This window comes from Culex quinquefasciatus, chromosome 3 (genome assembly GCF_015732765.1).
Source record: "Culex quinquefasciatus strain JHB chromosome 3, VPISU_Cqui_1.0_pri_paternal, whole genome shotgun sequence".
Lineage (NCBI taxonomy): Eukaryota > Metazoa > Arthropoda > Insecta > Diptera > Culicidae > Culex > Culex quinquefasciatus.
The window spans coordinates 7,233,194-7,376,305 of record NC_051863.1 but is presented as its reverse complement, the minus strand read 5'-3'; the positions used below and the strand labels follow the sequence as shown (position 1 = coordinate 7,376,305).

At 39.0% G+C, this 143,112-nt stretch overlaps 6 protein-coding genes across 15 annotated transcripts; 4 read left to right on the top strand and 2 right to left on the bottom strand.

Annotated features, from left to right (window-relative positions):
- Nucleotides 1-13,226: 13,226 nt before the first annotated feature.
- On the top strand, nt 13,227-14,943 carry LOC6032243 (extensin). The gene is made up of 2 exons (XM_001842829.2): nt 13,227-13,526; nt 14,067-14,943. Exons 1-2 carry the CDS (start codon nt 13,376-13,378, stop codon nt 14,474-14,476), a joined length of 561 nt encoding a protein of 186 aa, XP_001842881.1. The 5' UTR covers nt 13,227-13,375; the 3' UTR covers nt 14,477-14,943.
- Nucleotides 14,944-20,172: 5,229 nt separating this feature from the next.
- On the bottom strand, nt 20,173-22,033 carry LOC6032241 (la-related protein Larp4B). The gene has a single exon (XM_001842827.2). It carries the CDS (start codon nt 21,929-21,931, stop codon nt 20,285-20,287), a length of 1,647 nt encoding a protein of 548 aa, XP_001842879.2. The 5' UTR covers nt 21,932-22,033; the 3' UTR covers nt 20,173-20,284.
- Nucleotides 22,034-32,673: 10,640 nt separating this feature from the next.
- Nucleotides 32,674-52,216, top strand: LOC6032238. Of its 9 annotated transcripts, none has more exons than XM_038263460.1 (10): nt 32,683-32,737; nt 33,959-34,144; nt 34,632-36,022; nt 36,086-36,271; nt 36,341-36,598; nt 49,122-49,307; nt 49,368-49,901; nt 49,968-50,231; nt 50,294-50,500; nt 50,561-52,216. In XM_038263460.1, exons 2-10 carry the CDS (start codon nt 34,052-34,054, stop codon nt 50,814-50,816), a joined length of 3,375 nt encoding a protein of 1,124 aa, XP_038119388.1. In that variant the 5' UTR covers nt 32,683-32,737; nt 33,959-34,051; the 3' UTR covers nt 50,817-52,216. The 9 variants fall into 9 exon arrangements, with proteins under 9 accessions (XP_038119384.1, XP_038119385.1, XP_038119386.1 ...); XM_038263459.1 differs by having other exon boundaries at nt 32,683-32,758; XM_038263456.1 differs by lacking the exon at nt 33,959-34,144 and having other exon boundaries at nt 32,674-32,753; nt 34,471-36,022.
- A 3,126-nt stretch (nt 52,217-55,342) lies between these two features.
- On the top strand, nt 55,343-57,347 carry LOC6032237 (histone acetyltransferase Tip60). Its single transcript, XM_001842823.2, has 5 exons — nt 55,343-55,469; nt 55,587-55,719; nt 55,783-56,604; nt 56,674-56,836; nt 56,900-57,347. The coding sequence occupies exons 1-5, from the start codon at nt 55,428-55,430 to the stop codon at nt 57,114-57,116; spliced, it is 1,377 nt and encodes a 458-aa protein (XP_001842875.1). The 5' UTR covers nt 55,343-55,427; the 3' UTR covers nt 57,117-57,347.
- Nucleotides 57,348-62,002: 4,655 nt separating this feature from the next.
- LOC6032236 (ATP-dependent DNA helicase DDX11) lies at nt 62,003-64,816 on the top strand. Its single transcript, XM_001842822.2, has 3 exons — nt 62,003-63,837; nt 63,899-64,096; nt 64,152-64,816. Exons 1-3 carry the CDS (start codon nt 62,059-62,061, stop codon nt 64,794-64,796), a joined length of 2,622 nt encoding a protein of 873 aa, XP_001842874.1. The 5' UTR covers nt 62,003-62,058; the 3' UTR covers nt 64,797-64,816.
- A 1,983-nt stretch (nt 64,817-66,799) lies between these two features.
- Nucleotides 66,800-133,188, bottom strand: LOC6032235 (activating transcription factor 3). Of its 2 annotated transcripts, XM_038259777.1 has the most exons (5): nt 132,106-133,188; nt 106,673-106,714; nt 87,686-88,653; nt 78,898-78,981; nt 66,800-73,639 (listed from the first exon to the last, which is right to left on the bottom strand). In XM_038259777.1, the coding sequence occupies exons 3-5, from the start codon at nt 87,902-87,904 to the stop codon at nt 72,152-72,154; spliced, it is 1,791 nt and encodes a 596-aa protein (XP_038115705.1). In that variant the 5' UTR covers nt 87,905-88,653; nt 106,673-106,714; nt 132,106-133,188; the 3' UTR covers nt 66,800-72,151. The 2 variants fall into 2 exon arrangements, with proteins under 2 accessions (XP_038115705.1, XP_038115704.1); XM_038259776.1 differs by lacking the exon at nt 106,673-106,714.
- Between the last annotated feature and the right edge of the window lie 9,924 nt (nt 133,189-143,112).

Sequence of the window (143,112 nt, the reverse complement as noted above, 5' to 3'; positions counted from 1 at the left end):
CACATGGGACAGAATTTTAAAAGAACCGTTTTGCAATAATTGAGCGTATCCGAAGGTTGGCACTCGTTGATCTTTTGGTTCCATTTCATATAAATCGTAAACATGGTTGAGAACGGATTGTATAGCAACAACAATGATTTTTTAGGCAGGTTTAGTATTACATTTAAAAGTTAAGACCAGCGATGGAAGAATCATCATCAAAAGAAAATCATTTGACGCTCATCAAGAGAAAAAATCGGAAGAGAACTTGGCTCTCCTCTCTCGCGCACGAAAGATCGGTAAAAGGTAACTCAAAAAATCATCACCTTGATCAGGGCCCCGGCGATGGCTTTATATCTAGAGTTGGCAATATGGCGTCGTTTGTTTACCAACATGAGATTGTTTGGGAAGAAACGAAAAAATTACTGTTTTTGTGAAAATTTCTATAACCGTTGTGTACAATTTTTAAAGCTTTACAAAATAGACAAATTTCGTTAAATTCTAGAACAGAAAAAATGTATTTAAATTTTCAATTTAAACCACAAACTCTCTTTAAACCAAGACTCTGTGATCCACCGAATAATCAACTTCAACAGGAACAAAAGCAGCGAACCGAAGTTTGGCAACGCGTGTGAAGAAAGTTCGCAAGCGAAAATGATATTTTTTGCGATTATTTCATCCCTGCTCAAGACAATGGTTTCGGTATTGTTGGGGTTCACGAAATATCACATTTAAAAAATAATTGGAAACGGCGAAACTTCAGGGTGGTGGTAAAAAGAGAAGGTGGTCCAATTTGAATGAAAATCTAGCTTCTTGCTTGTTTTGATGGTTAAACATCCACAAAAATTTGGAGCTTCAGAAAAAGTTTATTTCAATTTTGAACTTTTTTGTACTAAAATGTCCGTAACAAAATTTTTTTTCGCAAAAGCTCTGGTTGATGTGCACCATTAATAAGAAATTAATGCTTTGAATACCTAATTTAAGATAAAAATAATTGTTTTTAAAAACACATTTAATTTTCGGAATCGTCAAATGATCCCAAAATGAAGAAAGTTAGATTGCCTTTAGGCTAATGCAAGTTTATTTAACGTTTGTGTCTCCCTGCTGCAAAATTGTCCGGAATAATTAAGGGTTGTGTCAAAAAATAATATGCTGAAAATATAATTTTCATTGGAATATGCCTAATTTCTAATTTGACACTTTTCTCAAATTGTGAGTTTTGGAACCACAGATTATAAATACCAGTAGAACTTCGAAATTTGTTAAAGGCATTGTCACTTTTAGTACGGTTCGCTCAAAATCATTTTGAATATAAATGAAATTTCAATGTACAGTTCTGCTCGTCATTTTTTGTGAAATCTAATTTTTAGAAACCCAATGATTGTGTGTTTTATTTGCTACACCCAAAATTCAGAGTCGTGAGAATCGTTCCCTCAAAATTTATTGAGGGATCAGTACCAAATTGAAAGAATAATGCTACCAACTCACACCATCATAACAAATTCATAAAAAAGTTCATTTTTTAATTGAAACAATAAATCTCCAACAAGTGTCATACATCGACATCTGACCACTCCTTAGTCACCAAGCTGTGGTGGCAGAGGCAGTTAAGTCAATGGGTTAGTCTGTCAAAGGTCTCTGGTTCGATTCCCGGAGTCGACACTTTTGGTTTTTTGTTTGACGGATGAACTTTTTTTGCAAATGAACCTCGAGAGAATAATTCTATCGCCCATCTCAAGCTGTGTTCTCTGTGTCCATGAATGGAATCACTATTCTCCTGCTGCCCAGTTTTGGGTGTAGGTAAATTCCGTTTAACCCTCTCACGCCCATGGTTACTCCAGAGCACCAAAACTTTGAACTCAAATATCTCGGAACTGACAAAACTTTTCATGGTGCTTTAAGTTGCAGGTGTTCATGAAGAATATACTAACATCTCCCCAAATTTCATCAAATTTGGTTAAGCACAAGCAAAGTTACAGTGTGAAATGTAAACAAAAGTGGGCCAATTTCAGGGAAATAAATAAGACCTGTTTTCGAAAGCCCGTAAAAAATACCAAACACAAAATTTTATGAAACAAAAAATGTTTTGCTATCATTTGAACCTTGGACAAGAAACCCTGTGAATAACATTGTGAGTTTGAACTGGTTTTAAGTGTTTTTCAACCTTTTTCATTTGGTGCACCAGAGCACCACCTAGGCATATGAGCAACTAAATATTCAGGAGCACTTTTTTATAAATTAAAGAAAAAGCTTATTTTTATCAAAACAAAAGTTTATAAACGTTTTGACTATTCATAAACAAGACAAAACATTGTTATTAGACCGATAATTTTATTATTTTCCTCATTTTTCATGAAAATGGTTGTTTGTAGGTTTTGAATGAGCCAATCAAAGAAACCTGAAAATGCAGAGATTTTAGAATTTTTAGTTAATACTTCAGAAATATGGTCTTACAGCAAAGAATAAGTAGTTTTTAACACATTTCGAAGCGTTTTCAAACAAATGAACCAATAGATTTGAAGAAAACGAGATTTTGTGATTAAAAAAAAAGTCACTCATCTTCCTGATGGTGCTCTGGTGCACCACTTCAAATTCTACTTTTTTGCCCCTATTCGATGTTTGTGGGTCAAAGTAAAGTATTTCCTACATTATTGTACCAAAATTAAGCCATTTACTATTTTTACGATAAGCAAACAGCTCTGGGCGTTAGAGGGTTAATAACAATTTGACTACCATTTTGGTAAAATCAGAAAAGAAAATTAAAGATTCAAACATGGTTTATTAAAAATTGGGAATATTAGTATTTTTTCTAAGTTCTCGTGAAAACTGGAAAAATTCAGTTTGAAAAATCACTTTGCTTGGATGCTTCATATGTAAATAATTAGGTATACAAACATTTTTCCGGTTGTTTCACACCTAAACTCCCAAGCTCGAGAAATGGGGGAATTTGTTTGGAAATTCCCCCTTTTTCTCAAGTTTGGGAGTTTAGGTGTTAAGGTTCTGAAAAGCATCATTCCCAATCGGCCAATTGGTGGCCACGTTTGTTTTAGAAAAACATTCAAATCTTGATTCAGAATGTATCAATAAAATAGTTTTCTTTGTGTTGTTTGATGAAGCATTTTACATATCGTGATTATTTTTGCTATTTCTGGACCCTGAATTCAAAACCATCATTTAGTGCCATTGTCCCAAGAGTGACGAACAGCTTCTACGACCTTAACGCTCTGAAAGGCATCATTCCCGATCGGCCATTTGGCAGCCACACGGAGAAAAAAGAGTTCCGTAAATCGTGAACAAGTGTTCATGAAAATGGGAACCACTAACAAAGTGTTCAAATCCCATGGTACGATTTCCTAAAACGTACCATGGGATTTGAACACTTCGTTCGTGGTTCCCGTTTTCATGAACACTTGTTCACGATTTTAGGAACTCTTTTTTCTCCGTGCTGGTTTGTTTTATAAAATCTTCAAAACATGATTCAGAATTTTTCAATTAAAAAATGGTTTTTCTATGTGTTGTTTGTAAAAGCATATCGTGATTATTTTTTCATTTCTATTTACTATTTCTGGACCCTGAATCAGAACCATCATGATATGCGACCTTAACCTGAGGTGTTATAAGTTATTATGGTATCTTTTACGCTCCGTGAAATTTCCGGGTTTTGCGGATAGTGGTCCCCGTGAAAATTGCATTTTTACAGCGTGAAAAATCACTAAGCCTAGCTATAAGTATTGCGGAGTACACTTCAGTTGGGGGACAATGACGGAGGAGTGTCAGTTATTAATTATTAATTGATAAGTAGGATTTCCCAAATCACGTTCCATTTATGGCGCGCTATCAACTGACCATCCGACCCGCAACATAAGTTCAATATTGACCGATCGGGACCGATTGCGGTACATTCTAAATATTCACCTTGGTGGCGTTCGCGTCACGCGTCCCGTGAAGGTTGTTGTCATCGAGACGACGCGCCGATTGTGGTGCGCCGTCGCCGATGATGATAGTAGCGCGCGCGCGAATGGAGGAATAATTGCGTTTTTGCGCACTTTCAACTGCCGTGTGCTAAAATTGTATAATCATCATCGAGATTGAAGCGACGACGAATCACCTGAAGATTATGCTAGAAGAAGGAATGGATGGAATGTGCAACACTGAGAGCGCTGACGGCGCCGCCACCACTGGACAGGTCGTTTGATTGCGCTGAAGCTGGTGATGGTTTTTGGCGGCAAATGGGCTACATAACATCGAGCAGACGCGTCCTCGGAATTACCACATTCTTTGACAAATTTGCCTGTTTTGATTGCCCGCGAGACACCCGACGGCTGACGGTTTGTCCGAACAGCGATTGAGTTTGGGGAGAAAGGATCTATACACAGCAGAGCTGAACTGGCGGTGAACATGATTGTTGCTCATTATGGGCTAATGTGGGTTCAAGGTGCGAAAATGTGCAGATTGTGTCGTTATTTCGCAGATCCCGCCAGTAAATGGGATATTAAACAAACATTAGTGTCAATTTACTGCACTAGACATACAGACAAATTTGCAAAAATCTTATATTGTGCTCAAGGCGACCAATCACAACCACCTAAGCCGAACCTTGTGGCATCCACGACCTTGCAGAATCACTGACCACGAGAGTGGTCCGAATGGCACTGTTTCATGACAATGCCTAGCCTGAGTAACAATTTCTATTGCGTTTGTGCAACTTCGGATCCACTTTTTTACTCATTTGAATAACTTCGTTTATCACGCTAATTAGTTATGAGTTTGAACAGTTTGGTTCTATACGCAAGTCCTGAACAGATTCGTACTGTAGATTCGTTCTTGTACTTAACGTTATGTAATTAAAACTCAATAACATAAACTGTGGCAGATTTATTGCCAAAATCTACGCACTCCGACCTACTGCTTACGTCTTGTTAGCCTCCGATGTTTAACCCAACTTTACTTTTAAAGGTTCGCGCTCAAACAAGCCTAACAAATTAACTACGCCCCTCAAACGGTGGTATGGGATCAAGACCTACGCGCTGGGTTCAAACGGTCCATAAACCACGTGCTGTCTACGCGAACGCGCGCCGCGGTCGCCACCGATCGTCAGCCAAGTTTACTTAACCTTTCAGGTGAGAAGCGTGTCATTATTATATTACATCTTCTTCGATATTTGTGGCACTGCTGCTGATGCTGTCTCGTTGGCAGGCTTAAATTATTAGTCCTAGCTCGGGTGCATCCACTCAGTGTTATTAACTTTTCCATTCACGTGCCCCCGCGCTGTGCTATGGGCTAGTTGTAAATAGGAAACCAGGGCACCACCACCGATCACAATTCGAATGGGTCAACATTTTCTGTCTTGTCTTGTTGTTCTACAAAGTGCGCTCGCACAGGTCTCTCTCTCGGCAGAGCATAGTTCGCACGCATTGCACAATATCTCGGCCCGTCATCAATGGCGAGCAGCTCAGCTCAGCAACTGCATCGGCAGCTCATCAAATTAATTAGATGACATTTTTCTTAACTGCATTATTCGATCCACGCAATGACCTCGAACCATTTGTGCTGGAACTGCTGCTTGAGTTCGAACGTAACGCGCCGTTGAAAAGGGAGCGTCTGACTTACTGACGTGGTTGGTGGTGGATCATTATGAGAGCAGAGGGGGAGGGGAGGCCCATTGGGTCATCTGGCAGATGCTGTGTGTAATATTAATGTAACGAGCCTGCTGCTCATCATTACACAGCGCTATGTCTTTTGCTGGATGCTGCTGCACGGTAATGATCCACGCTCACTCTCTAATGCTACTATGTTGCACATTGACCATCGCTCGACTTCTCGGAGCTCCAGTTTGTCTATTTACCGTTCACAATGATATAGTACACTAGCTTCTACGTGCAAAGAATTGATTTGTTTTAAGACACAATTATTTTTAACAAAAAATTTAAACTGCAAAAGTCATTAGCTTCTTGACTCAGACAGGAACAGCTTCTTGTCTGAAACAATTTGTACTACTAATGCTCGGCAAAGTGTTCGATAATGCGAACATCAATACCTGGAATTTGTGCAATTTACGATCCATTAGCAAGATGTCCACCAATCGCAACACCAGAAGCGAAGGAGCAAGGTTGGCCGAACGATCGCGCGCTCCGCCAGACTGCTAGGAAGTAGATCATTTGTATTTTGCTGCCAGTTATAGCATGATTGTGCAAAAACTTGCATAACACCAACTGAATGAATGGTTGATCTGTCGAACCGATCTCGTCTCCTCTTCACTCCAGCCTATTTTGTCATTTCCATTGGCCCCAAGACAGTCAGTTCAGGCTCATCTGCCAGCTGACTTCAACGCCAAAGACCGGGAGGTTTCAATTCAGTTGTCCATCGTCCATCTTGCCCGGTTCTTCGCGCCGGTAAGGTACGCGGCATTTGCGAAGAAGATACCCCCCCGTTGAGCAAGACCATTGATCGATGGGTCCAAAATGCGGCCAGATTCATCTCCGTGACGACGGCGAGTGCCATTTGATCTGGTCGTTCCGCAGGCGGAAGGCACGGTTCTTTCTTTGCTTTCACACCGTGAGCTAAAACAAACTCTAGTGGCACGCGATCTTATGAAAATGTATTTACCTATGGTTTCGGCAGCGATCGGCATGCCGCCGCGTGCTAAAACGTGACCCTAATTGATCACACACCACGAACCGTGACTAAAGCGAGAAAGGACCCACCACGGTGGTGTTGAGCAGCTTACCTTGGTTCAACAATTAGGACAAAGCAACTACGTTCAGTTTTGCGTAATGCGGGATGTAGACAGACTAATGATCTAATCAAATCAGGCAAGGACTCTTTGGAACAGCTGGTGTACGCAAGCTACATAAAGACGAATCTCAAATCTCCAAGAAGTCATCGCTCTGCCGAGTACCTTTTCCGCGTTGTATAATTAATTGCGAAGCCTCAGTCGCAACATGAGAAAAAAAAAACAACAACATACAACTTCACACCAGAACTCTCCCCCTGAAAAGGCTTCAACCTCCTTCGCGAAGCTTCTTGGCTGAGGCAAGAAGAAAAAGAAGAAGGGAAGCCACTCGTAAGCAAATTGCAGCTCTCCGATGAGGCCAGCACTGAGGCTACAAATCGTTTCGATTTGTTGTATGATGTGTGTAAGGTGCCCGTTGATGTCCGTGTTGGAAAATTTACCCCCCAAATTGCACGTTACATGATGTGAAATTAGACTCGAACACACCAACAAAAGTAGTCGACTCACGGTCAGAGAGACCCAAAAGGGTCTCAAATACCCCCATCGCACACCATGGGGGCAGGCTAATAGCTGCCAGAATGTTTTTTTTTCGTAACCGCAAAGTGTCTAATCTGCATTGGCACTTTTATGCACTCTCAAGTCGTCGTCGTGGCTCACGGCGAAAGATGATGATCCCCTCGCGTGGACAGATGGCATCACGTCTCACGATGCGCGGTGGCAATAAATAATCAATTTATGTGGCTTCTCCATTGCGAACAATTTAATCAATCATCAACCAGTCCAACTCGAAACACACGGCTTGCAATGTCTGCAAAGAGTTGAGAGATAATGTTACGTATCATCATAGAATTAATCGATTAGCCCTTCGTGAGTAAAATTCCTCAAAATAACCAATGTCATAATTTCAAGTTGCGTTTCATTGACGCAACGGAACCTAATACTGTCCCATGAGAATAACTCTTTCGACAATCCCATTCTACTCTTACCGCAAACTGGACCTTAGAATGGCACTAGGGAGCGTCAAGTACGACATACCTATACGTTCACAATTGAACCTATCCGCTGGATGCAAATTACTTCTTTCCTTCCAGTCAGTCGCCGCAGCTGGAACTGAATGAAGAACATCGAAAAGAAAAAAAAAACACGAGTGTCCGTTTCTGTTCACATGTACGTACGCATGCCGCACCGTGTGTGTGTGTATGAGCAATGGAATCGTGCTGACCTTGCATAATTATCTGGCTCTTAAAACACAACTCACAAAACAGCATCGGTGTATCATAAAGCTTGTACTAACGATCTTCCAATGCAGACTGGCGTGCTACAGCAGCAGTGAGTGGAAGCTTGAACCGAGTAATAGTCGAAGAGATTGATCAAATTTGCCTAGGTTTTTGTTGGTGATCAAATTGCAACCGACTGCTTGAAAGAAGACAAAAACTGAATCATAAGGCTGTTTGTGAGTAGAAAATTTTTTGGTTTAGTTGTAAAAATGGATTGAATGTCTCCGTCAATTTAGGTTAACAAATGTTCAAAACCCGTTAGCAGGGGTGACATTTGGTCTGGAGGGTAATATTGGGCTAAACAAAATTATAAAATGTCACCATTGGGCATATTTCATGAATAGCTTACTCAGTATTAGTATTTATTGTTTTTAAAAACATGGTTAGAAAGAATAAAAAAAAAAACTCATTTATGGTTTAAGGATGGTTTGATTTTTTTCCTGCCAGCTGAAGAAGAAGAAAGTATGCATAAAATGTGTGTTTTTTTTCAAGGTTAGGGGATAAAAATGTTGTTCAAGTTTACTTTATTTTTAATGTGTAAATGTTAAATAAACATTTTTTGCGCTTCTGTACAACGAATTTAAGGATTCATATAATTTCTGTATAAACGTTATGATCGTTTTGCCTTCCTCACCTCAATGAGGAAAGGCTTTAAAATCACTCGAAAAATGAACTTCTTTATTTGACCTCGTAGACCCACCTTCACGTATACCTATCGTTTCAGAATCAAATTCTGAACAAATTTCTGTGCGTGTGTCTGGATGTGAGTCCGAGCACCGAAAAATATGCAATATGGATTGGCTGAACCGATTTGGACCGTTTTGGTCTCATTCGATCCGTCGTGGGGTCCCACAAGATCCTAGTTAATATTATGAAGTTTAGAAAAGTACTTCAAAAGTTATGTTAAAAAAACGATTTTAGCTAAACTTTGGAAGATTGTAAAAAGGGTGGTTTTTGTAAGAAAACCCATCATGCTATATATTATTAGAAAGGTGTTTGAAAGACCTTTCCAACGCGTAAAAAAGATTGAAGATCTGACAACCCAATCAAAAGTTATGAGCACTTAAGTGTTATTTATAGACTTTTTTTTGAAGCCGGATCTCAAATATTTTGATGAAAAAGTTGTCCGGATCTATCATGCGACCCATCGTTGGATAGGCAATCAACAGACCTTTTTAGCAAGCCCAAAAGATTGAAGATCTGACAACCCTATCAAAAGTTATAAGTACTTTAGTGTTTTTGATATACTTTTTTGAGGCCGGATCTCAGATAATTTGATAAAAAATAAGTTTTATTTATACACTTTTTTGAGGATGTGTAGTGTCTTTACTTTATGAATGTGAGGAAGGCATCAACCACCTAAAGGTGGATTAAGTAACGTTTTTTTTCAATCAGATCAAAAGTAGCTCGGATCCCATTCCAAGAATGAGCAAATTGTTTGCCTTTTTTCGATTCGGATGAAACCTAGTGTACCTTTTCTATGCCAAAGAAGACATTTTGCATCTAATTTTTATCCATATAAGTCTCCATACAATTTTGGCAGTTTTCCATTAAAAAGGCTGTTAACCCAACCCCACCTTTATGCGGGCTCCGATCTGAAAATTCGCCAAAAAATCCTTTTTCAACCAATTTTGGTTTTCTTTAAGGTGAAGCCGTTGATCATTTTCGAAGAAAATTGATCATAACTATAAAATATTATGTATTAAATTCAATTTGACGAATTTCAGCACCAGAAGGAATCAGCGTGTTCCGGTTGTTGCCTTCTTGAAGCCACTGAAGATTTTTTTTATCTAAATCAATTGTGCTTCAAAATTTAAATACAGTATGTAAAAAAAGTATTTACACCCCTTGGGCACTATGCACATATTGTGATGAAACATCTAAACAATTTAATGTTGACAGAAACCTAGTACTACGTTTTGTTCAGAAACTCATGCCAGACATTTTGCTACAAAAAACTCATGAAAAGATGATTTCTATAAAAAGTTATATAACAAATACTATTACGAAACTAAAAAAGGTGCAAAAAAAGTTTGTACACCTTTCGAAAAATTAACATAAATAATGTTATTTGTTTACAAATCACCATAAATCCAGTCTCCCAACTTCAAATAGGCATCCTTGAATGATTAAAAAAATAATTTGGATTGAATATAAAGTTTACTAACTACTTAGTATAAAAGTTAATATAACTCTGGAAATTCTATATAAAACTTATCTAAACTTAATTTTGCAAACTTTTAATTCAACTAAATGTCAATATATTACCATAGAATTTCTAAATAAACATTTTGGAGTGGGTATAACACCGTTTTGGGGGTATTTGTATCGATAGAATAGATTTTTCGTTGGAATTTCGTACTAACCCGGAATTACGTCGTCGGAAAATCCGCCGGCATCCGAACCGGTCCACAATTCTTAAGTCAACCTATGTGGCATCGGAAAGGGCATAAAATTTCCGATCTTTTGATACCCATACATCTAGGTTTTCTATAAAACCCACGATTTTAAATACCTAGGTAAAAACGTTGTTATGGTTTTGTTTGAGCAATCTGCCAAAAATGTGTGGAATTTCGTAATTTTTGTTCTCGTGGATCAAACTTACTATAGTCTATCGAAAACAAATCTGGAGTTTTTTTTTGAAAAGGTCCAATAAATCAAATTACAAAACAACTCCAGAAATAGAAACTAAACAAGATAAATGCACATAAATCAGTAAAAATTAAACAATAAAATATAAACAAGAGAAGTGAAGTTTTTCGTAGATTAAAAGTTGCTCAAAATGATCTCCTCAATATTAGAAAAATAAAATGTCTCGAAAAAAATTGTACATTATATCTAATCTAATCTAATCAGACCCTAGCGCAACCTATCTTTCGAAGGGATCCTGGAGAGTGCCTTAGGTTAGATTACGCCTAGCACTCTTCTTGTCATTTATTAACATTTGTAGTGCGCCATTGCATCGGAATGCATTGAAACATCACAAGTGTTAAAGCGGCCAGGCCTACTGCGTAAAGCCGTATCGCAGAGACATGATTCGATGAAGTGGGTGGAGTTTGAGCACAGAGTGTTCGAATAACAACACAATTCTGAATCGACAGGGGAGGAAGAAGCGTGGGTACACACCACCACACGCTCCGAGATTTTGGTTGTATCCGCACTTCATCGGTATGATGGCCGAGCTGGCTAAGGCGCCAGTTCTCACTGTTGGTGCTGAGTTTGAATCCGTAGGTTGCAACTTTTTTGTGTGTGTAGAAAAACGGAACATGCAGTGTGTAATATTAAGTGCCTTTTCTCACAAAGGTGATGTGCATGCGTTTGCATGCGATTTTACCATCGGATTATTTTCTGTGTAGCAGTGCTGCCATTAAAAAAAAACATATTTTTGAATATTTTTAAAGCTATTTTGGATGGACAGCTGCCAAACTTGTATATACAGCTGCCAAACTTGTATGGAGACTTTTATGGACGAAATTATGATGCAAAATATCTTCTTTGGTCATACCAAAGGTCAGTACAAAGTTTAATCTAGATAAAAAAAAAACAAAAAAAAAATCGTTGACCGATTGAAATTGCAAATTCTCACAACCATTTTCTAAAAAGTGCAACTGAGAAAAACGCGATTGAAATTTTTCGACCGTTTTTTGTGTTTCTACGCATAATTGTCCCGTGAGTCCCTATTCACCCCATAAGTCTCTAATCATCCCAGTTAGCAGTTTATCACTCTTATTTGTAATCTTCTTGCTATACAATAGGTAAACAAGACACAATACTTCATAAAACTGATAATTTCGCGAAAGAAATACTAAGTGGGACAATTATGCGTAGAGTTTCCGAACAAAGTACTAGATTTTATGTGTTTTTCGCAAAGTAAACGTCAAATTGAACCTAAAAATTACAAATAATCTGAATCGACCAAAAATGACATGGGACAATTATGCGTAGAACGGCAGAAAACGTCACGGAAAAAAAGTACTGGAAAACCATTTTGAGAGCTTCAAATGTTCTTCGTTCATTGTTCTAAACATCCATAAAACAACATGTTTGAGACTTATTTGTAGATACCACATTGCTAAAATTAAATCTCAAGAGAAAATTTTAAAAAAAGATTCAAGAATTTTTTAAATGTTAGTTAAAAAAATAACGTTTAGACACACTTTTGTTCAAAGAACACAATATCAAATTTAAAAAAAGTGCACATGTTTATTATCACCCCAACCTTAATTACGATAATTACTGGACGCATCTGGACGCCTTCAAAATTAAATTAACATGATCATCACTTGTCACCTGAAGGCCAACACCAACAAGACTCATCACACCATATTGACACTAGTTCACTTGCCGACATCACCCGTGCGACAGTGATGGGGGGCAATTAATTAGCAAAACTACCGAAAGGCACACCACATACGACTTAACGCTGATGGGGCGCTTCTCCAAATTGGCGGTTGATTTTGTTGATACCACGCTTGAAAATGAAAGGGTTAAGTAAAGGTGTAGGTATGTTTTTTTTTCGCTGAGTGGAGATAAACTTTTTACTACACCTGTCCTGAAGTCTGAAGGTGGTAACGGAGACGGTTCGATGCGCGGATCGATGCGATGATTTCTGATAGTCGACTGGCTCGTCGCAAATAAAAGTACCAAATTAATTTTACATTTGTTTACCCGCTCGCGCGGGTTCCTCGCTCGATACCGCTCGAAATCATCAACGTGAATGAAACCGAAAGCGGTTGGTGCCGCTCAACTCTTCTGCTCCACGCTGGATGCTGTGGTAGCCACCGATGATCATCCTCTCTCGGTCGATGACGGTTTAGGCTCTACTAGCCGGCGATACTAGCCAGCCAGGTAGTGGTAGTAGCTTTGATTCTCTTATTCTTCTTCCTCGTCATCTTCATCGACGGATAGTAACGGTGGCGTCGCGACGCTCTGCGGGGATCGGTAAACTGACTGAACCAGCTGACTTGGCGTGGGTCATGGAGAAGTGAGCAAGTCCAGCAAAAAAAAAAGGCAAAAAATGATGGTACACTCTCGCGCGAAACCGTTGACGATGATCGCGCGGCGACCTGGGGACGGACCCCAAAACAAACCCAAAGAGCACCCATCGGGGCGCCCCGTGGTCGTCGTCGTCGTCGTCGTCATCATCGTCGTCTTCTGGTCTTCGTCGTCGTCGGCGTCGGCAATGATCATTTGAACGGTGTATAAATATCATTTGCAATCCCAAAATGAGCAACAGTCTTAATTGTGCATTGTTCCAATCAAGTACAGCAGAAGCAGCAGCAGCAGCAGTAGCAGAAGATCGCCTCGAAGAACTCGAAACAATCCCAGCGCTGGTGTTGTGTGTTCTAGAGTGTCAAGTGTGTGAGGACTTTACCGTAGCGGCACGATGAAGGTGTTTGTAGTGTTAAGTGTCCTGGCAGTGGCTGCCGTTTCGGCACGTCCAGAACCTCCGGTTGGCGGCGGATATCCGTCGTACTCGGCGCCATCCTTCAGCTCCGGCGGGGACATTGGACCGTACCCCTCGAGCCAGCAGCAAGGTGCGTTCGACGGCGGTGGACGAGAAAATTGATTGTGCGAGTGTTACTCCGTAATCCTGGCGAAATAATACTGCTTGTTCGGGCTGAAAAGTGTGTTACAGTGTTACAGTGAAATGAGCACTAAGAATTACTCAACCCAGAATGTTTTGTGCAAGTGTTCCTTCATAAGTACAGAGTGCCCTCTGTTTATAGATGTTCCATACCTTGATATCTCTTTATAGACAAAAATTGTGTTGTATTTCGTCCTTTTCAAGTAAACCTTTGTTGTCGAATTGAATTGTTCCAAAATTGCTTGCAATTTCCTCAATTTCCAAAATGTTACCAAAATGTTACCAATTTTACGTCAGCAATTATCATGATTTCAAAGCAAATGCTTTCCAAAACGACAACCAGTTTCCAATTTCGAAGAATAAGTTTTTCGATTACGAAAATAACAAATGTTTTCAAATTCGTTAACACCGATTTTTTGGCTTGAATCTCAAGAATTCTGTCCAGAGACTACAAAATCAAAAAATAAATAAACTTTTATCATTCCATCAGGAGGCGGCGGTGGTTACAACTACCAGCCCGCTACCCAGGTTGTCCAGAAGCACATCTACGTCCACGTGCCGCCACCAGAGAAGGACGATGCGCCAGCACCTCGCGTAGTCCAGTCGGCCACGCCGCAGAAGCACTACAAGATCATCTTCATCAAGGCGCCGACCCCACCGCAGCCAAAGGCCCCGATCATCCCGCCGCCACCACAGAACGAAGAGAAGACCCTGGTCTACGTGCTCCACAAGAAGCCGGAAGAGCCCGAGGAGATCATCCTGCCGACGCCACCACCAACCAAGCCAAGCAAGCCGGAGGTCTACTTCATCAAGTACAAGACCCAGAAGGAGAAGAAGCCCGAATACGGACCCCCGAAGCAGGAATACGGTGCCCCATCCGGCAACGGTGGCCCGTACTAAGCGGCGACGAAGACGGCGACTGTTCATGGTCTTTGGTAGCCGGCACGTCAATGTGGATCCTGACGATCCTGACGCTACTGACGCTACCATTCGGACACAACTACACCAACAACACATCATACCAACACACGTACACTGCTACAAATGCTGCTGACTTAAAATACCCAATTGCGAAGAATGTGCGAGCGAGCGATCGAGCGAACTTAAATCCCATTTTTTTTGTTTCTTAGCCAGTAAGTTATGAGTTTAATCCAAGCTGCGGACGTTTTGGTTTCAGCAAAACCGTTTCGCAGTTTTGCGCTTTTTACGTGTATATAGGACCCTAATGCGATTCCTATGCAAACATCTGTTCTTAGCGAGCCATAGTCGATCAATCTTATTATGTTATTTATTACGTTATTACAAAAAAACGCATATCTAGTTGAAGTATAAAAATCTAACGGTGACAAATTTAAGAAAAAAAAACACCACTCTGTCTTGTCTATTTCCTACAAAGCCGAAGCTCGTACGGAAAAAAAAAACATCCGAATATCCTTCCACCTCACTAGAACGGAAAGTCAGCAAAATTAGGTGCAATTATTCTAATGTGATGGTCGACGCTAGAGAGGAGAACCTTCAGCAGCACTCGCACATGGCTGCGTAGAAAAACGATCCCCCAAAATTGGAGCCATCCACGCTGATGGACGCATGGTAATGGACGGTTGAAGGATGCTGCGCGGTGGATAATTGAAATATCAACCCCCCACTCGAGAATGTTGTTGGCGTTGCGAAATTTGCTGCCCGCACGCAGGGGGGTCCTCGATTCAGCAAAGTTCGAATTATAATTGCCCTAAATGGAAAATCTATTAACGGCGCTCGGTCGCGCTGCAACAATGGCCACCATTTATGCTCATCTTGTTCAATTTTGTCCATAATGTGGGCCGCCTGCCCGAAATTGGTGCCCGAAACTCAATTAGCTTGCAATTTTTCTTGAATTGTGTTTTTGTTGTGGCCTCCGCTAATAAAGTGTTCACATTATCAATCACGCGCGCGCTGTGGAATCTGTCGAAATTATTGAATAATTTCGTTCGCTTTTGTTTTGGGCTGTTTGCCGCTTGATTGATTTAATGATCGCGCGGCATCTTCTTTTTGGAGGTTTGTAGACCACACGCGACTGCATGCAAGCGAGTGCATTGCGAAGCAATGCGGATTGCCCAAGAATTTGCTCACAGAGAGCAGATCATCGGTACGAGCAAAATCTAGGGTAAAAAAGTTTATTTGTTTTGTGTCCAATCATTCATGATTCATTCATCATTCACGATTGAAAAGGTACGAGAGGTTGATGTCTCCCTCACATTTTCTTAATATTTTTATTTCAGTCTTTGAAACTAGACTTACTGCTGTAAACTTTTGAAGTTATGCATAATATTCGTTTTAAAAGAATCAAAAAAACTTGAGCTATTGCATTTTAATGTCATGTTTTTTCCTCCACCCCTCTTTAAAAAAGATTCAAAATAACATATTTAAATAGGGTGGTCAATCTGAAACATGTAAAACGAAACAAGTCATCGATTAGGAAAACAACAAATATTCCGGTAGTTGCTGTGCTGAAATCGTGAGGAATATATTCACGTTTATAGTGCAAATGCACCATACTCATGAATCAATTACTTCATGGTTCTCCCAAAAAATCAAACCATCCACATTAACGACCCCCGGGTCTTTTGTGGTCTCTATTGCTAGTTTCTGCTCGAACCTAGAAGTCCGAAGGCTTGAATGGGGAGAGCACCCAAACCTCTTTCTACACAGAAAAAAATAATGTAAATTTGGAAGCTTTAATTTTGGAAGGTTGAATATTACCTCTTTTATGATGTAATTTTACCTCAATTTAGACTGAAAAAGTGACATTACAACAGAAAAGTGGTAAAATTACACATTTCCAGAGGTAAAATTACACCTTTTTTCTGACATAAAAGATGTACCCCTTCCCAGATGTAATATTACCATGATTTTTTTTTCTGTGTACTCCACCCCGAAGTTTGAACTGACGACCTTCGGATTGCGAGCGATTCCACCGGAGTAGGCTTGGTTTGGTGTGTTGTTTGTACTTATGGCATGGAGACGACTCCTACACCTGGAATGACTTAACGGCCTAACAACCAAGGCCGGGACCGACATTTTACTTCCTCATCCGATGGAAGGTTGCAGCAGATGGGAATCGAACCCAGAATCATCCGCATTGTTCTCCCATTCGTGAACTAAATTCACGATTACGAGAATTGATTTTTTTTCTGTGTAGCCCTCCTTTATGCAGGGTGACCACTCAAATTCCATTTTCAAATTCCCGACTTTTTCCAGACTTTTCCAGAATGCTCAAATAATAGGCATTTCTTATCTAAAGAATGATTTCAAACAAAAAACTTTCTATAAGAACAGTCAATATTAACCAGCGAAAAAAAAATCACAATGTTTTTTTTTTAAATCCAAATATAGGCATTTTTTGTAAATACAAAAACTTAACAATAAATAAAAAAACACTTCAAAAATGAAATTGCATTATTATGATTCAGAATAGAAACACAAACAATTAGTCTTTGAAAAAATAATCGAAAGTTCAACAATACTTATAACTTCCATGTTATTTTTTAAATTGGCAAAAGTATAGTTTTTGATACTTCGTTTCAACTGAAAATGTCAAAAAGTTAAAGATAACTGAACTTAAAATAGCGTTCCTATTTTTTCAAAACTTCATCATCATTTTAAATCAAAGAATGATTGAAACATAATTGCTGTTATTATTTATTCAAAGGATTTAGAAAAATGTCAAGGAATTCATAAAATTTAATTTTAATTTTGTAATTTTAGATATTAAATTTTCTAATCAATTTTAATTTATCTAGTGGTCAGTATTTAACTGTTTTTTTTTTTTCAATGAAAATTTAGTTTGATATGATTTTATGGTTTCCCACTTATTTTAAGCAAAATAATTGAAGAAAATTTTTAAACAATTTTGCAATAACTTAAAATTTCTTGGATTATTTTTTTTGCAATTTCAATATTTTTTTTATGTTTCCAAAACGTAAAAAAGTTTTTCAATTTTGGATTTTATTCGATATTTAGGTTTTCCGAAAACTGAAAACCAAGCTTTATCTATGGTAGGTAATTCAGCCATACTCACAAAAAAAAGTTCAACAGCAACATTTGGAAAAAAATATTTTTAATTACTAAATGAATTTAGTTAAACAATTAAAAATATTCACAAAAAAAAAACCATTGCCAAACTCAAGTTGGAATCTGTTACCAAATATCCAATTATGTGACAAAATGAAATAGAATCATAATTCTAAGCTGGCCATTATGCTCTATTTTTATATTAGTTTTTCATTAACTTTACCTCTTGTTTGATGAACAAAAATTAAAGCGATCATTTGATTCATAAAAATATTATGAAAATCTGTGTCAAAGACTTCAATATTCATTAAGATTTTGAATGCCTTTAACACCTTTTCTATACTCAAATATATGGAAATAGTGAAAAGAATCTTAAATTTAAAGTAAGTTACTAAAGCAGAATTGAGTGAATTCAATTTGAAAATTTTGCAAAATATTACAAAATTTTTCAACAGTTAAAAAATAAATTTCAATCAAGTATGCTCAGAATTCCTGACTCTTCCCGACTTTTTGACAAAAAATCATAAATTCCCGACTTTTTCCCGATTTTTGGCGGATTTTGGCGAATTCCCTACTTTTTCCCGACTTTCTCGATTTCCCGACTTGAGTGGCCACCCTGTTTATGCCATCTCCTCTTTAATGAGAGAAAAACACAAAAACTCTAAATAAACATTAACATTGGCCTAAATAACAAAATTGCATTTAAATGCTTTGTAAATCATAAAAAACATACAATCGATAAAAAAAATCCCAAAAATTACATCTTGTTACGATCGATCATTTACATGGATATAACTTATTTGTTTACCTCATAAAAAGGCATTCCCCTCCCACGCGCGGTGTCATTCCCCATTCAAACATTATTATCAACAACTTGCCGTTACCGCCAACCGCAGAATGATCCTTTTGAACTCACATTACCCTCCCTGGTTGAACTCTCTTACCCCCAAACGGCACGCCACACAGAAGTCAGTGTACCAGTTTTTGGTCCTTCAACCGGCACTGATTTCCATGCTTCATTCATACGAGCAAGCACCCCCTCAAACCATGAATGGAATACATTAGCGTTAAATGTTTTTTTTTCTTTCACTAGCTTTACTATTCTGTGTGCTATGATGTTGAACAAATCAATTTTCAGCGCCCCAGTCCCACCCCCCTCCAATGTTTACGGTTATGTTGCATGTTTTCTATGCTGCGCTCCTCCTGTAGGATATTTTTATGGCTCGTTAATTTTTTTTTCGGGTGTTAGAAACCTTGTTTTTCATTCGGGATTTGTCTAGGTTTCGGAGTATTGATTCGGCTATTGGGGAAGCACTGGTCACAAGAAATATGCTTTCGGAGCTAGTCTGAAAAAGTGCATCATTCAAGATAGATGGTAAGGTGCTTTCATGGAAAAGTGATTTTTGTTAACCACGAATCATACTTTTCTTTTCTCCAAGGAGCCTCGCACATATTTCCAGCGGTATTTGGACGATTGCTTCGAGAAGATATGCGCAACAAAGCTGGTGAAGGAGGCGACCATCCTGAACAGATTTGGAGTTCCCGTGCGGAGCACGTTCAGCGAAGAGAGCATCAGTGTACAAAATTCGGGACTGTACGAAAGTTTGTTGGATAAGGCGCGGGTTATCTTGCACAGGCTGGACCCGGATGACGAAGTGTTGATTGTTCGCGTAAAAACTATAAACAATGAGGCGGTCATTGCGACGGATCCCGAAAACCAGCTGGTCTTTATCACCGTTCAGCAGCCGGAACCATAGGAACATTTTTTTTAACGATGAAACGAAACACGTGTTACCGTACCATGTGAATTAAAGCATATGTGACAACTATAAAAACAAGATTTCAAAATTACGCTAAAGAAGTCTTGTTTTTCCATTCTCCGTTTCAACAGGTTAACCTTCAACAGAAATGAGAAAATAAAACAGCTTTAGTTATCGTCAATCAGCTACCACTTTTATTCTCTTTCGGCCACTTTTTTGATCAATTTTGGCATGCACAAGGTCTTCTCTCTGCCAGCGGTGACTAATTTGAAATAAGAAAATTGTTTTGGGTAATCGGTGCAATTTTGGGGCGAAAATGTGTTCAAGCTTAGCTAAAGTCGAAACTAATAGTATCAGCAAGCTGTCACCAGCCAATTAAAACGATCATTATCTATTAACGAAATTTCAACAAATTTTGAAGGTAAACAAGTCATGCCGAATAGTGCAGAGTATCCAATCAACACTCTTTTAAATCTAATTGATGATTCTGACTTTAAAAAGATTATTGATACTGTGACCCTTAATCACATGTCTAACGGATGGTTCTTGAGGCGCAAAGCTTATTCTGCAGAAACCCCTAAACCCAGATGGCTCATAAGTCAAGACTTGGTTACGCGCGCGCGCGCGAATCTGCCGATCGTTGGACATTCTCTTTGCTGAGGCTTGTTGCAACAAGCCAACGAGCATTACGCGAACGCTATCAGGTTTGCGTGTCACGCAGGCTGCTCAGGGCATTTCGGATTGTACCTATCTGTCGGCGCATAATTTGATTATCATTAGCTGCCATCACGTTACACAACTATATAGCTTCTTTATTACCTAGGCGATTTATTGAATCAACTTACTATAAACAAAATGTTGCTAAACACATTTAATTTGTTTTTTTTCGGCTTTCCCTCTAGTACACGTTGGAGGTGTACGTGTTTTCGTGAACAACGAGTGGTGCGCTGGTCGAACTACCGCAACGACGGCAAGGCTTCTTAGTCGTGCCGATTGTGGTCCCACGGCTGCGTCCGCTTGACCGCTGCGAATATCCACTGCTTCCGGAGTTCCGGACAGAGAGTTCTCCTCCAAAACCAATCGTGCTGCTTACGATGCTATGTGGAGTCGTGCTGACGTAAGAAGTGCTCTTGGCAATCGGCGCAACCGTGCTGCTGGAGATTGAAGCCGAGTAATCGTTAGCACCAACGTTGATCACTCCCAGACCGCTTCCACCACTGGTGAATCCCGAATAACCAGAGTTTCCGAGATCGACATAGCTTTCGTATCCGCCTGATTGGGCACCACTTCCGCTTGAGAAGCTGCTGTAGCTACTGCCGGAACTTCCCTGGTTTGACGAGTAGTCGTATCCAGTACTGATTGGTTCGGTTTCGACAACCTTCACGCTGTGTCCGGTGGTGTAAGCGATCGGAGATGCGGTGCTGCTGACAAAGGAATAACTTCCAGAATCTCCACCGGAGTATCCGGTGTTGCTGCTGCTGCTGGACGAACTGGAGTAGGAAACTGGAGCGGACTCAACGATTTTTACAACGGGAGCTGCGGTAGAGTACACGACCGGAGCCGCGGTGCTGCTGACAAACGAGTAACTTGATCCAGAAGAAGCACCGGACGAATAACTGCTGGAACCACTGCTGGACTTGGCTTCCCAGGAAGCTGGAGCGACCGTTGACGAAACATATTTCACTTCTTGTTTAACTTGTTGCTTCTGGTTCTTGTACTTAATGAAGAATACTTCAGGCTTGTTCTGCTTCGCTGGTTCCGGTTTCTGCACAATCACTTCCTGACGGTGTTCCGGCTTCTGGTGCAGGACGTACACAATCGTTTTCTCTTCATTCTGTGGCTGAGGAGGAACGACAACCGACTTGGGCGATGGAGGGCTGGGAGCCTTGATGAAGATAATCTTGTAGTGCTTTTGCTTGTGGGCAACTGGTTGGATGATTTGTGGGGGCTGGTATTCTTCCTTATCCTCTGGCGGGACATGAACGTACACGTGCTTGAATACTTCCTCGATTTGACGTTGTGGCTTCACCCAAATGCTGGACTGTTCTTGCTGTTGGGAAGCAGAACTCCATGCGTTAGCGTTTGAACTCGACGAAACTCCCCACGAACTGGACTGTTGCAGTTGTTGTTGCTGCTGCTGCTGCTTGCTAGTGTCCCAGAGGTTCAACTGTTGAACCTTCTGTGGCGCTGGTTCGATCTTTTGCAACGATCCGAGAGATCCCCAAACAGTGCTCTGAGCCTGCTGTCCGGAAGAACCCCACACGTTTTGGACTTGTTGTTTTTCGTAAGTAACATGGGTCTTCAGCGGTTGAAGAACCTGCACCTGTTGTTTCACTGGAGCGGTGTAAACGTGCGAGGTGTGCTGAGTGTACGTTGGCAACTCTTTCTGGTACGTCACTTCCGGCAGTTGCGCCGGCTGTTCACAATCATCCTCAGGGATTGAAGGGAAATACAAGGTACTAGTCACTGCAGGAGGATCGTAATGGTATCCGTCGGGCAAAGCGAGGGCCGTGCCCAAAACACACAACACTATAGCTAGTTTCATAGCTAGTACAGTCCTTCGAATCACTTCTAAAACTGCTCCGAACTACACCTCAAGCGAACACGTATCGTAATCGAGCTTAAACCGCGAGTAACAAGGAACACCCAAAATGCTCCAGTTTTATAGACTTCAACTAGGAAGGACATCAACGACAACTATATTTCTGGTTCAACAGCCTCTTGGTGGTAAATTTTCGCTCCACTTGCACATGGTTACATAATCTTTGGCCAAAACCCGAAAATACAAGAGCCGCTCTTGTGTATTGGAACTCTCTTGGTCCTGGCCCCTGCTGCCCCACATGGGTGACAATGACACCCTCCTTTGAGACACACAGTGACCCTCAATTGAAAACCGGTAGAGCAAGTCTCACTTTTGGGCTCTACTCGGCCGCAGCAGCCGGTCCTACAGATTTTGGCCGCGTTGTTCAATTTTCATTACTTTCATTTCGCTATCACCATCCAAGAAGGCAAGGGTGCATGAGATCACCTAAACCGTAGCAGGCCAATCAGTCGATGAGGCGCTGAACGGGCGGGGGTTTGTTTGTGTTGAACGCAAACGGTCAACCCTACTGTGACTAAGTATTGTAATCTCCGAGAGGTCGTTTGGATACACTCGCTTACGAAAGAGAAAAAGTGACAACAACTAATCAATCAATGATCTCTCACTTGTTGAGGCTCTGCCAAACTTGAGAGGGACCGAAGGAGACCAGTTTGTTCCGAGCACTCCACTTACCCACTGCTCTACTTTATGTACCACATGCACATGGTGATGGATTTTTGGCGCGGAGAATGCGACCGGCTTTAATCCAGGTGTAATCGATCCCGAAGGCAGGGAGGGATGTCCTTCAGCCTGTTAGTCCAGTTTGAGCATCGCTTTCGAGACAGCAAGTTTTTCTTATTTTCTGGACTTTTAAAATTTGAGCAAAAAGTAAAACAAAAGCGAAAGGAGTCTGACTATGCATTAACGAAATCGGCTCTTCCAGAATAAGTTCGCCTTGAGACGACAATGACGTAACCAGTGGCATTCCCAAGCAAAAGTAATGGTTCTTATATAATCGAGTACTTCCTTGAACTATTTTTTTTAATGGATAGTCAAGTCATTCGCCGAGGAATCCCATGGAATAAATCCGAAGCAATGCCGCACTTTTCCGAGAGTAAACGGCTCCCAAACAGGTAGTGAATTTGTGAACGAATAACTGATGAGACGGTCATTTTTTTTTCAAATTCATTTTAAAAAAAAGTTAACCCTAAAGTATCCCATTCGAGAAAAAGTCATCGTATAATCGGGATTGCTTTTTCGAAAAATTCATTGAGATTTTGTAATTTTTTGTCAGTATCACAACTGTTTTAATGATTAGTTTATTTTTTGGTACATTTTTTCAAATCATGTTTGAATTCTATCTTACTTTTTCAAAATGTTGCCTTTTTTACGATGTAATTTTACCTCAATTTAGACAGAAAAAGCAACATTACAACAGAAAAGTGGTAAATTTACACATTTTCAGAGGTTAAATTACACATTTTTTCTGGCATGAAAGATGCACCCCTTCCCAGATGTAATATAACCATTATTTTTATTCTGTGTAGGGGAGAGTGGGGAGACTTGATCCCCTTTTTTTGTATCGCACATAACTCTGTCAATTTCTCACAAAACTATGATCTTTTTGCATGAATTGAAAGCTTAAACATTCAACTATGTTTGGCTGATAAGGGTCTTTCATCAGATAAACTCTTCGAATCATGCCAAGCGTTTTGAAAAAATATTTTGAACCGGCATTTTCAAAATGTTGGGGGTAATTTGATCCCCCTTTTAACATTTTGAAGAAATCTTAAGCAAAATGTTTCTTATTCATCTAAATTTTTAATTTTCTATAAGTTACAGCAATTTCACATCAAACCTGTACGTTTGTGTTCAAGATATAACAAGTTTAGCATGCAAAATATGTAAAAACATAAAATTTTCTTTTTTAGACCAAAATTGAGCATGTTTACAAAAGCTGGTAATTTTTGTTTACAAAACTTTTGAAAAATGGTTCAAACTGCAGTAAGTTATGTACAACTATACTAAAGGAAACTATGTACGAAAACCAAGCCCAATTATTTTATCTTTAGGCTGATTCCAGTGACTGTAAAAATGCAGGGATCAAGTCTCCCTAAACGCACTTTTTTAAACAATTGATTGTAAAAATAGTGTGACGATAAATTTAACGTCAAATGCGTAAGGGTTTTTCAGTTGATATGTTTATCAAACAATTCATGTATAAAAAATATTTTTTTGAGTAATTTTTGAGTGTTTTCTATACTTATCAAAACAAAGAAAAAAGATCTCTTGGAAGTTTTTTGCAGCACTTCTTAGAAAAATATGTGTAACTCAATCTAAACATTTTTTATTTTGCCTTCCTCACTGAGGTAAGGCTATAATCCTGCTCTAAAAATGAACTTTCTATTAAAAGCTCCTAGACCCACCTTCATGTATACATATCTACTCAGAATCGAAAACTGAACAAATGTCTGTGTGTGTGTATGTGTGTGTGTATGTATGTATGTGACCAAAATTCTCACTGAGTTTTCTCAGCACTGGCTGAACCGATTTTAATTGAACCAGTTGCATTCGACTTGGTTTAGGGTCCCATACATCGCTATTGAATTGTTTGAAGTTTCGATAAGTAGTTCAAAAGTTATGCATAAAAATGTGTTTTCACAAATACCCGGATCTCAATTATATGCATGTAAACGATGTCCGGATCCATCATCCGACCCATCGTTGATTAGGTAATTGAAAGGCCTTTCCAATGAGTCCAAGACATTGAAGATCTGGCAACCCTGTCTCGAGTTATGACCACTTAAGTGATATTTATGTACTTTTTTGAAGCCGGATCTCAATTATATGCATGTAAACTATGTCTGGATCCATCATCCGACCCATCGTTGGTTAGGTAATTAAAAGGCCTTTCCAATGAGTCCAAGACATTGAAGATCTGGCAACTCTGTCTCGAGTTATGACCACTTAAGTGATATTTATGTACTTTTTTGAAGCCGGATCTCACTTAAATGTACGTAAACTATGTCCGGATCCATCATCCGACCCATCGTTGGTTAGGTAATTGAAAGGCCTTTCCAAACAGTACAAAACATTGAAGATCTGGCAACTCTGTCTCGAGTTATGACCACTTAAGTGATATTTATGTACTTTTTTGAAGTCGGATCTCACTTAAATGTATGTAAACTATGTCCGGATCCATCATCCGACCCATCGTTGGTTAGGTAATTGAAAGGCCTTTCCAATGAGTCCAAAACATTGAAGATCTGGGAACCCTGTCTCGAGTTATGACCACTTAAGTGATATTTATGTACTTTTTTGAAGCCGGATCTCACTTAAATGTATGTAAACTATGTCCGGATCCATCATCCGACCCATCGTTGGTTAGGTTATTGAGAGGCCTTTCCAATGAGTCCAAAACATTGAAGATCTGGGAACCCTGTCTCGAGTTATGACCACTTAAGTGATATTTATGTACTTTTTTGAAGCCGGATCTCACTTAAATGTATGTAAACTATGTCTGGATCCATCATCCGACCCATCGTTGGTTAGGTAATTGAAAGGCCTTACCAATGAGTCCAAGACATTGAAGATCTGGCAACCCTGTCTCGAGTTATGACCACTTAAGTGATATTTATGTACTTTTTTGAAGCCGGATCTCATTTAAATGTATGTAAACTATGTCCGGATCCATCATCCGACCCATCGTTGGTTAGGTAATTGAAAGGCCTTTCCAATGAGTCCAAAACATTGAAGATCTGGGAACCCTGTCTCGAGTTATGACCACTTAAGTGATATTTATGTACTTTTTTGAAGCCGGATCTCACTTAAATGTATGTAAACTATGTCCGGATCCATCATCCGACCCATCGTTGGTTAGGTAATTGAAAGGCCTTTCCAATGAGTCCAAACATTGAAGATCTGGCAACCCTGTCTCGAGTTATGACCACATAAGTTAAACATTGTGTTCTTTTTTTCTGGATCTAAAAAAATGATGAAACCACTCATATACCCATGTTGGTAAAAAGTGAGGAAGGCATCAACCACATAGGTGGATTAAATTAGTTTTTTTTTCTTTGTTTTTAACAATGAGTCTTAGTCAATTTAGCACAACTTTCTAGAACAAAGCTAATTGTTTTACCCACATGCTGACGAGATACAGGCTTGGGATCAAGTCTCCCCGGGGACCAAGTCTCCCCACTCTCCCCTACATAGGAAAATCATAAAAGTGGAGCGTGGACAATCGCCGAACCCCCTAAAGGCTTTCTCCTCTCGAATGTGTACTGCGTTTGTCTGATTGCACAAACCGAAAGATGTGGATGATGTCTAGCAAAATGAAAGTGCCATCCGGGATGCAACAGACAGACAGGGTCGCACAAATCTAGGTTATGATCATTTTCCACATTGTTGAGATACCTATTTCAGATAGCTTGGCAAAACGATATGTATGCTAAACAACTCATAAGATTTTGATGCGATCGCACACATCATGCGAGTGAGAATTTTTCTGCCATAATTAACAGCTGAACAAACTGGTGCGGTCGTCACCAAATCTCGTCACCGTGTCTGTTCTCGGGAAGGGGAATCGCCCTGCTTTTTTTCATCGTTCGTAAACTTGACATTTACGAACGATGCAAAACGGTTCTCATTTTCGTTGCATTAAATTGGGCGGAAACGGGGCCGGTAAATATGCTGTGAAATAGATTTTTGACAGCGCATAACACCTTGGGATGCTCGCACTCGGGCGGTGCACTGAACTGCAATTGGAGCAGTCGGTTTCAGGGTATAGAATGTTTTTAATCTTTTAACCTTTTGCGCGTTTATTTGTCTTAATGACCTGGGTATTGCAATATTGTCGGTAGTTTATGACGGAAAGTTTTGAACGGATCAATTCGAACTTGATACAGTCTCTTGCGTGAATTGTTACGCAACGGCGCATGATGATGCGATCGTGGATTTTGGGCTTTAATTTTCGCGCGCAAATCTTCTGCGTTCCCTTCGGTTTTTTGATTGAGGCGCCATCTGAGCGACAAAAAAATGTTCAAAACGATTTATTTACCTTTCGCCAGTCAAGTCACGTTTGTTTAATTTCTGTACAGCTTAGCGGATTGTACTTGTTCGTACCCTTTTTTCATGATTACTTTCATGAGCGAACTCGTGGTTTAAATCGCGGTCGACAAGTGGTCATTTTTAACTTCTTTTTTATGTAGTTGACAAATTATCTAAATAAGCAATGCCCAGGTCGTCGCGACGTCTGGCAGCACGGTGAGCGTAACGTGCAGAAAGGGGAAGGATAGAAAGACCTCCTGGGAATCTACCATCTACCCAAGGTAAAGTCGAGTAAAGCTGGCCCGTAATGAAAGGCAAGTATTGTTGCAGCATAATGATGGCCAACGAAAAGGTAAGTACACACAAAAAAATATTTCCGAATGTTACATCATTTATGATGTAACACTTTTGCACGTCATTAAACCTTTAAATTTAAATGCAATTTGATGTAAATTTGCAACAAATTATACGTAAAAACATGATTTTACGTGTGATTCAACCGATTACGTCGAATCTCAAGTTTACATGAACTGAGTTCACATGTGATTCATTTTTTCCGTGTCGAGTAAATTCACATATTTTTTTCTGTGTAGTGAACCTGAAAGAAAACGAGTTTGGTACCGTATTTCAGGTGCAGATAACCTTGGAGCTGAGCGTGATTCCTTACTCACGTGCATGCTCAGCCTGCAAGAAAAGGTTTGAAACAGTTTATTAAAGTGTTTTAAGTTATGCAAGATGTTCTGAAAAATAAGTATGACAAATTTGGATTGAGTAACGCTTATCAAATCAATTATTTTTACAGAGTTAAATTAAATATTATGTAATAAAGGCAGACTGTCGTCAACCACAATTTTTCGCCTTTCTCAAATTTCATCAACTAAACAGTAATTGACTGTAGGCTACAGGTGCCAGACCGATGACAAAAAACGAACGACTTCATTTCCCAAGCTCATTAACAGACAACCAGAGCGGCAGTAGCAGGTTGGATTAAGTGACATGGCTACCCGCCCGTTTGTAGATAGCGACCGCAAAATGACGGATGCTGTAGCTGCTCATCGTTAAAAAAAGAGGCGAGATTAAAATGTTTCTTCGTTATGAAATTAAACACTCTGTTACATACTGTAATGTGCTTAATGAAGCGAAATATTTGGTTACTCAGCGAGACGTTAATGAAGAGGCCTTCGCTACCTGGTCGTTTTGTGTGATCTTGCATGAAATATGCAACCTAATTCCTCTGATAATTACATTCTAAAACAATGTAAGTTGACGTTAGAAAACAAATTTTTTTTTGATCATTTCATAGAAGGTTGAATTCCCTCAGGATTATAATAAAACCACAGATAAACAGATATGGCCTCGTGGCGCGGTCCTTAGCGGCTTCGGCTGCCGATCCCTAAGTTGCTATGGGGCGCGGGTTCGATCCCCTGTCCATCTATCGGATGGGGAAGTAAAACGTCGGTCCATTTGCGTAAAAGAGGTTTTGGGTGACTCACCATACATAACCTTCGGACGCCTAGAAATGAGTAGAAACTTGCAACAGAGATTACAAAAGACCTGGGGGTCGTTAAAGTGGATTGTTTTGTTTTTACAGATAAATAAAAAAAAGATGACAACGTTTAGAAATTTTCTTTGAAATTATTAGTCAACAATCATTAGCACTACCTTTTTTCAGAGCAGTATCACGTGTTTACACATTAGTTCTCAAAATGTCCTACACAGAAAAAAATATTCCTGTAAATTTACATTATTTATCATGTACCAAAAGGTATCATGATAAATGATGCATATTTACATTAGGTTCATTGGAAATTTACATTAGATTCATTGGAAATTTACATTAGTTTTGAAAATTTACATTAGTTTTGGAATTTACATTACTTTTGGAATTTACATTAGTTCAAATTAACTAATTCTGATTGGCCAATGGGAATGGAAGCTCGACTTGGATTGCAGTAGGAAAAGGGTGTGGCCTATGTTCTATTTTAAAATGATTGAAAAGGGCAGCAAAAGGAAATTCTGATTTTAAAAAGTTGTTTCACAGGTAGGGGACGCTTTCTCGTCGACGGCCAAGTGGAATAACGCTGGACTGGAATCGAACGGACGACGGGTAGGATGTTCGGTGTTACTGCTGCTACCCGCTGCCGACTGAGCCATCTTTGCATTTTATAAACGAGCGGCTAAAGCATCAACTTGTTCAGGGCGAGGCTCAGGCAGTGGGCCAGCGAAGTATGAGAGCGATAGAAAGAGAACCAAATATTTCTATTTTTAGTTCGGGTAGTTTTGAAGTCAACGTTTGGCAGAAATACATTGGATATATGATTTACATTAAATAGGAATTTACAGGAAGCCGAACGCGGGTAGAAATTCATCAGATTTGAGTTTCCATGCTCAACGTTTCCATTAGATTCATGATTTACATTAGATTTAGATTTACATCGGAGTAATTTCCATTACTTTTTGCTCATTACATCATACTTCAACATTACATTGAGTGAGTTTACAAAAGAAACAGCAATTACGTGCTGTGTAAATTTACATATTTTTTTCTGTGTACACATAAAAAAATCATGGTAATATTACATCTGGGAAGGGGTACATCTTATATGTCAGACAAAATGTGTAATCTTACCTCTGAAAATGTGTAATTTTATCACTATTCTGGTGTAATGTCGCTTTTTCAGTCTAAATTGAGGTAAAATTACATCATAAAAGAAGTAATATTCAACCTTCCAAAATTACACAATTTTTAACTGTGTATACAAAAATGAATTAAAAATAAAGAGATTGTAAATAAAAAGCCAAAAGTGGACAGATTTTGTGTAAATTTACATCTTCTTAAAACATACAATAAGCAGATACATTCAAACTGACTTCCTGGCATGGAAGAATATAAAAAGAAAACTAGACAATAGATCAACTTTGATGTTGAATTAGCTTACAACTCACACGCCATCAAGTGGGCACTCTAGATCTCCCAAAGTTTATTTCGTGGAACCATCCTGCTTCAAAGTGACGGAATGTACATCACCGACACATACTCACACACACACACTTTCTATCGTATACGGCCAGACACACCTACATATGTCAAAATGACACTCTCCGCAGCCGGTTTATTAGAAATTGTGAGTAAACGCAGTCAGTGGCAGCCGGCAACGACCACAGCCAGTGTGTATTAATTTTAGTTCTGGTGGTTTGCTATAAATATTCTCTCGTGTTTAAATTCGTAAAATTTATTTCTCTTTCGCTTTGGCAAATGACGAACTATTCACACGTTCTCGTTGGTTATCTGCTTCTTCTCTTTGCCGCTCGTTCATTGGCCTTATAGACAAGTTTGGCAAATATCGTTTTATCAAGCTTCCATGAGAAGCAACGTAAAAGCTTTCCATGCTTTCAAGATTTAGTTAGATTAGCCAAAAAAAAAAGTGACTAATACGTATAACCATAAACAATGCAAGAAATTTAGTTAACGATTTAGCTCATGGAGCGTTTGGTACGGTATGTCCACGCATCCTTCCCTTCCTCTAAATTTCGTGAGATGTGATACGTTCTCAGAATCCCCTCTGCGGTAAACAAAACGCAGTAAGGCTGGCTGGCTTTAATTTGTATAATAAATTTTCAACTGTCTGTGTCTGTGTTAGATTAGATTTCAACTCCAAAATAGGGCAATTTAGCACTCCTAATGTTGGAACGAAAAGTCACTTTTGTAACACCCCCATATGCACCCTCTTAAGTGAATCTCGATGCGCGATGCAAGTTGAAAGTTGATATTATAATTACTTTTGAAACGAAACCACGAGTGACACATCTCGTAATGGTAGACCATGTTTTACGCCAGCCCAGCAGTAGTGGCCAGTGGCCATCAACAGTTGTAATTCAGGGCGGAAAGGATGCTGGCCCGACGCGGTTGGCACTGAGAAGAAATCGTCACGATCGTGCTATCTTGTCACAAGTCGTTTTTTTTACTTTTCTGGTAGACCGTTTTGTTAAACTGGTCATCTCAGGCTGAATCCTCAGGTCTCAGGTTGAGTTTTGTAAATACCAAATATGATACGTGAATGCTGCACAAAATGACGTCCTTGCTATTCATGTACTTGCGACAAGATAGCACGATCACGGCGAAATAGAACAAACCCACTTTGCTCTGCAGTGAGAGTAATGTTCCCGGCGTTTGGACGAGACGTTAGACACGTGCGAGACGATTTGTGTGTCCTGATGGCGTAGAAAGTTGGATGGGGGCTCCTTGCTACACCCCGCCCAACCACACGGTGAAAGGTGCAATAAATTACGACGATTGTACGTGTGTGTATGATCACATTTTCGCACCATAATTAAAAGTGGACAACTGGCAGTTTATATTAGTGATGCAGAGAACGGCTAACATAATGAAGAGGCGTTTGAAAATGACGCACGTGTGGATCTTAAAGAGAAAAGGAATGATTGAAAGGAGCAGGGATTTGTTTGATCAATCTCAAATGTTGGTCAGCGCATTTTGTTTGTTTTAGGTTGGAAAACTTCACGTCATTCGAAATAAAGACACACCGTGGCGAATATAGGTTAGGTGGGAAAAATAGAGTTGACGGTGACGTCGGCTGGACGTGGGAGTAGTTTGTGTCAAGATGGTTCCCAAAATGCATCAACGAGTCATGCTGAGTTGGACACCCGGTATTTTTAGAATTCCCTCAAAACCTGATGCAATGGGACGAGTATTCCAACCGGGAATAAATATAGACACGAACTTTATTTGTGTTGCATAGTGGAGTCTCGAGATTTTCCTACAGACAACATTGTATAGCTCTGGACCAACACGAGAAAAAGGCGCACAAGCAAACTCGAAGTGTTTAACAATAGCTGGGCTCGCTAGTTGAAAAACTGCGATGATTGAAGCGAACTCGAAGTGGAAGAAGCGGTGTTCAAGTTGCCTAGGAATTGATAAAAGAGAACCGGGTTCGGGTGGTAGAAGTGACAGTTCTACAGTAAAAAACGCAATTGAACAAGGAACAAGGATAAGGGAAATTCTTCGTAGTATCGCGTGGTTGATGCAACTCTCGTTCATAAACTGTGTCATACGTCTATTGAAGTTCCTCAAATCATGCGGCCTCCAATGTCAAAATTAACATCAATTACCCATCGAAACGTAACGGCCGATACTGTAAAGACACAGATTCATTCATACAGACATGTTAAAGATTTCGTGATCGAAACTCGGTATCGGTATATTTTTAGACGACCAATCTTTTTTGAGAATGAACCTTCAAGAAAAATGCTCTCAGGACTTTTCAACTAACAGTTCGTGCCCTTTATTCTCTTGGATGGATGCCTCGCTACTGTGGGTGTACAGCAAATATATTCAAAAGGTTTATCCATAGCAATACACAAAACACCAGGAGACTCCTCCACGAGGTATCAATCCGATGCAAAGTCTGAGAAGTAGAGTGTAATGAATTACGAAACGATCTTAAAATTTAAGTTTGCAAATGCTGGCAACACTGTACACAGGTCCGCGTCTACCTTTAGGCGGATTATCCGCACACAGGAAATGAGTGACCGCTTCCGGGCAGTGCGCATGCGTCCGAGAGTCGGGGCTGCATTTTCCGCTGGGGATCACTTGCGGGACCAGCAGAGTGCGTACAAGATTTTCCCGAGTCAGTTTTTCGTAACTCGTCTCTCTTTTCGGAGCTCGGAGCTCGGTGGCCACAGACACGTTTGCCGTTCAGCCTGGTGTGTGTCCCCCCTGGTACGGTGGGTGAGCCGCGTGTGAAAAATTTAGGACCCCTCCGGCCTCTTGACTTTGGCTCCGGTTTTGGCTTAGGTGCGCGGGCCTGTTACTTAACCTGGTGCGTTAGTTGAGAAGGAGTTTTCTCGGCATTACTGGGATTGTTGCTGAATAGTGGTTATGGAATTTTGCACCATAAAGATGTCTCGGTGTATGTGGATGTGTGCGTGTGTAGGTGTGCTAAGCAAAGTTGGTGGAATTACAACCACTGAAAAAAGGAAAAAGTGAATGAAAAAAACGGGATAAAATGACCGATGAAAATCAAATGAGATCGTCGCGAGGAAAATGAATTAGTGCGACCAGAAAATTACTTCTTCTTCGACATTTTTCGTGCCCGTGGTGTGATCATAATAAAGTTTAGTAACTAAACACACGCACAAGCACACATGATGAAAAAAAGAAAATAAATCAAGGTGCGAAGAACAAGAAGATCGAGAAATAAGCGATAGTGGGTTAAAAATATTTTCCTCTTTGAACGTCCTCCGGCCCTGAAGAAGATTTGAAAAAAAATAATCGGGGACTGAAGAAACGAAGAAAACGTGTGAGAAAATCGGCACTCACCGCGAGAAAAGAGAGAGGGAAATGAGAAGCACTCCCGAACGAGTGACTGTCTCTCTTTAAAGTCGTGTTTATGTGTGGTGAGAGCCACCCGCGCGCGCTAATCGTGAATGGCGGTGAAAAACGTGTGAAAATCGCGCACAATTAATACACTTTGTAATTCGATATGCACGACGTCGTCACGTCGTCAGTGTCACTGTTGTGTGTTTGCTCCTCTCGCGCACGAAACTCCAAAAGAAAAGAAAAGTCAACGGATTGTGCTCTCACAGCGTGGCACTGCACGTGAAAATTCGATTTTACTCACACGAACGTGGGAGCGAACGAAAACGAGCCAGTTTGTAAATTGTGCATGAAATTTTCAGGAAAATTACGGGGAGGGAAGATTTCGTAACTTCCTCCCACCTTTGCGCCCGTGGAAAACTGTTAACAGCCAGGGGATTTGGCAAACAAGCTGAGTGCACTTTGCGCGGTGAGCTCAGCGTCGATGGAATGCACCCATTTGTTAGGAAAATCCGCACATTACAATTTACAATTTGTTTACATTTGCCAACAAGTTCGCCTGTGTATATGTGCTTGTGAATGCCGGAATAATCTCACATTTTTCAAAGAGCACTTTTTTTTCACCTTGCAATGCAGTCATCAGAAGTGACGAAGTGTGGAAACAAAGAACTTCGAACAACTCGGGAAGAAGTGATGAAGTGATGAAAAGAATTACATCAGGCGAAAAAGAAGAACATCAGGATTACCGATACCGAGCATTTCGTTGCACGCTTTTTTTTAATGACTTTTCAACCGTACAGATTTACTTTAAAAAAATAATAAAAGAACCTTTTGTTCAGCCAGCCTTGTTAGCATTGTGTGTGAACGCGGCCTTTTTTATATTTTATGTGTCATAAAAATATTCGCTCATTTCACGGAATCTAAATTGTGAAACTGTTGACGTTGATCGTTCGCTGAATACGTGAATATCAAGTGTGAGCTCTTTTTGAATGTGAAATTTGTTAACTTTTTTTCAACGATCGATCAAAAATATTTAGATTCCATGAAACTTCATGCTTTTTTTGTAAATCGTTCTATGTAAAATGCTTAACCCCGTTCCTACGCTCTATATTACTAGCAGCACGTACCACCTAGCCTACCCCTCACGAATCCCTATTGATAGCCCTTTCCTGTTGTACTCGTACGTCCTACACACACACCTCCTCCAAACCTGGCTTCCCACGTATGATGGAAAATCGTAATGGCCGAGATCGGAACAACAACGACGTAGCTGTCCTGCAGAACGGGGTGATCTTACGAAAGCTCAAGTCGAAGCATTCCGGTGAATGCCTGTTGTGTTGGAAGGAGGCCCGTCATCCCAAGTGTCTGTGTCCCAAATGTGCCAAACAGTACTGCTTTCAGTGTATCAAAAAGTGGCTAACCGATAGCAAAACCAAGACTAGTGAGTGTCCCAACTGCAAGTCCAAGTTGCCGATCGACGATTTGGTCCGGTGCGCAGCGGATCTCGTTGTCGGCGACGAAGAAGACACGAAGCAATCCGGCCACTCGGACAATGGTACTAATGTTACAGAGTGTGGCGGAAACGTGCAGCAGCAGAAGCAGCAGTACGAGCATCAGTATCGTCGGAACGGTGTCGAGTCGGGCTCAATAAAGTTAGTGGTGAAAGTGATTGAAAGCGACTCGTCGCTCGACGGGCGTCTGACAAACGGGAATGCTGGCGCCGGAATGGTTAATGGTTCCGCTCAGGCTAAGATGCTCACCGTCAACGGGCGTCAGGGAAAGAAATCGAAAGAATCAAACAGGAAGCAGCAACTGAATCATACGGTAACAAGCAACGGAAAAGTACCACTAAGCAATGGTGTAGTGCACAACGGAAAGGAAGAAGCAAATAATGTACGAGTGAATGAAACTGACACAAACGAACTGACAAACAAGCGAAGCAATGGAAAGGACCAGCCGATCAACCATCAACGCAAGAATGGCTTCAAGAAACTGCCCACGACGACCACAGTTGAAGTACCCGAAACGGTAGTACAAAGCGATACCAAGTCTGCAGCAGCTCCCTTAGAGAATGGGCATAGTATACATAAAGATACCCAACTTTGCCAGCAAAATGGCTCAGACCAGGATAGCGATCAGCCATTTTGTGCGCTACACGCACTGCCACTGCTGTTCTTCTGTTTAACCTGCAAGTGTTGCATCTGTGAGACTTGCGGTATTCGCGACAGCTCCCATACGCAACACATCTTCAAGAAGATAACCGCAATATACGATGATAAGCTAGGCAAAATTAGGCAAGAGTTCGCTCTGGTATCAACATACCTGGAGGAAATCCAGCAGGTGATACAGAGCGTTGAACAGAACATTGACTGGGTCAAGGCGGCTAAGGCTCGCAAGTTGCAAGAACTGAGTCGCCTTCTACACTCGGAGGCAGAATGTATCGAACGACAGATCAACAAAAAACTAGGCGTATTGCAGGACCAACGAGATACCATCGCAAACGAAGTATTCCGGGTGACGGCAGGCTACAAGAAGCTGGAATCGGAACTAAACTCTTGCCCACAAGAAGAGCTGCTGGTTAAAGATGCTGAATTTCTCAAGAGATGTAGCCAGCTGATTGAGAAGCCTGCCTCGTCGTTCGTTCATCAGCCAGTTCCTGCCGATTTGGAATGGTAACAACACTGCACCTACACGAATCACGGCAGCTTCTAAAACACCAAATCTTCTAATTACAGTGATTTCATTCCCGACTTTCGGTCGATGGTGTTTGTCATAAAGGACTACCAAGCGATCGAGCCCATCGAAGAGTGTCGAACATCGGACGTACTGTGCGACGTGATTGGCTTCGGCTGGCGGCTTCATGCCTGGAAAAGTGATCACCTTTCGGTTACACTGATGATGACCGAAGGAGTAACTGGAAGGTACACACCAACGACAAACTCAACCGTCCCCCAAAATATCATCAACCAAGCTTCTCTGCCTTCTTCCAGATATGAGTACTGTATCGAACTGCTGCACGAGGACGATCCTACCAAGTCGATCCGGCTTACCCAGATCGACCACTTCGAGCACCACCAGACAGGGCCGGTGCACGATTTGATCGAGAACGAGCGCCTCGTAGAGGAAGGCTTCATCGGCGATGCGAACGATACGCTGCAGATTAAGTTCTCGGTACGACCTCCGACGATCGTCATGAAAAGCCACTATCAACAGGAGTATAGCGATCGTACTAGAAAAGATAACATCAAGTGAGTACACGTGGGTTTTGGATTGTCTGTTTAGATGTGTGATACAAAAAAGGGTCAACCTGTTTTCAATGACACAGAGTGGAGGCCCAACAAGTTTGATAAATAATTCGGCTAAAGGTTACCCACATGGTTTCAAAGGGTGCGTTACAAGTCACATACTTGTTCCGAAAAGTTTCCAAACGACACCCAGTTTTGGATGCGATATATCTAGGGGAGTGTGGGGTAATTTGGACACCCTAAGGAAATTGCTCTGTTACGGGCTGTATGGATATTTTAAAGGAATGTGGATGACACCAGAGGATAATAGAGACCATATTTGATGGAAAAATGTCATTCATTTCGATAATTTTTGATGAAAAACCCATTTTTATCGCAAAAATTAAAAGGTGTCCAAATTACCCCCACATTTTTGTGTGGGGGTAATATGAACACCCCTATGGGGTAATTTGGACATGCCTTGTGGGGTAATCTGGACATACCTTGTGGGGTAATATGAACACCTTTTGTGGGGTAATTTGGACACATGTTGAAGAATAAGTTTAACATTTGATATTTTGAGCATGTTTTTTATCCTTCAACCTGGTTTTGTAATTGCTTTATATTTTGAAGTGTTGCTCACAATATTTCATCCAAGGTTTAAATAATGATTTTGTGATAGAACTATAATTCAATAAATAACAAATAGTTCAGTGTAGTATACATAATTTAATCATTAATACTGAAATGATTTAAACATTGATTTTGGATCAGGCACACTTTACTTATTTTTAGTGATTAAGGTATCGTTTATGTTTATATAAATCAATCTTTATAAAGAATTTATTATCCTGAACATATCATTTTGTTAAATTTTACATTCTGTAGCCCTTCAAATTTTAATATTATTGTACCAGCATAGAAATTAGAAATGTCAAAGAAATTAATTAAAAGCAATCAACATTAGAGTCTTGTTGAACGCCAAATGTACAGTAATCAGATTTTCATCAATTCGAATATTGGAATAAATTTATCTTAATTAAAAAATAGGGGTTTTGTGATAGTTCTCATTGCTCACATTCATTTTTAATTGTTTTGACATATTAAATCCCTCTAAATTTATCTAAATCCCTTTAAAAACTCATCCAACCATGAAAGTTACTTTTTTGTTGCCTGACAGGTAGACTTTCAGGTATGTTCAAATTACCCCACAAGCCATGTCCAAATTACCCCCATAGCATATTCTATCATAAATTGCGATTTTTGATGATAAAAATGGATAAAATGCACAATTTTTATACGTACATATCTCAGGCATCGTCCAAGCAACCCCCTTAAACAAAAAATTTCCACTTTTTGCCATATAACCCTGCAAAACCTTATTTCCTAACCTTCAAATATTAGAATTTAAGGCAGTGCCAACCGGCCTTTAGCAACTTTTACACATTATACCAAAACTACTTAACCTATTCCAACTTTTTTGGTTTGTTCATACTCCTAGGCCATTACTAGTACTAGTCTTATCACTTAAATTGACGTTTTCACTTTATATCCGAAGAAAACGTGATTTTTAAAGGGGTGTCCAAATTACCCCCACTGTCCATATTACCCCAAACTCCCCTATTACATATTTACGATTAAAAGCTAGACATAGCCACTTTTCACGGTCAACATAATTAAATCACGGGTGGAGTGTGCTCATTATTAGGTAAACAAACGATTGACAGACGCAGATACGAAATAGAAATTAGGTGAAGCCACTCGAAAAGATTTGATTGACAAGCAACAGGTTACAATGAGTTTGTTTTCATACAGGTAGCTGATGGTTTAATTTACTTGTGACCTTTAGGATCATGTATTGCTGGAGATGTTTGAGCATTGAATATATTAGTTCAATTAAAACAAAGAAATCAATCAGATGGGCTAGCCGAAAACGCAGCCGTATCATCTAATTCGGCAGCCAATAATTAGTGCACAAGTTTAACCACGTCAAGGTTTTCGCATGTTTTAGCGAGCGCGAACACACACACACACACACACACACACACACACACACACACACACACACACACACATTTCGCGCCTGTAACGCATACTAGCCGCGTTCTCGCTCTAAAAATATCGATTTACATAAAGATCGTGCTACCACCACCGCGCTATATAATCTGCCGCGCGTTGCTGCTGAAAAACTGATGATGACGGTCGAGCATTTTCCTGCGTTTTCAAACTTTGATGCGGCGCGGGTGTGTGACCGGGTTGTGAGGGCTCGCGCGTGTGTGTTTGTGTTCGTCCGGGGCGACGAAGTTGGGTTTGTCTTTTCTGGGCCAAATAAGATGGAACACAGTTGAAAATATGTGGAATTTCTTAAAAAGCAGAAAGACAAGGAGAAATTTTTTATCTTCGCGCAATAAAAAGGAAAAAAAAAGATTTACAATTTAAGATTTTTTAATGTTTGAAGAACCAATTTGTCGTTCATACAAGTTTCCGTAAAAATTAAAATTTAGAATTTTTGGAATTTTACAAAAACTTAAAAGCTTTGAATGTTAAAGTTTATTCAGAAATGTCATAATTTGTATCAGACTTTGTATGTGCGGAATGCTGATACAACTTATTTCAGGTCCGGGTATTAGAGGTGGTGATAGCCCTCGCGTTGCTTCCAACGCCCCATTTCAGAATAGCTACAGAGCTACAGAGTTGAACTTGCAATTATTAGTAATAACATAAATATTGCGGAAAAATCAGTAAAAGGCTTAAATGTTTGTAAAACTATTAATTTAATCTCAAATAATTGAGCTTAACATACTAAACAAGTCTGGTATCCAAATTTGAAACAATCCAGGTTTTTAAGCGAAGATGGCGTTCGAATTGCGAACGTCCGAAATGTCAGAATCTCTCAGTAGCACCAACATTAGAAAAAAATGTGGTACAAATTTTTCGTAATGTTGGTACCACTGCATGACTTTGACATTTCGGGCGTTCACAATTCGAACGCCATCTTCGCTTAAAAATCTGGATAAAAAAATACAACAAATAGATTGTTTTGCTCTTAAAACACAAGTAATTGATCTTTTTAATTACAATATTTTCACCTGACCTCAAAATAAGTACGAGATCTCCTGTGAGTTTTAATAATACTGTGAAAATCTAATGAAAACGGTACATTTTAAAACCAAAACACACAAAAATATATTGATTCCGCTGAAATCCAAAATTCATAAAAGTGGCTCAACCAATTATACTTTTATGTAGTTTATATACCAGAACATTTCTCAAAAAAGAATTCATCATAATAATGATCTGAATATTAAAAACATTGCGGTTTTTGGGAAAGGGGTGTGCAATTTTATCAGAAAATCTCCCAAATCTATGTATATATAAAAAAAATCGATGGTATTGTTCGAACGCGAATAAGTTCAATACGGATCTACAGAATGGTGCGCTTTTTACTGCGTTGGGTTCGTATAAGCCCAAGGAAGGTTTATACGCTAACTACTTGACACTTTGACCACTCTGGAGCCAATTCCGGAGCATCGGCAAATTGTATGGAAAAAGTTACGTAAAAACAAATTTTGATCACAGGAGGCTGAAGCCGAGAACGTCAACAAACGAAGGCAGAACGAAGTTTATTGTGTTAGGCTTGTTTCCAATAAAACCTTTGTAACTTTTTTCCCTTATTTTCTATCACTTTGCGTGCTTTAGGAAAAATATCCCTTGCATCAATTCCCATAAGAAATGATATGATCTGAACCTTAAACCATGTCCATGTAGAATTATAACAATATTAAATTGAAATGAACGAAATTTCACCCCATAGGAAAATAGTTTAAAAATTTCAAATGAGGATAACTTTAATTTTTTTCGTTCGCCCCGCAAATGAACGGGGAAGTTCCACACTTTCATATGCATATGACAGTTTTCTTGCTATTTCTCCAAAAATACTACCCCCCCTAAAAAAGACTCCGTGGGTCCAATTCCGAGGTCGCTGGGCATTGTTCGGCACCCCCTAAATATAGAAGAAAGCATCTAAAAGATCCTCGATTTATATTTAGACTTTCATATTTGGGTGGTCCTAATCCGGGCTTTCTCGGGGCTACCCTCTGAAATCAAAGATTGACTCATCACTAAGCTAAATTCCAAATTTGAGCTCATTCTGACCACGGGAACCCCTCCCTCTAATCGCTTGAAGTTTGTATTGTAAAAATCATCAAAATGTCTGCAGCTGTGTGCTATCTTGTGACATAGACCATTTTGGTCGAAAATGAGTTAATGATGACGTTTTGCTATACTTAACAAACACTACAAGATGCTTTAACCCGATTTTGGAAACTCGCTTCCGTTTCCCGGATATCGCAATACACACTTGTGACATAAACCAATTTATCATCAAAATGATTGTGCACACTTGTGACACGTCATACATGGTGTTGGAAAATGCGAAAAAAATTTCTTGTTTTTCACAAATTTATGTCCACACATACTTTCTAAAGGCAGTACAACCATTTGTTTATAAAAATATACTGATTAAGTCGGTTAAACCATTGATTTGAGCTTATTTTAAGTTTGTATGGGAATTCTGTGCACACTTGTGACACGTAGTACAATTTTACTTTCGAAACACATTTGTGAAACGTGCTTTTCAGATTTTTGTTTACATTATTTACTGTATCTTTTAACTGGTGTAACCAAATTAGTTGAAACTTGGAGCGTTTGTTAAGCGATAGTATACGAACCGATTGCTTCAAAAAGTTTGGCTCTATCATTCACAGTTTTGAAATTATTTACCAACAATCTTTAAAAATCGATTTTCTTGAAAAGTACTAAATGGTCGTTGTCACAAGATAGCACACAACTGACGATGTATGGCAAAAAGCAACTGTGTTGAATTGATAAAGATTGGACGACGATTGTACCCTCCACAGGTCAAAAAGTAAAACAGTTGCTTTTCTCCATACATTTTGATGATTTTTCCAATACAAACTTCAAGCGATTAGAGGGAGGTGTTCCCGTGGTCAGAATGAGCTCAAATTTGGAATTTAGTCTAGTGATGGGTCAATCTTTGATTTCAGAGGGAAGCCCCGAAAAAGCCCGGATTTGTACCACCCTACCCATCATGTCTAAAAGGTATAAGCCAAATTAAAAAAAAAGCAAAAAAATAAATAAATGTTGTTCAAAGTCTCAGACCTACTTTTATATGGAATGAAACAAAGAAATGTCTATTTGAAAAAAATAAATTTACGATTTTTCCCTAACTGTGCAAAGCATGCGAAGACCATTACGGAGAAATGCCGCTACAAGGAGCATTTTTAAGATGGTTTAATGAAGCGTAAAATAGCACCTCGTTTAAAAAAATCCAGCAAATTTGTCGACCATATCGCAGAGGCTCATCGCTTCACTGCTGGGAAATTTCGCTCAATGTAGCGAAGATTCACCCCATTTCTTGTGGGGGCCAAATGTGCTTCTAAGGGCCCGAATCGTCGATTGCATAAAGAGTAGCTCGTCCAAAATGCCAACTTGAGTTTGCTTGACGAACCCAAAGAAGATGGTACACTCAGCTCCGTAATGACACCGCATCGAGAGATGCAAATGACCGACAATTAATTGTCCGCCTGGTTGGATTTATCTTTACTACGTCCTACACTCCGCGGCGGGCTGGTGAACGACGACGACGGCTGGCCAACGGTATGGATCGGATGGACAGTCCCGATGATCATGTTCGGTTTGCTGAACGGTTTCAAGCCTAAAAATAAGTTCATCGGTGCCGTATTCATGTCGTCAAACGAAGAGACTATCCTTGCCCGCCCGTGCATGCAAACTGTCCGTTAGGGTTCGGCGGGTCTTCCGGGTGGGAGATGTTAGGAATTGGACGGAGCAGTGTTCCACGATATATTATTGCTACGTCAGGGATTCTCAGCAGACCCACAGCATTGGTATTTGTAAGCGAGCGATCATCGATAGTAATTTAGAAACAGATGTTTACGTTTCCAGCGTAAAATCAAATGGGTTTTTTTTAATGATTGATTGCAACTTTATTTGAGGAACATAACTGTGTAGAATATTTGACTAAGGTGCAAAACATGGACCTCATATATTTTGGTAAATATGAGTGTAGCTTGCATTACGTTTGCTCCGAATCTGAACATGGTATTTAAATTTCAGATCTGGGAGATTGTATAGAACACAACTTGTTTTTAACACATATAATCACATATAATGGTTTTGCAATGCTTGCTAATACAATATCTAGGACCTAGATAACTGGTATATCGCCTAAAGTTGAGGAGTATGAGCTTATCAACAAAAGCTACTAATGGTTATTTAGTGAAACATTCGTAGCTTTTTTCAATAAAAAAGGAAATTAGCTAGTGTGAAAAAATGGTCGAGTGAGTAGTTTCATAAGAGCGAACAATAACAAATTATGAGTGCAAAGCAATAATGTCAATTTCCTTTTATCATAGAAATGGTTATTTATTTGTAAACAAACCTAGAGTTCTCTTTTAAAAGGTGTTGATTGAACTTTCAAAAACTCTGGAAATGTACAACATAATTAAGCCGTGCACACTATTTGGAAAAGTCCTACAATCGATGGTTTAATTATCGTCGTGACCAATGATTTGTTTTTTATTATTTAAAAGGTGTGTATTTTATGAACTAAAAAGATAATGATTTCTACCAAAGTTTTACCATAGAGTAAGTATGGTGCAGAAACTCGAGCAGAAAGCAGAAGCAGAAACTTGCAATAGAGACCACAAAAGACCTGGGAGTCCTTGAAGTGGATGGTTTGATTTTTTGGAAAATGGGGCAATTCGGCACCAGCCATTATGATACCTAATTTTCAACTAAACAGGTCATATTCGGGGTTTCGACTAGTTTTAGGGACAATGTCATGAATTTGCAAGACTTATGTAAAAAAATAGTTTGTGAAAACGGCTTCCAGAGTTAATTTTAAAAGACTATGTGATGAGTAATAAAGTTTGAACAACTCTGTGTATCGCAAAAAAAGAATCCACCGCTACCTGCAGGTGGATTAAATTTTTCAAAAACACGGTTATCCCAGCCAGTCGAAGTAGCAAAAAATCAGACCACAATTTCGGCAGATCAAGTTTTGCCCCCTAATGATCAAACACATATTAACGTGTGTCACTAGGGTGTAATATGGTTGTATGGAAAAAAATAAAGTTGTCCAAATTTAGTGAGCACAGCACTTTTTTAGTTCCTTCTGGGGTCCTAAACAACTCCCCAAAGTTTGGGACCGATTGGTTTAGCCCTCACTTTGCGCAAAGCGATTCAATTTTCCATATAAATTTGTATGGGGAAAACCATTTTTTGGATTTTGATATTTATCAAATCCACGTTTCATGTTATATAAAAACCGGACTCATATTCGGATGCTCTGAATGTCCTCTACAACTTTGCCGAAGAGAGTATGGTGCTAGCTTGCCCCTAAAAAAGATACAACGTTTTCAAAACTCGTCTAAAACGTGTTTTTGCTCGAAAATCACGTTTTAGACGAGTTTTGAGGACGCTATATCTCTCTCAGGAGCAAGTTAGCACCATACTCTCTTCGGCAAAGTTGTAGAGGACATTCCAGAGCATCCGAATATGAGTCCGGTTTTGATATAGCATGAAACGTGGATTTGATAAATATCAAAATCCAAAAAAATGATTTTCCCCATACAAATTTATATGGAAAATTGAATCGCTTTGCGCAAAGTGAGGACTAAACCAATCGGTCCCAAACTTTGGGGAGTTGTTTAGGACCCCAAAAGGAACTAAAAAAGTGCTGTGCTGGAAAATCGATTTTGATATTACACCCTAGTGTGTCACGTCGATGCTCAAACAAGCATTTCTCCCTAATAGTTGCGACTTTTGAACCGAATCAGCAAAAAAAAACTAAACCGCCTCGTTCATGTGGTGGATTTGTTGTTGTTATTTCGGTATGCTCTCGTTTTGTGCTTGGCGCTTAAGTGTTTTGGCGGCCCGATGGCGGCACTATAAAAGTAGTAGCAAATACTTGTGGCAGCGCAGCTACTAATCAAGATTTGGTCGTCATTTGTTTAAGTATGTCAGAAGAGTAGCATGCATTTTAAAATAAATTTGGTATATCTTTAATCTAAAATTACAGTTCGAACAAAGGGTTAAACACACACAAAAAAAATTTTTTTACTGAAATTCAGTAAAGTTTTACTGAAATTTCATCAATTGAAATTTCAGTAAACGATTCAGTAATTTAGACTTTACTGAATTCTCAGTAAACTGATATTTGTCACTTTGACAGATGATATACTGAAATTAAATGGTAAAATGGTTGTCAAAACAACTGAAATTTCAGCAAAAGAAACGTCAAATTATTTTGCTGAAAATTTAGTAATTTTCTTGAGGCAGTTTGAAAGATCATTTGCTGAAGATTCAACAATCGTTGCTGGTATTTCAGTTATCAAAATTTGATTTTGCTTGTTATTGAAAATGTTTCCAGTACTGCTATTTTTCATTTTCATTTATTTCATTAACCGTCCAAACTTAAAAACAGGTGGTTAGCATCGAGGCATTTGTTATTACCATTTTCCTTACTTTGGTTTCTGAAGATCACAATACAAAATAATAAAAAAAAACACATTTGTTGTAACATATTTGAAAGAGGATTCATCTAAACAATAAGTCATAAGTGAAAGTGACATTTCAGTTTGACAGATATGCAGTTACGGATTTTTCAGCAATGTTTTTGTTCATTACCGAATTTCAGCAAAAGTGATGATTACTGAATCGCATTCAGTAAATTATTTTACTGAAATAGCAATCCAAAATTTGCTGTGTTGATTTTTAAATCAATTTTGAAAAATTTACTTCGCGGTGATTCTTGCCAGAAAGTGTCCTGCTTGACATCTCGTTTCAGGGGGACCATAGTTGATCCATAGTAAAATTTTAACATACAAACACAGAGCTTCAAGACCCTATTATCGTTGAAATCTGAGTGAAATTCACTTAAATCTGACAAATGTCCTATTTAGTCACTCCTTTGTAGTTTTTGACGAAAACTGTGCGGTTTTGATTGTGCTTGTATAATGTGTTTAACATTTACAAACAATAATGTATCTGTTAAAAACACCCCCTCTTTTGAGAAAATGCAAGCTTGCTCTAACAAGGCATATAAATTAAGCCTTATTCAGAAACCGGTCCACACTCCCCATTGAGATCAGATCTACAATCAATCAAGGAATTGTACTAATTTGATTGCGTGTTTTACTGGTATCGATTTTGAGACTATTTTTTTGTGCATTTCTCTTCATTCGAATTCCCCTTGCATCGCATGCCAACGAACTTTGGGATACAACAAAATAAAAATAAAAGTAGCAACCCGTGTTCCAAAACTGGTACTGCCAAGGTTATCCAAATCGGTCAGCGAATTACGTAAATTGATCCAATAGAGCTGCGAATTACGCGAACTATGTGCTCGTGTACCAATTAGGCCGCACTCTTATCAAGCGGATCTCGCACCAAATCGGACATTGTGGCTTGTTACAATTCTGAAGAGTCGGTCACGATCTTTTTGAACCCTTACGATAGGGGAAAGATGCCATTAGTGAGTCTTAATGTTAAATAATGTATTCTGATATCAGAATCACAATTTAGGTTTTTAATATTTTTAAAACAATATTTGTTCTGTAAACTGTAAATTGTGCAGTAGCCTTATGACAAATGTGTTTTAATGGGGATGCAACATGCGCACAAAAATAGGTTCAGAACGTTATGTTACAGACATTACCAAAAAGACTACGAAACTTGCCGTAACAACGGAGCAAGAGCAAAACCACGATCAGTATGATAGTTAATTTTTCAACCGCCATCGTGGTTTGATTTGGTTGTTTTAAGTCTCACTGAACAGCGCATTTCTCTATATACTGAACTATAGAGCGCCGCCAACGACAACGGCGGCATTCACACGACGTGACAGCATCTGTCTCGCGTGTCGAGCAAGTGGTTAACCTAAAATTTGTAGTATTTAAATTAGATTCAATTATGCCTTAATTGAATCGCTCGCTAAACAATGTTTATTTTAGCGCAACCACTATTGACTGGCGGCCAAAATAGAAAGCAAAGCGCTCTAGCTAGAAAGAAAAGGCTAGCCGAAATGCGAAGAAGAAGAAGAAGACCTGCCACAACTGTTGGCCATCACGGCGAGGTCACAATACCCCACCGACCGGCGGCGGTTGTGGGTAATAATAATTAACATACATTAAATTAATATGTTCTGCTCGAAGCCGATGCATCATCTTCGTTTGGCTAGAGCTTCAAGACGTTCTGAAATTGCTCTCACGTGTTCAACCAAGCGATGATGGCCAGAAGGGCCAACTAAGGGGGGCCAACTCGCCAAAATTGCAGCAGTAGGTAATACCACCTTCTATTACCCTGGCCGCGCATCCACTTTGCATGCCGGACAGGACAGCATTAAATTGCTTCGAGAGTACAGAGTACATATGGGCTATTTTTGTTCTGCTTGGAGAATGTTGATGATGATCGTGCCGATTTAGTCCGTACGTACCTCTCTCGTGAGGGCCAATTAAAATTGCTCGTGATTGATCTTCACACATTAGTGGAGCTCGCTGTTCAAGCATTCAGGTACGTGAACGCGCGAAATTTTTCGTGAGTCACCTCTCAACCTCGGTGCCGTTCAGCAGACATTATACCTATCCAAACGACATGTCGGAATCGCTCGCTGTTGACCTTCTTCCGTTACATATTCCCTTGTACGGATTCTTGGCCCGCCTGGACTGGACTTCGCGCTCAACTAACAGTCATCGTAGAACCGTGAAATTACCTCCGCTGATGATCATCCAGCAGTGTCGTCGTCAGACCCGTATTGAGTGATCTCCGCGAGATGAAGATGGTGATCGGCTTGAACTGATCGTTGTTGGCAAGTAGCGCAGGACATAAGTACTTGGATGCATGCATATTTATAAGCGTAGCAGTCACCGCCGTGGCTTGAAAGTCACCTGCGTGCATGCTGGAAGGGGGTAAAATATCTAGTGAAACGAACATGTTACGGAATGGACTCGGAGTGAAGGGCGAACATTCACGCATATTCACAATTATGCTCAAGTTTTATGCTCGTTAAATGCTTGTTTTTGCGTGCTGCACTAGTTGTTTTTTGAGCATTTTTTTTTAATTTAGAGATATTCATTCAAATACAAATATCCTAACAATGAAATCGAAATGTTGAATCATAAATGTCCTGCTTTTGTTTTTGCTAGTTTTTCAATGTTTTTTTTTTAATATGGCTGAAATTAGTTTTAGTTTTTTCAACACACTTTAGCCATTTATTTTTAATGGTATGATAATGTAATAATAATGTAACCTAATTACGATTATTTCAAAAAATGCTTATTTCGAAGCAAAACTAAGTGATGTTGATGTGAAGTGATGTGATATTTCATGAAATTCAAGCTATTTGTTTTTTTTTGTTTTTTAATAAACTTTTATGTGGCTTCAATCTGCGACCAAAAAACATAATTTCTAAAAATATTTTTTTTATTGAATAAGAAAAATATATAGAAATCAAAAATAAAACGACTCGCCAAAAAAATAGTGAAATTTTCAAGGACAGGAATAAATTCTCACTTGCATTTTCAAAAGGTTGTTTTGAAAAGGTAATCTGGATTTACTGTATGTGAACTTTTTCAACTCAAGGGGTTACATACATGTAAGAAATCATAAAATTTCATAAATCAGAAAATTTATTGAATCCTCTGAAAAGATGATTTTCAATCACTCCTGAAAGTTTCATGAAGATATTTCATGAATAAACTGAGTTAGAGGCGATTTTAACTCAAAATTTTGCCATGCGCGGACTGCGGACTGCGGACTGTCAAACTTTGTTTGCGTTTTTCTCTAAACACCGAGTTGATTTACGGGTGCCACGATATCTCGAGATGCAATGGACCAAATTGGCTGAAATTTGAGGTGAAGACTCTTCAGACATATCCCGTGTGCATGACGAAGCCCGGTTCTGAAATTTTACTTAAAAAAAAAATACAAAAATAAAAAACTAACGATTTTTTATATGAAAAACATAAAAATATTTTTATCTTTTTTTAAAATAAACTTTTAAAAAATCGGCCTTCGTCATGCACACAGGACCGGTTTAACGAGTCTTCACCAAAATTTTGAGCCGATTTGGTCAAGGCAGTGTTGAGAAATCGTGGCACCCGTTTTTTGAAACTGCTAACTTCAACTAGCTATATCTTGGCAATGATACACCCAAATGTCTTCAAATTTGTTTTGATAATAGATGAAAATGTATATTTTGATGCAATGAAAACACATTGAAAATAAAATTAAGTGTGTGCTCACACCAACCTCTGACTTTTTTGTTGATGTACATGTATGTAACCCCTTAAATTTTATGAGTTTTATCAATTTGTCTGGTGCCAACAAAACAATTATTTACTAACAAATGTTTATTAGCTTGCAACAAAGAACCAAGCAGAACATCGCAAATATTTATTTCCCTAACCAAATCAATAAACACCACAAAATCGTTGCATCGTTCCAGTGAATACGACAGCAACGTGATCACCATCTGCAACATTCGGGACCCTACGACGTCCATCGTGCTGTCGAAGCAGTACACCGATACGGTCGGATCGCGGTGGCGGCTGAACGTCTATCCAAAGGGCAACAACACCAATTACCGCTATCTCAGCACGTATGTGGAGTTGTGCGATGGTATCGCTGGAAGGTAGGCTCTGAGCCTGAATTGGTTGAATCTTTTTTCTAAAGTTAATTTCTTTTTATTTAGATACCAGTACATTGTGGAGTTGCTGCACAATGATGCCCACAAGCAGGTCAAATTTCAGTCCGAGGATCACTTCCGGGTGGGGGAGATCAGGGGCTACCAAAAGTTCATTCGGGTGAAACGAGTCCTGGAAGAGGGATATCTCAACGACGATGGTTCGATCTACATTCGACTTTCGATCAGACCTGCGACGTTGGCTCTGCGGTGTCAATACCAGGAGGAATATCAATCGCTCAAGGAGGAGAAAATATTGTTCCAGTTCAACAGTCAGCTGAGCCAGCACCTCACAAGAATACGAAATCTACGAGAAGAGAATACGGCACTGCAGAGCATCGCGTATCCGGAGTATAACTCGAACATATTTGTGATGCGAAACTTCACCGGTTTACGACAGACCAGCGAAGATGTTTGCTCGGACAATAGCTATGACGATCTTGGATGCTGCTGGCGCCTCATAGTGTATGCCAACGGTGACAAGGAAGGCAGAGATGAGTGGCTAAGCGTATATTTGCGACTGCTTGAGGGAATCCCGGGAAGGTATTCTAAAAGTCACGTAGTAAAAGTGGAGTGATTCACGATTGATACCTTTTTTTTTTTTTGCAGCTACGAATACTGTATCGAACTGCTGCATAACGATCCCACAAAAACGGTGAAGATGGAGGGAACTCAGACGTTCGAAATCCAGGAGCGCTTTGGCTGGTCACAGTTTGCTCGTCTGGACATGATCTGTGCAAACGGGTTTGTTAACGAGGAGCACGACGCACTATATTTCCGGTTTTCGTTACGGCCTCCAAACTACAAAGGAAAATGCGAATACCAGCAGCTGCTGCGGATGGAGCTAAAGAAGGATAACGAATTGCTTAAACGGTAACGCATAATACGGTTAATTTCTTCAAAACTAGGTCGTCTTAGACGTGCTTCCTTTTCAGTGAACTTATCCCGGAATACAGCACGATTACTTACACGTTGAAGAACTTCACGGAGCTTCAGCACAAGGAAGGGTTCGTTTACTCGGATCCACTGTGTGATGATTTGGGTTTCACGTGGCGACTGCTGATCTACGCCAACGGTCACAGCGAAGGTCGTGGGTGCAATTTGAGCGTCTATCTGGTGCTGTTCGACGGTGTCTCTGGAAGGTTAGAAAGATAATGAGTCGGGTTAACCCAGTTCTAAACAGTAAAACATTCTTATTTCAGCCGTTTTGAGTACCGCGTCGAGCTGTTGCACCGCAATCCGACGGCCAACATCAAGATGGAGGGCGTCAATGTGTTCAAGCTGAAGAAGATTTGGGGCTGGCCACAGTACATTCACCACGAACGGCTACGCCAGGAGGGTTATCTGAACGAGGACGACTCGCTCGAGTTCCGTCTGTCGATCTGTCCGCCCGACATCAAGCTCAAGTGTGAATATCAACAGGAGTTCATTAGACAACTTAAGGAAAGGAAAAAGTAGGTTAATTGGAGTGTGTGAGCGCGAAAGTGTGTGAGATATTATGATGCAGATGTATGAAAAAAAAACAAACAAGCAAACAAAAATAAAATAATCGAGAACATCGAGAAAAGAGCCAACCAGTAGCAGCAGAAATTGGATGAAACACTCGGACTGAGCTCATTCATGGACGTTAGTATGACAGGGATGCAAATATAGGATGAACGCAAAGAAAGTGGAAACTGGGAGTGAAAAAAGTCGACTATACGATGTCGTGAACATGGACTATGTGTGACACAAAAAAAAAGAGAAAAAGTGCGAACGGAAGAAAAGAAAATTATTAAATATTTGTGACATCGGTTCTTTGCGTGCGTGCTAGTTCAAATGGAGAGATAGAGATGTAGGAAAAAAAGTTTATTTTTAGATCGAAAATAAAAGAAATTAATAAACTTATGAAATGACCCAAGCTCAACGTCCAAAGAGCATTTTAGAAACAGGTTCTCCTGAAGGGATAGAAAGGTAACAGTAGTTGCCCAGCAAAAGTGCTAACGAAAGATTTATTGGTTTCATTTTTTTTCATAAACTTTAGCTGTTTTGTCTATTCGAGCCACTGAGGAAATGGAGTTTAATTTCCTTTTTTATTTACACACACCTCATATTCTTTTAAAATGTATCTATGAAAAAAATATTCGGACTCTTACGCAAACCGCTGAATCCATTTAGACGAGAGGTGGGCTATGATGAAAGATTTATTGCAATTTTTGTTGGTTCTGTTTTTTCTGCTTTGAGTCGCGATCGAGGGATGTGTCCACATTCACCATGCATGTAAAATTATTTATAAGAATCATATTGTTCGGATGAAAGAGATGATGCGAGGACAGGAGCAAGTAGCACTTTTCTATTAGATATTTTTTTTGAATACTGCAGGCAAAAAAAACAGATTCGCCAAACGTTAGGTATCGAACGCGTGACGGTTCGAAAAAAATTAAGAAAAATTACTTCATGAAAATTAATGTTATTTAAGAGCATAAAAAATAAGAACATCAGGAAGAGATTTTTTCTGTCTTAGGGCAAATAAAACAAACCATGCCGGTGGTACCGCATGTAAAAGTCTAAACTGAAGCAATACCGCAAAATAAAATAAAACAGGCGTTGCAGGGAAACAGCGTTTTGTTTTATTTGTGTAGAAAGTTTTTTTTTTAATACAGAAAATCGAATTTGAATTTACAACTACACAATGGATCTGGTTTAGGCAGTTGATTGAAAGTATGTGTTGCATGATATTTTTTTTAAACAACGAAATCATACTTTTAAACAGAGCATGGTTCAATAAAGTAAACCGCAGCGAAGCAAAAAAAGAAGAAGCATACTTTGAGAAACGAAACAAATTCCTATGTAAAATAAAGAGTGATTTTGAAATAATTTTTCAAGCTGTATTTTTATTTCATTAAAGAATCCTACCCACACCTAAAAAACGTGTATTTTGCCAATTTTAAGACAACAGGTCACTATATAACAAAAACCACAGTGTTTAAAGTGTCTTTTAATAACAAAAAAATGTACCCAAAACAGTAAAGGTAATATCAAAGTAACTCTGATTTAGTGATTTCTTGTTTTCGTCTTTTTCCCGATTTGCGCGTGGCGCGTCAAAAGGCCTGTTTTTATTTTGAAGAAGTTCAATTGTTAACCCTCTAATTTTTATGCTTGGTAAAATTTCTCTAGGAATGAGATTATGTTTTTTCAGCCCTAGGCTCTTTGGTCCAGACAACGTCGAAACGGCTTGATTTTTGAAAGTAGAAATTTTTCATTCCAACCTTTCATTTGTGTTCAAGAGAGCTGAAATAGATTGAAATGTCGCGAAACAATATTATTTTTTGAAATGCAGTGATTTTTGTATGCCTCTACGATTAATTTTTTTTTCAATTTAAAATGATAATTGTATCATTCAATAGTAAAAAATGTTAAAAAAAACAACAAAAAATTGGAAAAGAGACTGTGAAAACATGAAAAAACTGTAGAGGCGTGGCGAGGTGAGAGTTTGTAGAATAAGCGAAATACTATCAGAGCAAACATAAACTTAACATAAAAAAAAATCAATGTTAATGTAAATTAATGTTAATGTTAACATTTCTTGAGTCTGAAAAGGTCCTGTAAACATATAAAACACAATAGTTTACAGGACCGAAACGAAACGAAACTATTGGCACTACGCCCCCCGGGGCATGGCCTTCCTCTAACGTGGGATTTCTGCTCCAGCGCCTCTGACGAGACAGGAGAAACCGGGGCCGACGTTTTACTTCACCATCCGATAGAAGCTCAGTGGATAAGGCGGGAATCGAACCCGCGTCTCATAGCATCATCGGGATCGGCAGCCGAAGCCGCTACCCCTGCGCCACGAGTTTACAGGACCATTTTTTTTAAAAAGCTCTAGATTTGAAAATTACCAATAATGAAATTAAAGAACACATTAAGTTTGGGCATTCGAGTACTTATTGTAAACTCAAATTCTTTAATCCATTCAACTTTGAATTTGATAAGTTCAATTGGGTCCTAAAATTAGGCTTAAATTTGTGATATTATCGTTCCAACGATAAAGATTGTTTTTGTAATTACAATGACGATGAAGCTTATTTTTGTGAGTACAACGACTTTTTGTACGACCGCGAAGAATTTTTGAATCATTTAAAAAACAACATCGCGGACAGCTCAGTTCCAAATAGGAACATAGTTGATCTATCGAAAAATTGTATTCGTGTCAATTTGTTTTTGCATTAAAATGAAAATAATTGATCAGAAATGGTGTTTATTCGTGTTTTCGTGAACAAAGGAGAGGGATCGATTTCTTGCGGCTTTTCTTCACCCTCTCTGGCTTGCTTTCGCTGCCGCTGCCGCCCATTTGAAATTTTTCTTGACCGGTTCCGCAGAAAGGTATAAACATAATTTTGTTTTTTGCTTTTTGGGTGTTTTAAATATTACAACCCTGAATTAAGGCACTTTTAAAAATAACTAAAAAGCAAGCAAAAAAAGTTGTTTCAAGCAAAACAATGTAAATGAGTCAAAGACGAAGTGTAAAAAAACAGTTTGTCCTGCTTACGTCAGCGGATGTTTTTAGCGATGTTTACATTGGGGTGGGTCTCGTGGCGCAGGGGTAGCGGCTTCGGCTGCCGATCCCGATGATGCTATGAGACGCGGGTTCGATTCCCGCCTTATCCACTGAGCTTCTATCTGATGGTGAAGTAAAACGTCGGTCCCGGTTTCTCCTGTCTCGTCAGAGGCGCTGGAGCAGAAATCCCACGTTAGAGGAAGGCCATGCCCCGGGGGGCGTAGTGCCAATAGTTTCGTTTTACATTGGGAAAGAGCTGGACAGACTCTTTGTTTACACTTAGGCTTTAACCCATTTACATTGTTTTGCTTGGATTATTAGATCTCCAAAATGGAGCATTTCTGTTCGAGCAGTTATTGCTGTTCGCCTTCCTCACCTTAAAGAGGAAAGGCTATAAAATCACTCGAAAAACGAACTTCTTACTTTGACCTTCTAGACCCACCTTCGTGTATACATATCGACTCGGAATCAAATTCTGAGCAAATGTCTGTGCGGGTGGTTGTATGTTGATCAAAATAATTGCACGCGATTATCTCGGAACTGGCTGAACCGATTTTGTCCATTTTGGCATCATTCGATCCGTCTTGGGATCCCCTAAATCACTATCTATAAATGATGATGTTTAGTTAAGTACTTCAAAAGTTATCTTTAAAAAACGATTTTGACTAATGTCCGGAAGATTGTAAAAAGGGTGGTTTTTGTAAGAAAACCCGTCATGCTATACATGTTTAGAAAGGTATTGAATAAACCTTTCCAACGCGTCCAAAATATTAAAGATCTGACAACCTTATCAATAGTTATGGTCACTTAAGTGTTATTTACACACATTTTTGAGGCTGGATCTCAAAAATGTTGATGAAAAAGTTGTCCGGATCTATCATACGAACCATCTTTGGATAGGTAATCAGAAGACCTTTCCAACGAGCCCAAAAGATTGAAGATCTGATAACGCTATCAAAAGTTATGAGCAGTTGTTCTAAAACATAATTTTGACGGAACAAAAAAGGGTTGAAATTGGTACAGATCCAGCTGAGGCAGCTTTATGGAATCGGCTTCGTTAGCCCAAGCTTTCTTAAATATTATGGCTTTTATGGCAGAAACGTAAGTAACGCTTTTTTGCATTTTTTTTTTTGTATGTATTCAGGCGCAACTGAATACAAGCAGAAAGCTTCTTTCAATTTATTTTAGGAGGAAGGCACTAATCACTGAGGTGGTTTAAAGTAACGTTTTTATACAATGCATTCCTTGCTACCACTCGAATCGGGTGCTCCATTCTTAACTTATCGTGGTTTTTGAATGACCCACAAGATCGATTTATTTTCCGTTTGTTTACCTAAATTCCAATCAAATTTGGGGTTAACCATTTTAAGCGTGTTAACTCTGCTCGAATCGAAATCTGATCGATTTTCCTGGCCCCCATCACGAAGCCGCTACTGTATCTGTCAAACGTCACGCCAGAAAAGCATCAAAACAAGCAAGAAACAAAACAACAACCAAAATTATTCCAATTTTTTGCCGAAATTTGCCCTCAAATGGACGTGGACGAGGCCGTGCAGTCAATCTGTGAATCGACGGTAAGTTCCGGAACGGGTTTCAAGTCATGGGTAGTGGCGTGGGAACGTCGGGGACTAAATAAGTGCAATTCTTTTTGGCGGCATTTTCAATGCTCTCTCCTCTTGCTTGTCGCTTAGGCTTCCCTGTCTGAAGGATGTCGCCTGCCGGTTCGAATGACCGGAACCAACGATTGGCCACTGGCGGAGATTATCAGCATCAAAGAGCAGGCCGAGGACGGTAACACCTGGTACTATGTGCACTACGTGGACTGTGAGTTTTGAGTTTGGGGGGTGTATTTGGGTGAAGATGATTGAGTTGAGTTTATTCTTTTAGTCAACAAACGGTTGGACGAGTGGGTCATGGAGGAGTATTTGGACACTCGGAAGGTACAATTCCCACGGAAGGATGGCCTCACGACTGGTCAGAACACTGGCGTTACAACACCGAAGCGGATACCGCCCATCGGGGAACGTTCCCGGCCGGCAAGTCCAATCCATTCGCCGGACATTGTTAACGGCAGTGCGGTGTTGGCGGCCGCCTTGCAGAAGAAAATCAACCGCAAACGAAAGGCCACCTCCACAGAGAACGAAGACTCGCAGGAAGTTCCGACGACGCCGACGCCTCGACAGTCCGGAAGTATGGTGACGCACGGTCACGACGACGTTGTGACGCGAATGAAAAACGTTCAACTGATTGAGCTTGGTCAGCACCGCATCAAGCCGTGGTACTTTGCGCCATACCCCCAAGAAATGTGCACCATGACCTGCATCTACATCTGCGAGTTCTGCCTCAAGTATCGCAAGAGTCGAAAATGCCTCGAAAGGCACATCAAAAAGTGCAACCTGCGACATCCGCCGGGGAACGAAATCTACCGCAAGCAAACGATCAGTTTTTTCGAGATTGACGGGCGCAAGAACAAGAGCTACGCGCAGAACCTGTGTCTGCTGGCGAAGCTGTTCCTGGACCATAAAACGCTCTACTACGACACCGATCCGTTCCTGTTCTACGTGATGACGGAGTTCGACTCGCGGGGTTTCCACATTGTGGGCTATTTTTCCAAGGAGAAGGAAAGCACGGAAGATTACAACGTGGCGTGTATTCTGACGATGCCGCCGTACCAGCGCAAAGGCTACGGCAAACTGTTGATCGAGTTTAGTGAGTAGAAGATTGGCGTGGCTTTTCGTTGTCTATTTTATTTAAAATGTTGCATTACTTCCATCGTAGGTTATGAATTATCCAAATTCGAAGGCAAGACTGGATCCCCCGAAAAACCGCTATCCGATTTGGGACTGCTTTCATATCGAAGCTACTGGGCGCAAACAATTTTGGAAATTCTGATTCTTGCAAAACCGACCGGCGACAACGAGAAACCGCAGATAACAATCAAGTAAAATTGTTGACTTTTGAAATCTTTCCAACTTTCAACTAATCCCTTTGCTTTTGATTTTAGTGAAATTTGTGAGTTGACCAGCATCAAGAAGGAGGATGTAATTTCAACGTTGCAGATCCTAAACTTGATAAACTACTATAAGGGCCAGTACATAATCTGCATAAATAAAGAAACAATCGATCAGCACCGGAAAGCGATGGAGAAACGAAAGATCCGGATTGATTCCAAGTGTCTCCACTGGACGCCCAAGGACTGGTCCAAGCGTTCCAAGTGGTAGAATCGTCTCCCCCCTCCATTCGATTGCCACAAAACAGCCCCAAAAGCGCGTAAATATCTCCCCTTCATTAATATCTCTTACAACTGTATTTGACTTTAGTGAGATGTGTTCCCATCCTAACAAACGTGAGCAGGTTTTACTGGAGAGCTGGGCGACGAAATGCTGCTCTGCGTCAAGATTTACCCTTACTACACTTAATGATTAGATAATAAATTGAATAATTTAATGCGAGCTTCTTATGTTTTAATTTTAATTGAAAGTTACATCACGTCCTGTTTCAGCTAGCTCGAGCCGTATACTACAGTGACTTAATCTAAGACTAAATCCACTTCAACGAAACATCTGAGCGATTAACCTAAAGCAGTAGGCCTAGCCGCTTGAATATTTCAATGCATAACCATTGAAAAAACTGTTGTAATTTACATCTCCAGAGCAACATTTGAAAGGGGCGGTACGACATTGCTCTTACGGCTTTTCGTCCTATTTAACGCGTGTAATGAAAAGCCGTAAGAGCAATGTCGTACCGCTCCTTTCAAATGTTGCTCCAGATCTGGGAATGGTGACAGATTTTGCGTGTATTTTTTTAAGATTTAAAAAAATAAAAAAAATTAACTTTTAAAATTTTATTACAAAAACAAAATAAAAAATAATAAATTTAATTTTATTAAAGGATTTAAATTTATTAAATTTACAAAATATTTTTTTCAAAGTTATTTTTTTGTATTGTTTTTTTTATTTATTTTCCTTTTCAAATTGTTTCAAACATTATATGTTTTACATTTACTATTTTTTTTAAATTCTTTGATATTTATTTTTTTTTAGACTATTAATTTCAAGCTTTTTTAATTTTTCTATTTTTATATTTTTTATTCAATAAATATTTGAAAAGCATGAAAAAACAATAATTTTTTAATTTAATTTTGTTTAATTTACATTTTTTTCAAATTTTTTTTTTAAATTTTTGACACCTTTCAAATTTTTGAATGTTTAAAACTCTCCAAAATTTTTAAAATAAAAAAATGCAAAAAACATCCTTTATTTTTAATTTAGCAATTTTTGAAATCTTCCTTACTTTTTCAAAAGGTTTAAATTAAAATAATTCATGCAAATAAAAAAAATCTTAAAATTGTGGCAATTTGTTGCAATATTTTTTTTTTTATATTTTTAAAATAAGCGTCGAAATTATATCGAGATTTTCTCGAACGTCACTCGTAATTCGTCGATGGCAGAACGAAAAATAACGATCTAATGATCAAATGAAATTAAAATAACACATTCTGTTGACACAAAGTCTGTCACAACTCTCAGAAAGCACTATTTTTTTATATTTAATTTTAAAATTTTAGATCTTTTTTTTTTTAAATTAAATATGTCTTTATTGAACTTTCTTATAATAATTACATTTCATTTACATTCTAAGTGGTATGGCAACATGCTTTTCATCTTTGTTATATTTTTCGTTTTCTTATTACCTGTTCACATTCATTCATTTACTTCAAATTGTTTTACATTATTGCATTGAATTGAATACATTTGGTTAAAAAAAGAAAAAAATCACTTTAACAACTAATCCTAACCTAAAACTAAAAAAAATAAATTCATTGAAATATTCAAAATCACTAGAACAAGTAAACTACGAACTGTATTTTAAGATAAATCCTCCAAGCGTTCTTACTTGTTCCGCACGAGTTTTGCAACCACGCAGTGTTGTTGTCATCTCGATGAAAATGTTCAGAAGTTCTTGTGGTGAAAACAGGTCACTGTTGTCTTCATCCGTTGATGCTGGTTGGTTTTCCCTCGGTTGCTGACTGAAGCCAGGAGGTGTTGTATTCTCTGCAACTTTTTGCCGCTGATTCAACGGCAATGGCTGCAGATTTGGAACCACTCGAACAGATCCCGCTCCAGGTGACGCCAAAGCAGGAAAATCCACGTCCGTGAAAGTTTGTGGTGCTCTGTGACGATTTGGTTGGTGCCTCGTCGTCGCTTGCTGCCGAATTTTCACAAACTCAGCTCGTTTTGGGCAGCTTCGATTCTTGGTCGAATGGTCGCCGCCGCAATTGAAGCATTTCGCTTCAATGTTCTCGTTGATTGTTTCGCAAGCTTGAGTTTTGTGCTCACCTCCGCAGGTTGCACAACGACTCTTGATGAAACAATTCCTTCCACCATGTCCAAACTGCAAACAGTTCGAACACTGTGTCACGTCACGGTGCACTGGACGATAACGTTCCTAAGTCACGATGATGTTGAAAATTGCCCGAACTGCTTTCAGCTCAGACGGCGTTGTCGATCCTCTCTCGAGATGAACCAGGTACAGTTGATCACGATACTTGATGTCCTTGTTGTGTCTCGTCATCTTGAAGACTTCGATCACGTTCAACTTAAGAGTTTTGAGCTCTTCTTTCAGTACACTCACATCCATGTCGTACAGACCTCGGAGGACCTGTTTCATGGGGCGTTTACCTGGATCGTCATGGCTGTAGTATTCAATCTTTGTGTTGTTCAGGAAATCCCGAACGTAGTTGTAATCCTTTCTGGTAGGTAGCAGAATTTTGAGTCCATCAGCACACAAGCGAATGGAAGCTCGTAAAGCGCAAGATTTGATAAATCCGGTCAGCCACTTTCGCACCGAGTCCGATGACGATGTTTTCACAAAAATGGGTGGCAACTTTTCACGTCGTTCAAATTCTTCTATCTCGCTCACGTCCACAGGGAGGGTAGCGAACTGGTTTCCAGACAATTTTTGAGCGTCCTTGCTCAAACTGCCTGGCTTTGCAGGTAGCGCTTCGGCATTCTTTAGCTTCTTCAAATCTGCCGATCCTGCTGGTGAGGACTGCCTCTTTTTCTTGCCGTGAGGCATTTTTTGCACTTTTTAGCACTCTTTTGGTTTGTGAGGGACGCACGTCTGACTCGCTTCTCTGCTGATCGCAGACTATTATTTTTAGATCATATTTTTTACAGCTTTACAATTTTTTTGGGAAATGTATAGTTTTGCAATGTTTTTAACTTTTAAATATTTTGAAAGGATTATTAAATGAAATTCTAAGTTTTTTTTTAATTTTATCAGGCCGATGCAAATATTTAAAAAAGTTTTTGTCCCTCGGCCCTGGCCGAGGTCAAGGGGGCAAAAATATAAAAATTTAAATAACAAGCCATAGTCTTCACATTTAAATGAAAAAAGTGTTTTAAAATGCATTTTACACTAGTTCAGTTGTTTTGCAATCATTAGTTTTCAAAAAATCTAAGATCTGACAAAAACAAAAGTTGTATCGAAAAAAAAGATTTTGCATCGAAAATTTTCAAAAAATCTTAAGATTTTTTAATAAACCCAAACATGCTAAAAATGATTTAAAACGCAGAAGAATGTATTTTAATTTGATTTCAGCTGGTTGCACTTGAATTTTCATTGAAATTTGAAGTTTATTGTAAAAATATTTTTTTGCCCCCTGATTTTTCGGGCCAATTTTGAAGAGGGGGGTGACAAAAACTTTTAAAAATATTTGTACCAGCCTTAAATATATAAAGTTTTTGAAACGTCTAAAATTTATATAATTCTTGGCAATTTTATTTTTTCAAGCTTTTTAAATTTTCAATGAAACAAAAAAAAATTGTTTGACATTTTCACGTTTTTAATTTTTTTAGCTTTTGAAATTTTTCAATGTATTTTTTTTCAAAATGTTTAAAAACATCCCAAATAAAAAAAATATTGAAGGTTTGAAATTTATTTTTTCAATGTTGTCTTATGGTTGTTTTGAAAAAGTAATAAAAAAAATATTAATATTTTTTTAAATTTACATTATTTTGTTTTAATTTTTCAAAATTTAAAAAAAATTCAAGATTTTAACAGTATTTGAAATAGAAAAAGGTTTTTTTTTGATGTTTTTAAAATATCTTTCGAGCTCATATCTAGATTTTCTAGATTTGCAGTCGTAATTTGCCGATGGTAGATCGAGAAAATACAATCGAGTGGTCTCAATCTACTACATATCGACAAATTACGAGAAACCTCGATCGTGAGTCGAGAAATTACGATCAAAAGCATTATCTTTAAGTACATCACCGCTGCTAACAATTTCCTCAGTTTCTGCTGAATTTATTTTTTTTTTTTACAATTCTATTATTGGTAAAATTACTCAAAAGAGGTGATATTCAACCAATCACATTTTAATCCTTCAAAAGCTCAACTTTTTTTTACTGTGTAGTAATGCACTATAGAGATCTCCACGGATTCTCTCACGCACACCATGCTTCTGTGTTAGTATTTGTATTTGAAGTATTGTTTTGGTTTTGAACGATTGTGATTGGCTGAATTCCAAGCAGCTGATTTTGTTTACACTTTTTTCACGCAGACATAGGCAAATCGAGTAGATCAGTCGTCTGTAAAAACCAGCTGTTTACCACGTGCTCGTGGTATAACAAAGAACACAGCTGATTTTGACAGACGAATCATTCTACTCGATTTGACTATGTCTGCGTGTACATTTTGTTACAAACTAATACACTTTCGCGCGTGGATATCTCTATGGCACACTGCAAAATTTGCAACATTTGCAATATTAAAAATTACAAGAAAAATACTGGCGTCTAACAAAACGAATAAAATTTGGTTATTTGATAAACCGTAATACATTTTATTTAGCTAATTTCAGTAAAATAGTGTTTTTGAGGTCCTTAAAACCACTTCTTCCACGTAACTCGTGTTGAAATACAACAGTGTTATCTGCGTTTTTAAACTCGAATTAAATTTTAAATGTATATATTCGATTCCAAATTCCGAAACTAGAAATGAGCATTCAAGATTCACCGTGTAAATCTGTTCGAACTGCTCGAATTTCTGTCGATGCAGAAAACAGCCACTGACCAATCCCCCAACCCATGTTTGGCGCAAACTGAATCAAAACAAAGTTCAACTCCAGCAGCACCGGCAGCAAATCGATTCCCAACGATGTCGTTCCGTCCGGAGACCGCGCTCGTGGCACCGGAAAGCGGCTCGCAGTTCAGCTTCCCCTTTCCCCCGTACGACATCCAGCTGGACCTGATGCGGTCACTGTACACGGTCGTCGAACGTGGCCAGGTGGGTATCTTCGAGAGCCCAACGGGAACCGGCAAAAGTCTCACGTTGACCTGTGGCGTGCTAAGCTGGCTGCGGGATCACGAGGCGCTGGTGGAACGAGAGTTGACCGAGCGGATTGAGGCGTTGAGGGGTGAGATTGGACGGTTGGAGCGGGAGACGGCTGGGGCGGTCGATTGGATTAGTGGGCAGTTTGAAACGATTGGGATTAAGAAGCAGCTTGGGGAGCTCAAGGGGGTCAAGGATTTGAGGGATGAGTATTATAAGCGATTGGATGAGCTGAGGGAGAAGCGGGCCAAGTTTAAGAAACGGTTCAGGAAGAAAACTGAGGAGAACTTGCTGGAGAGTGATGGTAAAATTGATGTTGAAAATGGTAACGATGATTTTTTGGTGGAGGAATCGGATGACGATGAGGATGTGGGAGCCGAGGAAGAAGACCGTTTAAGGTATCAACCGGTGCAGGTGATATTTTGCTCTAGGACGCATTCCCAGCTGAGTCAGGTAGTGAACGAGGTTCGGCGAACCGAGTTTGGTAAGCAGATCAGACTGACGATGATTGCTTCGAGACAGAACCTTTGCATCAATCAAGAAGTTAGGAAGCTTAAGACTAACACATTAGTTAACGAGCGCTGCTTGGAAATGCAGAAGAACTCTGGTAAGGCCACCTGTAAGGATGAGGACGGGAATGTCAGCAAGAAACGGAAGGTTAGTTCTTCAGCTCAAAAATGTCCCTTTTACAATCGGGAAGCAATCGAGGAGCTGAAAAACAACTCCCTCTTTGAGGTGCAAGACATCGAAGAGCTTGTCAGCTTCGCGAAGCAGGAAAAGGCTTGTCCGTACTACGCCTCTCGTGCCGCAGTCGGTGACACGCAGCTGTTGATGGTTCCGTACCAGAATCTGCTCCACCGCAAAACTCGCGAACAAACGGGACTCGATATCAAAAATGCCGTCATCATCGTCGATGAGGCGCACAACTTGCTGGACACTATTTCGAGCATCCACAGCCAGGAGGTGTCGTTGGAGTGTTTGCAGCAGGCTCGGCTGCAGTTGACCGCGTACAAAAAGCAGTACTTTCAACGATTCTCGACAAAGAACCTGCTCAAGATCAACCAGCTGTTGTTCATCGCCACTAGACTGTGCAAAATGTTGGAAGTCGCGCCTGGAGCGGACTCTAGAATGATTCAAACGCACGAATTGATGACCGAGGGAGACTTCTTCAACCTCAACCTGCAGGAGATCGTTCAGTTTGCGGAGAAGAGTCGCATCGCGCAAAAGGTGCACGGCTTTGCGCAGTCCGTTCCGCAGTCCGTCCTGTTGGCGGGCGAGAAGAAGCGGCCAGCTCCGCAAGATAAGTCGGTTGCGCTGAAGAGCTTCCTGAAGCAGCTGGAAAAGGATGCCGCTGATAAGGGCAAGAAAAAGCCGGCTGAGCGTGATGTTGACGAGAGCGAAAATCAAAATCCTGAGGTAAAAAGGGAACCGGTCGTGAACGCGATTCGTCCGCTGTTGGCCTTTATCGAGAGTCTTGCGGAGAGCTTCGACGATGGTCGAGTTTTGCTCACCTACAATGCGACCGATCCGAAGAGGGCGACCATGAAGTATCTGCTGCTGAATCCGGGGGCGAGATTCGGGGACATTCTTGGCAGCTGTCGATCGGTAAGTTGCGAGCTTCGTCTTTCTATGAACTACAATTTAAATTTGTAACTTTTATTTTAAGATCATTCTGGCCGGTGGAACAATGCATCCCATAGACGAACTCACCGAGCAACTTTTCAAGGATTGTGCCGAACGAGTGGAGATACGGAGCTACCGACATGTCGTCCCGGCTGACGCCGTCCTCCCTTTGGCCATCGGTAAAGGTCCATCCGGAAAGGAACTACTCTTCAATTACGCTAATCGACAGAACAAAGAGCTGGTAAGCTGTTAAAAGGTCCTTCGATTACCCCAATTACAAATTCCCAATTTTGCAGTTGAACGAGCTGAGCTCGGTCCTCGCCAATCTGTGCCAAGTCGTCCCTCACGGAATCGTCTGCTTCTTCGCCTCGTACGACTATTTGGATCAATTCTACGCCACCATCCAGACGAACGGTCGCCTCGATCGCATCACCGAACGCAAGCGCGTTTTCCGCGAGCCCCGCGGAACCACAAACGTGGACAGCATCCTGGCCGAGTACGCCCAGGCGGCCCGCCACTCCGGTGCCCTCATGCTGAGCGTCGTCGGAGGAAAGCTTAGCGAGGGACTAAACTTTGCCGACGAGCTCGGACGGTGCGTGGTGGTGGTGGGCCTTCCCTATCCGAATCGAACCAGCCCGGAACTGGCCGAGCGGATGCGGTACCTGGATCGGACGCTAAAGCCGCCGGCCGGGAACGAATACTACGAGAATCTCTGCATGAAGGCGGTCAATCAGTGCATTGGACGGGCCGTCAGACACATCCGCGATTACGCGAGTGTGGTGCTGTTGGATTCGAGATATGGGACCAGCGAACGGATACGGAAGAAGCTTCCGGTGTGGATCGCGGACGGATTGCAGTGCACCGAGCGGTACGGGCAAGCGCACGGAAGTTTGGTCAAGTTTTTCAAGGGAAAGGCAATTCACGATGCGGTCAACAAATAAAAGTGACTTTTTCTTGAAAATATGACTTTTGATCCACTTACCTTACCAGAACCTAGTTAACATTTAAAAACCACAACACTTCCGGCGCTTACAATCATTTTCAAACTTTTCAACGCACTTTGCATGCCGTCGCACCGATCACCATCGTTCGAAACACTCGCGAATATTTCTAAAGAGGAAACGGTGATATAAACAGGCAGAAATACGTAATTTTTCACAATATTCACATTAACATTACAAAAATTTCAGAATAAATAAACTGAACCGACGCAGGTCCCGCACCGAACGCAAAATTTTTTTTGGCGCCAAAACGGACGCTCCAGCTTTGAGCTGTCAACAAAAATGACGTCATCAACTGTGAAAGCAAGGTTTGAGTATTGGCTACAAGAAAGCACTAGCGACAAAAATCAACTGTGGCAGCAGAACAAAAAACAAGTGCCACCTGTGGGTGAGCACTGGGAGAAGGAAAATTGCATTCGGTTGCCTATCGGTAGGCGTTTCGAAAAAGAATTCTATGTTATCGAGAAATTAAAAGTGAGAGTGTGTGCGTGCAACATGGAGTTAAACTTTTTGAAAAGCCTTGGTAAGCTTCACAGCAACTGCACAGAAAGTTTAACTCAATGTTGCGATTTGACAGCTCGATTGAAGGAAAAAAAACTGAACAAAGAGATTTCGCGCCATATTTGTGGTCGATAAATTTGGTTCTAAGAAAATGTTGCAATAAAAAGCGCCGAAAGATCCAAATAGTTAAAAGCTGGTAAAAACGCGAAGAATAAAGTTGTAGTTTAAAGCTTGAAGTTCTAATCTAATTGAAGATTTTACTCGAAACGGAAGGTCAAGGAAGAAAAGAATAGTTCAAGTTGAGTGCTGTTTCATCAATCTCGGAACATATTAACGGTAACTTCAATTCAAAATAATAACCAACATTCAGGGAACAACATGCACTTCCATCGTACCTCTAATGTGGCATATCAGCCGTTCAATGCAATTACTGCTCGTACCTGAAAGCTTTTCAACTGCAATCGATCGAAACAGAAAGTGAACAAGTAAGTTTCTAGCAAAAGTTTTACAAAATAAGTTGTTTAAATAGTGAAAATCAGCAAATTGAGTGCAGTTACGAACGTGTGAAGGGCATCTACTGAAACTTGAATTTACCTACTTAATTTTTGGTCAGCGAGTTGAAAAAACAAACTGCTGTAAAACTCATATGCTGTTCTAGTGGGTAAGATTTGGTAACAACTAGAAAGTACTTATCTTGGTAACAACCCCGCCGGCGGACTTCGATCTAAAGAATCGTCAAAAATCTATTATCAACCAATTTTTGAACTTTAAAAATCATTTGGTTGGAAGTTTGTCTTGTTTTATGTGACTTTGTCAATGTTTTCAAAATGTATTTTTTTTCTGGGGTCAACTTTGGTTGTGTTTCTTACTAACATTTCCTCTATATTATGTGAAAACAAGTAGGGTAGAGTAGTCATCAATGAGACACGGGGAACACTGATAAAATGGCTCTCACAAGTCGTAGTTTCAACCAATCAGGCTCATTGTTCCTGCCTAGTGCGTCTACAATGAGACAGTTGAATAACTCTGGCTGTAGATGTCGGATCGATCTCATATTTTGGTCAATGTTAGAACACATTAAGAGAAAGAAAATGTAACAAAAAGCTCATTAAAACATGCTGATGAAAAAATAAGAAAGATCGTTGAAAGTTGAAAACCAAAAGTGTCTCATTGATGACTACCCTACCGTATGCAGTAATTTTTGTAGAGTCCCAGACTACGCATCTCTGCTTTTTTTTTGCAATTAAAGTGATAATGGTTGTCATAAAAAAATGAAAAAAAAAAAATGACTAAAAAACACGAAAAAGCTAAAAAGGCAAAAGGTAATCATAGAAGGTCGTAGAAAAGCCAAATACTGTTATAAACAAAACATAAACTAAACAAGATAAATGCAAATAACTGGATATGGATCGAAACATTTTCGGATAAAGTTATCAACGCCATTTTTCGGTTTCTTAGTTGTTTATTTTCGATTTTAAAGACCATCTTTTCTCGCAACTCATTACAACGGATACTTTTATTAAACAAGAGTTTGCTTCTTCACTTGCATCCGCCTGGCAAAATGCACTTTTTGTTTCTGATTTCTTACAACAATATCGATTTGATTAGTGGTAAATATAGCACTTTTCAGCAGATTGATTTTGTTCGCATCACTTCTTCAGCGTTCCTACCTGTTTTAAATATAAAGTCTAGCTTTGCGCTGTAGCTTTAACTCGGTTAGAATTGGTAAGAATTTTTGCCGAAAATGAAAAAAATGCTAGCAAAATAAGGCCCATCGAGGTTTGTATGATTTTTTCTTCAAACGGCGTTTATTTGCAGGTTGATGTTTAGTTTGTATTTCTTTAAAGCTAAACGAAGAGGTTGTATAAGTGTCATTCATTGGTCTAGTTGTCTGTGCTTGTTTGTGTATGTTTGTTTGTGTGAAGAAGACGACGCCGCGACACAGGTACAAAGTAGAGTTGTCTGGTTTTTTTTTTTTTCGTTTCATAAGTTAAAAGCTGAATTTGAAAGCCGTTGGTCCATACTTTGGGGACTCTTCCGCCGATCAAATCGCGATCGATCGAGCAGCCGTTGACTTTTGACGTAAAAGTTCATCCGCCTGCTCAGTTAGATGGCACTGTGATAACACGCTGTCTAAGTTGTAGTGTAAATCATGGAATTTACGAAAAGAACGAAATCAACCACATCGAGGCAAATATTTAAAATCTCCTTTTTGGCGCGCAGGCAAAATGGAACTAATATTTGCTCTGCAGGGTTGGTCCGTTCTCTTTAGAGGGTGTCCTACAACATTTTTTTTTTCTTTGTATATTTTTTAAATAGGCTTCTAATGTCGTTTCAAATTTTGGTCAAGCTCTACAACATTTTGTTTCTTCTAATATTAAGGCTTCGATTTTCGATCAAGCTGTGATGCTTCCAATATCTAACAGTATACGTGTATAAGGAATAACTTGGTTGGTTTTTCTAACATGCATCTTAACCTATTAATGAAAATAGGAAGGCATTTTATCTGTATTTTTTTTTCTTTATTTTGTTCGTCCGTCATGCGAGCGTGCGGCGCGCTTAGTGCAATGTTCCGTTCGTTGTCATTGTTTTGTGGGGTGAATTAATTGTGTTTTTTTTGCACGTGGTTGTGAAGTTGAGTGGGCGATAATGGATTGTCAACATGCGCGTAATTTTGATTTGTCTTGCGCGATGGTCAATGCTACTCTCTGACTAGGTTTGTTACAATGCAATGGGGGAAAAAGAAGTATTATTTGTGACCATTTTTGAAAAGAATAATTAATTGCTTCTCTCAAGACGACATCTGAAACCATGTTTGTCGGATTATCGCCCACAATGATTGCTGTACCGAGGTTCAAGGACCACGATTTCACGCAACTTTTTGAAGATTCTTTGTAAATAGTCTCGATTTTTTGTTCAGCTCTGATTGTTACGCGATTTTTTTTAATAAATAGTTTATACTTCCATCAATATCTTTAAGCCATCCATCAAAGTCACACCAGTTAAGCTTGATTGCATTTTAATTGGTCATATTTTGGGGCGTTGGTGTCTTCCAACGCACGATCGGCTCGGACGAGGATCTCCAACGAACGGAAAAATATAACAAAATTGTTGTGCAGATTAAAGCGTCTTTCAGTTTATCAAACAATCCATTTTAGCAAACATATCCGACTGGAGCTATAGCGTTAAACGTGTCTTTGCGCGAAATTCTTTTTTTTCCGTTGGGGAGAGCCTCCTTCTTAAACGCTACAACCTATCTAAACTATATAATGTTTCTGTTTTGTTTTTTGTTTTTATAAAAAATACATTCACTTAAACATATATTATTCTTATAGCAGACAATAATATACATTTTTCTGGATTTTTGTGTTTTTTTGTTCCTTCTGTTGTGCAACTTTCCTTCCTTATACACTAATAACATTATTTTCTTCCAAAAAGAGTTACGAGTAAGTTTTGCAGTTTAGAGTAGGGGGGAATTAAGCGCTTTAAAATTATTAATGATCGTCATCGTAAATTAATAGGTTAATCGTTCTTAATGAAAACAAAGAGGGATGAGTTTAATTTTTTGTCTTAAAAACATAGCTAAAGTCGGCACTTCTGCCTCATAACATAAATAAGTCAAGGAAAAAGGGGTGTGTTTGTGTTGTAGTTAGTACCAAAGAGGAACAGGTTTTCGGCTCCTTTGAGACAGCGTTAATGGCAATTTTATAAGGTAATGAGTGTGCCACAGATTCACCGGTGGTCGCGTATGGTCCGAAGAACGAGAAATTTAACCTTCAAAGTCAGTTGAATTGACCATCCATTGAAGGTTTGCAGTATTAGGGTGTAACAAATCCACGATATTCAACCACAAACAGTTTTCGACATTTTTTGAGGGGCAAAATCGAGCGCATAAAAATTGTGATTTTTTGACACTTACTTTGTGCAAGTTTCCATGAAAAAAATAATTTGATACATTTTTATGGTTTGTTTAGATTCCATTTTTCACATTTGAGCCCTGGTAAACAAAAATTAAAGATGCTTCGATTCAAAAATACGAAATATTGCTGGAAAGGATATTGAAAACGAAGTATCTTGCCCAAATTTCAGCAATTTAGTCGAAAATTCACTTGCTTGAAAAAGAACAATATTAAATGAAATCTGACACGCTAAATTCAATATACTTTGGGCCAAGATGACATAATATTAGTAGACAAAGAAAATATGAATGCCAAAAGTGTGCTGAAATACTACATCAATAATTTAAGTTTTAAATGTATTTTTTTAAATGGTAATGAAAAATGTTCACTGTATCTGTATTATTTCAGAAACAAGTATATAGAATAAAACAGGGGAAAACGACCCTGTTGAATCCCATAAATTATAAGTAAAAACTGTGTTTTTCAACTCAACAGGATTGAAAATTGCAGGTAATCCAAACTTTGTAAATTTTATTTCAAATTTAAGATATTTGAAAAATACTCTGAGTTAAAGTTTTCCTAAACAATCACTTCAACTGAATGTATATCAAAACATTTTTTGTTTGTTAAAAATACAAAAGTGAGCAAAAATCTTGGAAATGGGATAACTGATTTTAAAATAAATATATCCAAACACTGATTTTTTTCTGTTTCATTGAAGAATGCATTAAAACGTATTTTATTTGTAAATGTAAAATTTTACTTAAATTTCTTTGACACAAATAAAAAAAATCAAAACAAGCACGAATCCCGATTTTCATCTAAATCAGAAAACTCCTTTCTTTTTTGAAACACCCCAAATTTCGCCTTTTTCACGAAAATTATAAAAAAAAAACAATTTTCAAACTGCGTAATTTTTGGCATAACAAATCTTCAAAGGTTGATCCTCGACTCATTTGAAGCAATCAATTCTTTAATTTGAATTTTTAAATTAACAATTCTTCTTTATGCAAATGCAAATGAAAATATTTAGCTTAATTTTCACATTGAACTTATATTTTTATGTATGATTTGACTTTGGCATCGCGTTTCTCAGCTAACTTTACATAAACATTTAAATTTTGAGAAGGGGTTTCCTTTTAGTTCGCGAGGCATTGCATTTGGAAGCATACCCTCTGCTTACCTTCATAACCTTGATCGGAATCCTTAATATAATTTTTGCACTTTCCTTTGGACGATTGATGAGTACACCTCAACCCATTTCCAAATTTAAAAAAAAAACCTGATACACATATTTGTTATAATTTCAGCATTTTGTTGTCTTCTGATTTTTTGAAAAAAATGTGGAGACATAAACTTTCAATGAAAATGGTATTAACGGTAGATTTTACGTAGAAAGCTGTGTTTTACCGGCCTGAATAAGTATAAATAAAAAAATTCTCTTGGTAAAAGTACAATTTAAAAAATTGGTTTCAGATTTTATGTGCGTATATTTAGCATTATAGGTGGATCGATTTTGAAAAATATTTGTTATGACAGATTTGTAGGGTAAAGCCTTGTTTTTTTTAATCCTTTTGCAAGCAAAATCTGTAAATTTTTACTAACGCCCTTTTCAAATACTGATTAATTATATACAAAGTAATGTGTTTGAGCCAGTCTCTGTACAGCAATTGCTTTTTGTTTTTTTTAATATGCCAATCTTTAAGATATTTTCTCACCAATCCAAAAATAACCATGCTATGTTTCGTTGATTTTAAACGGAGAGACACTGTATTTTTGCCGGAAAACAAATATTGAATTTTAGTAAACCGGCTCTGCGATTTTTATACTAAATCTTGATTTTTTTGAGAATTGAAAGAAAATATCTTACAAGATCATTCTTTTTAAAAATTTGCTTTTGCTGTTTAGAAACAAGCTCGCAAACATTTCTGAAAATATCAAATGTCAATGTTTCAAACGAGCATAGCTAAAAATTGTGATCTTTCGAGCTAATCTGGTCTCTGTCTTGGATTCAGTGAAAAAAATAACCAACTTAGCTCTTTCGATCTTTATAAAATACCTGCAAAAATTGAAGTTGAGGTACCGTCATGGCACAGTTTGAAAATCGACGAATTTATTACACCCTAGTGTGGTAGTATCTACGTTGCGCTCACGAGCGCCACCGGTGAACAAGACCACGTGAATATCACAATATGCTGATGTGTGTTTGTGTCTGTGTGTGTTATGTTTTGTTAAATAGTTTTGAGAGAGAGAGGCGATAGTGATATACGAGAAAGAGAAAGATGAGCTGAGATGCGTTAAATGTGACGCGATTATCAACTTATAACCGAATAAGGAATGCATTTTGCACGACTAAACTATATCTGTAACTGTGTATAACTGTGTAGTATTTAAAAGTAAAAACAGTGATGAGAAATCCAAACCTTTCTCTTTCTCCTACACGCTCACGCGGACGCACATACACACATTTTTGCAGTCACTTTTAACATACATTTCGAGAGAGAGAGAGAGTTATTATAGGAAGAGAGGAAAAATAACAATATTTTGTGATGGGGAAGCAGATTTTGGCTCTTATTTAAAAAATGACGACGGAATTGGTGCGCAAAAAAAACAGCCAACGAGAGCACCATCAATCATTGCGAACGATTTAAAAAAAAAAATTGGGAGAGGGGGGAACAATCCAGCTAAGCTGAAATAAACTGCATCTTCTTCTTTAAAAGAAGGATAAACGCGCGCTGACTAATAACTTAACACATTAGCGGTAACTTGAAGTTTAAAAAAAATCACTGGAAATCGGTCACAAGCACGAACAATCCGCAAGTTTTAGGACGAGAAGCAGAGAGAGAGAGAGAGATACTAGACGCGAACACACTACAGATCCTAGAGCAGCAGTGGTCACGCCAGGCAGCTGCCGTTCATGCTGGTGTAGGACGTGATGCCCGAGTCCAGATCGGTAAACTCGCTGCCGTCGTGCTCGGGCAGGATCAGGAAGTCGTTGGACAGGGACGGCACCTGGGACATGAGTTGGTGGGACAGCAGCTGTTGTTGCTGTGGCTGGTTGATGACCTGGTGTTGCTGCTGGTTCATCATCAGATTGTGCTGCTGCAGGTGACACTGGTTGGAAGGCGGTTGCTGATGATGTTGCATTTGTACGAGCTGGGTTTGCTGGTTCAGCATGCCGTAGTCCGCGGGCTTCAGCATGGTGGCGTCGAAGTTTGCGCTGAACTCCAGCAGGACGTTCGATGCGTTGTCCTTGAGGGCGAGCGAAGTCAGCTTGTCGCTGTCGTTGGTCTGGTGACCGTCCAGGGTGTTGCTGTCGTTGTTATTGTTGTTGTTGTTGTACAGGTCCAGGGAGTTCTCGAACAGAAACCGGTCCGCCGACTGGACCGTGGTGTAAGGGCTGCTGGTATCGATGAGTTCGTTTTTCAGGATGAAATCTGCGCTGGGCAGCGGTCCCTGGGACTGCTGCGCCACTATAGCCGACGTCTGGCTCAAAGTATCCGTTACGGTGGTCGTTGTACTGGTGGCCGCTGCTGAACGCTTCGCTGCCTTCTGGCGTGGCTTTGGTCCGGGCTTTTGGCGCGTCCGCTGCTGTTGATTGCTTGGAATGTACTCCGATTTCAGCGCTTGCGAACTTGCGAACCCGTTCACATCCATGACATCGCTCGGGGTTCCGAAGCTCGCGTCCGTTGGCGATAGCTTGCAGTAGCCTGGAGGTAGCCCGTTGTCCTGCTGTCCATCACCACTCGCGGCCTTCAAACACTCGGAGTATTTGATTTCACTACCATTCGCATCCAAAAAGTTGAGGTCGTTCAAAAACTTGCAGTTGTTGTTGGTGATCGTAGACAGACTCGGCAGCGGTTGGAAGCCCTTCTGGTGAACGCAAGACCCGCTGTGCGCCTGCAGCACCTCCATCAACTTCCTCCGTTGGTTCTCCAGCTCCGTGACCTGTGACTTGAGCTCCTTGTTCTGCGCGTCCAGCGTTTCCGATTCGTTGACCAGATTGACAGTCCGTTCACGCTTCTTCATCCGACACTTGGTTGCAGCGATCTTGTTACGCTCCCGACGCCGCCGCCGACGATCTTCGTCCTCCGGAGTCAACCCACGTGGACTGCTCGTACTCCCCGGTCCCCCGTTCGAAGAGCAGGCACTCGTCGTACGCAACGTGTCCATGTCGTCATCGCTCGTCGCCAGCTCCGTGTCGCGCCGTTTCTTGCTCTGGGGACCTCCGGTACTCCTCCTGCTACTTCCTCCACCTCCACCACCACCGCCGCCACAGCCACTCGTGGTCGATTCGTTCCCATCGCTGGAGTCGCAGCCGCTGTGCTTGCGCTTGCTCTGGATTAGCAGCTTTACGCCGGCCTTGATCAGTTGCGAGCGGGTCTGGAAGAGGAAAGCGGACAAGAAGAGGAAGATTTATTTAAGGTCATAAAGACGGTTGAAGGGTTAAAAAAACTTTCACGATTTTTGCAACAAAAAGTTATTTGAGATTTTTGTCAAATATTCAATATTACGCCACTTTGAAATGTTAGAGCTGTTTAAAAATTTTTGTTCGAAGCGATCAGAAAAAATCTCGAATGTTCGATTTGATACCCCCCTGTACTGTCAAATTTCTTTTTCCGAAAATTTTAATTTTTCCTGTGTTTAGGATGTAGTTTTGAGCAACTTTTGTTCCACGAAAAACTTTACTTCTCTAATTTTGTTTTTTCTTGTTTCATTTTTAGTATTTTTATTCTCATTTATCATGTTTAGTTTATGTTTGCTTTTGATACTATTTGGCTAATTCTACCTCCTATCATTATCTTTTGCCTTTTTATTTTTTTAATGGTTTTACAGCCGCTTTTTCATTTCAGGAATGATCAATCGTAAACACAATTTAAAAAATCGAAAAATTTAAATTTTTCAGTTATAATTGAAATTTGAGTGTCTATATCAGGGGTGCCCAACCTTTTGGCCCTGCGGGCCAGAACTAATTTTTCGGAAGCAGTGGCGGGCCGGCATTAATATTTGATAAAAGTTTAACAAGTAAACACATTTCTATTAATTTTCTTAAAATTGGGTTCTTTAAAAGCAAATACATAAAAGAACTAGTGTTGCAAATATGATTCATATATCTTGATTTTAAAAATGAAAAACAAAGATTACATTCAAAAATTTGCTTATTTGACTTATTTTAATTTTTGCTTGTTTAAGTTTGTATAGATATTGTTTTTGACGATTGCAATTAAATTCCATGATATATATATTTTTTTAAAGATTTTTTTTCAAAATTCAATGATCGTTGCAATTTTTTTACGTTGTTGATACATATTTCAATATTTTAAAAACATTTCCAGCGATCTATTTTCAGTATAAATAATTTGGTTTTCAACCGCCTTCCGTCGGACGGGAAGTAAATGTTGGCCCCGGTCTAACCTAAAAAAAAGGTTAGGTCGTTAGCTCAGTCCAGGTGTAGGAGTCGTCTCCCTGGGTCCTGCCTCGGTGGAGTCGCTGGTAGGCAGTTGGACTAATCCAAAGGTCTTCAGTTCGGATCCTGGGGTGGATGGAAGCTTAGGTGTAAAAAGAGGTTTGCAATTGCCTCAACAATCAAGCCTTCGGACACCTAGTTTCGAGTAGGAATCTCGTAATCGAGAATGATTTTGAATCTTTAAAAAAAAATCACTAGAAAGTTGTTCTGGAAAAATACATTAGTTTTACTTACTTATCTATTTAAAAAAAAAGAAACCAGAAAAAAACTTCAAATTGAAGTAAACACAGTCAAAACTGATAGAAATAACATTTAGTCTCTTTTTTGTAAATTTTAAGACAACAATCCAAGTTTTTTTCATTAATTTCACAATGTAGCGAAATGGATAATTTTGTTTTCCTGCACAATTTCTTCAGTTTAAAAAAATATCAATATAGTAATTATAAAAATTAAATTCAAACATGAAGAATGTTCTTATACTATGTTAAAATTTGATCACAAGATTATTTTTTAATTCAGACAATAATTTTATTTATTTAATACTTCATGAACAGCCTTAAGGGCCGGTCATAGAAATATTTTAAAAAGCCGTCGCGGGCCGGATGAAATGGCTTCACGGGCCGGACGTTGGGCAGGCCTGGTCTATATCTTGAAAACGGTGCTTTATATCAAAAAATCTGTTTTTACATTAATAACTTAAGACAAAAAATTCTACCTTTCCAAAAAAAATCGATTTTTCTAAAAAAATCATACTCGGCGGATAAATTTTGTAACATTTTTGTATGGACAGCTGTCAAAATTGTATGGGTGTTAACTTTTCTGAAATATGTTTCGGAATTCTTTTCTCTTACAGAAAATTGTTGGTCATGCCAATCCAAGCAACTTTTATGAAGACAATAAGGCCGTTTCAAATATTTTTCAAAGCTTATGTCGCCCCACCTCCCTTCCCCCGCTCTTCAAAATTGGTCCGAAAAATCAGGGATTTTATTTTCCAAAAACTTCAAAATGTCCATGAAAATAGGAGTCTAATCAACTGAAAACAATCTAAAATGCATTTTCTGCACTGATAATCATATTTAGCAGGTTTGGACTCATTTAAAAGCGTTTTGATTTTTTTAAATGAAATTCCGTTGTACAGCTCCGCAAAAACCTTTTTTTTCGAAAAAAAATAAAATTTTCGTCAATACTTGGTTATTTTGGAAACTAATGATTGCAAAACAACCGGACAGGTGTATGATGTATTTTTTTTAAAACTTTTTTCATGAAAATGTTGAAACCATGGCTCGTAATAAAAATTTTTATAGGGTATTTGTCCCTATTTTGGGCCTACTAAGCCGAGCGCACTTTTTATTTGATGTATTCTCAAAGGCTGCTGTAGGCAGCCTTGCTTTTATTACATGAATAAGTTGGTTTTTTAATGCTAATGCTCTTACTTAATCACATTTTTGACAAAAATACTTTATATTTCTGTATGAGCCCGAGAAACTTAAACATTTTTTGTTCCTATTCTGGGGATATTGCTTCTAGCATACGACCTTCTTTGTGCATATTTTCGGTCTATCTTCTGATTGGTTGAAATCTCGAAGCACGTAGCGAACTTATTTGACGTACGGTTCAGCCCCAGCTCGTACAGTACAGCCGCACAACATCGGTCGACAAACATGCTCAATCATTGTGAGGTTTTAAGCCACAAATCAACATTAGAACGATGGATTTCACTGGCATCACGTGCATAGTTAGCTTGGACATGATTTATATCATTCTTTACGAGTTTTAAACATAATAAAACATTTGTTGCGTAGCCAAACAACAAGCCCGTAATATGCAAGAAACACTGTAACTTGTGAAAAGCGCACAAACACTGTCACAATTTGTAAAAGTGTCAAATGGACTGAAAATAGAGCCATTCTCTTCGAGAGACTTTAATCAGTTATTATATTGATTTGGTGGCAGTTTAGTGGTCGTTTTTGCAATGCGATTGTGCAACCCACCAATAAAAACATATTGCCGGTGGTTGGAGATTCGGGGGACGGCTCCCATTCGTGTGCTGAGCGCCTTGACGCTGAGTGCCAAGAAGCGGTAAGCAAAAGTAGTGAAAATTTTGGACCTAATGGGCAATTTGCAATTTGCTAGGAACAAATTGAAGAGTGATATATTTATTGCTTTATTTCTAATTTAAGATGAAGATAATGACAGCACGAATCATTCTCAAGTGGCAGATCCCTGCCTGATTTGGTGAAATGCTCAATTTCGTTGAATTAAGTTTGGTAGACCCAAAATAGGTACTAGGCCCAAAATAGGGACAAATACCCTAATAGGGAGTTAAGTTTTAAAGAAAAGTGAAACATTTTCAATTTGTTTTGATTGAGTTTAGACTTATTGATCAAAAGTTATACGTAGTTATAAGTTTAATATGAAATTCTAATTCTATGACCCATAAATTAAAATCATAAATTTTTCAAACCAATTTTTGCGTTGAAAATTTTAAAAGGTCATCATTTTGGTAACACTGCACGCAGAGAGCGCACCATGCGGTCCAAACATCAATCACTGAAGAAAAGAAAAAGCCCTTTCAAAATTCAACCCGAAAAGGATCATTTTCTGTGCTGTGTGTGTCAATTGACCAAAATTTTAGCGCTGTTGCCATCTCGTGGAACGGAATGGAATCATTATTAATGAGTGCTAATAAAAAGAATCGCATGTCATGGCTGTTTTTTTGTAGTTGCCTTGCTCAGTTTCGATGCATATATATTTTCGTGAAGAGCTTCGCTTTTTCAATGCAATGGAGCATTCCCTTTCACAAGCATGGCACATCGCGATGCCTGAGCATCATAACCAGTCTGTGCCCAAATCACGTTAGCCTTGACACAGAGGAGGTTAACGCAATAAATATTTCCGGATTTTTCGTTAATCCAATGCCTTATCCACGTTTTGGCTTAACATATACACACCAGTCCAATCAGGTCCAACAAATAACACTCGGCGGCTACAAATCGACATGTTTGTCTTCTCAATTTGATCCCTGGCTGACTGGTTGGAACCGCGAGTGTAGATGGCATGCGTGTGGGCGCGCGGTCATTATCCGTCAACTTTTAGCCGGTCGTTCTTTTTCTTGCCCGCGGAATCCACAGACAAGATGGTTGAAAAATCAAATTTAGTGATTTTAGTTATAATTGAAAGTTTGCTAGCAATTACTTCTTACAAATCAATCCAACCAAAAATAACTGGTGACCAAACAGCTAAAGGAGCTATTAGACTATAGCAAACAAACAAACAAACTCGCACTTTTTTGTATTTGACAGTTTGCCAAACTCGCAAACAATGTCAAATGTATGCATGCTGAAGTTTCTGCAGGCAAACTGCCAAACTGTCCAAGGTTAGTTTGTTTGTCGTAGTATAATACGTCTTTAAGTTGATGAACTATATGACAGTCACGTAGTTGCGTGTTTTGCCGCTTATGCATCTTATGGCGCCGCTGTTTTGACGCCCATTTTCACGCGATGTTGACAGCATTTTTTTTTTGAGTTTGTCCAATTGTCTGTGGTTCGACTTTCCTGCTTCACTCAATATCATTTTCTCGTCCACCGTCAAGAAAAAAAGAAGCAAAAAGCTCAAAACAGGGGTGCGACAACGACGGGCACCTTTACCTCGCTTTGACGATGGTGGTTTTTATTGAATTCGACAAATTTTTGGCACGTATATGCTTCGCATATATGTATGCTAAATAAATTATCCATCGTCCCGCTACTTTTGCTTTTTTGGGAGGGTTTCCTCTTAATTTTTCTTCATATTCATGCCGGTTACCGGAATTCACCGGCTTGGGAGAGCCGGTTTTTTGTTGTTTAATGAGGAGGGTTGGACTTTTTTCGTTTGCTGATTTTCAGCTCGGAGGACTCAACAATTGAATTTGTTGTTCTTTTTAGTTGTGGGGTCCGCCAAACGAAATGGTATTTTTTTTTCAATTGTACCAATTGTTACCAATTTGAAAACCACGTGGTTCATGGACGCTCCCTTTTAATCGATATACAATTTTCTAGATTTTGGTTTGCATAAAAATCTCAGTTTCAAAAATTTTCTTACTTTTCAAACAGTGTTACCTTAATTTTAAATTTATTCAGAAATTCCTTTTCTTTCTATTGATTTTGATTACAATTTATCTAAATTACTGAATTACCTGTTGTACGCTCGGTGTCCGGCCATGGCCAGCGGGCGAGTCCAGGGGCGATCCGGAACTGTTGGAATGACTATCTTGTGACGCCTGTAGAATAAAAAAAAAGAAAAAAAAATGTTTAGGTCAACTTTATTTTCACTCTACTCCCCACTTCATCGAAATTGATGATGATCTGTGGCGACGCATGACACCGAAGGAATTTCTACACGGGAGCCATTTTGTAATCAGCACCAAAACGGAACGGAATGTCGTTAAAAAAAGCCAAAATTTAACAACGGCGCGGTCGCAATTTATTACCGGCCGTTGTTTTTGTGTGTTTTCAGACGATAACGAAGTAGGCAAGAAGGTCGCGTACACGCGCTTGACAAGAAGGGGCACCGTGCGTCTCCATCGTCGTGTACTCCTACGACAGAGCTAGTGACCACGTAGTAGTAGGCGCTGCGCGTTGTGACGATGGCGGTACATTTCATTGATGGCTAGATTCAGCATCGCGCGGAGTTGATGTTGTTATTGTTGATGAATTAGTTGATGCACTGCCAGTGGCCGGCCCCGCTGTCAGGTGGGTTCGGTGCCGCCGGAGTGGACAAGTGATTTTTTTTCTCTCTCTCCCGCTGATGTTATAATTGTAATTTATGGTGACACTTCCAAGGTGATTCTTTGCGAAGGAGGGTTCGGTTATCGGAGTTGTCCAATCTGGCACATGTGCCCTTTAGACTAATTGTTGTGAACGCATTCACGTGTAGAGGGGAATGACTGTCGCCCGTTAGAATGAATGTTAGATTTGACGATTGAGATTATTGTTTGATGGCTTAATTCTGTTGAATTAAATAATTCGAAATATTTTTATCGGGATGTCGTCATTATTGTTTCAAATTTTTAAATTCAATAAGGTTGCTGTAAATATTTTGTTGTAGTTAATGTCCACCGTATCTGGCCGAGGTCGAGAGAAAACGAAAACATGTTGGCAATTTACCCCTTTAACACCCATGGTAGCAACTGCACTAAAATTTTCAATTTAAGTTTAAATTTTGCAAAAAACAGTAATTTTATTTTGCTTTCTTCTTATTGCTTAGTTCCATATCCATATTTCCATATTCCATATGACTAAATAAGCTATTTTGTGTCATTGGTTCACCCATACAAGTCTCCATACAATTTTGGCTGCTGTCCATACAAAAATGGTAAGTAAATATTCAAACAGCTGTAACTTTTGAGTGAATTTTCCGATCAATTTGGTGTCTTCGGTAAAGATGTAGGTATTGATAAGGACTATTGAGAAAAAAAATAGGTACACGGAAACAAAATTGCAGATTTTTGAATCAACTTTTTTTCACAAAATCTCAATTCCCCAAAATACGTATTTTTTGATTTTCGAGATTTTTTTATATGTTTTAGGGCACAAAAACCCGCAACTGCCGCTGAGTTATCTTAAAACATGAAACATTCGTGAAATTTTCTGATCTTTTCGAAAAAAATATTTTGAAAAAAAAATAAATCAAGACCAACATTTTAAAAGGGCCAAACATTAAATATTACGCCCTTTTGAAATGTTAGTCTTGATTTAATTTTTTCAAAATATTTTTTCGAAGAGATCGGAAAATTTTATGAATGTTTCATGTTTTGGACAATTAGTTGCAGAGATATCGACATTAGAAAATTGTGGGTTGTTTGGGTGAGACTTAGAAAACTTCAAATTTTCTGTTTCTTTTTCTTTAACGGTGCACATCAACCAGAGCTTTTGCACCAAGATTTTTGTTAGAGATGTTACTGTCTACTTAGCGATTTACAACAAAATTTGCTTATTTTTTCAATCAGATTGTTGCAGGATTGGGTCCGTAAGTTTGTCAATTTTGGAAAAAAAGAAGACAACAACTTCCTTGGTTGCTGTGCACCCTTTTAAGTCGCTGTATCTCAGCAACCAGAGGTCTAATCTTCAATGTCTCTTAGATAATTTTATAGCAAATTTTCTGAACTTTTCAAAAAAAATATTTTCAGAATGGTCACTCATGGTCACATTAAAAAAAAAAAACTAACTTAATCCACATATGTGGTTGGTGCCTTCCTCACTCTTTTCCAGCAATGGGTGAAATGTGATATGATGGGTTTGGACACAAATTTCGTTTGATTTCGTTAAGTTCCGGAATACAAAGAACACACATATCACTCAAGGGCTCATAAGTGGCATCTTAAGTGGTCATAGCTTGAGACAGGGTTGCCAGATCATCAATATTTTAGACTCGTTGGAAAGGTCTTTCGATTATTTTACCAACGATGGGTCGGATGATGGATCCGGACGTTGTTTACATACATTCAAGTGAAATCCGGCTACAAAAAAAGTACATAAATATCACTTAAGTTTTCAGAACTCCAGACAGGGTTGCCAGATCTTCAATGTTTTAGACTCATTGGAAAGGCCTTTCAATTACCTAACCAACAATGGGTTGGATGATGGATTCGGACATTGTTTACAAACATTTAAGTGAGATCCGGCTACAAAAAAGTAAATAAATGTCACTTAAGTGGTCATAGCTCGAGACAGGGTTGCCAGATCGTCAATGTTTTAAACTCGTTGGAAAGGTATTTCAATTACCTTACCAACGATGGGTCGGATGATGGATCCGGACATTGTTTACATACATTCAAGTGAGATCCGGCTACAAAAAAGTACATAATTATCACTTAAGTGGTTATAACTCGAGACAGGGTTGCCTGATTATCAATGGTTTGGACTCGTTGGAAAGGTCTTTTAATTACCTAACTAACGATGTATAACTTGATGATGTTTGGTTCAGTTTACTGCCATTTATTAAACTTCAGAAAATATGGGACCGTATGGGACCCTAAACCAAGTCGAATGCGACTGGTTTGGTCAAAGTCGGTTCAGCCAGTGCTGAGAAAACTGCGTGACATTATTAGTCACATACACACAGTTTTCGATTCTGTGTCGATATGTATACATCAAGGTGGGTTTTCGAGCTTTAAATAAAAAGTTCAATTTTAGAGCAGGATTATAGCCTTACCTCAGTGAGGAAGGCAAAAGAAAAACTGCAAATATTTCGCTAAAATCAAACTTTCGGTGGCTATACCTTGAAAACAGAGCCCTTTATCAAAAAATATGTAAAGTACTTTTCGTTTGGAAATTCAATTTTACATTAAAAAATGACGTAAAATTTGTTTTTGCATAAAATTTGGATTTTTTACAAAAATCACTTTTTTTTTTTAAATTCATAAACTCAGCGGCAGATTTTTTAACCAGTTTACCCCTGATCTACAGTCTAAAAAAGTTTAATTTTTGTTAAAATGATTTTTGTCAGGGTCAGCTTATCAGCCCGCCTTTTATTTAACTCGCGTTTTCTCGGATAATATTAATTTGATTTTCAGTATAAAAAATTTAAATTTGGTGAAATTTTATGCTCTTTTCTATATTATTAATTTTAAATTTTTGAAAATCTAGCCCGACATTAAGTGTTGGTTACCTCTTCTTATCATTTTGGTTGCTAAAATGATGCAATATTTTTTTTTTATCGAAGAGAGAAAAAAAAAACACACAAAAATCACCTTTTAACATTAAAAATCCAACCTCCAGTTTGCGAGTTATCGCGAGTTGAAAAATAAGTTAAAACTAAAAAAAAACTAATTTTTCACAAAATTTAGGCTGTATTTCTGCAACTAGCAGTCCGAACAATTTAATCAAAATAACCTTTCTAAAATATTTGTTGCAGGGTTGATTTTCCTTCATAAAGTATTTTTAATTAAAAAAAAATTTAAAATCGCTAATTTTTGCCTAAAAATGTATGAAACATGAAAATGGTGCAAAAAAATTTTTGAATTTAGTTTGACAATATGTTTGTTTTCTAAAAACATCCCCATACCTAAAACATATCAAAACAAATTGACAATTTTAAAATACTTATTCAGGAAATTAAACTCTTTTGTGATTAAAACTCAAATAAAAACAATGTGATTTGTTGTGTCTCTTTTTGTTCTAAAAGTCCCGATCATATCCTATAACTTTGCCGAAGATTTCAAATTGATCAGAATATTCCTTCTCCAGATACAGATTTTCGAATCTTCACTGGTCCATTTTTTATTTCCCATTTTATGTTTTGGATACGTTTGATCAAAGTTTGAAATTGATGTTATTATTCAGAACTCCAGCAGCTGTGCCAATTTTTGCCTTTTGCTATATAATGGACTTTATAGAGCCACCATAAACCGATGGAGACGCGCGTGTTTCTCATTCGTGGAGAATAACCGCGGACCAACGATGAACGAACGTGTTCTTTTCGGTTCTACTGAATGTCAGGGTGGACTCCAATCCAATTTTCCATAAATGTTATTTGGTTGGAAAATAACGAGAATTTTTTTCACTGAAATCAATGACATGTTATTTTTTGCCTTTTCAAAAGTCAACATTTTTGCATGAAAAAAGACCACCCTAACCACTAGCCACACACGCACACAATGTATCCAGTGTTGAATATGGTCGCAAGTTAATTTATTATCTGGCTAAATTGAATTAAAACCACACCATCCCCTCCGTTCCACTGGACCTACGTCGTCGCGGAGTGGCAAATGGTGTGTGTGGTGTCGAGGTGGGTGATTTCCGGAGCCGTCTCCATTTGTGCACCCACCTTTGCTTGAAGGCCTCCCCTGCTAGGTAGGTGGGTTTGGGGTAATCCTATTCTTCTTCGCAAAGGTTCCCCCCCACCTGTGTAGTTGTATAGTGTGGGGTAGTTTGGCATTGGTGGTTTAGGTAAGGTTAGGGTTTTAGTGGTGGGTTTGGTTAATTTCCTGGAACAGTTAATAGTTTTACGGGGAGATTTAAAAACTATATATTTTTTACTGTGTGTTAACACGGGCAAACAGGCGTAAATTCTTGAACCTTTTTTAAATCAAATACACCTAAGAATTTGTTCAAAAAATATAAGTCTTATGTGCCTTCCAAAACTTCGAGGAACGTTTACCAATTCATACGAGTTCTGGCTGGTGCCAATGTGACCGGAGTAGCCAGCCAGTTCGTGCTCGGGTAATAAAATTAATACACAAGCGCACAAATGCCTAAATTGTACTCACTTTGTTGCCACCTTCCAGTGCAAGTTAGTTAGTGTGCCCCCGAAAGCGCATAAAACGTGCAATTTTTTACGACTTTTACGTCCGAGTTCTCCGATAAAAATCGTGTTTTTTTCATGTTCGCATTTCAAAAAGGAGGGATTCTTCAATGGAACAAAAGCATATCAAAAAGGTGAAATCCAAAGGGGTGTGTGTGTGCTGTGCGTGCACTTTGCTTCCACGTCAGGTGAGGGTTGTAACGCCCTCGCACTCCTTCGTGGGAGAGTTAAATTCAAAACTGACTTCGTAGAATCCGTTGACCGCGCGCGCTCACAACACATGCGTTTGTATTCCGGAACTCTTGCAGGGGTGGTATAAATCAAGTCTTGCACGGAGGAGGAGGTCGGTTTTGGGTTTGGGGCACGTGATTTTGCCATCGGCCACTGGTAAACAAAGTAAACGCTTGCGTTGGCAGGTCTTCCATCAGGCCAGAGGAGTAGGCTTTGGCTTTGGGGCAAGCTCAAGGTTCGGAGCATGAACGAAATGGCTGTGGCGGTTTTAAGTTGGGTATAAAGTGATTCGTGGAAGATCCTCTAAACTTGATTAATGAGAACCTCGAGCAATAGGTAGCGGAAGTATTTTATTGCAGCATAGAGACATGCATGCTGTTGATTGATTTTCAAGGTGTATTATTATTTCAGGCGGATCAAACTTTTGATTTTCCCAGCGATTTTCCTGAATCTAAAAACAAATCCAAATGATCCAAATTGTGAACCACCCTAATTTTCAACAAAACCAAAAGTTGCCTCTTCCCATTTGCAACAACTCTTTCAAAGTTCAATTTTTCGGCAAATCAATGTTCCTCTTAATTTTGCGGTCTGCAATGGAGACGCTTCGTCCTTTAACGAATATCAACTCGAATATATTTTCAGATTATCAAAATGCTGTTTTTTTTTATTTTTTATTCCAAAGATGACACTTTTGCGTCCTCCATTTTTTTGTTATGAAATATAGTCTTGTAAAAATGAAGGGATGCTGAATACGATCTACAGAAAAATTTCGAAATTATTGTATTATTTAAAGGAATTAAATGTGCCTTGTAAAATGGTGAAGGAGGTGTTTACCGTAATTATATGGACATATATTTTTTGTCTAAATTAATCATCAATTGACTAATTCTCTAGAATTTCATCATTTTGTTAAATTTTGATTTTTTTTCTGATTTTGTTACATTTGAAAATGTCCAAAATATCTGATTTTAGCCTTTTTATAATGTTGTTAACCATGTGGTTTGAAAATTTCGAAATGTTTTTATGGAAATTCACAAAAGTTCGTTTGCTTATTCAATATCTTAAAGCTTTAAAGCCAAATGCTGATTCAGGCCTGTCCAAGCAGTCTGATTCACGTAAAAAATACGATAATGGTTGAAATTTCCCATCTTTTCAAAAATGTATGTTTCAAGGGTGCTTTATGAAATGATTTTAAATTGCAATTTAAAATTTTCGGATGTTTAGTCAAAAAATACCTACAACTTGAAAATGGTGCACCTTTTTTAAAAAAATAATAAAATCGTTTTCAATTGCAAATTTGATTTTGCATCTTAAAATTAGATTTTAATTGTAATATGATAATGTTTTCGATTTTTTTTTATCCAAAAATCATCACTTTATCAGTAATTTATAACTCTACCAAATGTATCACAAACATTACCTCTGCTTCTATAAAATAATTTTTTTTTTCGCTCAGCTATTTTTTTTCTCGAAAATCATGATCATAGCCAAAACTTTTCCGAGAACACCAAATCAATCAGAAAATTCCTCCTCAAGACAAAGATTTTCGAATTGCACATGCCCATTTTATTGGACCTTGTATGGAAAAACCGAGGAAAGTTTGTTAACATAGGAAACGCATGGAAAAAGTTTTATTTTTTATTATTCTACGCAAATATTGAGAACGAATGAAGAAAAAATAAAAAAAAACAAAGAAAAGTGTTATTTATTTTTTTTTCGAAAAAAACTGTTTTTTTTTTATTTTAACTGGAATTGACCAAAATAATTCAAAGGTCAATAAAAATATAGAAATTTTACAATTTTAATTGATTTTCAAAACGGGAATCGTGGATTAAAAAAAAAAAACAGATTTAGCCTAGAAAGGTCGAAAATATAGCAGCCCTTTATGTATAAAATAACCTTTTTTAAGTAAAATTTATTATTTATATCTGTCAGCACTGTAACGAGATTTTTTTTTAAATAAAATGTTAATGCCTGGTGTTATAATTCTTGATGGAAATAATGCACATTTTATTAAATGGTAAAAGCCGGATATCTAATAAAACTTTATGAAAATCTGGGAACACTGTCAAGAGGTATCGATATGATGTCCGATAAAGAAATCACATAACTAAATTGTAAAGGACCACTTAAAGATGAACTAAAAAAATAATTAATATTATTATTCACATCGAATTTGTTTATGTCTTAAAGGGACTTTTTATTGTTGGTATGACCTCAATTTTGATTGTTTGTAAACACATTTTTCAATCTGGAGAGTTTTTACCCCAAATTTCAGCAAATTTAAATTTTCAGGTATTTTCAATAAGGCCGATGCAAATATTTAAAAAAAGTTTTTGTCCCTCGGCCCTGGCCGAGGTCAAGGGGAGGGCAAAAAAATAAAAAAATAAAAAAAATTAAATAACAAGCCATAGTCTTCACATTTAAATGAAAAAAGTGTTTTAAAATGCATTTTACACTAGTTCAGTTGTTTTGCAGTCATTAGTTTTCAAAAAATCTAAGATCTGACAAAAACAAAAATTGTATCGAAAAAAAGATTTTGCATCGAAAATTTTCAAAAAATCTTAAGATTTTTTAATAAACCCAAACATGCTAAAAATGATTTTAAACGCAGAAGAATGTATTTTAATTTGATTTCAGCTGATTGCAGTTTATTGTAAAAATATTTTTTTTGCCCCCTGACTTTTCGGGCCAATTTTGGAGGGGGGGGGGGGGGGGAGACAAAAACTTTTAAAAATATTTGTACCAGCCTAATCAAGATTTTCATCACAGTGAACGCCAAGGGATAACTCATCGCCGCCGTGCTGGTGAGATCTCTGGGAGGTTTTCTGTTTGATTTCCAGAGCACACACATCAACATTGATGTTTATGTTCCAACCCGACCGGGCTGCTGCGTGACCTTTTCCCAGTGTGTTCTTCTGGTTTTCTGGTTTCACCACCAGAAACCGAGTGTTTGGTATTGGTGTCGGTTGGCGACATTCTGGAGACGTTTTTTTTTTGCATTTTCAATGCTTTTTACGTTTATCAAATTAATTTTTGAATTTCATGAAAAACCTTTACAATTATAGCTTGTCACATGTGGCACACGTGTGCTGGGTCAAATTAAAACAAAAAAGTTACACCGAAAAGGGGTGACCCAAGCAAAAGGGTACCCTTTTACTGCAATTCAGTCAGTATTTTCACCCGAGTGACACGCACATAAAAGTGTGGTTTGGCGAATATAAAAATTTATTATTTAATGACTTTCAATAAAAAAAAGTTGGACGACAGGGAGGAGGGGTGTTGGCCCGAATACGGTTTCTATTCTTGGCACACGGGGCCGAATCAAAGAGAGCGAGGTTCGTTCATTGGTGAGACTAATTCAATTGCAGTCTCTCCGTCTCGCTATTACTCAAGGAGGGGGGGGCAACGGGTTCAATTATCAACCATCAACCGATCTCTGGGCTCACCTGTGACACTGAGTTGTTGTTGTTGGTGGTGGTGGTGCTTGTTGAGATGGAGGTGGTGCCGGTATTTGCAAGTGCCGCCGCAACCGGGTACGAGTACTCGAGCGGGTTCGTCATGGCCATCAACGAGTTGAGGATTTCCGGTGTCCTGGGCGTCGTGCAGACGCCACTGTCCAGACCCAGCATCGGTGGCACCGTCAGGCTGAGGTTGGAGTTGAACATGGTGGCTGCTGCTTCTTTTTCTTCGCTTTTGCACGAGATTTTTTTTTATTCAATAATCATAAAAATGGGTATTAACTTTTTTTTATTTTCTCTTCCTCGCTTCTTTCTTTTGAATTCTCACTCTCTTTCCTTATTCTTGCACTCTCTTTCGCACTCTACGTGTGTATATTTTAAGGTAGTATACGGCGTTACTTTCACGTTGATTAAAAGCAATATTTTAAAATTAACAAAAAATAATCACAGATCGAAATCTTCCACAAGGCTCGCTCTCTCCTTCTTCGAATTCACGATTGCCGAGTCGTTTTGACAGCGTACGGTTATAAAAAATCAGCTCTCAAACACGAAACTTTAAATATACATATATTTTTTATACTTTTTTTTTCCAATATACTTGTAGTAAAAATCACAATATTGCAACTGCTGGCTGGGCCCTTTGGTGCTACTCCGACTCGCGTAGTAGGCTATGGCTGTGTGTGATGATGGCCGCTTAAGGCGCAAGGTCAAAGTTTAATGGAGGTGTGCACAAACTCACACACACACGACTCTTGACGCTTTCGGCAGCAATCTTCCGACGGGTTCTCCTCTTCTTGGGTGGCTGCTGCCGGGGTTTCTTCTTCTTTTTTAAATTATTATTACTTTCGTTAGAACACAGAAACTCTGCAGAGACTATCGGCGCCGGGGACGAGATGATGATATTGGAATAATTTATTCGTTTGTTTGTTTTCGTTCACGGGGGCACACTACGAAATCTGCAACGACATGAGAAGAATAAATGCGTCAGGATTTTTTGATTAAAATGGGTATTTTTTCCACAAGAACAAATTTAAATTCATTGCCGCAAGGTGCAGCCAATTAAGTTGGATGATGTTGGCCGAATTCGATAATTCGCTTCAATTATGACACCATTTTCGATTCACGATAAGTCCCCCAAGTCAAGTACCAGTCTACCGCCCGGGGGCATCGAAACTGCATCTGCAACTAGTAGTAGAGTTTTAGCAGTTCGTCGCCCGAGGTGAGATCTCCAATTAACATCCAACCAAACGGCTGCTGGTGGTCGGCCGGCACAAAACAGCTCAGCACACGTACGAACACGTCAAGTTTCGTCAACTTGAAAAAACACTAAAATCGTGACCTGCGACATCCATTAACGACTCTCGAGTGCGGATGTGAAACTGCTGGCCGCCATAGACAAGTGGACGTGCGAACAGCTTTCGATTTTGGCGCGCCACTGTCTGGGAGCGACCTCGTGCGGTAGTACGAGCAATTATCTTGACATTTGTCACCCCTTTGATCTTCGTGGGATCAACCTATAGCGATAATCTGTGATTTCCGTTTGTCAGCTTAGCAATGTCGTTTACCATTCGCAGAAGAAGCACTTTTTTTCAAGATCTCCTAAAATTTCGAGAAGAAGCTTGCTTTCAAGTACCGCGTCCGTACATCACTCTACACCCCTGGGCTGAAGTACCCCACTCGAAGCGCATGGTAGCATGCCATGACCAAGCCCCAAATTTCCGCGTTGCTTGGATCTTCAACCCACCGAAGGCCAAACTCCGTTTCTCATCTTTGCGCGCGGGAATTTTAAGTGTGTTTTGTTCCAGCACGATCCCAAAAGGCCCGTGACGAGTTAATTACGAGGTGCTTGCGATCCAGGTCCTGTCAACACTGGTCCAGCAATTGCTCGTACCAGCGCACGGTAAACGTATTAAAGGGGAGGACCAGCACGGGCAGATATGAATGGCAGCGCGCGCGTAGGAGTCAATATGGCCGACAATGTCCGTAAATTTATTAACACTTGCGCGGCGAAAGCGACGCCATTTTCGCCGTTTGTAGCACTTGTTTGAAGTGATTTCTTTTTAGGCAAAGACAACTTTAGAGTCGATGAACTTTGCGCTGAACTGCACTTCGTTGCACTGGGGGAGCGGTTGAGTTGCACTGATAAAAATGTGCAATAAATTCGATTCTTTATGATTTCTTTATTGAACGAAGCTTTGATCGCAGTCTGCGGTGAGTTTGAGAAGCGTTGCAGGGGAATGGAGACGCTAGGTCGTCTGAAACGGTATAACTTTAAGTGAAGCTTATTTCGGTAAACCGTGGAGAATTTCCCTTGTTCTCTTCATGTTCCGTCTTCTAATTCCTTTCATTTTCTATCGGTCTGCGTTGGATCACCGTCTATTAGAAAATGTGTCCCAATTTCAGTCGTAACGCAACTCTATTCTTTTCAAAATTACGACTTCACCAAAACTCGACCATTGTTACCCAGTGGCGCCATTCAAGTTCGTCCCCTGATCACAGTTTCCCACGAGGAGTGGAGTGGGACCAGGTCAAGTTACGCCGGAACGTGCCCCTGAGCGCAAACACGTTCGCCAGCCAGAATGTATTCGAAGCACAACAACAATAGAGTCCACTTCCAAGAACTCGGCGAAATAGCTGTATAGCTTCTTATCGGTTGAACTAAATCTGGCTGCTTTCTGTCACAACGGGTGAGCCGATTTGGCGGTTATCACCTGACGCGGAACGCACGGTTGGTGCAGCTGATAACGCGATTGAGCGATCGGAACTTGCATACAAGGCATTGCCGGAAGGTAGCGGGATTTTTTTTTGCGGTAGCTGCAGCAAGTGGGTGGAACACTTTGTAGTCGTTTGTAATGCTAATTTGAGTGATCACAAAGGTGCCGACACCGTCGCGGTGTGGGGTTATAAAATACTGAATGAAATAACTATAAAAAAATCTTGGTAGAGAATGTTCGATTTGATTGACCTGTATTGTGATTTATTACTAGCTTAGTAATTTGCCTTGAATTGATACTAAACGATGTTGTTTATCGATAAAGTTATCGTCTGGCGATATCGAAGCTGGTTATCGAGGTAGCCATGATTTTTACGAATATTTTTGTTACTATATTTTTTGATAAATTTGCAAGTAAAATTAAAAAAAAATCTTTTTTTAAATATTTAAAAAAATCTCTGAATAATCGTCTAATCCAATTGAACACATATGCAGAGACAGTTCTGTAAAAAAAAATCACAGAAACAATATGGGAGGAAGGAGGCGTGGACATACCGTACCAAACGCTTCGAATTAGATGTGGTGTTGTGTGTATGTGTGAAATGGGTATATTTCATAAAATTATATTATAACAGTAGAAACAGAATTTTGAATTTTGGAAAGGCATGGAGGGAATTTTTTAAAATAAATGATAAAATTCAAAATTAATCAAGCCAAAATACCGATCAACCAGCTGCTCTAATTTTCTAGAATACTTTGTAGAATTTAAATTATTTTAAAAACTTTGAAGTGTAGTGTTAAACGATGCCAAAAAATTTCTACAATCAAAAAATTTAGTGAAGTTTTCAATCTTAAATTCTGTTGGTTTAAAATTTTAATTTTCAAAGTTTCCCATTTGAATTCTCGTAGTGGCAATGGCACTCACTTTCTATCGATCCTCCCTCGTGCACTCTCGCAGGACCCTGGTATAAAGTCGGGCACGGCTTGTCTAAAGGTTATTTTTATAAAACTTGAATGAACCTCGGTAATTCTTTTTGGAGCTTGTTGGGGCGACTGTCCCGAGTCAGCGAAACTGTTTATCGAAAAATTCTATCGGTAAAAATTAATTTTATCTCATTTTGAAGTTTTTATACAATATATTTAAGCTAAAATAATGAAAAGTATTAAATAAATTGCTGATATTATGATTTTTTGTGTTGTTATTTCATCAAAACATCAGTTTCGAGTTCCTTAAACATGTCTTCAATATCCTACATCATGGAAAAATTCGAGCCAAACATTTCATTAGGGCACAAAACCAAAACGTAAACATTCGGGATTATTCCACTATTTCATTCATTAGTACACTCCCTACATGCCATCCAAGAATCAGATTGATAACAAACAATTTCCTATTGAAAAAATCAAAAACATAAAAGGGCACATAACCATGTTCACTGTAAACCAAAAAAAAAAGTTCAAATGTGCTCTTTTATTTTTCGTTAGGTTCTCGTACTTGAGGAACTTTTTGTGTTAAAAAGTGAACTTTTCATACATTCTTAACACTAATTCACAGTTTGGTTTACTTTTCACCAAGGATTTCTGCAGAGAAAAACTTCGTCAAAAACAATATTTAATACGGTCCCGCGGCTGCGTTCAGTACATTTTTGAAGAATTTTTATGTTTCACAACCCTTATCTACACTATCCAATCACAAAACTTCACTAATAATCAAAATTTCTACTGAATTCCTCATTATTTCTAACTAAACAAAAGGGCCCGTAAACATCATTCAAAACAACAATCCGGTGACAGCGCTTTAGTGCTCTTTCAGCTATCTACGAAATTGCATATAGAAAGGGCCCATTATGAACAACAGTTGGAAAGTTCAAAGGGCCCAATAACGTTTTTTTAAATTATGAGTTTTATTGCGAAAATCAACAAAAATTAAGAAGCATTTGAGCAGAGTTGAGGATAATGATGTGTTTTATCGTATCATCAGTAAAAATACCATCAGTCAAGCTTCTTTTTTAAATAGGATTTGAAACAAGTTGTCCACTTTTTGCAAGCGATTTTCTCGAATCGCGGTTTTTTGTTTTGTGCCCTAATTAAATGTTTGGCTCGAAATGTTTATCTTGGTCGTCAGTTTCGAAAACAGCTGCAAAATAGGTTTTTTCCTATTTTTTTTCTTTCAAATTCATCTGGAAACATCAACTTTATTCGTGTTTATCAAAACTGTTTACGTGGATTTGTAGCAAATAACATCCACAATAAATTTGCAGGATAAACATGATATTACATCAAATTTTTGAAAAGTTTCAACAATTTTGGTGTAGAGATAATACTACAAATTTTAAAATTCTGTGATATTTATTCCCCTTTTGTCCTTCTACTATTTAAATTAATTTCAGGATAACAAATCAAAATTCCTGAGCTGGATTTTGATATTCTTTTTATTTGTAAAAAAAACATGTTGACAAATTATTGAACATCTTACAATATTATGCTAAGTGACTTAAGTGTATTGTTGAATAAGAATGTTATATTTACGGTATTCCAATACAACAATTTCCTACGCAAACGGCATGACCAAACTCTGAAGTGTTCAAATCGGCTTAAATTTTTCGGGATTCTCTACCCAAAATAGTTTGTACATAATTTTTGTTAGGTCATTTGGGTGGTTTCGGCTGCGTCAAAATGGGCCATAATATGGCAATTTTGTCGATATACATATATTTTTATTTATTTTTTTTCTGCAAAATCGACAAAATTGCCATATTATGGCCCATTTTGACGCGGCCGAAACCACCCTAATGACCCAAAACCATTACTTGACATTGTTTCACCCAATTATTGTTATCCGGTTTGTGAAAGATAAGTGACTAATAAGGCTTTCAAGGAAAAATACGCATGATCATGTAAGTTTAGTTAAAATTGCGTTTGACAATGATTTTAAAAAAATCTCAAAATTGTCATCTTTGAACCACCCTGACGCGGCCAGAACTACCCTCATGACCTAACAAAAATTATGTATAAACTATTTTGGGTAGAGAATCCCGAAAATTTGAAACTGAAAATTAGCTACAAATCCACGAAAACGGTTTTGATAAACACGAATAAAGGTGATGTTTCCAGATGAATTTGAAATAAAAAAAAAAAACAAGGAAAAAACCTATTTTGCAGCTATTATCAAAACTGACGACCAAGATAAAAATTTTTCCATGATGTAGGATATTGAAGATATGTTTAGGGAACTTGAAACTGATGTTTTGAATAAATAACAACAAATACATAATAATTTCAGCAATCTATTTAATACTTTTTAATGATTTTAGCTTAAATATATTGTATAAAACTTCAAAATGAGATAAAATCAATTTTTACCGATAGAATTTTTCGATAAACAATTTCCATGACTCGGGGCAGTCCCCGCAACAAGCTCCAGAAAGAATTACCGAGGTTCATTCAAGTTTTATAAAAATAACCTTTAGACAAGCCGTGGATCGGGGTCTTCAGGGGTCAAACAGTGAACGGATAGTCGGCTCGTCACATTTTGAGAAAATCTCATGTTTTTTTTCTTGAAATGTTATTAACAAATATCGTTTTTGAGCGAGCAAAATAAAAATATCCAAAATTTTGTATGCTAAAAACGCTTATATACTAGGACTTTTAAAAATTCGACACTCTTTGTTCACTAAAATGCAATTATCTTGGCTTTGCGTGGACATAAATTGAATGTCAAAAAAAGCAAAATGATCTCCGTAAAATTTCCTACAGGCTGAATACATTAGTTTTGGCTTCAATTTATTTTTGGCTTGTTTTGGGGAGTGATTTTTGAAATTTTTTAGCTGAAAAATACAAATTTTTCTCCCTAAAACGCCCTGCCATACTCAAACACAAGCTTTTACGGACCATGTCTGTACCGAAATTTGTTCAGGGGACATTAAACTATAACTTGAAGCCCAAGGCGACTAAATTTGAATAACTTTAGTATGATTGTTACGCGCATTTCTGAAAAATGCTCGAAAAATGCACTTTTTTTTCATTTAAGCTCCGCGCGCGAGTTGTAAACCATTTTTAAGATTTTTTTGTTATATGAAAACGTTATTCATGACATCCTAATCTATCATTTTAAGGGTAAGCACCAAAGATTTGACATTTTTTCATTTTTTTTGGGACGCCCTACTATCCACGCATTACGTCCCACTCACAACTGTTCTGGCAAAGTAAATTTGGTGAAATCTGAGAGAATAAGTGAGAAAAGGAGAAAAATAAAAGTTATGGAGAGAATCGGTTATTTTCGAATATCTCTCTCAATGAATGCTCATTAAAAATCATTTGATGTAGATTCTTCCATCGCTGGTGTTGTGAAAGATATGAGCAAAGATGTAAACATATTGGAATTTAACTAAATCTAATAACTTATTCGGTGGTAACGACTCAATGTCATAATACCCTAAAAGCGGTTGATGAATTGGAATCGGAAATTTTTAAGGTTCGTCAAACTATTTTCGGTATTGTGCCTGATGGGGGCAAGCCCTCTCCGTAGATCGCCTATCGCGTTGAATCCCCAAAACGAGCTAGGCACTGGCATAAATAATCCGAAACTCAAACCAGCCTTAGGCCAATCGCATAATTTGCATAAGTACCACAACCGAAGACGAAGACCGCGCGACGCGGCTCTAAAATGTGATTGAGAGCTACTCGATTATTCGAACACTTTAATTTTTTATGACCGATTGTTTTTTGATTTTTTTCTTCGTCGTCTTCTCTCGAGAAGAGAGTGTCACTGCGCGCGGTAAATTTCGGCAAAGTCCGTGATTTATCGACCTGTATCGTCCCCGATGGGGGTGAACTTTTTGACACTGAAGCTTTCCAAACTTCCAGGTCCAGGTTGATGGACCGATGAGTCACAAACCGGGACTATCCCGCTCCGGGGGTGATGATTCACAGTCCTTTTCGGGTCATTTCGAAGTGATCTTTGAAGATGGCCACTCTCGAACGCTTCTAGTGATGTCCAAACAAAAACACTATTCTTGAACACTATACTCGAGACTGCCATCCGTTCACTTTCAAGTGGTGGACCTCCCGCACATGGTAGAAAAAAACGGTATCCACTGAAATTTGTCCGAAAAAATCAACCATCTTTACGCACGCCCAAACCCAAGGTCAGTAGATTTTTGGTTTAATTATAAACCGATCCATAAATATACCCAGATATTGCACGCGGTTGTCTGTACAATGGACCAGGGCCGGAAGCAGAACCATCCGCAACATCTGGCGATTCTTCCCAGCACATCGTCGTGTGATGTGTCCTCGACGATATTCAAATCTCTGCAGCTGGTTTCGAGGTTGTCTGTTGGAGTGGAGAATCGTCGAACTTTTTGAAGAACACACACAACACATAAATTTGCCCCCACCCAAAAGTCAAAATTGTCCGTCACTAAGCGGTAGAACGCGAACGGAACCAATCGAGGCCACGTCCATATCTCACGCGTCTAACGACGGTTTAATACCCGGAATCCATCAATCGCGCGAGGACGTTAAAACGACTCTCTGTCTCTTCTTTGTGCACTGCGCTAATCCACTGGCCATGGGAAATGTCACTCATTTCAAGCTGATGGATATGTGATCCAGTAATTAGTAGAGATCTGTTAAAAACGCATCTGTCTTTGGAAGTGTCCATCGAAAAGCAACAAAGTTGCAGCAATTCGCATGAATCTCGAAAAACTTTCAAAACATTATTAATTGTCCACTAAACAACATAAATAACAACACGATCACTCAGCCCAGCCCAGAGTAGGGTTTATAGACGCGAAAGCGACCCATTAAGTTGGATTAATTGCCAATCGTTTGCACTAAATAAAGCGCGCGCGCGAACGCTGATCGAAAGAGATCCTAGCAGCTGGAGTGATCGCGGACTTGGATCGACAGAATCGATCGATACAGTTCCGATCGAAAGTTTGAGATCTTTAACAAACATCTAGATAAATATTTAGGATTAATTTACCCGATTTTTCTAAAAGGCATTTGTGGACGTTTTTAAATATATGGTCAGTTTTTAAAAACCTGAAAATATTTTTATCGAAAGGATCAGAAAATTTTTACAAAAAGTGACTATTTGCACTTGATACTTTGACATATTTTCATTTTTAATATTTTAATTTTTATGCTTTCAAGTTGAAACAATTTTTATTTACGTTGACTTAACATTTTTTCGGTCAAAACTTTGATACTTGAAATAGTAGCTTATGCAACAAGTTTCAAAAAGAAGATTTTTTCAGCACGAATTGTACATTTATCTAACGAGGTTTACCGAGTTTGATAAATACGACGAGTGCTGAAAAATCAAGCTTTGCAACGAGTTGCTTACACCATTTTTTGCCATTTCGAAAAACGCTTTTAGAATAGAATTTTATGTCAAACTTTCATTTAGTTAGTAAATTCACCGTTCAAAACAGAAAAATATTGAAAAATGTTACTTTTCGATACTAGTGTTACAGTATTGAAAAATAGAACTTTTCAGCACTGGTATTGAAAAGTATTCATTTTTCATTCTGTTATTTTTAATAGGGAAAAGTAGACTGTTTCGTTTCTCCAAAAAGACAAGAAAAGTTTACAGTTTCACAGCGAAATTGCAAAAAAGATATTTTTCGAATCGTCTTCGAATAACTATTTTTTCGATTTATAATGTACGGACCCAAAATCGAACTCGTTTATTCAAAAGCGGCTGGTTTCAGAGTATGAAAAATAGAGTCTCTATACAGGCTTTATACAGGAGAGCAATTCTCTACCAAAACCGGAAATGGATTTTATTTGTATTTTTTGATTTGGTTCAAACTTTGTGGGGTCTTCCGTATGACCATACAAGTCTCCATTCAAGTTTGGCCGCTGTCCATACAAAAATGGTAGGTAAATATTCAAACAGCTGTAACTTTTGAGAGAATTTTCAGATCAATTTGGTGTCTTCGACAAAGTTGTAGGTATTGAAAAATTGCAGTTTTTTAAATAACCTTTTTTCCAAAAACATAATTTCCTAAAATATGTATTTTTTGATTTTCGAGATTTTTTGATGTGTTTTAGGAGACAAAAATCCGAAACTTTTGAGCCACAAAGAAACATGGTCAAAAAATCTGCCGTCGAGTTATGAATTTTTGAAAAAAATAGTGATTTTTTGGAAAAAATCGAAATTTAGTGCAAAAACAAATTTAACTTAATTTTTCAATGCAAAATTGAATTTCCAATCGAAAAGTAGTTTACAGATTTTTTGATAAAGGGCTTCTGTTTTCAAGATATAGCCACCGAAAGTTTGATTTTAGCGAAGAAAAATTATGGCATAAAAAATGCAAAAAGACCTTGTGTTACGCGTTATGGTTAGGGGGGTTCGCTCATCTGTTACGATTTGTTACAAAAATCCCAAATTTTACGTTACATAATAAAAGAACGCTGCCAAAGACAATGATTATATTTTCAAACATTTTGTTATCGTCATATCGTCATAAGCGATCGATCCGTTTTTCTCTGATGTGCAAAATATTAATAAAAAGAAAGCTTACAAAGTAATTTGAAGTTGTTTGGAGGAATTTTGAACTCACATGATGGTAAATGTGCTGTCACTTTTGGCAGATGATCAATATTTGTATGTATTTTACATTTTTGAATCAAGTGGTTTTAGGCAAATAACGAAGCGATTTATGAAAATATCGTTTACTCATTGATATCTTTTGATGGTTTGGAAGTGATTTTCGTCATCTTGATTCATAATTTTCGATGCTTTAGTACTTTTGCCAATCAACACACATGATAACACTCTTCTGGTTGTAGCATGCCCTGAACACACTCAAGAACAAACCCACGTTGAAAAACCAACCAAAATTTGGCAACACTGCCGTCGACGTCGTCCATTGGACAATTTCCTCACGTTTGGCACCGGTCGTAAAACTGCGGCGCGCCACGCCGAGCAAGGATTAATAAACGCGACGCGACGCCGTCCTTTTGGCCGGGCCTGTTTTCACAACAGGGTCGTTCCTTTTTTTTATTTCGGTGTACAAATGTCGCCGTGGTCAGGCCGCGGAAATTTATCGACGAAAATTAATAATGATAATTGTTATAGGGAGGTCTTGCTGGTTGCTGGCAAATTGTGACCCAAGAATCGAGCCATTGGGGCATGATTTTCATGCGAGTTTTGTCTTTACGATTATTTCCAACATGGCGTCCGCGTCGCCGCATGGCCACGCTGCGAGCACAACATTACAATTTGTTTATGTTTTTTCTTGCAGCGTGTAATGCCGAGAGTGCGAGTTTTGCATAAATTTCTCGGTGTGACCTACTCTCGCTGTCTCTTTCTCGACGGGTCCACGGAACCTTGACGCGGCAATCGCAGCGACGTGTCCGGAGAGATCTATCACCGTCATTCATATACGCAAGCGAGATGGACCCACTAAGAGGATAATAAAAAGAGGAAAATCGCAAAAAAGAGAAGAAACCCTCATGATGAATTAAAAAAAGGAAGGTTGATAGTTTTATGGGCTCCCAGCACCATAAAAAGATGAAATATTGGCTTCTGCGACGAATTTCAAAATGTCTAGTTTTTGTTTTTTTTTTTGCCAGGGTTGGAATCTGTTTTTTGGCACCTTGAGAGCGCTAGGGGGTTCCCAGTATCGTGCGAGTCCGGTGTTAATGGGTCCCAGTCGAGCGGAAATTTAATTTTCGAGAACTAGAGTGCCTGACTTTCTGGTTGAGTTTGGTGAGATCTGTTAGTAGCTGTAGAATTTGTTGGATTTCTTTGCATGGATATTTATCAATTTAACTTACTTTGAGTAGGTACTTGTTCTTTTGCCAAAAAGTCTAATTCGAAAAATATTCTACCTGCCTTTTAAAACTTTTTGTGATTTCTTCGATTCTGAAACCTTGTCGAGTTCACAACATAAGAAGGAAACCAATCACTCAAAGTTTGTATGCTGCCTAATTTCCATCTTCTTTTCACACCCAAAACAGCCCGCGTGCCCCCGTCCGAAAATAATTGAGGTTAAGTTGATTGCAATCTCTGGTCAAGTTTACAGCTCTCGCGAAAATAAACTTTTTATGACCATAAATTAAGCCCCGAAAAAAAACCACAAAAAAAACCACAAAAGCCTACCACACGGCAAGCCAAAGGTCTGCGGGTCTTCGATTCGACTCTCGGCAAAGTTGTCGCCGCGCGTGGTTCAACAACGATCATTAGTTTGCATATTGCGACTGAACCAGGTCGCACACCCGGCTTACCGTTGCTGTTGCTGCTGCACCTACACTCGTTTCCCATTTTCGGAGAATCACGTCCGGCTTCTTCTTTGCGGACATTCACAGCCTCCGGTTTTTGTCGGGGCTTGGGGTCTCGCTCTGAAATGGGTACACCAAGTAGTTTAATGCCATCTTAAGTTAATTACCCTGCGTTCGAATCGGCATCAGCTTCAGCTTCCCTGAGGGGGTTCACCCCTTTTGCTGTGGTAGGGTAGTATGGTTGCATTTTTTAATCAAATCGATCACCACGACGACGACGACGACCGGATGGGATTTTAGTAGCTGGTGCGAGCAGAACTCCCCCGCACGAAAAATAGTCCCCAACCCAACCCAGCAGCGGTCGTTGGTTTATGGCCACAATACTCGATTCAATCGTGGTCGTCGTCGACGGTCATATAGTCGTTGCTGGTTTTGATGGGTAGCAGAGAGGCGAGAAAATAGCAATTACGGTGGCGCCTCGGTTCCTGGTGGCCACTTGTAGGCGATGATACCGAGGCAAACCCGTGGGAGTTTAAAATTAGTACAAATTAATCAATATTTAAGGGTTTTCGTGTAGTGTAAACATCTTTTATTATCATTAATACACATTGTTGACAAATCGATTTGAACTGATTTTAGATGCTGTTTCGATTGAAAATGTCGAAACCTATCTAAATCCATCCTCCGAATAACATTTTTTTTCTTAAATTTATTTCAAGGTCAAAGTCCAGGCCACGAACAAGATTCAGCAACAAATTTGAAATTGATTAGAAATGCCAGTCAGATTCCAGACTGTTTTAATTTTAGCCGTTCTTCAAAAAGCCCTGGTGAAAATTTCACAAAATCGGTACGATTTGGCGAATTTGTAGGACAAAGTGGCACTTTTTTGAATAGTAATTTACAAAAAAAAAAATCTGCACCGTTTTCGCTGAACTTTTAAACAGGGCTTTGTTTTGACCAAGAAAGACGCCGACTTTGAATGAAAATTGAAAACCCTTAAAAAAATATCTATTTTCATAAATGGTCAGAACTGTAACCCGTAGGACGATGGATTTCCCTGTATAGATAGATTTAGCACGGACGCACGGACATGACACAGGGTTTCAAAAAGTGATGCAGATTTTCTTTTACTTCTTCTTGGCGAAAATCTGCGCAAGCGAGATCGCCACGTGGTTTAAAACGTAAACAAAACCAGCTTTTGATGCAAATTCTAGGCACTTCTTGAAATGGTCGTATGAATTTATATAAAAAATACCAAAAAAAAACCATCCACATTAACGACCCCCGGGTCTTTTGTGGTCTCTTTTGCAAGTTTCTGCTCGAACCTAGGAGTCCGAAGGCTTGAATGGGGAGAGCACCCAAACCTCTTTTCACTCCAAGGAACCTTCCACACCAGTGTTTGAACTGACGACCTTTGGATTGCGAGTCCAACCGCCGCCAGCGATTCCACCGGAGTAGGCTTGGTTTGGTGTGTTGTTTGTACTTATGGCATGGAGACAACTCCTACACCTGGAATGACTTAACGGCCTAACAACCAAGGCCGGGACCGACATTTTACTTCCTCATCCGATGGAAGGTTGCAGCAGATGGGAATCGAACCCAGAATCATCCGCTTACAAAGCGGACAACGTAACCATTCGGCCACGCACTGCCACATAAGATAAAAAATACCATTTCTATCATTTTTTCGGCAATTTAAGTATCCATGATAAATTGCATAAAATTATAAAGACAAATTGAATGCCAAAAAACTGTTTCTAGCACCATACTAATGCTAAATGTTTTAATTAATTATAGCATAACACATTTTGAGGAATCATGCGTGATCGCGCGATGCTACTTCGACAACTTGAATGTAGATGGCGCAAGTGATAGGGGAAATATGCCCATTTTAATCACTCTAAGCCGTTCGACCAATTCTCATCATTTTTGCCGTTTTCCGCAATTAAATCAATATTTTCAGATGAGATCAACAATGGAGAGTTGCTTGCTCACTTTTGTTTGAGCTATTATTACTTTATTACTTTGGAACAGTCAAAAACACTTTATTAAGGCTGTAATTCATGTTCAAAGTGCTGATAGGCCGATAATAGAAATAGGCTGAGAAAGGGTATAGTTCCCCTAGTTTGCTTCAGAAATTTGAAGAAAATTTGTTCCTGATGTCATGTCCGTCCGTTCGTGGATTTAGTTCAAATTTTTTTGCACGCAGAATTGACGATCAAATGTTCTTTTTGCAAAACGGATCATCCTTATGACCCATCAAGGGCAAAACATATTTTTAAGTCTTCATTTTTGAAATCATAATTTTTGGAAAACTTCGACTTTGACTGTTTAGTAAAAAAAAAAATATTTTTTAGATTCAAAATTGGTTTTGAAATTAAAAATTCTTTACAAAAATTTTCACCGATTTCACAAAAAAATTCGATAAAATTCACCGATTTCGGGATTAATCTACCTAAATTCTTGCCCAGGTTTGAAAATCTTCTGTTTTTTGGAAAGGTCGGTATTGATCAGATTTTCAATGATAAAAAATATAACAGACGTGAAATTTCGTTCAGATAAAAATATAACCAAAATCCTTACAGTAATATTTGAAAATAGCCTCATTTCGAAACACTGTATTTAAGAATAATTTTACCAAAGGGCCAGAAACCTCGCCAGAAACACTTATTTTTGACATTTTCAAATGTTTGGCTTAATTTCGATTTATTTTTTTATTTTTTATTGAAAAGAGCAGGAAGCAGGAAAAACTATCACTCTTTAAACATTGAAAACCCCATTAGATATCATAAAACGAGGGCTAATTTGGCAACACTGAGAAAATCACACGTTTTGCTGTTTTGCCATATCAACCAAAGGCCGTAACAACAAATTTCAAAAAAGGAAAATGCAGAGATTTTTTTTTTGATTTTTGATACTTTTTTTTAAATTGGAAAACATGCTTACTTTTTAAAAATTGAAAAACAGTTACCTAAAAATGGCTATATACAGTGCCCTCTATCATTTAATTTTTAAAGTATTTTTTAACAATCTTTTTTTAGATTATTAAAATAAATAAACAAAATATTACGTTTTATTTTTCTGTGTATATTTTTATTCGGTGCAAGCAGTCCTCATTCATGCCTAAAACTTTACCGAAGACCCCAAATCGATCAAAAAATTCCTTCGATCGATACAGATTTTTGTTTGAATTGGAAATTGAAAGGAAAATGATATGGAATTTGTATGAAAAATGATACGGGCAAACTTATGATGCAAAATGGTTTCTTTGGGCAATCGAAAGAAATTCTGTAGGCTTATCTGGTAACTCTATGTTGTCGGGTTTGTTAACATTGAAATGTTTTCAAAAACGTAAACATTTCTTTCGATTTCGCTGTAAATGTTTTCAAAATAAACAACATTGCTGTTCAAAATCGGAAAAAGTGTTGACGATTTGGAAGAGTTGCACAGCTCTCAACATGAAACGTGGTTTATTCACACGATTTCACAGGTTAGAAAAAAATAACCCATCCGGACAGCTGTCCGATTAACAATTTATCATCATCAATAATTGTGTTTTTCCCTGTTTCCACCTTCAAGCGCAGTCTCATTAGGCATTCACCACACGGTGCCAACTCGGTCGCAAATTTCGCAAAATGCATTGCATTGTTTCGTTTGCTATAATTTATAGTAACTTTGACTCCCTTGGCGTAGGTGGCTCGCAGTAGGCGTTATGGGTAGACGGCACGGCACGCTAGGCGCGCAGACAGGCAGGTGGTGGTCTATTAGCTTATTATCTTGTTTTATTAGTCAGGGCCTTTGGCGCTTTGGTCGACGCGTCCGGTGCATGTCCGGTTTTGGGGCGGACAAGGCGCGCGCGTAAGGTATGCAAAATAATTACGTTAGGTGTAGGTGGCAGCGTAAAGTGTGTGTGATTTGCTTTATTATAATGCAGATTTTATGGCACACTCTGTGTGCAGCAGAGTGCACTTTCTATCAGGCGGAAAGGGGGAATTTATTCGAAATTTAATTGACGTGTTGAGTAGTTGAAATTTTCAATCTAATCATTCTTTGGGTTAAAAACGGTGGCATAGATTCCCAAGAATTCTCACTATTTCATACAATATTGATTCAAGCATGCCGAAGGATCATGGTTTACGTGTGAAAACGCAACTTGGTAACTTATATGCAAAGTCGAATAGACAGTATGTAGCGAGCGAAGCTCGAACGCTGCTGGTCCTTGCCTCTTGGGACATCTCGGTGGCACTATGTGCGTAGTGCGCATAGTAATGACATTATTAAATTCTTGCCTGACGGGCGAAGCCACTCTCTCTCTCAGCCCCTGTGAAGGCCCGAGATACTGACATCAATCAGTCAGGCACACAGCCTTCTGGGGCCACACGTTGATGGGCTGGGTTTGATGATATTTCCCAGCGTGGAATCTCGTCACGTTGTCGACACGACACGCGGAGAAATATTTCATTTTGTACGCCCATACGGGAGCAGCTAGTTTCGTTGACAAATTTGACAGAATATCTGCCATCGGATGTATGAAGATGACGTTTAGACAACCAATACAAATGATTGTAGTTTTGTAATTTCAAACTTGAAATTTAAATGAAACATGACAAGATTATGTTCACGGTCAAAAACCATGCAAACAACTTAATTCCGAAGTGTATCAAAATCGCATGTCAACTTATGATTGACAAGATCCCACGAGAGCTCGAGCTTCCATTTGAAATTCTAATGTAATTTTCGTTGTCACTCGTTGTCACTCGTTGTCCGGGAAGTGAAAGATCTCAACTATTGATATTTTACCCGGTTTGACAGCACAATACGACGAGGTTATGCATCAACCCCCTGGATGCTGGCGACCTTCACGACCCACATCTGGTTCCTCCCGCCTATCGAATGCACCGCGAATAGCCTGCGGGGTTCTCTAGCAGCGGTTCACCGAAACAGCGAAAATCGATTTATTTTCCACGGCGGTGCTCCGTCAAAGCGATTGATTATAGGGATTCATCGAAGCAAGCGGCGTTGGTCGCCTCGACCAACTAATCGTGCCCTGCGTTCAAACGTTCTGCAAAAGGGGAAAAGTCAATGTCAGCATGCCAGCAAACGGTTTCTACAATGGCGGCGTTCTATCAATGAAATGCCGCGCGCGCGTTGAGTGTAAAAACAAATAAACCACCTCTATTTACTAGAAAACAAGTTGATGGAGTGGGACTGCAGAGGGGGTGGAAAAAGTGCACACATTGATTGCTGTTTGTTTTATTCACTAACTACCGGTTAGGAGTGATTAGCGGAAAAGGGGGAAAGGTTCAGAGGACAGAAGAAGCAGGTGTCGTACAATAGCATTGATCGTGTGTGGTTTCTAATCTGCATAAATCATAAACAAATGCTCGATACCGTGCAGTGGAAGGTAATTGTACTACTAGTGTTGACCGAGATTCAGACAAAAGTGCTGATAACGGATGTCAGTAGCTTTATTCAACACTGAATGTCAGTGAAATTTTGTGTATCAAATTAACCTTAATTGACGGTAGCCCCTTTGAAGTGGGCTCGTTCAGCACAGCCAGATTCTATCCAGTATTGACGTTTGAGGTTTGATTTAGCATCAGGAAGTGCTTGCAAATATTTGTGGCGAAATCACATGTGAAAAAAGCTACCAAGTAGTGTAGTATGAGTAAGTCTTACTAGCCTTTTCGCTTCTCCCGATAGGGGAGGTGCTCAATACTAATTTAATGTCCACTTCGATGTTTTAATTACTTAATTCTCCTTCGCGACGAGGTTCGGATTTGGCTCTTTACGACTTTTCCGCCGATTATTTTCCCATCAAAGACGGCGAGCGCGCAACGCTTTGATGTTTATTTATGGGTAAAACCTTAACGATTTTGTACAAGAGTGTTGATATTTGCCGTACGCGTCCCTGGAAGTGATAAGGTACGCCAAAAAGAGCTCACTCTCATTGGCGGGGCCATTTTGGTCTACGACGACGAACACACATCAATCGCGCTAGAGAAAATAAATAGTAGACATTGTGTCTAAAGTTGCGCCAGCCAGCCCAGCGAACGCGCATCCTCTTCTTGACAGCTATATTAGTCCGCGCGCTGTCAACCGGTCGCAGTTGGCGGCCGTGTTTACCCTCCGTCCAACCCTTTGGTCGTCGGCTAAGCACTCTTTGATGTTCGTTACTTGAGCGCGCGGGGCGAAATATTTTAAATATTTTCCGTTCCCTTTTATTAGCGGTGGAGCACACTTGCGCGACATTCCTCATTATGCATCTTGACACGACTCTGAACCCGATGGGTTACGTACGGGCCATGTTGCACAGTTGTTGTTTTCACGTTCACGTTTTTTTTTTAACTGACAGTGTGTGCAAAACGATGTGGCGACGTCGTCGTGTGCGGCAAAAGTCAGGTTGCCAGATGACAGAGAGTCAACGACAGCGGCACTAGGTTAAGTGTTACCTTAACCTGAAAAAAGGAACACGTGTTTAGTATCACTGACGTCTTGAAGATTAATGCTTTGAAATACATTTTTTTTAAATCAAAATTGTAATACAGTCGCCTCCCCGGTGGACGATCTTCGTTATCTCGATATTGCTGCATATATCGATCGTTTCTTAAGTCAAAGCGCATACATCACATTTCTCAAAATTTATTTAGTAAACCTAGCTGATTCATAGTTCGCCCAAAAGGGACCATTTCAGAGAACAAAAAAATTTCTGAAAAACGCCGGAACTCCCTTTCAAAATGTAAATACTCTAGAAATAACAAACAGCCATTCGTCTCCACCTGCGTTATGTTGTTCATAATATTTTGTTAAAACAAATCTTCAAATGATTCAAACGCCGAATTTCCGAGTTGGTGAAATCGTTACCAGCGTGAAGCAACTCTCGAAAATTCGAGCCGGAGATTATTCTCGTTAATTTATGACAGCGTTTTTAACAGCTGACAGTAATTTTCTCCCTGAGCAGGATGCATCCTTTTTCTTAATTTCCTCTTGTTTTTTTTGCGAGTCCCAAACTTCGACAAACTTACGTGTTCCTTATTGGTGATTTGTTTTCGACGGGTTTTACTGACCTGAAAGATGAGGAAATAAACATAACGTTAGTGATGATTGATTAGTTAATAAAATATTTTCTTAAATTTGTATCTGCAATGAAAATCCCTTTCTGATGTAAGGCAGTGTATGAAGCGAAGCTGAAGTTCACGAGTGGTTTCAAAAGAAGCACATTTTCTCGAAAATATCTTTTTACTTGCAGCCAACATTTAAACTGCTCAAAAATTATCGCTAACACATGTTTTCCGAGCGTTCACAGTTGGATGGCAAATCAATACGCCATGTGCCAAGTCGACGCTGTCGAAGCGCTCGCAGATCGTCGGGGTTGAGCTTTGAAGCCGCATGTACGGTTTTTGACGTTTTAAGAAAATTCACTGAAAAAGGGACATTTCGTTCGTCCAAAGTTGATATACTTTGGAATCAATATCGAGATCACGTTTTAGCAGTTTTGAAACATAATTTGATTAGTACAGAAGGAAATTTTCGGTTAAAAACAATTAAGCAAGAATTGCAGTTCTTAATTTGTCTCAAAATCAACTTACGTCCACAAGCCACAACCTCGACGCGCTTCACACGGGAGTGACGGAAAATGAGCAATCGCCCGCCCCGATGGAACCACCCCGAAAACGGGCCTGTCAGCCGGGGCTCATTTTTCTTCTCTCCCCACTCACACCGGGACACTTTTTTCCCCCCAGTGTGATGAGTCCTCCCGGCGGCTTTGGGAATGTCTCCAATTCTGGCCAAAATTCTCAGCAGGCCATGGGATACAGAGAGGCGTGAATCGGCGATGAAAAATCGACGACAACAACGGAACGGAACGATGATGGCCAGAACAGCAGGCCTGGCGTTCAACGCGAGCTGCGCTCTGCCTGACAGTTATTAATTTCTAACCTCATTTTCGCGCCAAACGGTGGCCGTGGATTGGGGATTAAAAGGGTGCGGAGTAATACGGTATTTCGTGGTCGTAGTTGCAAAAACGGCGAAGTAAAAAAAATGCGTACTTTATGGGTCTGCACGATTTTTTTTCTGCTCCGCGAGTTTATTTTATTGTTTTAAAAGTCCCGCGCATTTCAATAGTACATTCTTTTCGTGCGAAGGATTTATGAACATTTGCTCGGTAGATTGCTGGCCTGGTCGCACTCGCCAACTACGATCGATGACATGCCAAGGTAATTTTTCTACGATTTTTATCGGACCGCTGCCAAAGTCGTGCCAGCTTTCGACGATGGGTTTCTCACGCTTCTTCCCTAATGGCCAAACGTACCAAACCAAGTACAAACTACAATGCAACGCGACTTCAACAGGTGTTTTGACGCTTCTTCGTTTTGATGCATAGTAACGAGACGTGATAGTTAGTTCCTTTGTTTTGTTTTTTTTTTTCGTTCTTCATGGTTGACCTGATCGTGATCATTCAATTATCCCTTTTGCGAATGCAAAACTAGTAAAATCGGGGGAAAAAAAAGCTCCGCGGAATTTGTGATTCCGCTGAATGATCATCAAAATTTTAACGATTCTTTTGGCAACTGGGCGTTTCCCAGCAAGGTCAAACGAACGTTTCCTAGGTTGCGATCGCGAGATTACAGATTAGATACAGCCCGCGGGAGTTAATTAGAAGACTCGTTGCCCACACGAAGCTACATTGTATCGTTGTGGCAGAGACAAATAGACGTATTTTTCGAGAAAAATCCATCAGCTGCGTATGACTGTTGGTCAAACTTTATGCACATTAGGATGTTTTTTTTCCTGCAAATTCTGTAATTTATGTCTGTTTGTCTATGTTGTGTGATGCGAGATACTTAAAACTAGCTGGTCGGTAGTGTTTTACTATGCAACTAACTCATTAAGTTTTGCCTTTTGTTCTATGCAGCTAAACGACCACAACCAGTAGAACAGAGTGCACGGAAACACTCGTAAAACCAATCGGGATGTGTGCTTCAAAGTGAAACAATCGCCGCCCGGTTCCTCCTAACCCACAATAGAAAATGGCGGCGGCTTCGTTAACGAGAGAAGAACAAAAATTGCAACCGGGACGGAACGGAGTCGGAACGATCTGGCTCGTAAAGTGGCCAAGGCTGTTATCGCTGTAAAAGGTTTTTTTTATGATGCGAAGGTTGCATCACAGACAAATAGTGGGAAAAATGTTTTAAAATGTATCATCCAACAAATAAACGGTCAATTTGAATGTCTGTAAACTCACCACGGTAGCCTTGAATCCACCACGGCTCATTTTCACGCAGCTTGACAGCGTCTTAAAATAGCAACGGTCTTCCTATATTTGTAGATTTTTATAAATAGAACCAATTTACATGATTTTGCAGTAAATTTACAGTATATTTATCTGTGGATTCTCCGACGTCACCGGCGACTGCGTCGTCTATCATGATCGATCAATCACAACTTATCTCCCGTGTGATGCATTTTGTCGTACGTGTAGGCCGTAGGACCTTTGAGACATTATTGTTTACTTTTCCCCACGCTTATCTTGCTCTCTCGTGAATAACGTCAATTTCCGAGAACCTGAACAATCGGGCCTGTGTTTGGGTGCGCGGAGATAAAACACTTAAGCCACCTCCCCTCTTATTGCTCGCAATCAAATATGGGATAGCCTCTAACAAGTCCAAGTTACTGGAAAGGTTACGTGCTTTAATTTCAAGATAGTGACTGCTTAGAGTGCGCGAGTAGAGCATGTAGAGCAATAATAAAAAAGATACAGGTGAATTAATAATTCACTAGTAGGCGAGGTGTGATTCATTCATGGTGTAGCGTGAGAAATTGCGGCTTGCTTTGATTCGGCCTTATCGGATATGAGATGACAATCAGTTTAAATATATTTTTTTATGGATAATAAATTTTGAAATCAAACTGCAAAATTTTAATTATAAAATGCAAATTACTTATGCAGCTGGTCCACTTCATGCCCAATATGAATTCAAACAGAGTAGAACGCTGTATGCCATCTGTCAAATTTGCAACACCTACCCCAGAAAGCGAGAGAAAACTTGAATGTTTACGTTATTGCTCTCAGCTGAGCATCGTGAGTCGCGCTTGGGATCGCGATATGAATCTCCCAGCCCCGACGCTGGTTGGTCCGCGCCCGGTACATCAGCATTGACCCTAATACGTGCCATATAAATCAAATTCCATAAATAGTAGCAGCACAGAACGCGGCGTGCACCAACTGTCAGTGCGTGCCCTCTCAGATTGTCTGGATCAAGGCATGCGCGAGGGAGGGTAAATCAAATTAAATAAAAAATAAACGAATCAAAAAGTAGGCAACCGTCGCCGCAGCAGCCAAACTGACAGCTTAAATATCACGGTAAATCACGATCAGCCACCGCGCCGTCGCCGCCTACTACGGATCTGCAAACGAGAAGCGTCGCGTGAATCAGGTGAGAGAGATCCAACTACATCCGGTTTGGCGGCGGCGTCGCTTCTGCCCCGCTCACCGCTGGAATATAAAGTAAATAAAGCGCTTAAATGGCGGCAATGGGAGAGAATCACCATCATCATCATCATTATCATTAAATAAACGTTATAATTTATAATTACGATCGACCCCTTAGAAAATTACACACTGTCGTACACCGGCCATACACAAACAAACCTCAAACCTCACCGGAGAGACACTAATTAACGCGTGGCATTGAAAGTATCCAGCCTGCGCCTACTACGATGGTGGTGGTGAACGCTGCGTGACACAGTGAACCAGCGAAGAAAGTGGTCGCGGCGGCGGTCACTTGGATTCTGCTTTCGACGCGTCTGATGCGTTGCGCGACAAGATCGAGGCGCGTGACAGAATGTCAACAGCGCTTGATCGTAGATTGATGTTTACGTTGCTCATTTTCTACCTCGTTCACACAACGGCACGGTGGTTGTGTGTTGATGGGTTGGTATATCAGACCGAAAAGGGTGGTGACAGGAGCGCGGGGGAGGATCCCAAACGGTCGTCCGCTGTAGTTGTAAGGGTGAGCGAGGAAATGGCGTTGGAAATGGTGGGGGGGAATCTTTTTCGCGTTTTTGCACGATCCTCGACCGGCCATGGTTTCGGGCGCGTTTACAACCGAGCGAACTAATTGCGTCTTAACCCGCGCGCTTGGATACAAAGTGTCTGCTCATTATCGGGATGATCACTGTTTGACTCGTTTGCGGTGACAAAGTCATTTGATACTTTTAATACAAGCAGCGGAAAAAAAACTTTGATGCTTTTACCATTAAGAGCTGCCTTTTCAAAACTATTAAAAATTACCAAGTGTGTATCCAGACTCGAGTATCCGAAGGTCTTAGAAAAAAATCACTTACGATAATCAAATCCTCGGATAATTGATATTGTAACAGGTAATCAACCACTCTAATGTTACTAAAATTGGGGTCGCAAATTTGATGTTAAATGTAAAACAATAAAAATTAAAATAATAAATAATGTTGTTAGACAAATCAGGACCCTTTGAAGAAAATTATCTTGACATACTTTTTGAGGCTGTTTTTTTTTGTCAAGTAAAAAAGGGCAAATGGGATCAAGCCATGGGATTTCAAGCAATTTAAACTTTTTCTGTCATTTATTTCCCAGCAAAACTGTGGCGTAGCAACAATTTCCCATCAACAATGAAACAAAAGCATTGGAAAGAAGTAACCTGCAAGCAAATCGCTTCCCCCTTTTTTGTAATCGTGCCAAATACTCGAGCATTCCATACCACATATATGTACGGTTGCAGTGTACATTTGAAAAATGCAGTCCATTTTTCTTCTGCCCTCCGATGCACTACACGATAGTTTCAACCAACAGTAACTTAATTTCTGTGTGGCTTTTAATCTGCAGGTTTTTTTTCCCGGAATGTTACGGATTCTGGTTCGAGGTTCTGTGGAGATTAAATCTCTCCATGGGGTAAGTTTAATTTTGTTGTTTGATATTTCGGCAAAAATATTTAAAATGTTACAAATATATCGAAAATTTGCACCTTAAAAACAAATTTGTAAAATTTATAATGACCGATAACCATGAGCACCTTTACCCTAAAACTTGCGGAACGAAAGGACTCGCTTTCGCACTCTGTTGCGCTCCATTTACTGGTTTTGCTCAAGTTGTCGACATTTCTTCTGCAAAAGTCGAACACAAACACACATAGAGGAGCACTTTCACACACAGAGTGTGGAAATTGTGGAACCAACAACAGAAACTATTGTCACCAGCAGTGCAACAACCAGTGTGGTAGGGCAGCTCACTGCCGCCAGTCGAGATCAAGGTATTCGATTCGGTAAGGTAAGGCGGATCAGTTGTCACTTGTAATTTCACGCTTTTTTGGGCAAATTTCGTAAAGTTTTTTTTTGCCATCAGTTTAACAAAAAATAATAAAAAAAATCCGCCTTACCTTTCATAATTTATCAACTTTGAGCCAAGGAAGCTCACCAATGTGTGTATGTGTGCGCGTGTGTAGAGTTATGTACCTTTCCATTTCATTTTTTCACCGAGGACCACTGGTGTTGGGGTGGGGTGTGGTAGTAGATGCGGTCCACAAGTGTTCAGACAACCTGGCGTCTCCATTATGGAGCTCTTTCACTGCTTTGCTGCTATACATACAAACTGTGTGTGCTCGGAGTGGTGTGCACAAACAAATGCGCACACAAAGACGCTTTAATATAGATGGAGAATTTGAATGCTGTTTTTGTTGGTTTTTCTTCTGGTTCGAAAATTGGCATTCTTTTTGCTGCCGGCCGCACTTGTTGGTGCCTTGGCAGAGAAATGGACTTGTTCCGTAAAAGCGAAGTGCGGCGAAGGTTCGTTCCGCAAGGAACCACAATTTATTTTCAATTCTTTTTGGGGCTATTTGACAAGCCAAACTAATTAAATTGTGCCATTGCGTTGCATTTTTGATGGTGTTTTTTTTCATGATAACACCAAAGTTTCGAGGCAACATTCTTCTGTCAAACAAATTTCAGATCTTTTTACGCTCGACCGTTTGCTGTGGGTGTACTACGTTCAAAGGAAAAAAATGCTTACTTAGTAATCAGAGTTCTTTTGAATTAATTCACATACAAATGTTTAACTTCGCCCTGAATACACCGTGAACCGGCTTCGCAATATTGTCTCCACATGTAAATCCAATACCTCCGTTTACAATGTGTGATACAAACAGAGAAATGTAACACTCTTGCGTCAATTTGTCGTCTTCGCCAGTGTACACCACTTTACTCCACCTCCAACCCTCCACTGCGGCTGCGAGCACTCACTCGATAAATGTTTACTAATGACTTAATTTCATCCCGCTCCCCTTTTTGAGGTTATGTAAATTCAATTATCGGTTCACCCATTTATGGTTCTCCCCCTTGTAGTCTCGTGCCGTCGGACCCCCAGCGCCCCATTGTTACCGACGATCTATTACCGCATCGGTGCGCCCCTCGGTGGATTCCGCAGGAAAAACGGCCTTCCCGGGGCGGAAAAATGGTCCAACCATTGGAATACCGCGGCTCCGCGAATCTAGTTGGCGTCGCCCGGGCATGGAGCCGGGCTTGGCCTGCTATGATATGATTTTATGTTGTCTGCCGTGTGGGGCTCCCCTGGGTGTATGGTGGTTTGCTTGAAGCTTTTGTCGCAGAGGAACGACGACGGAGAGGTTTCCCGGGAACAAACACACGCGGCCATAAAGGTCACACGGCGCCGGCTTGAACGCACCGCATTTTTATGGAGTGTTCTATAGGGTATAATTGTTATGGTTATTTCTAAATTAAGAGAAGCGGCCTGTTTTTTTGGACGGTCATTGATCAACAAACTCTTTGGAACTGGGATGGAATTTAGGAGTTGATTAAGGCTCTAGGTGCACTAGAATCACTTATCAAAAAGACATTAACTAAAGCTAGATTGAACCAATCAAGCTCATATTTGAACAGTAGATGCGTAAGAATGATGTCCACAAGTTGTCGAGTCGGTTTTCCGAAAGAACTACCCGTTTTCGAGAAGTTTCATTTTCAATCAAAAAAACCCAAGTCATCCACTTAGCCCTTAAGAAACAAGTTTAAAGGTTGAACTTTTTCCCTGATATCATCTGCTTGAGGGAGATTCCAAATGATTACTCGTCAGCAACACTCGCTGAACACAGTCCATATGCAATTGTACTCTAATCAAATTGTTTGAGTAGGGGGATTCCCGCGGTCGTCTTTAAACTAATCAACCAATAAAGAATCACAGCTCTTAAAATGGTACTTTTCAAGCCACAAAAGTGATAATACCACAACAAATCACCGCCTTCTATGACTAAGGCCGAAGTGGCATTATGCCATTGATCATATCGGGCCTCGTGCTCTTGAATATCTCCTCTATCGCGCTGCAAATAGTACCACCAACGCTTTAGTGCAGTGTAAATAAACTTGAGATAATGTAATCGCGCTTAGCGAATCTTATCTTGCGGGGTGGACAATTTCGCCGGAAATACACTTCCAGGCGATCCCAGCGCTCGAACTTATCTTTGGAGAAGTCGCGAAGTTCTCGGAAGGGGTGCGGTGCTATTTCCGTCCAACGCTAGCTGATATTCTCGCTCATGAGAATCAATTATTGAACAATTGACGAACTAAGTAAAATGGCGTTTGGTGGTCTGTTGAACTTCCTTTATTATTCAGATCTTTGCTAAAATGTCTCAAATATGTTAAAACAACCCAACCTGATCAAAATATATCATGATCTAAGAATCTCGTAATTTCCCTAACACCGATTTACGTGCTTTTGTACACGAAATTCTCAGAAATGCCACTCAAAATCGCGTTGACAAATATTGATCCAAGCAACACTTGACCGGGCAGAAGAGCTCAGCTCGCAGGAATAGAACGAGTATGTTCGTACAAATTAGCACAACACCTTGATCCGGGTTCTGTGTTATTACCTGTTATAACATGTTATGATGTCTTGCTGCAGAAACGTCACGCGAGCTTTTCGAACCATTCGTGCGAGAAGTGCCAATTCCGAATCCGGCCCGTAACGCTAATTGTATGGTGCGATCGCATTATTTGGTTTGACTTCCAGGAATTTTAGATTAGAGCGGTAGGCTGGTTTTATCAGTCTTTGTTAGGTGTTAAGAGTGCCAAATATTTCTAAGAAAAATACATTTCCAAAAGTATAAAATATATTGATTTATTTTAACCTCAACTTGTATTAAAAAGTTGAATTCTGGAAGGTATATATAAAAAGATGTTTACTCAATTATTAATGTAAAATCACTCATTTTCAGATTGTTTTTAACTGTGAAAAAAAAAAATCATTGATTTTCAACATAATTTAAAATATGTGATTTTGTTGAAATTTTCCACTGTAAATCAAGAAAAACGGCTTATCACAAATCTTAACCTCGGCCGATTGCGCTATCATCTCCCATTTAGTGATGTAATTCACAAAAATTGTTAAATGCTCCACATCAATTGCATGTTATCTCCCGGAATTGCCTCGGCGCGTAATCTTGGGGCAAGAGTGTTTTCTAAACTTTTGCCTCTTTTTCGTACGCCCGGGGGTTGCTCGCGATAACCGGAGCGCGATGAAGGACGACGCAGCCCGGGCCGGGTTTGAGTCACGAATTTTTTGAATTCCTTGCTTTTTTTTCTCCCCCTAGTTGATGAGGTTGACGACAGCCTGTCTGGCTCGGCCCTGTGAATGGGCTTTGTAAAGTTATTTTTATTGGTTGGCTCAGTTTCCGGTGAAAATTGTTGATTTATAGGTGCGTTACAAGAATATATATTGAGCCTTAAGTGATCCTCAGATCTGATTATATTTATAAAAAAAAATAAGGTTAAATGATCTAATTTACTTCAAATGTGAAATTGAAAGTAAAAAAATATCTCATTTCCATGTAATTTTACCTTAATTTATGTTGAAAAACCGGAATTACGAATGCATGTAAATTTACATGTTTAATGATTTATTTTTGATTCAATGTTGGTTGAACTCATAAAATTACCTAAAATTACACGTTTTTTTCGTAGTGTGTAACAATAAGCACACATGTTACACATTTTCTGAGGCAAAATTACACATTTTTTATTACAAATATTACAATTATTATTTTTATTTCGTAACGCGCTGTATTAGTGAAATATGTACTACATTGTTACTATATTTATGAATCATGATGAGATCCAAGTGACCATCGACTAACTCGCTCTCGCTCTCTCACACATGTGCCTTCCGCGGCTCTTTTCCGCTCAGAAATTAAATATTATTATTATCGCCGCAAAAATGTGTGTCAATTGTATTCATTCATCGTTGCACTTCATTTACTGTAATGCTGCGCAATCGCGTATGCAACTTCCCCGCCACAACCCCTTTCGAGCGAACAGATTATTCTGAATCATGTGCCGCACACATTTTCACACGCGCACACTTTGATTCCGCGCATACAAACCCAACCGCACGCGCACGCACACTTGGATGAAAGGTTTTTGGGTGGTGCGGAAATAAGTTAAACAAACTTTTCGTGTTTGTTGCTAGACATCGCGAGTGTGTGCTAATGTTGGTTTTATTACAATACTCCTTTTTTCTCGAAACCGGTTGAGTTTACTTGAATGTTTGCTACACATTGAAAAATATCAACGTAAAATTACATTTAAAACTTTGTAAATCAAGTGGTAAGAGAATTTCACTCAAATAAATTGTAAGTTTACATCCCTTCATGTGTAATTTCATGTACAAGTTGAGCGAAAAATTACAGCACCAAATTTGTCACCTTCCGGATTCAACTTTTTTTAGCTGTGCAGTTTTTGTGGTGGATTTTGGTCACTTGGAAGATTTTCCGCGTGGGCCATAAGGATAAGTTTGGACGGGTAATGTGGCGGTTTTGCATTAATTTTAAATTTTGGAAACAGTTTGGCCGTTAAATTTTGGTTAATTCATGCTATTTTCACGTCGAGACGAAAGAATAGTGAAACCATTTACGGACACAGCCCGAGATGGGCGAAAGAATTATCCTCTCAAGGTACATTTGCAAAAAAAAGTTCATCCGTCAAAGTGTCGACTACGGGAATCGAACCAGAGACCTTTGACAGACTAACCCAATGACTAACCCAAACTGCTTAGGCCACCACAGCTTGGTGACTAAGGAGTGGTCAGATGCCGATGTATGACACTTGTAGGATATTTATTGTTTCAATTAACGAATGAACACATTTGTTATGATGGTGTGAGTTGGTAGCATTATTCTTTCGATTTTGGCACTGAGCCCTCAATAAATTTTGAGGGAACAATTCTCACGACTTTGAATTTTGGGTGTATATAACTACACAAATTGTTTTGCAAAACAATGGATGGAAACTTGCCTCTACAAAACAAAATGTTTTTAGTCAAATCGGTTAACTTGGATCGTTTGCCACCCCTCGATAAAGTTTAGGAGATTGAATTAGCTACAATGTTCTCACTGTTGGCAAAAATGAGCGTCGCCAAGGTTTTTACAAAATTTTCACCACAGTAAACAATCGACTCTCTGGTTGTCAATACCGAAGGGGCCATCGAGGGAGAGAAGCATCAGCGTATAGAACGATGCAAAATGATGACTTGATTGATTTTTTCCCCAAAATCTCAAACCTATGGGAGAAAATCAAGGCAAACAAAACAAATCCAAATTAATCTCAAACATAGTTTAAAACTCTGTTTCGCAAAGAATAATGTCTTTGCAAGCAAGGAGCAAGAGAAATTATTGACAACCGAAGAGTTTTTTTTTAGCAAACGTAATCCAATGAATCATTGAGGTAGGGATTTATCGAACTAGGAAGAATATCACGACATATTTTGAATGAAAAGACATTAAATGTCGACAAAGGTGTGTGAAGTAAATTACGTTTTTAGCTGTTAATAAGTTTCTATATTTTCAAATACAGTGAAACCTCTTTTTACGCGGTGCGTTACGTTTTTCTAATTTGTTTATTTCTCTGGAATGACGCAACATTTTTGCAATGTTTTTAAAGCAATTTGTAGGTTTTGTTCAGATCTACAAAACGCTTTTTGAAGCTTGTAAAAATTTTGTATGGTTTAAGAGAAATCAATGAAACAAAAAGCGTAACGCCAGCGTCTTCACTATTGCGTTCACCTGAGAACTATTTTCAAATTCAAACCAATTTGTCTCCAAGAGCAAATCAACTGTCCAAAACTTTGCGCCCAAAAGTCGCCAAAAAGGAAGTCATTTATTATGTGAGTAAACGTCCGAGTCGATCACCTGGGTGCAAACCAAAAGGGAGTGGAACGTAAGGGGGACCCGCGCCCGGTCACGTGCTGGGCCACAATGGCGCGCACAAAGTGAATTTCCTTTATTTTATTTTAGTTTTTTTTTTTCGTAGCAACAAATTTGAATGGAAGATTTATGTTGCACACCTATCACGCCTGCTTTGTTTCGCGCGCGGGTTCTGATTGATGGCTATCCGGTGCTGATATAGAACGGTGATTTATTCAAGGGGGTTTGCTTTGTTAGGGTTAGGGTCACTTTGTTGCGAAATGATCAAAATATTCAAAAAATAGTGGAATTTGATTCTTCTTGTAAAGTGTAACCTAAATTTTCTCAACAAGATAACCTAATTGTTCCGCACAACACTAATTCATTCAAAATGTGGGGTGCATTAAGCTTTATCTACAGCAGCGCATCCGTCCGGTTTAGATCGGTTTCGATCGCAGCTCGTAGAGCTGAAAAGTGTCGAGTCGGGGTATTTAACGTCAGCTGGTCTCGCGTAAATTAGTGCATCCCATGCACGATGCGTCCACTACGCGCGTTTGTGTGTATTGGTGAAAGCTGAGAAGTGGCAACAAGATTTGCAACATGTAAATTAGGATCAGCCGATCGAGTCGAGTCGTGGAGGAGCTTAAATCCGCCACTTCCTGGCTTAAGCCACCCCTAAAGTAGCGCAAAATTATGGCGCTTAATCTTCGGATGGCGGCTTTCAAGCCCTCCTAGGTTGTAGAGAGGGTTATATAGAATCAACCGGCCTGCAGCGCAGCGTTTCCGCGCAGGTCTTCGAAGGTTCTTGTTCTGCGAGTCGAAACGAGCCGTAATTTGGGCAAGTTTATGAGATGAACCGGATGGAAGGTCTCTCAACGGAGTTTCGAACAGTGTGGAATGCAAAAGCAGTATAGCGGCAGAAGCTGCAAATTGAATAAACTAGTTCAACTGGAAGTGCAAACAATTTAGCACCTTGCTCGATCGATAGCATCTTGTGTATCGCGAGTGTTGAGTTGGTGTTGTGAACAATTGTAGTGTACCTGAACCTGATTCTTTACACTCAGATTTTCTTTGGTTTTCGCTTCGCTTGAAGACGAATAGTGCTGATTCTTCACTTTTTTAAGAGGACAAGGGAAATTCTTCACTATCCTCAAAAAAGAGTAAATAATTAGCATACTCTTCCTTAGTCAACACTGGTGGCACCCAAAACCCAAAACCCGTTTTGTCGCGCAATCAATATTCAGCAAACCAGCCCCAATTAGCTGCGGTCCTGCCTTTCGAATCTTGAACGCACAGAAATCGAGACTAGCGTGCCGATCGATCTATCAAGATCTCCACACCTGATAGAGGGATCCGGTGTCACCGATCGGCGTCTAATAGGCACTTTAGCTGATCCGAGTCTGCCGAACGCCGCCCTCACTTCCGGCGCTCCGACACACGCAAACGCCAACGCGTCTACGGAAAAGTTGTCGCAGGCGCGCGCCATATTTGTACCATCGCGGCCAACGACTTCTCCGTCGGTCACAACCGCGCGCGCTAGCTGCTGAATTCGACGAAACAACAATAGCGGTTTGGGAGAAAAAAAAAATCTCAATAAGAAATTTATACGCGAATGAAGAATGGAATACGAAATAAGATTTGTTTAATTTATTGTACTTGAAAAAAAGAAAATCAACAGTAGCTATCTCACAGAAACATAAGTAGGCCCTGAAACCGCGGACTCGCTAGTAGGCCGTTTGATCGAATCCATGGCGAACTTCGATTGCTATCGCAGATCCGCACCCATACGGATAGTTTGCATGAGTAATGTTTGTCCGAGGTTGAGATATATGTGTAGCACAAAGCATGGCCCACTGTGTTTATCTACTTGGTTTATTGGTACCGCGAAAAACCACATCTCGGTGACGATCCGGACCATTGTTTGTGAACGGAACGGGCCAGGATAAATATTTGGATTGCGCGAGCAGCGCAGAAAAAAAAACACACGGCCAAATTTATGACTTTTCAATCAAAATGCGGCTATTCTGTTTATAACTCTGGCCAAAGACACAGACATCGAATTTATTGCTACCCCATTCCGTGCAAACAAAGACTTAGATAACCTAATCCAAAAAAAAATCCCATACCTCTAGAAGAGCCAGACTCCGGTGGTGTAGATCTTTAATTTTCTCCAACGCTCGCCAAGGCTCGCCGACCAGGGAGGCGGCGGCATCGCATTGAAACAAATTGCCATTTAATTAAAAGATTGAATCTGGTTAACCTGTGCGCCGGGCACGAGCGCTGTCGCCAGAAAATTGCTCCGGTATGCAGCGGTTGTCATAAAATGTTGCGACCTGAACCTCTCGGTACCAAGTGGACATCCCACACCCTCCGGTAGGCGCGGACTCGAGCGAAGCTAACTAGCTGTACCTATACGGCTGGCTGCTGGTGGATCGTTTGAAGGTTTATTACTTTCGTAATCAATTCCGAGAGGTCATCAGGGGGTGGAGAAGAGTGATTTTAAAAGGTATCTAATTCTAACATTGGTTTTTGGAAAACTACACAGAACACAAAATGATGGTAATATTCATCAGGAAATGATGACAGATTTTGTGTAAAAAATGATTAATTTTACATCAGTTTCTGATGAATCAGGTTCACATTTTTACACATATTTATTATTACACAAAAAGAGGTAATATTAAACCTACAAAATTTTTAACATTCCAAAATTCAACTTTTTTTTCTGTGTATGTTGGTTTACCAAATATGCAATCATGTATGCAAATTAAAATTTATCATAAATTTTATGGTATGTAACTAATTGGAAATATAAACATTAAACAAGAATATATTTGAAGACCACTTGTGGTTCATTTGTATCAATGTTTTTAAACAATAATGTAAACACCGATGATTTTATTTTCAAAATGGGATATTTTCGATTACCTACGATAACTTATTTAAATTACCTTATTAAAATGCACTACAAAAACAAAAACGTTACTTAATCCACCTTTAGGTGGTTGATGCCTTTCTCACATTCATAAAGTGAATACACGGCCTCAAAAAAGTCTAAAATAACACTTAAGTGCTTAGAACTTTTGATAGGGTTGTCAGATCTTCAATAATTTGGGTTCGTTGGAAAGATCTCTTGATTACCCATCCAACCATGGGTTGCATGATGGATTCGGACACTATTTTTATCAAAATATCTAAGAACCGGCCTCTGAAAAGTGTACAAAATACACTTAAGTGCTTATAACTTTTGATAGGGTTGTCAGATTTTCAATCTTTTTGACTCTTTGGAAAGGTCCAACATCAACATCCAACCACCCGCACAGACATTTGCTCAGAATTTGATTCTGAGTCGATATGTATTCGTGAAGGTGGGTCTACGAGGTCAAATAACGAACTTCATTTTTCGAGTGATTTTATAGCCTTTCCTCATTGAGGTGAGGAAGGCAAAACCCTTTCAGACTTTGAAAGATGTTAGAAACATATTTTTTGAAGGTACTAATACTCTCGTTGTCGATATTGCAGGGACCGTCGAGAGCGGGAGGTATCAAGTTAAAGAACGAAAAATCAAAGCAATCTATTTGAAGGGACAGAAAAATTTATTGACAGCTGGAGCAATATTGATATCGAGAAGATCGACAGCCAGAGAGTCCACTGTATAGTCAAATTTGAATGGTTGATTGCCCTTGAAATAACAAAATGCTTTTTTTTCACTATTTCATCACCGCCATTTTGGCCGTCATCTTGGATTTGGAAAAATAAGGCAATTTTTTTTCGTGAATCGGTTATCCGAAGTTATTTTTTCCGAGGCCCCCGAATTATCGAGTCTGGACTGTACATTTCTGGTTTTTTTTGAAAAGGTCCAATAAACCAAATTTTTAGTTTTTGCTTTTTGGGTATTAAAAAACACCTAAAAAGCAAAAACTTAAAATTTGGTTTATTGGACCTTTTCAAAGAAAAACTCCTGATTTGAGTTTTTAGTGTAAAATAATAAAACGCCAAATTTTGTGTTGATATTGTCTACATTGGAGTTCATAATATTTGGCATAAATAGAATATTTTTAAATAAAAATTTAATAACCTTGGAAATTTTTACCCAATTTGAAAGTTATTAAATTTTATTAATTATTTTGTATTGTATTTTATTAAATTTTACACAAAAAACTCTTAGATAATGAAAATCTATTGAGACACTTTCATGTCATTTGATACCTATACTGCAAACTACGAAGGTGAGTATTTTTTTGTCACTAAAACTCTAATGTAGTTAAAATCCATATAAATCTATTTTGCGTCCTTTGAAATTACCGATTTTGGTAAAGCAAACCCAAATTGCGGTGGATAAAAAACTGAATACTTACTTAATTTAAATGAAGAACAATATATTTCTGACGCCAACAAAAAATATTATTTTCAAAAATTCTAAAAGAGAAGTAAAATTCCCTTAAAAATTTCATGTTTTTCAATTTTCATATTTTTTAAAATTCCATGGGCGGGGGTTAGTGGAGGGCCATCATCATTATATGATAACAGAACAAACTCGATTACTCAAAGTCCTCGGAAATTTTACTTTGGATTAACGATTTAAATCGAATCTCGATTTTTGGTGTCTTGTTTGAGTCGTCGAGCTCAAATATGAAGTCACAAAAATTATTTTTTAAGAAATTTTGAATCCAAGATGGCGGCCAAAATGGCGGTGATGAAATATTGAGCATTTGGTAATGGAACAGAAATCGTTGAACATGAATTCAATTTTAAAAGCGAGAACATGAAGAAAAAGGTGCAGGTGGTTATGTTACACATGACCAGTATGACAAAGAACTTTGCAAGATGATTGTTGAAATTTTCGATTAGAATGTCCGGTCCAAATTCCCCCCTTATAATAACCGTCCTATCGAACTAAGGGGACGGAAATTGCAAGTGAAGCTGAAATAGAAATCGAAGTGAAATCAATTTACTTTCCTTCACCACTCGAAAGTTACCAAGATGCGGGAATGTTTTTGCAAGGCTGTTGCAAGCAATCGGCGGCAGTAAAGGAAATTTGAACAGCAGACATTAAAAACTACCCTTTACAGGGCTCTTAATGATTACGAGATAGTTATTCTAAATTTCCAGAAACAGATTTTCACAGTGGCACAAAAAAATGTGCATTGCAGTAGTCTATTTATTACTTCCTGCCTAATAAGCAATATATTTTAACTGCTTAGCATTAGCATATTTTAACTGCTTAATTTCAGATAATGGCAAAATGCAACTTTTTATGTCCAGTATCAAAAATCATTAAGTTTGATACCCATATTGCCCCAACTCTTACGGTCCGGCAAATGTCCCCTCATCGGAACATCCCCGGGGCCTCCGGCCACTTCGGATTGTGGCCACTACTGCCAAAATGTCAAATTTCATGTCCGGTATCAAAAACCATTAGGTTTGATACCCATATTGCCCCAACCCTTACGGTTTGGCAAATGTCCCCGCATCGGAACATCCGCGGGGCCTCCGGCCACTCCGGATTGTGGCCACTACTGCCGAAATGTAAAATTTCATGCCCAGTATCAATAACCATAAAGTTTGATACCCATATTGCCCCAACTCTTACGGTCCGGCAAATGTCCCCCCATCGGAACATCCGCGGGGCCTCCGGCCACTCCGGATTGTGGCCACTACTGCCAAAATGTCAAATTTCATGTCCGGTATCAAAAACCATAAAGTTTGATACCCATATTGCCCCAACTCTTACGGTCCGGCAAATGTCCCCCCATCGGAACATCCCCGGGGCCTCCGGACACTCCAGGTGGTGGCCACTACTGCCAAAATGTCAAATTTCATGTCCAGTATCAAAATCCCTAAAGTTTGATACCCATATTGCCCCAACTCTTATGGTTCCGCAAATGTCCCCTTATCGGAACATCCCCGGGGCCTCCGGCCACTCCGGATTGTGGTCACTACTGCCGAAATGTCAAATTTCATGTCCGGTATCAAAAACCATTAAGTTTGATACCCATATTGCCCCAACTCTTACGGTCCGGCAAATGTCCCCCCATCGGAACATCCGCGGGGCCTCCGGCCACTCCGGATTGTGGCCACTACTGCCGAAATGTAAAATTTCATGCCCAGTATCAAAAAACATAAAGTTTGATACCCATATTGCCCCAACTCTTACGGTCCGGCAAATGTCCCCCCATCGGAACATCCCCGGGGCCTCCGGCCACTCCGGATTGTGGTCACTACTGCCAAAATGTCAAATTTCATGTCCGGTATCAAAAACCATTAAGTTTGATACCCATATTGCCCCAACTCTTACGGTCTGGCAAATGTCCCCCCATCGGAACATCCCCGGGGCCTCCGGACACTCCAGGTGGTGGCCACTACTGCCAAAATGTCAAATTTCATGTCCAGTATCAAAATCCCTAAAGTTTGATACCCATATTGCCCCAACTCTTACGGTTCGGCAAATGTCCCCCCATCGGAACATCCCCGGGGCCTCCGGCCACTCCAGATTGTGGTCACTACTGCCAAAACATCAAATTTCATGTCCAGTATCAAAAACCATTAAGTTTGATACCCATATTGCCCCAACTCTTACGGTCTGGCAAATGTCCCCCCATCGGAACATCCCCGGGGCCTCCGGACACTCCAGGTGGTGGCCACTACTGCCAAAATGTCAAATTTCATGTCCGGTATCAAAAACCATTAAGTTTGATACCCATATTGCCCCAACTCTAACGGTCTGGCAAATGTCCCCCCATCGGAACATCGCCGGGGCCTCCGGACACTCCAGGTGGTGGCCACTACTGCCAAAATGTCAAATTTCATGTCCAGTATCAAAATCCCTAAAGTTTGATACCCATATTGCCCCAACTCTTATGGTTCGGCAAATGTCCCCTTATCGGAACATCCCCGAGGCCTCCGGCCACTCCAGGTGGTGGCCACTACTGCCAAAATGTCAAATTTCATGTCCAGTATCAAAATCCCTAAAGTTTGATACCCATATTGCCCCAACTCTTACGGTTCGGCAAATGTCCCCCCATCGGAACATCCCCGGGGCCTCCGGCCACTCCAGATTGTGGTCACTACTGCCAAAACATCAAATTTCATGTCCAGTATCAAAAACCATTAAGTTTGATACCCATATTGCCCCAACTCTTACGGTCTGGCAAATGTCCCCCCATCGGAACATCCCCGGGGCCTCCGGACACTCCAGGTGGTGGCCACTACTGCCAAAATGTCAAATTTCATGTCCGGTATCAAAAACCATTAAGTTTGATACCCATATTGCCCCAACTCTTACGGTCTGGCAAATGTCCCCCCATCGGAACATCCCCGGGGCCTCCGGCCACTCCAGGTGGTGGCCACTACTGCCAAAATGTCAAATTTCATGTCCAGTATCAAAATCCCTAAAGTTTGATACCCATATTGCCCCAACTCTTATGGTTCGGCAAATGTCCCCTTATCGGAACATCCCCGGGGCCTCCGGCCACTCCGGATTGTGGCCGCTACTGCCGAAATGTCAAATTTCATGCCCAGTATCAAAAACCATAAAGTTTGATACCCATATTGCCCCAACTCTTACGGTCCGGCAAATGTCCCCCCATCAGAACATCCGCAGGGCCTCCGGCCACTCCGGATTGTGGCCACTACTGTCAAAATGTCGAATTTCATGTCCGGTATCAAAAACCATAAAGTTTGGTACCCATATTACACCAACTCTTACGGTCCGGCAAATGTCCCCTTATCGGAACATCCCCGAGGCCTCCGGCCACTCCAGGTGGTGGCCACTACTGCCAAAATGTCAAATTTCATGTCCAGTATCAAAATCCCTAAAGTTTGATACCCATATTGCCCCAACTCTTACGGTTCGGCAAATGTCCCCCCATCGGAACATCCCCGGGGCCTCCGGCCACTCCAGATTGTGGTCACTACTGCCAAAACATCAAATTTCATGTCCAGTATCAAAATCCCTAAAGTTTGATACCCATATTGCCCCCAACTCTTATGGTTCCGCAAATGTCCCCTTATCGGAACATCCCCGGGGCCTCCGGCCACTCCAGGTGGTGGCCACTACTGCCAAAATGTCAAATTTCATGTCCAGTATCAAAATCCCTAAAGTTTGATACCCATATTGCCCCAACTCTTATGGTTCGGCAAATGTCCCCTTATCGGAACATCCCCGGGGCCTCCGGCCACTCCGGATTGTGACCACTACTGCCGAAATGTCAAATTTCATGTCCGGTATCAAAAACCATTAAGTTGGATACCCATATTGCCACAACTCTTACGGTCCGGAAAATGTCCTCCCATCGGAACATCCCCGGGGCCTCCGGCCACTCCAGGTGGTGGCCAGTTCCAATGATCGACTCACGCGACCGGCATGTCTTAGCTGGTCCTTGCCTCCAAGCCATCTGCTCCCGGACCTCCAGGCCGTCTGCTACCGGGCCACCAGGCCATCTGCTTCTGATGTGTCCTCGTCGTCGTCCAGCAATAGAATGAATTTTCGGGACCGACCGAGCCGAGTTTTGTTGGCTCGTCGACGATCCGAAAATTATGAGGTGGAGTGGGGGAGATTTTAGATACATCAATCTCACGTCTCTCGATCGACTGATTGGGAAACGTTCGTTCATCCAACCAGCGTGCACCAAAAAGAGGGGAAATTTGCCGAGAGGGGAATTCGTCACGTAACGTTTTCGCTTCGCGAAAATTTTGGATTGACACCACGTATAGAAACCTTAGAACAAAGTTCTTTGTCAAAACCGAAATTTTTTGTTTGTTTTTTTCATTATCTGAAGTTTTCAAGAACATATCAAATTTGTTAGGGTAAAATAACCAGATATTTAGTCGGCCGTCTTCAGAAGGGTCTTGACGTTCTTTCCGAATACTTTGGCGACTGGAAAATTCGCATAAATGCAGCCAAAACTCAAACCATCATTTTTCCACTTTCCAAATCGGCCCGATTTGTCCCAAAGGATGATGTTTTGATTAAAATGAATGATGTTTCAATACCCTGGTCAAAGGAAGTTGTATATTTAGGTCTCATACTTGACTCGAAACTATTGTTTCGACAGCATGTAGATAAAATATTGAACAAGTGCAGCATTCTCATCAGGTGTTTGTATCCTTTAATTAACAGAAAATCAAAGCTTTCTTTGAAAAATAAGCTAGCAGTATACAAACAAATAATTTACCCCGTTATTGAGTATGCAGTACCTGTTTGGGAGTGTTGCGCTAGAACTCATAAATTGAAGCTCCAGCGTGTCCAAAACAAGGTACTCAAAATGGTTTTGAATGTTCCTGGCTGGACTAGATCAAGTGAGGTTCATGAATTAGCAGAAGTAAAAATGTTGGATCAGAAGATTCAAGAAAAATGTTTGAAATTCAGGGAAAAATGTGCTATATCTGAATACCCCTTGATTCAAGGATTGGTTTAGTTTATGGTAAGATTAAGTTAGTTTTAGGTTAGGTTATGTTTTCTTAAATTTTTTTTTCTTCATTGTACCTAGTGTTACAAAAATGATAAATCATATACTTTTAAAGTTATGAACATGAACAGTGTTTAAATCACGAAAAGCAAACTAAAGCTGAAGAGCCACAGCTGACCACTTATTATGTAAACCAAATGTAATTATTATAAGAAAGATTCAATAAAGTATATTTAATTCAAAAAAAAAAAAAAATATCAAATTTGTTTCGTTGTCTTGAAAGCGGAATTGCTTGCAATAGCGACAAACAGTTAAAATATATTACATTTTGGAAGAATGAAAATTTGATTTGTTGAACGCAACCTTTTATTACGAGTATTTTTTTCATAAAATAATTTGTCAAAATGTGAAGTTCAAAGAAACTGATGGAAATTTCACTAGTTCCTGATATAAATTACCACATTTTTTGCTGCCACAAAATGTGTTACCATTTACCTATTTTTTTTACTGTGTGGTTCTCCATACAAAAATTAGACAAAAATTAGCACTGTAAAAAATGTTAAAAATTCAAAATGAACATGATTTTGGGACTTGCCTATGGATTGGCCATAGATCTATATCTTGTGTTTATTATTTTTTAATTTGTTTTTGAAAAACCAGAAGCACTCCTGTCGAATGATTTGATAATCTTAAATTTTCTTCCAGTTTCTTAAACTCAGCAAAGTCTAAACTTCCTCCGTAAAAATAATAATAAACTTGATGCCGCCGGGGAGAAGGCAAACATTTCTGTGAATGGCACGTAAAATGGTTTTTTGTTTATCTTTTTGACTGGAACTCCCTCCTCCCCAAGTGCTAGAGAGGGCGAGTGCGCCGAAAACAAATCCAACCATCACGAGTCGACTTTTATTCTTTCTTTTTTTTGTATTCAACATTCAAGGAAGAGGAAGATTGATCGACATGTGGGCGTGGGGAGGGAATCGATCCCTAGAAAGCAGTAGCAGCCACAGTTCCCGCAATGAAATTTAATCTTATGTAAATGCATCAAGATGTGCTGTTTGAAGTTCAATATGACAGTTTTGCGCGTTTGTAAAGTCCATGTTCGCACATGTCGAGGAGAGCAAAAAAAAAAAACGCTTCGTTTAAAGTTGACCTAGATATTGGCGCGCCAATTATGACGGCGATAATCTGCATTAATACAATATTTCTCACGACTGTCCCGGCACTTCAACCAGGGGTGTGACACTTCCAATTAACTCTATCTAAACTCTGCGTGGCACCCGGGGCTGGCACCGACCGGGCTTGGCGACACATTGACCACGATTGGCTGACAAATGGCAAAACCCATCTGGGCCTCCTCGGCAGATCACTTTCATTCATCTAGTGCTAGAGTGCTGCTGGTGTCGAATAGAATGAATCGTGCGGACAACGGCGTTGAAAGTGGACAGTATGGAAACTAGTGTTTAATGAATGAAGGCGGATTTAATGGCTTCCTCCATTTTGCCCAGTTAGCTGGTCAGTCTGTCTGTCTGTCGGTTGTCCATCTCGTTTCAGTCTGGGTTAGGCAAATAAGAACTGTCAGCTAAAGGCAACAAAGTAGCTAGCACTGAACTTGTCCTTGCTTCTTAGGAAAGAAAAAAAATGAAAATAGAATATTTTTTCCATTTGCAAAATTACTGTACAAACCTCACAAAAAATCCCAGTACAAACTTCATGCTAAGATCGATTACCGGGGGATTTGGTCCAACGCATTTACCCAGAAGGTCTTGACTCTATTGCTTACGCGTAGGAAGCTACGATTTATCTCCATGACTATGGGTCACCCCCCCGTGTTAGATTTGTGGCAGCGGGCGCAGTGTGCCACGCATCATTTGCGATATTTACACGCGCGAGCGCGGCGATCAAAGTAATCTAGTCGCGACGCAAACGCCGACGGCGATTAGGACAAACAGTTTTGCCGCGGCTTGGCGGTGATGCGTGCCATGCCATGGGTGTCATATTCATTTCTTTTATGATGTTTCATTAGAACTGTCTCATTTCGTTAAAAGTTGGCGTTTCTAAATTGCCGACGGTTGGTTGTAAATTTTATGCTCCTTTCCGGAATGTTGAATGGTTGGGTAGTTAAGTAATTATCAGCTTGTCCAATGCACGGAATTAACTGGAAATAATTTATCTTAGAAATGTTAAAGAAAGTTGTGTGATTGAGCATTTGGATGATGTGCTCTTTGAATCATTTCCTGTTTCTGTTATCGCCTTTCTAACGATGGCGGTGGTGGATTATTGAGAATACAGGCGACTCTCTGGTTGTCGACTTTCTCGATCTCAATATTGATTTATCTACCGATGAATTCTTCATTCCCTTCAAACTGCATACTTCGATTCTCTTCATTCCTCGATATTTTGTCTTGCTTAAATGTTCTCTTCCCAATTTGGCTCATTTAAGAACGCTAAATAAATAAAAAACATAAAATGTTGTTTTTTGCATTATTTTATTACCCGGGCAGACGGTAATAACAAAATTCATGCCATTTCAATAACAAATACTGTTAAAATAACAGAAAGTGTTATGGAATCTTCTTGAAAAATCCATTTTTGCATAAGGGTTTAATAACAGTTTATGTTATCATAACAAAATTAGCTATTGGTCTGATATTGGTTGAAAGCCAAAACAACTTTGAAATAACATTTTAGTTATGGAAGAATACCTTCAACTGTTATTGAAATGATCGGATAAGCTGTTAAAATAACAAAAAAATAATAACAAAGATTGTTCTAAGAATCACTGAAATGTTGAGGTAATATTACACTTTAGAATTTTACAACTTCCAAAATGACACAATTTTTACTGAGATTGTGCATGCCAACAGGTTTTACGATCTGTCAAATGTGTGTAAATAAGCTGTGATAGGTTCAAATTATTAAATTATGATTTTCAAAACATTATAACAAAAACTTCATTAAAATGGTTTATACAGTATTCCAGTCCAGTATAAATCAATCAACAATTTTTTTTTACTAAAATTTTACGACTTTTTCGGATCTGTTATCAAAAATAATTTAAAATATCATAAAAATTGTTCAAAAGTTATAACTATTATCAATCAATCAATTAATGAAAGATTAAATTCTTAGTGATAATTATATTTTTGCTTCCTTAATTTTGAGAAAAAGTTGAGAAAGGGAGAAACAAATACTTCAAATAAAATTTGAATTGGCCTAATACGGATTAAAATCCGGACAAGTTGTAGACGCAGAATTATTCTTTTTAAACTATTTAAAAACAACCAAAAAGCATTATAAATAAATCTTGTTTATGGATCTTTTTTTTAAACGAATGTAGAATTCATCATTTTCTGTTAAATAAGGAGTTGTTTTTTAACCGTTTGGAATTCGATTCCGATTGACAAATAACCAAACTAAATTAAATTTATCTGCTTGAATCAACCTTTCGGAAGTCTCGTGTTCCGGCGTTTCATACAAATGCCCTTACAAAGTGTGTACAAAGCCAAAAATGAACAAGATCGGTTCACTCGTCTTAATGGTTAAGCTTGCTTGAAAAAAAAAAAAACGGAAAATCATGCGAAAAATTTCGGTTTTCAATTTTGACAGCAGGTGGCGAAATCTATATGCAAATACAGTCCAGACTCGATTATCCGATGGCCTCTAAAAAAATTCACTTCGGATATTCGAATCACGAAAAAAAAATTTTTCACTGCCTAATTTTTTGTTGTCGAACTTAAGTATGACCCCTAAACTACGCTAAAGTAATTTAAAAAATGTCAATCCAAGATGGCTGCCAATATGGCGAAATATTGAAAAAAATAATTTTATTATTTAAAAGGCTATCAACTATTCATTTTTGACTTTAAAGGGGTCGCAGAACACGAATTTAATGTTTAAAACAAGAAAAAATAAACACGAAAAAACATTTTTTTTCGTGATTCGATTATCCAAAGCCTCATACAAACCTTCGGATAATCGAACTTCGGATAATCGAAACTTCGGATAATCGAAGCATCGGAAAATCGAGTCTGGACTGTATTCCTAGAAGTGAGATTTTCATGGCAAATTTCATGCAACAACAATTTTGTTGTTAATTTTTGTATGAAAAAAATCCAGTTTTTTTTCGTTAGAAACAAATATTGGTCCTGATTTAAAATGTTTTGCAAATAATCACAGAAACTTAGTTGTTTTTAGAAATAAAATTGCTAATAGCCACTTAAAGAAATGCTTGAACTTATGCGAGGTCTAAAAAACTAAAAAAAAAATGAAGATTTCCAAGAGATATTTTTCAAAAAGAAACATAAAAATAAGTGAATTTTTCTCCATCCAATCTTTTTTTAATGTGGCCTAGAAAATCATGCTTGCATTGAACTTCATACCAATTTTTATGAGAGAAATCCCAAAGATAAAAATAACTTGAAATTGTTATTGTTTTAAGCTTGTTTCAGTCACTGCTGATTCTATAAAAAATAAACAACAATTTCTTCGAATGAGTCACAACGTTTACTGTTTAAAGACTATAGTGATAAATCAAACTTTTCATGTTAGCTAATTTAACATTACAACATCAGATGTCCCCTCATGACACCTTGTTCAATTTCTCTTCTTTCTTTGCGTCACAAACAAAACCGAAACACTAACAAGGCTGAACTTGTTCCGATGATTCCGAAACTAGTCCACGTGTTGATCGTGTACAACCTGCGCTGCAACCTCCCACCCACCCACTCATTTGTGAGCAATTATTACAAACAACACCGTTCTTATAAACACACAGTCACAACCCTGAAGGGAAAAAGCAGAGAGAACTTAAAAATAGCAAATAACCACCTGTTAGTCCGGTGTAACGAGCTCGCTGCGCCTGCTGCGATCCTTTTCGCCGTTCACGTTCTCGGTAACTCACTTTCTCCGTGCCAACTGGATGGATGTGCCGAGATTCGCCCTCAGAATCTCCAGCTGATTTTCGTTCACGAGCACAGAGCGAGTACGCGCCTGCGTCCTGCGATTCTAGTACTGCAGTGCACACGCACACGTGCGTGCGTGGTACTAGATTGGCGAAGGTTGCGTTTGTTGGTATTCCAGAAGGGCTTCGTGTCACGAAATCACGCTTCTTTCAGCGCTTTCGTGATTCAATTACACAAATGACAGTCGGGTTTTGAAATTTCTTCTCTTTTTTTCTTCGTTTTGAGGACACCACAAAAAAAATGTAACGATCGCGCCGGGCGCCTCTCACTCGTGACAGAATGTTAAAAGTTCGACAAATAACTTTTTACTTTTAAACACTCTCGTAATTTCGACACAGTGAAGTCGTCACAAAAAAAGGAAATGGTTTGACGAAATCAACATAAAAAAAAAATGCAAAAATTAACTGAAATTGTTTTTACTTTTCGTTGACAGTCGTAGATTTATTTGACGGCGTTGCTTCGTTTAGTTGACGACCGTACCACCACCGCACGCATCACTTTTGTTTATGTTTACACTTTGCCGCATGCAGCGTGTGCGCGGATCCGTTGAGTGTGTGTGATGTATTGTAATGTGTTATGATCCCTCGCGTGTTATATCCACAATATTCTTTCACCCAAGGACGACGGATTGCTACGCCGCAAGTCTATGTCTAATTACACACCAGTTGCGGTAATCGGTCAAGTGTTTGCTTTCTTGATCAAAGTTGGCTTGGACAGTGGTATTCTTCACCAGTTGGTTGCTCCGATTAGCAGAATTTGACATATTTATCCCGAACTTTGCGCTGTTTGGACCACTTTTCAAAATTAGGCGTAAACCGATAATGTTCCGTTCTGGCCCAGCCTTTGTGTACATCCGGAATATAAACAAACAAAAGTGGTAACGACTTGCGGCGGCTCGAGAGCATGCGGCCCGGTCCGAGTGCGATGTTCAACTGAAAACAGTCGCGAACCGAACCCGAATTTCGCAAAGCACGACGCGCGCGAGTTGTAGTGTTCGTTTTATTTACGTCGCTAAAAATAGAAATGTCATCATCGCGGGCGGCGCTGATTGGCCAACGATGCCGTCATCTCGCGTCCTCCGATTGGTTGGAGGCTCGCTATCGTGCCGAGTGGGACGCATGTGCGCTAGACTGGTTCAGAATGATCTTCAGAATGTTGAAAAAAAATACTCCTGGCTCATACAAATTCAAATATTTATGTGTTCAAACAACTCAATTCCTGTTGAAAATTCTAGAAGATTCCCATTGAACCAGCCTAAAATGCACAAGTGTACTGCCACTCAGCGGTCGGTGGTAGTAGGCCATGTGTTTACAGCTTCCTGCGCGTGTGTTGGTGGAGAAGCACGTGAGTGAAAGAACGCGATCCGCGAAGAGGAGCGTCGCGTCGCGGACTGCAAAAGCCGGTTGAGCCGGTGTGGTGTGTGCGGTGACTTAGTGCGGTGAAGCGAGGTCTATACAAGCCAGATGACACATGTCGCCATTTTGAATTTTCTTTGTGCTAAAATTTAGTGCTCATTTAGTGCTATTTAGTGCCCTATACCCCACATTTAGTGCCCTTATAGTTTCCATACAAATTGCCATACAAAATTTGAAATACAAGCCAGATGACACATGTCGCCATTTTGAATTTTCTTTGTGCTAAAATTTAGTGCTCATTTAGTGCTATTTAGTGCCCTATATCCCACATTTAGTGCCCTTATAGTTTCCATACAAATTGCCATACAAAATTTGAAATACAAGCCAGATGACACATGTCGCCATTTTGAATTTTCGTTGTGCTAAAATTTAGTGCTCATTTAGTGCTATTTAGTGCCCTACACCCCACATTTAGTGCCCTCATAGTTTCCATACAAATTGCCATACAAAATTTGAAATACAAGCCAGATGACACATGTCGCCATTTTGAATTTTCTTTGTGCTAAAATTTAGTGCTCATTTAGTGCTATTTAGTGCCCTATACCCCACATTTAGTGCCCTCATAGTTTCCATACAAATCGCAATACAAAGTTCAAAAGTCAAATTTCAGATGTCGCCATTTTGAATGTTTTTCAGTGCTAAAAATTAGTGCACATTTAGTGCTATTTAGTGCCCTATACCCCACATTTAGTGCCCTCATAGTTTCCATACAAATCGCCATACAAAGTTCAAAAGTCAAATTTCAGATGTTGCCATTTTGAATGGTTTTCAGTGCTTAAATTTAGTGCTCATTTAGTGCTATTTAGTGCCCTATACCCCACATTTAGTGCCCTTATAGTTTCCATACAAATCGCCATACAAAGTTCAAAAGTCAGATTTCAGATGTCGCCATTTTGAATGTTTTTCAGTGATAAAATTTAGTGCTCATTTAGTGCTATTTAGTGCCCTATACCCCACATTTAGTGCCCTCATAGTTTCCATACAAATCGCCATACAAAGTTTATAAGTCAAATTTCAGATGTCGCCATTTTGAATGTTTTTCAGTGCTCATTTAGTGCTATTTAGTGCCCTATACCCCACATTTAGTGCCCTCATAGTTTCCATACAAATCGCCATACAAAGTTCAAAAGTCAAATTTCAGATGTCGCCATTTTGAATGATTTTCAGTGCTCAAATTTAGTGCTCATTTAGTGCTATTTAGTGCCCTATACCCCACATTTAGTGCCCTCATAGTTTCCATACAAATCGCCATACAAAGTTCAAAAGTCAAATTTCAGATGTCGCCATTTTGAATGTTTTTCAGTGCTAAAATTTAGTGCTCATTTAGTGCTATTAAGTACCCTATACCCCACATTTAGTGCCCTTATAGTTTCCATACAAATCGCCATACAAAGTTCAAAAGTCAGATTTCAGATGTCGCCATTTTGAATGTTTTTCAGTGCTAAAATTTAGTGCTCATTTAGTGCTATTTAGTGCCCTATACCCCACATTTAGTGCCCTCATAGTTTCCATACAAATCGCCATACAAAGTTTATAAGTCAAATTTCAGATGTCGCCATTTCAGTGAATTGTGCACATTTAGTGCTATTTAGTGCCCTATAACATTTAGTGCCCTCATAGTTTCCATTTACAAAGTTGTCAAATTTCAGATGTTGCCATTTTGAATGGTTTTCAGTGCTCATTTAGTGCTATTTAGTGCCCTATACCCCACATTTAGTGCCCTCATAGTTTCCATACAAATCGCAATACAAAGTTCAAAAGTCAAATTTCAGATGTCGCCATTTTGAATGTTTTTCAGTGCTCATTTAGTGCTATTTAGTGCCCTATACCCCACATTTAGTGCCCTCATATCGCCATTTCCATATGTTGCCAATGGTTTTCAGTGCTTAAATTTAGTGCTCATTTAGTGCTATTTAGTGCCCTATACATTTAATAGTTTCCATACAAATCGCCATACAAAGTCAAGATTTCAGATGTCGCCATTTTGCTAAAATTTAGTGCTCATTTAGTGCTATTTAGTGCCCTAACATTTAGTGCCCTCATAGTTTCCATACAAATCGCCATACAAAGTTTATAAGTCAAATTTCAGAGTGCTGAATTTAGTGCTCATTTAGTGCTATTTAGTGCCCTATACCCCACATTTAGTGCCCTCATAGTTTCCATACAAATCGCCATACAAAGTTCAAAAGTCAAATTTCAGATGTCGCCATTTTGAATGTTTTTCAGTGCTAGTCAAATTTAGTGCTCATTTAGTGCTATTTAGTGCCCTATACCCCACATTTAGTGCCCTCATAGTTTCCATACAAATCGCCATACAAAGTTCAAAAGTCAGATTTCAGATGTCGCCATTTTGAATGTTTTTCAGTGCTAAAATTTAGTGCTCATTTAGTGCTATTTAGTGCCCTATACCCCACATTTAGTGCCCTCATAGTTTCCATACAAATCGCCATACAAAGTTTATAAGTCAAATTTCAGATGTCGCCATTTTGAATGTTTTTCAGTGCTCATTTAGTGCTATTTAGTGCCCTATACCCCACATTTAGTGCCCTCATAGTTTCCATACAAATCGCCATACAAAGTTCAAAGGTTAGATTTCAGATGTCGCCATTTTGAATGTTTTTCAGTGCTCAAATTTAGTGCTCATTTAGTGCTATTAAGTACCCTATACCCCACATTTAGTGCCCTCATAGTTTCCATACAAATCGCCATACAAAGTTTAAAAGTCAAATTTCAGATGTCGCCATTTTGAATGTTTTTCAGTGCTAAAATTTAGTGCTCATTTAGTGCTATTTAGTGCCCTATACCCCACATTTAGTGCCCTCATAGTTTCCATACAAATCGCAATACAAAGTTCAAAAGTCAAATTTCAGATGTCGCCATTTTGAATGTTTTTCAGTGCTCATTTAGTGCTATTTAGTGCCCTATACCCCACATTTAGTGCCCTCATAGTTTCCATACAAATCGCCATACAAAGTTAAAAAGTAAGATTTCAGATCTCGCCATTTTGAATGTTTTTCAGTGCTCAAATTTAGTGCTCACTTAGTGCTATTAAGTACCCTATACCCCACATTTAGTGCCCTCATAGTTTCCATACAAATCGCAATACAAAGTTCAAAAGTCAAATTTCAGATGTCGCCATTTTGAATGGTTTTCAGTGCTAAAATTTAGTGCTCATTTAGTGCTATTTAGTGCCCTATACCCCACATTTAGTGCCCTCATAGTTTCCATACAAATCGCCATACAAAGTTTATAAGTCAAATTTCAGATGTCGCCATTTTGAATGTTTTTCAGTGCTAAAAATTAGTGCACATTTAGTGCTATTTAGTGCCCTATACCCCACATTTAGTGCCCTCATAGTTTCCATACAAATCGCCATACAAAGTTCAAAAGTCAAATTTCAGATGTTGCCATTTTGAATGGTTTTCAGTGCTCATTTAGTGCTATTTAGTGCCCTATACCCCACATTTAGTGCCCTCATAGTTTCCATACAAATCGCAATACAAAGTTCAAAAGTCAAATTTCAGATGTCGCCATTTTGAATGTTTTTCAGTGCTAAAAATTAGTGCACATTTAGTGCTATTTAGTGCCCTATACCCCACATTTAGTGCCCTCATAGTTTCCATACAAATCGCCATACAAAGTTCAAAAGTCAAATTTCAGATGTTGCCATTTTGAATGGTTTTCAGTGCTTAAATTTAGTGCTCATTTAGTGCTATTTAGTGCCCTATACCCCACATTTAGTGCCCTTATAGTTTCCATACAAATCGCCATACAAAGTTCAAAAGTCAGATTTCAGATGTCGCCATTTTGAATGTTTTTCAGTGCTAAAATTTAGTGCTCATTTAGTGCTATTTAGTGCCCTATACCCCACATTTAGTGCCCTCATAGTTTCCATACAAATCGCCATACAAAGTTTATAAGTCAAATTTCAGATGTCGCCATTTTGAATGTTTTTCAGTGCTCATTTAGTGCTATTTAGTGCCCTATACCCCACATTTAGTGCCCTCATAGTTTCCATACAAATCGCCATACAAAGTTCAAAAGTCAAATTTCAGATGTCGCCATTTTGAATGATTTTCAGTGCTCAAATTTAGTGCTCATTTAGTGCTATTTAGTGCCCTATACCCCACATTTAGTGCCCTCATAGTTTCCATACAAATCGCCATACAAAGTTCAAAAGTCAAATTTCAGATGTCGCCATTTTGAATGTTTTTCAGTGCTAAAATTTAGTGCTCATTTAGTGCTATTAAGTACCCTATACCCCACATTTAGTGCCCTCATAGTTTCCATACAAATCGCCATACAAAGTTCAAAAGTCAGATTTCAGATGTCGCCATTTTGAATGTTTTTCAGTGCTAAAATTTAGTGCTCATTTAGTGCTATTTAGTGCCCTATACCCCACATTTAGTGCCCTCATAGTTTCCATACAAATCGCCATACAAAGTTTATAAGTCAAATTTCAGATGTCGCCATTTTGAATGGTTTTCAGTGCTAAAATTTAGTGCTCATTTAGTGCTATTTAGTACCCTATACCCCACATTTAGTGCCCTCATAGTTTCCATACAAATCGCCATACAAAGTTCAAAAGTCAAATTTCAGATGTCGCCATTTTGAATGATTTTCAGTGCTCAAATTTAGTGCTCATTTAGTGCTATTTAATGCCCTATTCCCCACATTTAGTGCCCTCATAGTTTCCATACAAATCGCAATACAAAGTTTATAAGTCAAATTTCAGATGTCGCCATTTTGAATGTTTTTCCGTGCTAAAATTTAGTGCTCATTTAGTGCTATTTAGTGCCCTATACCCCACATTTAGTGCCCTCATAGTTTCCATACAAATCGCCATACAAAGTTTATAAGTCAAATTTCAGATGTCGCCATTTTGAATGTTTTTCAGTACTCATTTAGTGCTATTTAGTGCCCTATTCCCCACATTTAGTGCCCTCATAGTTTCCATACAAATCGCAATACAAAGTTCAAAAGTCAAATTTCAGATGTCGCCATTTTGAATGGTTTTCAGTGCTAAAATTTAGTGCTCATTTAGTGCTATTTAGTACCCTATACCCCACATTTAGTGCCCTCATAGTTTCCATACAAATCGCCATACAAAGTTTAAAAGTCAAAATTCAGATGTCGCCATTTTGAATGTTTTTCAGTGCTAAAATTTAGTGCTCATTTAGTGCTATTTAGTGCCCTATACCCCACATTTAGTGCCCTCATAGTTTCCATACAAATCGCCATACAAAGTTCAAAAGTTAGATTTCAGATGTCGCCACTTTGAATGTTTTTCAGTGCTCAAATTAAGTGCTCATTTAGTGCTATTTAGTGCCCTATACCCCACATTTAGTGCCCTCATAGTTTCCATACAAATCGCAATACAAAGTTCAAAAGTCAGATTTCAGATGTCGCCATTTTGAATGTTTTTCAGTGCTAAAATTTAGTGCTTTTTTACAACGCTTTTTTACAACGAATTGTGGAGGTTCGATTTTAAAGACCGGGTCGATTTGAAAGAAAGTTGAAATGTGATTCAGATCATGAAAGGTGGCAATACATCTGTCTCTTTTTCTCTTTCTCTTTTATGTTATACCATAGCTTAGAAAGAGACAACAACACCTCACAAGCTGAATCAGTCCAATGAAGTGGTTGATGCATGCACACTTGCATTGCAATAGTAAGTGTGTGTGTTCTACAATGAGTTTCATACAATTTGTTGCACGACACCAACATTTTAAAATTGCAGCGCATGTGTACGATGGCAGAGGAACTTAACCAACATTGTCAAACATGTTGTTCTATGGGGCCGTAATTTTATGACGTAACGCAGTTAGGGGAAGAGGGGGTGTCGGCTTCTGTTACGAAATGTTACAACAATTAGGGGAGGGGGGTGGGATAAAAATTATGTAACGTAAAGCAAAATTTTCATATAGGCATTCATAAAAATTTGCAAAAAGACCTTGTGTTACGCGTTACATGGGGGTAGGGGGGATCGCTCATCTGTTATGATTTGTTACGATGGGGGGGAGGAGGGGGGTCAAAAATCCCAATTTGCTCACGTTATTTTGGGGAAGGGGCCATCTATAAACCACGTGGAAACTGTTTTGAAAACATAACCAAGCCCCCCCCCCACCCCCTTCGTGGATACATACCATACAAGAAAAAAAAATGTATCAAGCGCGGACAACCACCCCCTCCACCACGCAGGCCCGTATCCAGGATTCTTCAATGGGGGGTGTTTCCTCCCATAAGGCGTTAGGGGTGTATGTGTGTTATAGGAAAGGCGTATATAGTCAACAAATGAGTACCAAAAAAAAACGTGAAATTTGCTTTATATATTGTAACAGTAATGCTAAAAAATTATCTAAACATCAATAAGTACATGAACATATTTTTATTCATGCATATATTATTGATGTGATACATGTGATTGAAAATATTGAATTAACGTTATTGCATCCTTAATAGTTTAGATTTTTTTCCAACTATTTTTTTAGCATTAGTATTTTTTTTTTTGCCCCCAGGTTTTTCGGGAAAATTTTAAAGGAGAGCCTTTTTTACCTGTACACAACTTGAGCCAAATGAATTTAAAATGGAAATCAACTCGTAAGATCTAGGTTAGAGGACCCAGAAATCGCCCACTTTATAGTGGGAATCATAGAAATTTGACAAGAATTCAATGACAATTTATGATTTTCGGTTCTATTTGTTGTAAAACTTTGACAAACTATTTGCTTTTAATTTTCCACCAGGTTTTTATCATTTACAAGTTCATTTTTTTGAAATTTTGCGTTTTAATAAAGTGCTCTGAAGTGCCTATTTTCGCCCCCCTAAATCCAATTTTCGCCCACCCTTGGAACCAGTTTTCGCCCACGACAAAAATCAAGAAATCAAATAAAATTATGGCTCAAAATAGGTCTCCTATTGATTCACAATATGTTCCCGAAGCTCAATTTCATTGATGTGCACAATTTTGTTGTAATATTTTTTAATTGAAATTCAAAAAACCCTAGTTGTTTTTTTTAACAGATATTCCACTAATTTTGAGGTTCTAACTAAAACCAAAACATGTTCGCACTCTTAAAAATATGACTTAATCAAAATTCCTAATAGAACTCATGTGTCCCTATTCACCCAAGATAAGGGCACACAGTTACAATTAGTTCCATGTTCGCTCCCGAATTGACTCAATAGAAAACTTCGAGTACCTCTTAAATAAAAATATTTAGCACATGTGCTATTTTTAAAGATGTTGTGTAACTTCTTTTTCCTCCTTTACTTAATTTGTTCTACAACTCTTACCACGTTTGAGCTAGGTGTCCCATATCTGAGTTTAGGTTAATTTTTGAACTGATGTTTTTACCAAAACACCCTGATGAATTATTCAATAAATTATTCAGATACATTATTTTCGGACGAAATGAATTGTTTTCCCTCATTAACATTATTACCCACTGTAGTAGGAATTGACAAAAATATGGCGGCTGCAATAAGGCTTTTTTTAAATGCTTATAAAAACTTAATAAACAATAGTAATTCACTAGGAATGTTTCAATTAGAGCTAGAAATGAATGAATATGCAAACCTGCATAATAAATTCAACCTAAAAATGGTACAAGTTAGCTGAATACAGATTATATCCAGTAGGTGGGCGAAAACTGGAGCAGGGCGAAAACTGGGTCCTCTACCCTATGCGTTTTGATTTTCGCCGTTTTTTTATTTTTCTTAAATATCATGAGCTTATAGTTCGTGTTTTAAGGAACAAGTTTGCCGAAGACATCAGCGAGATTTGTTCGTACCAAATAAAAAAAAAATATTAGGATTTTTTGTTGAGAAGTATTTTTACAGTATGTAAAAAAAGTATTTACACCCCTTGGGCACTATGCACATATTGTGATGAAACATATAAAAAAATTAAAGTTTGACAGGAACCTAGTACTACGTTTTGTTCAGAAACTCATGCCAAACATTTTACTACAAAAAGCTCATGAAAAGATGATTTCTATAAAAAGTTATATAACAAATACTATTACGAAAATAAAAGGTGCAAAAAAGTATGTACACCTTTCGAAAAATTAACATAAATAATGTTATTTGTTGACAAATCACCATAAATCCAGTCTCCCAACTCCAAATAGGCATCCTTGACTGATTAAAAGAAGAATTTGGATTGAATATAATGTTTACTAACTACTTAGTATAAAAGTTTATATAACTCTGGAAATTCTATATAAAACTTATCTAAACCTAATTTTGCAAACTTTTAATTCAACTAAATGTCAATATATTACCATATAATTGCTAAATAAACATTTTGGAGTGGGATAACACCGTTTGGGGGTATTTGTATCGATAGAATAGATTTTTCGTTGAAATTTCGTACCAACCCGGAATTACGTCGTAGGAAAATCCGCCGGCATCTGAAACGGTCCACGATTCACAAGTCAACCTATGTGGAATCGGAAAGGGCATAAAATTTCAGATCTTTTGATACCCAAACATCTAGGTTTTCTTTAAAACCTACGTTTTTAAATACCTAAGCAAAAACGTTGTTATGGTTTCGTTTGAGCAACCTGCCAAAAATGTATGGAATTTCGTAATTTTTGTTCTCGTGGATCAAACTTACTTTTTGCCCAGGTATTTAAAAACGTAGATGTTAAAGAAAACCTAGATGTTTGGGTATCAAAAGATCGGAAATTTTATGCCCTTTCCGATTCCACATAGGTTGACTTGTGAATCGTGGACCGTTTCAAATGCCGGCGGATTTTCCTACGACGTAATTCCGGGTTGGTACGAAATTTCAACGAAAAATCTATTCTATCGATACAAATACCCCCAAAACGGTGTTATACCCACTCCAAAATGTTTATTTAGCAATTATATGGTAATATATTGACATTTAGTTGAATTAAAAGTTTGCAAAATTAAGTTTAGATAAGTTTTATATAGAATTTCCAGAGTTATATAAACATTTATACTATGTAGTTAGTAAACTTTATATTCAATCCAAATTCTTTTTTTAATCAGTCAAGGATGCCTATTTGGAGTTGGGAGACTGGATTTATGGTGATTTGTCAACAAATAACATTATTTATGTTAATTTTTCGATAGGTGTACATACTTTTTTTGCACCTTTTTTTATTTTCGTAATAGTATTTGTTATATAACTTTTTATAGAAATCATCTTTTCATGAGCTTTTTGTAGCAAAATGTTTGGCATGAGTTTCTGAACAAAACGTAGTACTAGGTTCCTGTCAAACTTTAAATTTTTTACATGTTTTATCACAAAATGTGCATAGTGCCCAAGGGGTGTAAATACTTTTTTTACATACTGTATAATCATAGTGTTTGGACAGTGAAAATCTATGCTCCACAACAATAAAATTGCTTTTAAATTTGTCTCAGTGGCCATCAAAATGAAATGAAATGAAAAAAATATATCAAGTAGAAATAATGTTTTTCAT

Excerpts from the sequence above, each read along its gene's own strand:
- LOC6032235 (XM_038259777.1), bottom strand. The coding sequence starts at position 87,904 with ATGTTCAACTCCAACCTCAGCCTGACGGTGCCACCGATGCTGGGTCTG. Across the intron at positions 78,982-87,685 it reads ACAACAACTCAGTGTCACAG|GCGTCACAAGATAGTCATTC; the intron begins GTGAGCCCAGAG and ends TTTATTCTACAG. Across the intron at positions 73,640-78,897 it reads GGACACCGAGCGTACAACAG|ACCCGCTCGCAACTGATCAA; the intron begins GTAATTCAGTAA and ends TTCCTCTTCCAG.
- LOC6032241 (XM_001842827.2), bottom strand. The coding sequence starts at position 21,931 with ATGAAACTAGCTATAGTGTTGTGTGTTTTGGGCACGGCCCTCGCTTTG.
- LOC6032237 (XM_001842823.2), top strand. The coding sequence starts at position 55,428 with ATGGACGTGGACGAGGCCGTGCAGTCAATCTGTGAATCGACG. Across the intron at positions 55,470-55,586 it reads AGTCAATCTGTGAATCGACG|GCTTCCCTGTCTGAAGGATG; the intron begins GTAAGTTCCGGA and ends CTTGTCGCTTAG. Across the intron at positions 55,720-55,782 it reads CTATGTGCACTACGTGGACT|TCAACAAACGGTTGGACGAG; the intron begins GTGAGTTTTGAG and ends TTATTCTTTTAG.
- LOC6032238 (XM_038263460.1), top strand. The coding sequence starts at position 34,052 with ATGAAAAGAATTACATCAGGCGAAAAAGAAGAACATCAGGATTACCGA. Across the intron at positions 36,023-36,085 it reads GTTCCTGCCGATTTGGAATG|TGATTTCATTCCCGACTTTC; the intron begins GTAACAACACTG and ends TTCTAATTACAG. Across the intron at positions 49,902-49,967 it reads CTTGAGGGAATCCCGGGAAG|CTACGAATACTGTATCGAAC; the intron begins GTATTCTAAAAG and ends TTTTTTTTGCAG.
- LOC6032243 (XM_001842829.2), top strand. The coding sequence starts at position 13,376 with ATGAAGGTGTTTGTAGTGTTAAGTGTCCTGGCAGTGGCTGCCGTTTCG. Across the intron at positions 13,527-14,066 it reads CCCCTCGAGCCAGCAGCAAG|GAGGCGGCGGTGGTTACAAC; the intron begins GTGCGTTCGACG and ends TCATTCCATCAG.
- LOC6032236 (XM_001842822.2), top strand. The coding sequence starts at position 62,059 with ATGTCGTTCCGTCCGGAGACCGCGCTCGTGGCACCGGAAAGCGGCTCG. Across the intron at positions 63,838-63,898 it reads TTCTTGGCAGCTGTCGATCG|ATCATTCTGGCCGGTGGAAC; the intron begins GTAAGTTGCGAG and ends TTTTATTTTAAG. Across the intron at positions 64,097-64,151 it reads ATCGACAGAACAAAGAGCTG|TTGAACGAGCTGAGCTCGGT; the intron begins GTAAGCTGTTAA and ends CCAATTTTGCAG.